This window comes from Hemicordylus capensis, chromosome 4 (genome assembly GCF_027244095.1).
Source record: "Hemicordylus capensis ecotype Gifberg chromosome 4, rHemCap1.1.pri, whole genome shotgun sequence".
In the NCBI taxonomy this organism is placed as follows: domain Eukaryota; kingdom Metazoa; phylum Chordata; class Lepidosauria; order Squamata; family Cordylidae; genus Hemicordylus; species Hemicordylus capensis.
The window spans coordinates 185,953,494-186,097,672 of NC_069660.1; the positions used below are offsets into that span (position 1 = coordinate 185,953,494).

General features: G+C 44.3%; 1 long non-coding RNA gene across 2 annotated transcripts; it reads left to right on the forward strand.

Annotated features, from left to right (window-relative positions):
- Positions 1–1,265: 1,265 nt before the first annotated feature.
- Positions 1,266–109,614, forward strand: LOC128324353 (uncharacterized). Of its 2 annotated transcripts, none has more exons than XR_008306804.1 (3): positions 1,266–1,388; positions 51,526–51,623; positions 109,295–109,614. It is a non-coding gene; the product is annotated as an uncharacterized LOC128324353 (long non-coding RNA). The 2 variants fall into 2 exon arrangements; XR_008306805.1 differs by lacking the exon at positions 109,295–109,614 and adding an exon at positions 54,092–54,198.
- The last annotated feature ends 34,565 nt before the right edge of the window (positions 109,615–144,179 follow it).

Genomic DNA, 144,179 nt, shown 5'->3' on the forward strand with positions numbered 1-144,179 from the left:
CCAAAATGGCCGCCACACCAGAGGGGGAAGGCCCGAATGGGCCGAAGAACAGGTCGGTTAAGGCTGCAAGGGAGGCTGGCAGGGGGAGGGGGAACTTCCACAGATGCACCCACCTCCAAGAACTCCTCCAAAGGGGATAAGGTAAACATTTTTTAAAATAAATAAATAAAAGGTCCATGACACACACCACCCCACCCCACCCCACCCCCCCGGGCCTGGACTGAACCAGGTGGGGAGATTTGAATGGATGCCTGACTGAACTGGTCCGGTCTGGTTCAAGTCCAGTTCAGAATCAAACCAGCCCCGGCTGGTTCCGTGCACACCCCTAGCGTCAGCATGCACGTGGCTGCCAAATATGCAAGCACAGCTTTTTGTAGAGCAAGCGATGCACCCAGAAGTTTTTAAGAAGTCTTGCCCCTCACCCCCTCTGTGACCCCATTGGCTCAAAATGAGGCAGTGGGAGGGCATGGAGAACACATCTCACAAACAGTATGAACAATCATTTTGCTTGGAAAATATGTCATTATGGATGTCAATATGAACGGCCACAGCTTTACCATGAACTATGCAATGAATGGCTTCTAGCCTTTATTTATGTTTTGAGTATGATCCTGCCAATCTGAAGCACTTCCAACCACTGTAGAGCTTGCAGTCTGGAAACCACCCATCAGAAACCGGGAGTTGTGGGCTTAGAAACTGTGAGGCTCCTTTCTAATAAAAGGGTTCTCCCCAGTTTGGAATTCACTGTATTGCTCCTATCTAAAGCTGCTTGGGCCTCACTCATTTACTGACATGGGACTCCCAGACCAACACACAAAAGACAGAGACATCGATCTAGTTTTTGCAGGTAGGTTCCAGACCTTGCCCAGAGTATCAATCCCCACCCCCCAACAACCCCACAAATATAAATTACTTTCCCAGAAAGTGCAGGGAAACAGTCCCATTGAAAAGCATAGACAATGAAATCTCATAGAGAAAGGAGATGTCAGAGTCAGAGTGAGCGAGAAGAAGTTGATATTAGGAGAAATGCTTGTAAACTGCAAGCTCTTTTTACTAATATATACATACATAGGATGCACTCTGAGATCTCTAACATGCCCATGTAATTTGTGTACTTCAGGCTAGCAGGCAGGACAACATGTCTTCATAGAAAATAAAGGAGCTGAAACTCTCAGTTCTGCCTTGGAAAGGAATTGCATCTCTACAGCCGATCACTGTGCATGACTCTATTATTTTATGTATTTATATCTATGGGAAGGTGCAGTGTTTGAAGCAGGAAATACAACATAGGAAGTCTGGTAACCATAGGAAGCCTGGGATAGGCCTGCTCCATCTGTGAAAGGAAGGTTCTAATCATATGATTGGAAGAATACACTCTACCCACACAGGTCTGTTCACTTGAATTCCTTTTCCAAGTGTGTATAAAAAACCCAGTTGATTTCTTGTGAAAAACAGTTGATTTTGTGTGAATTCTTTTTTATTTCCCCATTTACCTCTGTGAAGGGGAAATGTGATTTCAAGTCTGATTCAACATCCAACCCAAAATCCAATTTTGACATGGTTGGAACTAGATCAGACTGGATTTGATTCAATATTTTTCCATGGTGCACACCCCTTGAGTGTGTGCACATGCATGTGTGCGCACACACATGTGCACTCGTGCATGTGCATGCATGTTTCATGGTGGGCAAAGTGTGAAATGCAGGTGTAGTATCAGTTTTATTACTACCACAACTAATACAACAAATATTTATATACTACAAATATTTATATACCACTTTTCAACAAAAGTTCCCAAAGAGAAACTATATTATAGAGAGAAATACTAGGTTTAAAAAAAAACCAAAAAACAACAACAAACTATTGTTTTATTTACCATATAATCCCAAATTATGGTTAGTGATCTGGTATCAGAATGGGTATATGTAAAACCTGATTTATGCAGCTGGGTTGACAGCAACCTCCAACATCACTTCAGGTTTGCTCATGTCTGAGGTTGTGTGGGAGCTGTAGTATAGAAACTGTATTGTGTGAACCAGATGTACACCAGATTGCTAGGATTATGGAGAGTTGCATTTAAAATTCAAAATGTGAATCCATGTTTCCTAATAAAATGTTTCAGTTCAACTCCTTTGGAATATGAGGGGGCGATTTCTGACATATTTATACAGTCTGCACATTAAAGTGGGGGTTCTTTGTGTTATGCCAAATAAGCATGGTAAATCAGATCTCAATCAGTTTAGAGCATTCAAATGTTCTGATGCAAAAAGTTCAGGAAAACTCTGCATATGATTTAAAAAAAAAATGCCATTATTATTGCCACTGCTAGACCTATCCTCTGTCAATTGTTTGAAAGGATTAGATAGATTTATGGAGGACCGATCTAGCAATGACTGTTAACAATGGCAGCTCTTTTTTTAAGCCTCTATGTGCAGAGGCAGCAGTTATGTACGTATATGGATATTCAGAATTTTTTTAAATAAAAACATTTTTTATAAGAACATTTTCCAGTGCCTACAAGTTGTGGTGATGGATACAAGCTTAGATTATATTTCAAAGAATGGTCTAAGTTAGAAGTCCCCACCACATCACATGGCAGTGAATTCCATAAATTTATTAAATATTGTTTAAATAACTACATGGCGGGGGCGGCGGGTCCATCCTGACTAACTAATTTCATTGTTTGATTCTGAGTTCTAGCGTTCTGAGACAGAACAGCCAAAGATTTCTCTCTATCTACTCTCTACACCATCCAGTCACCATTCTAAGCTCATACATGCTGGCAAAGCCATGGTCAGGCTATTAAAAGCAATAGATGTTCTGCTTTTATAATTTTATTTTTGTATATATGTATTTATTAGGGCTGTGCAGTCAGATTGGTCCAATGGGAATATCAGACTGATACTCCCAGCATTATCAAAAGGATTGCAGATATGAAAGCAGTGGCCCCAATAGTTGGAATTATGACTAGAATTCCTGTTGTCATGTGTCAGAAATCCTACTACCTCTCATTCCTCTCAGACCAAAAAATCAGCTCAACAGTTGGCTTAGGGAGACTTTCTTTCCAAGCCAGTTCCAGACTCATTTTTAAGGATTGCATTCCTCAAAATTGAGGGGTGGGGAGCAAAGGTAACGCTTCTTGAAGAACCCTCTAGCACTGAGGGTCCTCAGTGGGAGCTTACCTTTCCACCCACCCCCTGATTTTGAAGGTGCAGTCCTTAAAAATCCACCAGGGAGCCAGCTTGGAGAGACTTCCAATCTCTTAATAGTCTTTACAATCCATCTCGATGGTCAGTGTGTGTTTTTTCCCAATAGACATTTCAGAAAATATTGGGTCAATTCTGACCTATTCTGATGGTGTTAGGGAGGCCTCTTGACTTTTAAAAAATCAGAATAGAATTGATCCGATATTTTTAGTTGTGCACAGGTCTAGTATTTATTTAAAATAGTTACACACTGCCTTTTGAGCTAAACAATCACCAATAATTTATGACTTATTCTTCAATGTTTGTAACCCCTGACTATTCTCGATCTAAAAGATTATAGAAAGTATTTTCAAGTAACAGAACCTCAGAGAGAGGAAAATAATAGCAGTAGAAGTGGGAAATTATTCTAACATAGCAGCAGAATAAATTTCTTTGTGTTTTAAATTTGATGTATTCATTGGTGGTAGTATGGAACATCTTGTGTATCCTTGTCAAATTTAACGGCATTGTTACTTCTGACATATCAGAATATGTACCATATCTTTTCATGATATATCTGTAAAATGTGTCTCTGACTTCTTGTTTATGAATTTTACAACACCCTGAACTGAGAAGAAACAGAAAAATAAAACAAACAAATGCTACATGCAGAGTCAAATCCTTCAAACAAGTGAATAAACAAATAATGAAATGCTATGCTAGATTTTACCTTAAAATGATAAGATGCCTATTATTACTTTTAGAAAGTGCAGAATTTTTTTTTTTAATTAAATATATAGGAATGATAATAGCTGCATCCAATTTACAAGTTAAAACCTAGACACAATGATCAAAGTTATAGTTTCTGAGTTTTGTTTTGTTTTTTAAACAGGTAAATTCACATAAGCAACATATGGACATTTTGAAAAGAAGCATCTTGTTGCGATGTTTTGGGGATGTCACATTTGAGGAAGAGATTAATTAACTATCTAGCTCATTGCTGACATAATTTTTCTTAATGAGAAATGATTATTTTTGGCCTCAATACACGTTTGTGGGGCTTTACATTTTTGGCGTCTTTAAAGGTGCGCTTGACTATGGCGGTGGCAGTTCAGACATAATGCCAAACCACAGTTAAATGTACCCAAGTAGGGGTTTTCTTAGAGTCCGAATGCAGGATTTCTTCCCAACCATGGTTCAGTTAGTGCAAGAAATCTTGATTTGAACCCTTGGTTTCTAGTTGATTAGGTTGCAGAAACTGGGGGTTCGCTGACCTCTTCATATCTTTCAAATTCCATGCCTGCTGTAACCTGGGGTTCATGATGAAGCTCCTCCCGTGACCATAGAAAGGGAGACTCAGATCAGCTCAGAAATGTGTTGGGTCTAGGTAGCCTGCATCTCTTGCTGACTGTCTCTCAGACTGAATGCTCCACTTTCTGCTGTCTATCAACTTGTCACCCCACCCCTCCTTCTACCACCTGGCAATAGGCATACCAACCATGTTCCTAGGTTTCCCTCATTTAAAGACGCAGAAACAGAAATGGGCACAAGGGCACAGGGAAGGGGGGGGGGATCCTTAAGAAACATGCCTCCTCTTGCTTCCTTGACACCTTATTAACATAAAAAGGGGAAAGCATCCCATACCCCAGTCAGAAAAATCGAGGCCCTCACGTGTTTACACCAAAGGGTTTGTTTAGAATAGGTGAACAGAACATCTAGGGTGGGGCAGCCATGGCACGTGGCCTGGGCACCAATTGAAGGGGGCGCCAAGCCAGTGCCATGACTGCTCCCACAGCCGCTAATGCCAGGGGCTGCTGACTGCAGCCACCGTGGGGTGGACAGCGGGTGCTGCTCGCTGCCTCCAGGCACTCCGCACCTCCAGGCACCCTGTGCTGCCACTCTCAGAGTCACTAGTGCTGCCTCTGAGGCCCGGGTGCCCCACACTGCTGCTCACCGCCACCTCCCACTGCCGCCTCTGGGGCCAGGCACCGCGCGCTACCACTCACCGCCATGCCTCTGAGTCTGGAGCCATGACTGGATGCAGCAGCGTGTGAAAGGAACGCTGCATGCGCTCCACTGCTGAGCTCCGCTGTCCGCTTCCATTGGCTGAGCAGTTGCATGCAGCACAATGTCTTCCACCACAACAAGCAACTTTGGAGATGTCAAGGGAATGTGCGCAAAACTAAAGCGGGTGCGTGTTGGGTTTCCCTCCCCCCACTCACAAAACATCTCCCACACACCTGGGTGAGGCAACGGCCACCACACGGAGCGCAAGACAGAAACAAACGTCTATGGGCGGGCGCGGGCCTCATGGAGAAGACCGCATGGAGGGAGGTGGGAGTTACAATCAGCAGCTCCCTCTTCGAACAGGTGCTTCCGTCTTGTCGACCCCAGTTTGCGCAGGGGCTGGGCAACTTCTGGGTAGCAGCACCTTTCACCTTTCTTTGCTAAGTGAACCCGCCCTCCTCACTCCCTCCATGGGCTTTCCTGCCCTTTTCGTTCATCGGCGGGACTTTTGTTCCCAGAATGTCCTCCACCACAACAGGCAACTTTGGAAATTTCGAGGGAATGTGCAAAGAGCTAAAGCAGGTGTGTGTTGGGTTTCCCTTGCCCTACTCCCAAACATCCCACACACACCTGGGTGAGGCAATGGTCACCACGCGGAGCATGAGACAGAAACAAAAGCACGTGGGCGGGCACGCCCCTCACGGAGAAGACCGCATGGAGGGTGGTAGGAGTTACAATCAGCAACTCGCTCTTCAAACAGGCACTCCCGTCTCATCGAGCCCAGTTTGCACGGGGGCTGGGCAACTTCTGGGTTGCAGCACCATTCACCTTTCTTTGCCAAGTGAACCCCCACTCCTTGCTCCCTCCTTGGGCTTTCCCGCCCTTTTCATTCATCAGCAGGACTTTTGTTCCCTCTCAGCTGCCCCTCTCCCCTTCTCCTCCGCTCCGTTGGATGTGTGTGTTGTATTGACTTGAACACATAGATATAAGAAAATACTGCACTACTTTGTCTCATGCTCTGGAGAAACTGGAGAAGGGAAACTCCTGTTTTTGTGGCTAGCGTTTTTTTTGGGGAGGGTAGGGGAGGGTTGGGTATACATCTTCAGCTGCCATCCAGTCACAATGATGCTAAAACCCTGGGCTTCTCCGTTGCTTTCTATTGTCAGCTCTCCCTCCTGCCCTGTGTGGTACTCCCTCAGCTCAATTTTGGTGATGAAAAGCTGCAGCCTACAGCATCACTACCCAGAGCAGTGACTAGAGACAGTGACTACCCCCTACAGGTCAGGAGTCAGGACTAATTGAACTGAGCCCCCCTTGCACCTCCCCTTGTAACCCAGGGCATGGGTTCTTTCTGATTTTCACACTCCCTTGGCTGAGCTCCGGTGGTTCTTTCATTTTTTCATGGTGCTTCTTCCCTAGTGTAAGTCCCAACTGGATCTTTGCTATGAATGATGATAATAGTACATTTTTGTTTGGGTTTATTTTGCCTGTTTAGGAACGCCAAACTTTCACTTGAGTGATTTACACTGTACTCTAAAATGTTGCCAAGAGATCAAGAGATGTTTCTGCTTAAACAATTCAACAGGGCTTTTCAGTTTCTTGGTGTTTTGGCCTCCCAAATGGTGTTTAGCTATCAATTTTAATATGCATACAGTATTTTCACCTGAATTAACAAGTGCAAACTGGAAATAGCCAGGAATTGTTGTTGGAAGTGCATAACACCTTAAATGCCTATCTGTGTTGTTCATAGACCAATTTGCATGAGTGAAAGCAAGGAAAGTGAAGCTATAATTTTCATATAGTGCCATAATTTGAGCAAGCGTGGTGCAGTGGATAGAGTGCCGGACTAGGACCGGGGAGACCCAAGTTCAAATCCCCATTCAGCCATGATACTAGCTGGGTGACTGGGCCAGTCGCTTCTCTCTCAGCCTAACCTACTTCACAGGGTTGTTGTGAGGAGAAACTCAAGTATGTAGTACACCGCTCTAGGCTCCTTGGTGGAAGAGTGGGATATAAATGTAATCATCATCATCCCCCAGTGAGGCACTACCTTGGCGTGGTTGTGGGGCGTAACTTTAATAAATCTATACTGGATCGGTCATCGCCGGGGTCAACAAGGACCGTGCCAGGTGCTGCAGTCCCTGGACGTCTGGTGGCCAGTGGGCAACAGGACTCAGGATCTTCAGTTGAGCAACCAGGGCTGGAGACAGCAAAGTTACTGGAAGAAACGTCGCTTAACTGGAAAAAATATATGAAAAATGCCAACAAGGAAATAATGATCTGCTATTACAAGTCTAGTCCAACTAGAAGAGGTTATTTAAAAAGAATGTACCAAATTTGGAAAGAGAAGCATCCAGATACAGAAATAACAGAACAAAGGCTAGCAGACCAGAGAAGATTCATAATAAGAAATAAAGTATTCACAGGAGTTGAGCTGGAAGAACTGCAAAGAGCAACACAGGCTCAAGATATGGAAGAAGAATTACCACCAACTGAAGAAGTTGCTCAGGCGCAGGTGGGGGAGGTGTTGGAAATAGAGGATGCCACTGTTGCTGAACTGTTTCAAAATCAAAACCAGGCAACCTCCCCTTTGCCTTCACCTCAAAAACCCAAATGCCATTTAACAGAAAAGCAACAAGAACTAAAGCAAAAAATAACTGAGCACATGAACCAAACAACTGCCAGGGTTCGACTTCCAGCTCTAAAAACAGTTGCCAAAAAACAACTTGCTTAGGCATTAAAAGATGTCAATGCTGCACTTGGAGAAATAACATCCAATAATTGGAAAGAAACAATCCAACTAATGTACAGTGCAGCAACAATAACAACACAAGAGCTCGGATATAAGATCAATGGACATGTGAAAAAAGAAAGTAGTACATCACCTAAATGGAAGAGTAGATTAGAAAATAAAATTGCCAGGCTTAGATCAGATGCTAGTAAAATTGAAAGATATGAAAGACAAGAAGCTGAAGAATGAAAACACCAAACAGTATCTGATCCAAAAATACCACCTAGATTCAAGGAAAATTAGAGAAGTCCTGGAAATAATAAAGCGGCAAATAAAAGCAGTTTCAAAGATGATTAGCACATCCGAAGCCAGAATCACACAACACAGGCAGAATCTCCAATTCCAGTCGAATCAGAGACGTTTCTACCAAAGCATAGAAGGAGAAACTGCAAAAAACGTAGAAACACCAAATAAAGAAGAAACAGTGCAATTGTGGGGGAAATTATTGGACAATCCAATAGATTATAATAAAAAAGCAGGCTGGGTGAAAGAGGTCAAAAAATGTAACCAACAAATGCAAGATCTAATAATAACACCAGAATTAATAAGGGAAAGAGCAAAGAAAATTAAAAATTGGACTGCTCCAGGCGATGATGAATTGCATGGCTTTTGGCTTAAACAGCTAATAAGCCTTCATAAACAACTATCAAAACAGTTCAATCACATTTTGCAAGGCGGTGATATTGAACAATGGCTAACAACTGGGAAAACTCATCTCATCATGAAAGACCCAGCAAAAGGTGCAGTTCCAAGTAATTATAGACCGATAACCTGCCTGCCAACCATGTTCAAATTATTAACTGGAATAATAGTAGATGAAGTAATGCAACACTTATTAACTAACAAACAGCTTCCAGTTGAACAGAAAGGAAATTGCCCAAACACCAGAGGCACAAAAGACCAGCTGCTGATTGACAAAATGATTTTAGAAAATTGCAAGAGAAGAAAAACAAATCTAAGTGTTGCATGGATTGACTACAAGAAAGCCTTCAATTCATTGCCTCACACATGGATACTAAAATGTTTAGAAACAAGTGGTGTCAGCAAAAACATTCAGATATTTATTAAAAAGGCAATGAGCATGTGGAGTACACAGTTATCAATCAATGGCGAGGCACTTGGACAGGTTAGCATTAGAAGAGGCATTTTCCAAGGGGACTCACTATCCCCTCTGTTGTTTGTAATCGCCATGACCCCACTTTCACAAATACTAAACAAAACAGGCCTCGGATACCAAACATCTAAAACACCAAGTAAAATCAACCATCTGCTGTACATGGACAATCTGAAGTTGTATGGAAAGTCCCAGTCAGAAATCGAATCACTGCTAAACACTGTCCGTATATTCAGCAGCGATATAGCAATGGATTTTGAACTAGACAAGTGTGCTGCATTAATAATGAACAGAGGAAAAATAAGAAAAACAGAAGGAATAGAACTGCCCAATGGAAGCAACATCAGGAACCTGGAAGTGAAAGAACATTACAAATACTTGGGCATTCTCCAGCTGGATAATATTTCACACACTCAAGTTAAAAGAAAAATGGGAAGTGAATACATCAGGAGAGTTAGAAAAATCCTCAAGTCCAAACTCAATGGCGGGAACACCATACAAGCCATAAACACCTGGGCTATACCTGTTATCAGATACACTGCAGGAATAATAGATTGGACCCAGGCAGAGCTAGAGACGCTAGATCATAAGACCAGGAAAATCATGACCATCAATCATGCTCTGCACCCCCGCAGTGATGTTGATAGGCTATACCTCCCTCGCAGCTCAGGTGAAAGAGGAATGCTGCAAGTCTATCAAACAGTAGAGGAGGATAAAAGAGGCCTTGAAGAATATATCAAGGACAGTGAAGAAGATGCACTTCAAATGGTCAAGAACGAGAAACTATTCAACACCAATGAAAGAAAGCAGGCCTACAAGAAAGAAAGAGTCAAGAACCGAGCAGAAAGGAGAAATAAGCCCCTGCATGGTCAAAAATTGCACCATAGAAGTAGAAAATCAGACATCCCCAAGAGCTGGCAATGGCTTAAGAATGGCAACTTGAAGAAAGAAACAGAGGGTTTAATACTGGCTGCACAAGAACAGGCACTAAGAACAAATGCAATAAGAACAAAAGTAGAAAAGTCAACAACAAACAGCAACTGCCGCCTTTGTAAAGAAGCAGATGAAACAGTGGACCACCTAATCAGCTGTTGTAAAAAGATCGCACAGACTGACTACAAACTAAGGCATGACAAGGTAGCAGGGATTATACACTGGAACATCTGCAAAAAATACAAGCTACCTGTAGCCAAAAATTGATTGGACCATAAAATTGAAAAAGTGGTCGAAAATGAAGATGCAAAAATATTATGGGACTTCCAACTACAAACAGACAAACATCTGCCACACAATACACCAGATATAACTGTAGTCGAGAAGAAAGAAAAACAAGTTAAAATAATCGACATAGCAATACCAGGGGATAGCAGAATAGAAGAAAAGGAAGTAGAAAAAAATCACAAAATACAAAGATCTACAAACTGAAATTGAAAGGCTGTGGCAGAAAAAGACCAAAATAATCCCAGTGGTAATTGGCGCCCTGGGTGCAGTTCCAAAAGACCTTGAAGAGCACCTCAGCACCATAGGGGCCACAGAAATCACCATCAGCCAATTACAAAAAGTAGCTTTACTGGGAACAGCCTATATTCTGCGACAATATCTATAACAACAGCAACAACATTGACAATAAAATTCAGCCATCCTAGGTCCTTGGGAAGGGCTCGATGTCTGGATAACAAACCAGTCAATAACACCTATCTGACTCTGTAAAATAATAATTAATAATAATAATAACTGGTTTGTTATATCCAGACATCGAGGTCCTTGGGAAGGACTCGATGTCTGGATAAAACAAACCAGTCAATAACACCTGTCTGTGTAAACAAGAAATAATTTGTTAATTAAAAAAATTAACGAGCTTGACTTGTATTTTTGAGTTGATATTATGGTAAAGTTATCTGAAAGATGGGTGTCAGATATTTGGACAGGGGCACAATTTCAGTGCTTGCCCTAGGTGCTATTTTCCCTAGATACATCTCTGTGAACAACCCCAGGCCAGGTTATTTTACTTCCACACACCAATCAGGCTGGGGATGTACCCAAGAAAGTACAGGCAAAGCTCTGGACTGAGGTGAAGATGTGTGTAGTTGTTGACCTATGGACCCCAGACTATATCCAGGCAGAACTGCAGCAGCAGTTCAGGAACGAGGCCACCTTCACCTGGATCTCAAGGCAGATGGTGGAGAGGAGCTTCCAGCACAATGGGACACAGTGTAAGGAAGGACTCCAGAACCTCAAGAAGAAATTCAAGGCGATGATGACCCACAACATGATGTCAGGAGTTGAGCCTAGGACCATGCCACACTATGATCAGCTGATATTATTTCCCTTGGATCGGAGGGACGTAACACCTGGGAAGACAGCTGGAAATTTAAGAAAGCACCTTCATCTTCATGAACCCCACTGCCTATCAAGATCCTCAGGAGAGGTCTGATTGCAATTACTACCAGCTTGTTTGATGGTGACCGAACACTGGGCTTTCTCTAGGGTTGCTCCAGGGCTCTGGAACATGATCTCAAATGAAATCAGAATCTCTGAATTTCTGGTTGTTTTGAAGCAACTCTTGATAATGCACCTATTTTACCAGGCTTTTAGTTTATAATGTTTTATTGATGGTTATTGTGATTTGTTTTCTATAATTTAAGTTTTTAACTATTGTCTTTTAATGTGTAAAATATCCAGAGATTTTATATAGGGCAGTATATAAATGTAATAAATAAATAGACACCACATTGCAGAGAAGGGCCAAGGGCAAACAAAATTGCACCAACAGCATACTAGATGGTGTGGCTAGCCACCATCCCAGGCAGCAATAGGCCATCTGCTCATGGGGCACTGTCAGCTACCATGTCCTTTGCATATCTGAGCACTTCACAGACAGCCATAGTGCAGCAGTTGGCCATATGCATGGGGCAGATGTTACCTCTGTCTCAGTCCACTGAGAGATTGCTGACAGAGATCTGCCTTGCCAACCCCCCTCCAAATGGCTCCACATTGGCACCCCCTGTGTGGAGACCTCTCCTTTGCATGCAGCAAACACATGGTCCTGTTTACATGCATGAACCTGGGGAAATTCCCTGAGAAAGCAGAAAGCAGGCTGCACCAGTCCTACTACAGCTTTTGGAAGACCGGGGCAGACACTTTAGTGTGGACTCTACTCCATTGGGTCCAAAGACAACAATGATGAAACCCAGGTTGAGGAGCTCATCCCCTTGATCCCAAGAAGAAAAGATCCAAGGTTCCATGCTAGAAGGCGATGGAGTTCTAGGGGAGGATTTGCCACTCACTTGCAGCAATTTTCTCAGCCAACAAACAGGGGAACTGCAAAACTCCGAGGAACTCTTTTTGCAACCTATGTTTTACATCTTTAAGACAAGCAGCAACACCACCTTCTCCGATTCCCTTCCCCCTCGCAGTTCATGGACACTAGCTGGAGGTCCATGGGAGAGCTGTGGCAGCTGGATTTATTCAGTGAGTGAAACTCTTCCATTAAAATTCACTTCTTTATGAATGAGCAGCTTAAAAGCACAGTTCTGGATAAAACAGGATATTTTGTACATGTATATTGAAAAATTGTAAAACCAGTTAGAATTTGTGGAGTATGCCACCCAACTCTGAGTTTGAAATGAACCAGGCCTGGTTTTAACTGAGCTGGCCCGGAGCCCTATTGGTAAAGGAGAATCTGGTGAGGATCCCCTTTACCAGTAAATGGGCGGGGCGGGCGGGGGGGGGGCAGGGTTGCTTCCATGAAGGTAGAGCAGGCTAGAGTGGGTAAGCAACTATCTACAAGTGTGGTGGCTGTGGCTGTAGGGGTGGGTGGGTGCAATGGGGGTGAGAGCGAAGTAGGCTGGTTCTATGGTGACCCAGTTCAGGCCTCTGTGCATGCATGGAGGCCATTTTACTGACCTCTGCACATGCAAATGGCCTCTGAACATGTGCAGAGGTCAGTAAAATGGCCTCCACATGAGCACAGAGGCCCGAACCAGACCACTGGTGGCCCTGCCTATTCCGGGGGTGGCCGGTGTTGGTGGGGAGCTGCCCCAGCCATACCCCTGTAGCCACTGCTGCAGCTACCACTGGTGACACTGGTAAGTAGTTGCTTACCCCCTCCCACCCACTCTACCTTTAGGGAAGCCACCCCCCCCGCATTTACTGATAAAGGGGAATCCTCACCAGATTCCCCTTTACCAGTAGGGCTTAGAGCCATTTTGAATTGGCTCAGTTCAAACTCTAAGCTGGTCTGGTTTGAACAGTCACAAAACTGGACCGGGCTGAGTTGAATCTGGTTCAGATTTGAGCACGTAAACCTCAAAAATTCCTAGGTAATGAGTCATTTGCCCTATTTTGGAATCTGGGTGCACCAGCCTTGGGGCACTGCCACCCAACCCACTGTTTTGCCCCTGAAGCCCCACATAAACAAGTTGAAAGAGTGAAGAGAATAATGAACAACAATGACACTTATTTTTTTTGGCACAGTTATTTGAAAATTTTGTAGCTGGTGGGAGCCTGTCCCTGTGGCACTAGCACAGCAGCACAACCCATTTGTGGATTCAAGCAATCTTTCAATAAAAACACTCCTTCCTCATGGAACAGTGACCACAGGTCATTTGAGATAGCAAGATAGACCAATGAGCCAGCGTGGTGTAGTGGTTAGAGTGCTGGACTAGGACCGAGGAGACCCGAGTTCAAATCCCCATTCAGTCATGATACTAGCTGGGTGACTCTGAGCCAGTCACTTCTCTCAGCCTAAGCTACTTCCCAGGGTTGTTGTGAGGATAAAACTAAGTATGTAGTACACCGCTCTGGGCTCCTTGGTGGAAGGGTGGGATATAAAATGTAAATAATTAAATAAAAATAAAATAAAACTGCCTTGGTACTGTGGAACAGCTTCAAATGTTCATTTAACTGAAGTGGAGTGAGCCGTAGCCCAAACAAATCAGCCTACTGTTCAGAATTGTTGAGATTTATCATCACTGCATTTAAGAAAGTGCAAAAACATGGATCATGGTTACGAGAAAGAGAGAAGCAACTAAGATTCCTGGGGATGTCAATAGATTGACAGGGGTATTCCCCACCCCCCTCCTTTTGTCTCCTGTAGTCCAATGTGGATGACCTGTCCCTGCAATGGCAAAAGTTGTGAACCACTGGCTTAGACATCATGTCCCACCAAATTACATTGTGGCCTAAATTACATTAGACTGCTCAACTTGGGCAACAAAACTTAGACACCACTATAACTCATAAAAATCAGAAGAAAAACAAAATAGCTCTTCAAAAGACCCCTGAACAAGTCAAGAGATTCTTTTTAAACCTTTGGAAAGAAAATCCTGTGTAATTTCAGAACTTTCCTAACCAGCTTCACGAAAAGCTTCTCCACACAATTTATGCCATGGCTTTTAGCAAGAGCTTTGGAATTGCATTGAGCTCCCAAAGATATTTGGGTATTTCTGTCTCAAAATGCTGTCTTCCAAATCCCTTTGCAAGGTCAGTTTGCATTTCAGTCACACTGAATACAACACATACTTAACTAAACCATTCAAGCTCAAAAGCTTTTTGCATATCTTATCTTCTGCTAATCACTCAGTGCCTCAGCTGGAGTGGAGAGAGTCAGAGAAGTCAATTTCAATTGCAATGCTTTTCCAAAGAACAAAGCATTCTGTCCGAAACACAGTCATTTCGATTTAGAAACAAAAATATCTGTTTTTTAATTCTTGATTTTGTTTTGGTTACAAAACCTCCAAAATTGCCATTTTCGGGCACAAAACGTTTTGTACCCGAATCGAAATGCACAAGCCTACATTTTATTTATTTATTTATTTATTTTTGCATTTTTATACCGCCTTTCGTTAAAATATAGCCCCAAGGCGGTTTACAAAAGTTAAAACATACAATAAAAACACAATAAAAACAACATGCTAAGAGTATAATACATATGAAGCTTTGTTCTGTTTTTAACCACTATATTGCAAGGTGGTTGGGCAGTCTATGGCAACAAATCCTCAGTTACTAGACTGTGTGGCACAATTCTCAGCTTCAGCATTTAACCTCAGGTACACCTACCCATGGTTTGGTGTTATATCTGAATTTGGCCAATTAATAAATTTCCACACTATTTAGACTTCCCCATGTATGTGGGATCATAACTTAGGTGGGTGGAGAGTCAAATGGGCCTGTGACATTTGATTGTCCTTGTATTATCTTGCAATAAGGAGGTTATTTGTTCTTTCATGCTTTGACCCCATCCTGCATGTGAGTGAGTGAGTGTTAAGAGTTTTACTTAAAAGGCTTTGGGAGCACTTAGATCCCAAATAAAGCAAATGAGAGGAAATGAAACACTGGGCATACAAGATTTTATCAGTCTAAATGCCAAATTTGACAGACCTGCTGCTGACCCTTGCATTTCATGGTCTTTGGCCCCAACATTTTGTGTGTGTGTGTGTGTGTGTGTGTGTGTGTGTATGAGAGAGAGAGAGAGAGAGAGAGAGAGAGAGAGAGATTGTCCAACTGCCAAATGCATACAAAATTTCTATCAACTGAGGATGCCTTCATTCATCTGATAAAGTAGACACTAGTCCAAGAAAGATTGTTCCAAAATAAATATTGAAGGCTTTAAGATGTAGCAGGACTCTTTGTTTAAATGTCAAAGGACAGATTGTCAAATATTAATTCGGGTGGTGGTGGTAATAAAGTGAACCTTAATTCTCACAAACAGCAAATGAGATGGTCAACCTAGTAAAAGTTTAGGATGGTAAACCTTTATGCCACTACACTGCAGTCATCCACAGGACCAGGTTGTAGATTACTGGTCACCCATGTGACTGAATGTTTTCCCATACAAAAACCAACACACACACACACACACACACACACACACACACACACCTCACACCCTGCACATAGAAAACCAGATGGCAGGGATAAAGGTTCTAACCTAGACCTGGCATGCTATTTTTCTTCCCATTGAAATCATTGTGGAGCATACATCACATGAGGCCATGAAATACAGCTGAGTCAGTGGTTTACCAGCACCTCACCAGCTATTTGTGAGAACTAGGGCTAACACGGCTATCCCTCTAGAATCAGTATTAGAGGGAATCTAGAATCAGCTTATGAGAGTTCATACTTGGTCTGCCAAAATCAGAGTAATCAAGATAAATCAGAGTAATCAAGATAAATCAACTAGTTTAAAGCATTTACATTTTCAGTCTTGAGGAAAATAATTCAAAAGAATTCCGAGTTGATTAGGGAAAGAATTTGATAAAGCATACTTAATACGGTTTCATGCAATCACAGCTTTAATTTTGGCTGTACTCGCTTTTGCAGTCTATCAAAGGGAATAAGAATTTTAGTTTGGGTTCCCTCCAGCAAGGGAGATAAAGGGAAATAAATGAGCCCAGCCAGCCAACCTGGCTGAAAATGAACTCTAGAGGGCTCCTGTGGCCCATCTGTGGCTCACAGCCAGTTTCTTTGAACCCGTCTGCTCACTGGTGGCTCTGCCCTGATCAGGTATTCTCAGTGGCCTGGTAACTGAAGCCTACTATTGATATCTAAGATACTTACTTTGGCTGGATCATACCCAATGACCAGCAGCCTATCCCTTCTAAACTCATATTGCTCAATGGATGTGCAAGAAAATGTAAGGAGCTGTCACCAGAGTAGGATAAACACATTTTATCCTGAGTTGCAGAGCAGGATAAACACATTTTTAAATGAAGCAGACTTAAGGCTGTTTCTCTACCTTTCAATCTGCTTCATCCATGTTTTCCTGTGACCAAACTGAGATCTCTTTGGGAAGTAGTGCTGTTATATACTGCTGGCTGCTTGCTGTTATAGGAATGGACCCTGGGGAAAATGAAGTCTAAGTCACATTTCCCCCCTTAAAAAAGTCTGCTATCTTGCCAGTTCAGTCTGCATTACAGTGAAGTCAGCAACTATTTAATGGTTTATGAAAATGACCAGATTTCTTGAGCTTTTGATAGGACATTGAAAGTGACCAGAATAATCTGTGCACTTTAGAGATTTCAGCTGTAATTGTATGCTAGCATAAATGGGAGTAAGCCTCATTGAATGCATCAGCTTACATACCACATAGTCCATCATCATTCTAAGCAACATGCACAGACAGTGCTACATTCTACTAAAAAGCATATGGGCATGTTGATCGTGGAAGTGGAGGTGGGGTGCCTTCATGTATATGAAGTACAGAGTCATCACTGTTCTGACAAATGATTGGAGCAGCGCCAGAACAATGATGACACTGTGCTTAGTAGGCAAGTTGGCACCCCATGTTTACAACCAGCACCCATGTTCTTTTGAGCATAACACAGCAGCCTGTGTACATCTCACTTAGAATGATCAACGATTGGACTGTAGGCCTAACCTGTCCTTTTAAATTTCAATGAAACTACTTTGACTAATTTTCCTTCTCATGTCAGCCAATGGAATTTACTTCTGATTGAGTAAACATAGGATTGTACTGTGAGGAAGGGATAGAAGACCTTCCTATTTTGTAAAGGTTTTTGCCTGTCTGACAAGCTCATTTGAATTACTTTAAGGATCTGCTGTGTTGTTCATTGAAGATATTCACATGTGCATGCAAAGCCGGGAAGTGCCAAACTGACTCAGTTGCCCACAGCCGAACTGGTTTGACAGGGCAGGAGTGGTTCCCTTAAAAAGCAGGTAAGCCGGTCCTTACCTGTTTCTGTGCTCCCCACCATTTTTCCAGGCATGGTGCTTACTCTACAATAGACTGTGTGTGGCTGTGATGCTGCTCCATTCAGCCTATGCATGACATCAGTACTCACATGGCCGCTGCACATGCATGGCATCCATGTGCATGTTGATGCTGCATGTGGCCCTGTGTAGAGAAAGCGCTGTGCCCGGAAAAGTGGTGGGGTGGTGCAGGAGCAGGTAAGGATCTGCTTATCTGCTTTTTAAGGGCACTGCTCCCAATCCTGCCCGTGGCTGCCCAAACCCATTTGGGCTCATCTCTAGTGGAGAGTACCTCTGGAGGGGCAAACAGAATGAGGAAGCAAGGACTTCTAGAAAGAAATTTGGTTTATTGAAAGAGCACAATAAAGCAACTGGGTATTGAGTATTGGTTGCAGTAGCTGAATTGAATTCTGCTTTGAGACGGAGTGAGAGAAAGGGGAAGTGAGAGATGACTTAGTCAAGCCGCTTGCAGAAAAATAAATAGAAGTAAAAAGGTCAGGTAGAGGAGGAGGAAAAGGAGAAGAGAGAGAGAAAAAAGAGCAGATTTCATATCTCTCCTGGGCTGCTGAGGATGGGAGGAAGGGGCAAATCTCAACTTGAGATCCAGGTTCCAAAACACAGTAAGACGTTTAACACTGGGGAGTAGGAGGTAGCCAAAACTGTGTTGGAGCTAGGACCCTGGCAGCATCAGCTCTCAGCTGCAATGTCTCATAGTGACCACAGGGGGAGGGGGTTAAGATCATGGACAAAAGTGCTGGAATCTTCCCCTCTTTGTTCTTCTAGAGTTCATCTCCGTTTTGTCTTTCCAGAGATGGCTGTTTGTTTTGGTCTCTCTCTTCAACCATGAGCTACAGCTGAAATTAAGCTGCAAGCTTTTTCACATTTTGTTTGTAAGCTTTTCTTTAAATACATACTTGTAGTTCTTCAATACTAAAGAACTGTCTCAAGATCTCTTGCTTTGCTGCTTTCTCACCAAACTGGTTTTGCTTTGTTATTTGAGGACTGAACTACCATTCTTCCCCTAGGCTCACACTTTAATCCAGGGGTTCAAAGCATCTGGGTACCTGGCTGGCATTGGGGTCCAAGTTGGGCTTGAGCACAAGCCCCACTCAGATTTAGAGGTGAGTGCAACGTTGGATTCAAGGGCTAGCGCAAAGGCAGATGCTTGCCTAGGAGACCACTGGGCAGTATTGGATAGGGAATCCACCAGTAGTCCTATGCTTGGAAGCACACTGGGGTCTGTGTGGTTGGAACAACTGTAGGAATTTTGGACCAAAAAAAAAAAAGCCAAAAGGCAAGGAAAGGGTCTCCTGAGTGGGGAGTTTCCAGGAACCCCAAAGACAAGATGCCAACCATGCTATTCTTTTTTTAAAGGGTTGAGGTAGTTAATTGGGTGAGTCACCATTTGGTAGAAGTACAAAGGTAGCAAGACTCTCTAGGTATGCCAGTTCAATCACTGCCCAGAAGTTGGTTTGATTGCAGTTGGTTCCTTGGAACTTTCTATGGACTCTTCTTTCCTCCCTTATATATAAGAAAAAGGAAGATAGTAGTGTGGTCCTCACCTTTCCCAAGGCCAAGTGAATAGGGAATTGATAAAGCAAGAGGTGCATGATTGCTAGATTCTTTGAAGAAACTAGATCTGAACTTGATATGAGTGAATGTCTATATGGAGAATCCCTGCAGTAATCAGGGGCGTATCTAGAGTAGGGCAGGCAGGGCACGTGCCCCTGGCGCCACTTGAAGGGGGGTGCCATTTTCTAAAATTATTTTTTTTAAAAAAAATGGCTGCTGAAAACAAAATGGCCACTGCACAAGCTCAAATGGCCTGCCCAGGCCATGCCAGGACACGCAGAGGCCATTTGAGCATGCACAGTGGCCATTTCATTTTCAGTGGCCATTTTTTTTTAAAAAAATTAAAAATTGGCCACCACACATGCTCAAATGGTCCCTCTGAGGCCCTAGAGGCCAGCGGGGGGTGGGAACTTTGCAGACACCCCCCCCATGGCCTTTAGGAAGCCCCCTGAAGGGGCTACAGGTAAAAAAATTTAATATAATATAATATAATATAATATAATAATAATAATAATAATAATAATAATTTAATATAATATAATAGTTATCACAGTGTCAGATGCAGAGGTATCCAGCAACTCCTCTTGTGTGGTTAGACTGGATCAATTTCAGTTTGTGACTCCTGAGGATGTGGACAAGCTGCTTGGAACGGTACGTTCTACCACCTGTCTGCTTGATCCTTGCCCGACGTAGCTTATACTATCTGGCAAGGGGGTTGTTGTGGAGAGCCTGGTGGCGATTATAAATGCCTCTCTGAGGGAGGGCAGGATGCCTCCTTGTTTAAAGGAGGCAATTATTAGACCTATTCTTAAGAAGCCTGCCTTGGACCCCTCAGAGTTTAATAGCTGCAGGCCTATCTCCAACCTCCCATGGTTGGGCAAGGTGATTGAGAGGGTGGTGGCCTCCCAGCTCCAGGCGGTCTTGGAGGAAACTGATTATCTAGACCCATTTCAAACTGGTTTTCGGGCGGGCTATCGGGTGGAGACTGCCTTGGTCGGCCTGATGGATGATCTCCAATTGGGAATGGACAGAGGAAGTGTGACTCTGTTGGTCCTTTTGGATCTCTCGGCGGCTTTCGATACTATCGACCATAGTATCCTTCTGGAACGTCTGAGAGTGTTGGGGGTGGGAATCACTGCTTTGCAGTGGTTCCGCTCCTACCTTTCTGGCAGATTCCAGATGGTGTCGCTTGGAGACTGTTGCTCTTCAAAATCTGAGCTTTTATATGGAGTCCCTCAGGGCTCCATATTGTCTCCAATGATCTTTAATATCTACATGAAACCGTTGGGAGAGATCATCCGGAGATTTGGTGCTGGGTGTTATCAGTATGCTGATGACACCCAAACCTATTTCTCCATGTCAACATCATCAGGAGAAGGCATATCCTCCCTGAATGCCTGCTTGGAAGCAGTAATGGGATGGATGAGGGATAACAAACTGAGACTGAATCCAGACAAGACGGAGGTACTTATTGTGCGTGGTCGTCACTCGGGAAGCGATATTGATCTACCTGTTCTAGATGGGGTCACACTTCCTCAGAAGGAACAGGTACGCAGTCTGGGAGTGCTTCTGGATCCACACCTCTCCCTGGTTTCCCAGGTTGAGGCAGTGGCCAGAAGCGCTTTCTATCAGCTTCGGTTGATACGCCAGCTGCGTCCGTTTCTTGAAGTTCATGATCTCAAAACAGTAGTACACTTGCTGGTAACCTCCAGACTTGATTACTGCAATGCGCTCTATGTGGGGCTGCCTTTGTACCTAGTCCGGAAACTACAATTAGTACAAAATGCGGCAGCCAGGTTGGTCTCCGGGTCATCTCGAAGAGACCATATTACTCCTATATTACAGGAGTTGCACTGGCTGCCGATAGGTTTCCGGGCAAAATACAAAATGCTGGTTATAACCTATAAAGCCCTAAACAGCTTAGGCCCACGGTATTTAAGAAAGCGTCTTCTTCTGCATGATCCCCATCGTCCACTATGTTCATCAGGGGAGGCTCGTCTGTGGCTATCTTCATGTCGTTTGGTGGCCACCCAGGGACGGGCCTTCTCTGTTGTTGCCCCGAGACTTTGGAACGCACTTCCCGTGAGAATAAGAGTCTCCCCATCTCTAGTGGCTTTTAAAAGGGATTTAAAGACTCATCTTTTTACTCAAGCTTTTTAACTTTTTAGCTTTTTAACTTTTTAACTTTTAAAATTTTAAAACTTTTGATTGTTTATTATTTGTTTTAAATTGTTTTTAGTATTTGTTGTTGTGAACCGCCCTGAGACCTTGGGTTAGGGCGGTATAGAAATGTGTTAAATAAATAAATAAATAAATAAATAAATAAATAAATAAATAAAAAGTCACTGTACACATATTTCGTTTGGCACTATGTAGGGCTTGTGAATACTTAGCTGAAACATATGAGCTAGGATTGTATCTAGCAGCTAGGATTTGCTCTTACTTTGCTTCTTGTGATAAGTGAGTTAAATGTGATGTCTTAATTATATGGCAATTAATGGTGAGTTTGTCTTTGAATCAGTGTGAAATCCTTAGTATTAAGGCCCACTGGGAGTTTCTTGCTCTCTTTCTCTCATTTTAACTGTCTTTCTGAAAAACTAGAATATATTCCAAGCAGTGACACAGTTTACTCTGCATATCCTTTAATTATTTTCAGAGTATCTGGGAAAAGTCAAATTCTCCATTTATTTTTAAAACTTATGTAATAGTGATGCTACAATGCATAGTAGAGAATTAGACAGACACTTCTGTTCAGTTTTCCAAGTACACCTCCACATAGTATTTGGGTATTTCATGAGCCCCAGCATACTGAAATTTGTAGTTTTCCAGCATTTTTTTGTCTGTCTACGTTCACTGTGAAATAGTTTTTGAAATATTAAAAGATTAACGAGCTTGACTTGTATTTTTCAGCTGTTATTAAGGTAAAGTTATCTGAAAGATGGGTGTCAGATGTTTGGACAGGGGGCGCACTTTCAGTGCTTGCCCTAGGCGCTATTTTCCCTAGATAAGCCTCTGGCAGTAATCTTTGTGAAAAGGGTACTATTCTTAAAGGAATTCAAGGAGAAAAAAACCTAAACAAACAAACATTGAAGCTATTGTGAAATCAGCAATGGTAGGCACAGAAAAGATGTACAAGAAACACATCTTTAGAGAAATAGCTCTGAAATGGAGAAGCCATCTTGAGAAATAAGAAACTGAGGGGATGTATAAAATGGAATTATTTTGCCAATATAGGAAAAAATGTCTACAGTAGCACAGCATCCTTGGAAGGCACACCAATTCAGCCAGCAGTTCCACCTGCTCGTTCCACTCCGTGGTTCAAGCAGGGGGTGGTGCCTTGCTAGGGGTGCTTGGCCGACTAGGCCCTGTAGTAGTGCTGTCCAGACTGTGTTGAAGTACCTGAAAGAGGTGTTGGAGGAAGACCCAGATATGGACCACATTCAGTTCTGGACAGTACGTCATCAAGTTTGGCCAGACTTGGTGGTGGTTGCTAGATGCCTCCTCTCATGTCTGCTGACCAGTGTCCAGAGCAAGAGGGTGTTCTCCATGGCTGGGGACATGGTCACAGTCCATCACTCATGCCAGGACTCCAGCTTGGTGGAGCAACTGGTTTCTCTCCAGGTTAACCTTCCCCTGCTGGGCTACTCCAAGCTGGAAGTGGAGGGTGAGTGAGTGTGACTTGTCCCTCCTCACCGACCTGCAGCACTGCTTCAGAGCTGCTTACCCCATCCTCACCCTAGCAAAAACACACATGTCACAGTCTGCCACTAGTGCTGTTGACATGCATGAATGCACCCCACTGGCATTGCCTGTGATGCTGACCAACTGATCCCTCTGCCCAGAAGCATTTGGGGGCCATGGCGGAGCACACACACACTAGGAACCTGATATTGTAAATAGTAAATAATGTTTTAAAAATGTTGTATATATTTATACAACAGTGTGTGTGTGTGTGTGTGTGTGTGTGTATACACACACACACACATACACACACACACACACATACACATACACATACACATACACACTAGTATTTTTAAGCCCGTTAAAATAACGGCCGCTAGTACCTTTTTTTTGTTTTTTTGTTTCCTTTATTCCTTCTCCCTCTCTCTCTCCCTCCTTTCCTTCCTTTCCCCCCCTTTTTTCTCTCTCTTTCATTCCTTCCTTTTCTCTCCCTCTTCCACTCTTTCCTTTCCTTACTTTCTTCTCTCTCTCTCTCCCTCTCCCTCTCTCTCCTTTCCTTCCTTTCTTCCACCTCTTCTCACTCCCATCTTTCTGTTTTCTTTCTCTTTTCCTCTTTTGTTTCTTTAACGGCCTCGCTCTTTGGGGCTGGCTGCTCCTCCGTCCCTTCTGGGGTTTTTTTGTCCTTCTCCCTCACTCCTTTCTCCTTTTTCTTTCTTCTTCCTTCCTTCATTACTTCTCTCTTTCTTTCTTTTCCTCCCTCCCTCCTTGTTTCTTTTGTCCTTTTCCCTCCCTTCTCTCTCTTTTCTCTCCTTCCTTCTTTCCTTCTTTCCGTCTTTCTATTGTCCTGTCTCCCTCCCTCCCTCCCTTCTCTCTCTCTCTCCCTCTCTCTCTCTCTGTCTTTTCCTTCCTCCCTCAGTCCTCCCGATCCCCCTGCTGCCATCTCTGCCTTCTCCATAGTCCGTTCTGCGCCCGCCGTTTTTCTCCTCTCTGTGGTTGGCGCTAAAAGGAGGAGGAGCCCGCCCGGGAGTAGCTCTCTCTCTGAGCCGCCCACCTCATCGTCAGTCTGCCTGCTGTGCTTCCTCCTTTCGGGTGCGCTTTTAGCTCCTCCGGCCGTTGCCTGCTCCCGGGACCTCCATGGCCGGCCGTGGTGGGTTCCCTCTCACCCCGCCACCCACTTCCTCCTCCCATGCCGTCACCCATCGTCACCCCACCAGTCCTCTTTCCCCCACCCGGCTTCACCTCCCATTCCCTCCGTCTCTGGCGGGGCCGAGTGTGGCCACCGCCACCAGTGGGCCCAGTCCGCCGCCAGCGGGCCCAGTCCGCCGCCAGCGGGCCAGGCCCAGTCCTCTCCCCACCGCCGCCGCCATTGGCCCCAGTCGCCCTGCAGTGTCCACCACCGCCAGCGGCCACCAGGGGGCTCAGTTCCCCTGCCGCCAGCGGGCCCAGTCTCGCGGCCGCTCGGCCGTACCCACCGCAGCCGCCTCTGCCCTCCCCGATCCCAGCTTCTCCCTCCCCGTAGTTCCTTCTTGGCCCACTTCTCCCTCAACATGGCCGCTGTGTCCCTGTGGCCGTATCTTTCTCAGACATTCTGGGCATGCGCTCTGCGCATGCCCAGAACAGCCGAGAAAGACACGGGCAGGGACACGGGATTACACTCAAGGGCTTTATTATAGAGGATATATATATATATATATATATATATATATATATATATATATATATATATATCCACAAAATACTGGGACTTCTGTTGGTGTAGCGATCGCCCTGCTGCTCAACAGAGTCCCTAACTAAGCTGACGGACTTGGTCTTGGACTTGGTGTTGGAGTCCCCCAGGCTTGTGGTGCTGGGGGACTTCAATGTTCACTTTGGGACCAATTTGTCCAGGGTGCCTCTGGAGCTCATAGCAGCCATGATGACAATGGGCCTATCCCAAGTGGTCTCAGGGCCGACGCACATTGCTGGTCACATGATTGATTTGGTCTTTCACTCTGATCAGGGTGGTGTTCCGTGGGTGGGGAATCCTGTGATTTCCCCATTGTCATGGACAGACCACCATCTGGTTAAGGTCGGACTCACAATCGCTTCCCACCTTCACGGGGCAAGAGAACTATTAGGATGATCTGCTCGAGAAGGTTGTTGGATCCAATAGGATTTCAAGAAGCCTTGGAGGGATTTAGTGTTGGCTCTGCTGGTGATCCTGTTGATGCCCTGGTGGAGAATTGGAACAGCAAACTCACTGGGGCAGCTTCAAAACTGGCCCCTTGGTATACAGAAGAACTACAGGGGCTGAAGCAGCAAGGTAGACAACTGGAGCGCAAGTGGAGAAAGACTCGGCTTGAATCTGACAGATTGCAACATAGAGCTAATTTGAAGACCTTTGCTCAGGCAATACGTGTGGCAAAGAAGAGATTCTTTTCTGCCCATATTGTACCCACAAGTTCACGTCTGGCGGATTTGTTCAGGGTTGTGAGTGGGCTAGTGAGTGCCCCTCCTCCCTTGAATCAGAATCTGGATCCATCGATTACCTGCTGTGATGTGTTTAATGAATTCTTTGTGGAAAAAATCTCTCGTATTCAGGCCGACTTAGACTCCGTCTCCACAATTACCTCAGTGTCTCATGTGGAGGTGTCCAGCGACTCCTCTTGTGTGATTAGGTTGGATCAGTTCCAGTTTGTGACTCCTGAGGATGTGGACAAGCTGATTGGAATGGTGCGGCCTACCACCTGTTCTCTTAACCCTTGTCCAACATGGCTTATATTATCTGGCAAGGGGGTTGTTGCAGAAGGCCTGGTAGAGATTATAAATGCATCTCTGAGGGAAGGTAGGATGCCTCCTTGTCTTAAGGAGGCAATTATTAGACCGCTTCTGAAAAAGCCTACCTTGGATTCCTCGGATTTGAACAACAGGCCTGTCTCCAACCTTCCATGGCTGGACAAGGTAATTGAGAAGCTGGTGGCCTCCCAGCTCCAGACTGTCTTGGATGAAACGGATTATCTTGACCCATTTCAAACTGGTTTTCGGGCTGGCTATGGGGTGGAGACTGCCTTGGTCAGCCTGATGGATGATCTCCAATTGGCAATTGACAGAAGAAGTGTGACTCTGTTGGTCCTTCTGGACCTCTCGGTGGCTTTCGATACTATCGACCATAGTATCCTTCTGGAGCGTCTGAGGGGGTTGGGAGTTGGAGGCACTGCTTTGCAGTGGTTCCGCTCCTACCTCTCGGGCAGGTTCCAGATGGTGTCCATTGGAGACAGCTGTTCTTCAGAATCTGAACTTTTGTATGGTGTTCTCCAGGACTCCATATTGTCTCCAATGTTGTTTAACATCTACATGAAACCGCTGGGAGAGATCATCAGGAGATTTGGTGCAGCGTGCTACCAGTATGCTGATGACACCCAAATATTTTTCTCCATGCCAGCATCATCGAGAGAGGGCATAACCTCCCTAATGCCTGCCTGGAGTCGGTGAAGGGCTGGATGGGGGATAACAAACTGAGACTGAATCCAGCTAAGACGGAGGTACTCATTGTCCGGGGTTGGAACTTGAGAGACGATTTTGATCTGCTTGTTCTGGATGGGGTCACACTTCCCCAGAAGGAACACGTACGCCATCTAGGGGTGCTTCTGGATCCGAGCCTCTCCCTGGTGTCCCAGGTTGAGGCGGTAGCCAGAAGTGCCTTCCATCAGCTTCGGCTGATACGCCAGCTGCATCCGTTTCTTGAGGTGAATTACCTCAAAACGGTGGTACATCTGCTGGTAACCTCCAGACTGGATTCCTGTAATGCACTCTATGTGGGGCTGCCCTTGTACGTAGTCCGGAAACTACAGCTGGTCCAGAATGCGGCAGCCAGGCTGGTCTCTGGGTCATCTCGGAGGGACCATATAACTCCTGTATTGAAGGAGCTACACTGGCTGCCGATATGTTTCCAGGCAAAATACAAGATGCTGGTTATAACCTATAAAGCCCTAAACAGTTTGGGCCCTGGGTATTTAAGGGAACGCCTTCTTCTGCATGAACCCCATCACCCACTGTGATCTGCTGGACAGGATTGTCTGCAGCTGCCACCGGCTCGTCTGGTGGCCACTCAGGGACGAGCCTTCTCCGTTGCTGCCCCAAGGCTTTGGTATGTACTCTCTAGTGAAATAAGAGCCTCCCCATCTCTGACAGCTTTTAAAAAGTCTTTAAAAACACATTTAATCACCCAGGCTTTTAATTAATGTTATTTTAATGGTTTTAATGCTGTATTATTTTGAAAATTTAAAATTGTTGTGAAGTGTGTCTCCCCCCCCCATTTTTGTCTTAACGAATGTTTTACTTTCTTTTTATTCTGTTGTAAACTGCCCAGAGACGTGAGTTTTGGGCGGTATAAAAATGTTTTAATAAAATAAAATATATATATATATATATATATTTGCTTTGTTTCCTTCCTGAGCTCTAGCATGCACACACACACCATGCACACATGCACCACCAGTGATCTGGTGCTACCATGTGTCTGAGAGCCTTGCTCTCTGATCATGGTCCTGCCAGTCTGAGGCAGAATTTTCCTTTATTTTAGCATGCATCAAGAGAAGAAAAGAAGACTTTTCAAGGTTCATTATTTTAAATGCTTTTAAGTGTTTTAAATGTTTGTTCTTAAAATGCTCATTCTTACATGCTGTCTGTTTTTCAAATGCTTGCTTTTAAAAGCTTGTGGTTTTGTTTTTAAATGCTCATTTTTAAATGCTTTCTTTGTAGTTTGTGTTGCTGGTGGTTTGTAGTTAGGTTTGTGGTTTGCTTGGTTTCTGATATCTCTGCAGTTAGGTTTTTGGTGATTGGCTTGGTGGGTCCAGCAGGCTAAGGCTTGTAGTAGTTTGCTGTATGTTGTAGTAGTATCTTGTTAGTTTAATTTGTGGTTGTCTTAGTCAGGTTTGTGGTTTGTAGTTAGGTCCGTGGTTTGTTTGGTTTGTGGTGTCTGACTGTAGTTAGGTTTGTGGCTTCCTGAGTCTAGATTTTTAGTTTATTGTATGTTTTTTTAGTGTAGTTTGCATTTGGTGTTTTGGGTGGCAGTGTGCCTATGTATTCCAAAATGGGTTGTGTGGTCAGGCCCTTTGAGACCCAACTTCCACCTAACCCTAAGGCAATTAGGCACTCAGGTGATTTTTAAGGATTTTTTTTTAGTTTGGAGTGGTTTTGTATTTTTCTGCCATAGGGAATAATGGGGATGGGGATGGTACAGTGCCATGAGTGTCAAGTTACCACCCAACTCACAAGGCAGTGTGGCACTCTGGTGATTTGGAATTGTTAAGTATTTTAGATTCTTTCATGTGTTATAACTTTTTCTCATAATGAATCCCTATGAAGAACTTATGTAACATCAAAGAATCTAAACAAAGCATAGCTTCTTGGTTGCTATACAAGTTCTTCATAGGGATTCATTATGAGAAAATGTTATAACGCATGAAAGGATCTAAAATACATTTAAAAAATTCCCCAAAAATCCCCAGAGTGCCCAAATGCCTTGCAGATTGAGCAGTAACTTTGCACCCATGGTGCCCTACCCCCAACTCACTTTGTGGTGCCTAGGCACTACTCATGGGGAATAATGGGGCCCCTGCGTATCCCCATTATTCCCTATGGCAGAAAAACCAAAACTACTTCAATCTAAAATATTCCTTTAAAATCACCTGAGTGCCAAATTGCTTTAGAGGTTGGTTGGTATTTGGCACCCATGGCGCCCTACCACCCAACCCATTTCAGTGCCCCTAGCTACTACACACAGGGAATAATGGGGTAGTTGAACTCCACATTATTCCCTCTGGCAAGCCATTTAGAACAGGCACAAGCACGGTTTGAGTTTGAGCCGAACCATGGGTCAGCTCAGGCAAATGGGTACTCATGCCAGGGCACCCAGCTCAAACCAAGTTCAGATCAAACCACTCCAGCTGGTTTTGTTTACATCCCTACTCTGCTTGCAGTTATGCTATAACTGCAATACAAACACATTAAGCAACATTTACTTCTACATAGTCATTGGTTGGGTGGGGTGGATAGAAAAGTAAGCTAGAACACTCTCGTATGCATTTAAAAAAAAAATCTGTTCCTAAAGAGTAACAAAACTGATCTAGTGATATATTAGGAAGAGGTAGCAGAGAATAGGGACTGTACTTGGTAAAAAGGGACAATTGGAGCCAGTTGTTTCCTATGGAAACTATTATAATCCTCCTCAAATTGGCTCTCTGAGGCATAACTGTATGTCTTTGTGAGTGCTTGGCTGCAGCTGGCCCTCAGTCTAACCATCTGCTGACACCAAAAAGACTTTCAAACCTGTGCAACTGTGTAGGGTTGCTGGCACTGAACCCTCTGTCATTTGAAAGCAACACAGAACTTAGTTGTGTGGTAAAAAGGGCACGAGGTGGGACTAAAATAGCTGACAGAGACACCAATAAATTACAGGAAAAACAAAGACAGGTTTACTTATGGTACAAGGTTTTAAAAAATGGAAAAGCAGTACAGGAACAGTAGATAAAAGATTAGTTTGGCAAGAGTCCAAAAAAATTCAAAATACAAACAAGCAAACATGCTAGCTTCTGTGCCAAGGCCTTGCAGGTTAGAGTATGAACAGCTCCCTCACTCGTACCTTCCCTAGCAGTTTCTCTCTAAGTGTCTCTCTAACTGCTAGTGTATTAGCCTTCTGGCTCTTACACCACTCAGCAATGGACAGATCTCTTCTTTCCCACAGCTCCAGTCCTCTCCATCCTCCCAGCAGTCTCCACCTTGGCTGTTACACTTTCCCTTATATTCAGTACCAAAGGGATACATTGTCCAATCAGGGAGCTTCTTCCCTCAGAAAGAACATTCTGTTTCAGCCTAGAGACAACCATTGGCAACCAATAGCAACACTATATAACTTTCCCTCCAAAACTCTACAGCTGAGAGTATTTTTACTTCAGTCAAGGCTGTAAGAGATTGTTACACTGAACCCTTGCAGAGCCTGGACAAAGAACAAGGCAAGAACAAAACAAATTATAAACCATACAACAAAGTGGGAAGGGGCAATTCCTTCACAGTCCTCAAAGACTTTGGGCCAGTATGGAAAATACTATCCGCGCTCACACAACTAGGAAGAGGTCAAGCCGAGAGCATGTCCATCATGGCATTGGCGACAACATTCTGATGCATTCCCAGTGCATCCTTTTATCATGTAGGAGCACTGTTCATCTGAATGGCCCCCCTACATATGATCCAAATACCTATTTCAATAGGTATTTGAAGTGTGTGTAGAGAAGTCATTCAGATGAATAGCTCTCTTGTGCAATAAAGATATGTGCTGAGAGCACATGGGGCTGCTGATGTCATGATGGGTGCACTCTTGGCACAACCATTTCCTAAATCATGCATGCTGGGACAGTATCAGCCATACTGGGCCTTTGATGGACAGTGGTGCCTGTTACGTGCGGAGAAGTGAAACTTCCATTAGGTTGGGAGAGTAAGGAAGAAAGTAAAGGAACCCCTTTTTGGTCCAGGGTGCAAAGGATACCTTTCTTACAGAAGAGGATGGCAATGTGTGCCTATGGGAGGTAGTCCCTCTCTCCTTCCGGGGAGCAGTATCAGGCTGAAGGCATAGAGGCCAGTCAGTCTTCTAGAAGACAATATCAGTATGAGGTCACAATAGCCAGTCTCTTTCTTCAGGCAAGTAGCTTCAGAAGTCATATTGGTTGGTACTTCTCACTCTCACTCCCCCCCTCCCCCACACACACCATTTGAAGCAGCAGGTGGCAGAAACAGCATATGGGAACAATATTTCTCTGAGAAATATTGACACTGAGAAAGACAGAAGTAGCTTGTGCACACAATCTCTCATTGAGGTGGGCATATGTAAGAGCATGTGGGCATCCCCCCCTTTCTGTTACTGAAAAGGACAGCAGTGTGTGGGCAGAGAAACAGCAGGTAAGGAAAGAAGGAACTGGAAGGAAAGCACTGCAGCTATTATGAGGACTTCTATCTTCAGTCTGTCCTAGAGTAGCTTGGCACCAAAAGTCGGTCACTCACCACAAATCACAAGGCAGCTTGGGGAATCCCAGCAAGGGAAAAGATGAAGAAATGCAGGACAGAAGAAGATAGGAAGATTAAAATGAGAATTAAAAGTAATAAAAATGTCTAGATAAAATAAAGGGGAAAGGAATGAAACAGAGGCAGCACTTGAAATAAATGGGTTTAACCTCAAAAACTAACAACTATGCATCCTAAAGCTCCCCTTGCCCCTTGGGGACATACAAATAATTTTTTGAAGGTGAAAAATGTGCCTTTTATATAGAAGCCATGCTAGAAGGGAAGGAAGCTAGTGGAGTTTTCCCTACAGAGACAAGACAATGCCACACAGCCTGTCTCCTGCCCCCACCCAGATCCTACATAGAGAGAAAGAGAAGGCAGTGTGGGGGAAGGTGTTGGTGGGGGTCCAACACAGACATCACAATCTGACAAAGCATATGTGTGTGTGTATGGTGGGGGGCATGGCCTTTCCTGACAGTCTCACTTTTCGCTCGGATCACATTGGATCAGAACTCAACATTTTGGGCCATGCACAGCCCTAGTGTGTTTCACAATGCTGTTTGATGCCAGCAGGGATGCAAATCATAATGGGTTTTGCTCTTCCACTGCCCTTCCCCTTCTCTCCCTCCCTTTTGGTGTAAATTGCTTCAGAGTTTTGTATCTCAGCCTCATATGAGAGGCAGGTATGGGGTTAGTAGTAAAACTGAAACTAAATTTTCTTTTTGTAGCAGATTTAACCCAGCCTTGTCTCAAAGCAAGCCCACAGGAGGAGAAGAAAAATGCTGAATCATCCTCACTCTTGCTTTCACCCACAAAGGCTGTTCCTTTAAACTCAAACTGTTCTTTAGTAGCTCAATTGCGCCCACTTTTTAACAGAGTTTAACACACACACACACCCGTGTGGGCAAAATTCCAGGGAACTCTCCTTCTCTTTACCAATTGAAAAGTTTTTTTAAAAAACCCAAAAAACCTTCCACGTGCAGCCTACACATGATGAGCATACTTGGTAGAGTTACTGAGCAAACAAACTTGCGACGTGTGTTGAACCAGAGTAAAACCTCTTTTCAGCCCTCCTCTCTTGAGTTAAAAATCCTCTCAAAAAGGCTGGTTAAAATTGCAAAAGACAAAAAGGAAAAATAAACTTTATTTAAAATGCTACAGACTGCTTCTGTCTGAGGCTTTCTTAGCTTTTAGTTACAGATAAAAGGAACACTCCGTAACTACAAGAATACCTCAGAAAGCACCCTCAGATGGTATTGGGGCAGCACATTTTAAAAATCATGGTTACCCAGCAAAGAACATAAATGTAAGAAAATACAAAAAGCCCCTTTTAAGAATTTACAAAGACTTTTGCAATGCCCTGCTGGAATGGCACTGGCTCTGTCTCTCTTAGCTGGTTACGTTACAGATAAAACATAGTAAAATCATTGCAAGGTCATGCAAGACACACCAAAGTAAAATAAGAAAGTCTAACACAAGCTAACAAAAACAAAGAACCCCTTCTCTTCCTCCCGCAAGGCCCTCTAGGTGCCACCCACCATGTGCTGAGTGGCTGATCCTACAACTGCTGCCTTGAATGACATTTTTCATATGTTTTTAATTTCCACAGAAAATAGCAAGATAAGAGAGATTTCCATTTCGCCTTCCCTCTTCCTATCTTATCAACAAACACTCATCCTTCCTGCCCTCCCCAGATTTTCCAGCAATATTTTCCAGTGAGCACCTCTTGATTTGAAAATTTTCAGAAGGTTAATTTCTGACATTATCAGCAGAGATTTCTCTCTTAAAAACATGAAAAGCTGCTAATCACACTTGGACTTTCTGTTTGCATGATAAGCATGAGAAGAAAAACCAAAAACTATCCACAAATAGCATTTTCTGAGGAAGCAGAACTTAATATGAAGCTACTGACAATGCCTAAGGGTGATATTTGTCACAATTTCTATCTATGTCTCTAAGATTTTACAGATCTGTGAGAAACAGCAGCAAGAGCCTTCAGCAAAGAGATAGTATAAATAAACTCATTCAAAAAAGGATTTTCCTAAACCTTAGAATATCAATATCTGCCACAAAATCAATCTGGATGGCAAACCAAACATATCTGATAGAAGTTTCAGTTGACGTTCTGGTCTTTTCCAGCATCAGAAGAGCTAAAAATCCTTTAAATGCCCTGACTGTGTAAAAACCTTTTGCCAGCATTCATAACATCTGTTCAATATCAGTGGCGGCACAAAGGTGAGGAACCTTACAGATGTTCTGTGTGGGAATAATGTGCTTACATTCATCAGAGAATTCACACTGGTGGGAAAAAGGCCTTCTAGCTTTAGTGACTGTGAGAAAAGTTTCCAGACTCCAGTCACAGCATCACAGATTCCAAGCAGACAACAGTCATCCAGAATACCATGCCACTTATAAAGCCTCTTGATTGACTCAAACACTGCCCCAGGGCATGACTTTGGGTATATCTACCCTGATCAAGCCACATGGAATCGGACTCTATTGGAAGTTGCTATCCACAGACTCTCACGAGGTCAGCTGTGGCTGTTGCCTCTTGCTCCTTCCTACCTTCTTCACTCTGCCTCACAACCTACTTCTCAAGGAGGTCCCCAAATGACCTTTGTGCACCGAACATGCCAGGAAGAATAGATAACATTTCCACCCCAACATCTCTTTCTCTTTCTCTTTCCCTCTCCTTGTGCTCAAGCACTTCTATTTAAAATTTCTAAGTAAGTTCCCTATTATTTTCTATGCAATGATACACCATTTATTAAACTTCCTAACCAACCCCCTTTTGCATTCTGTAACTTCCCCAAACCTACCCTTAATAAAGCTTGGAAACTCTTAACCAAGTTTTCTCCTCCATTGCAATTTTCCAATACACCTTGCTTGCTTAAATTGATATTGCCAGGACTGCACTCTAATTTTAGTTAGTTTGCCCACGCAAGTCTTAAAAGCATAGCCAAAGCATCTAGCCAGCACTTCTGTGCAGTTCTGCTAACAAAAGTTTTCTTTTAAAAATCTGTTAAGTAAGATATAATCAGAATAATTGAATTGAATTAAAGTGCATTTTATGTAATGCATTTACAAATGCTGAAAATTTGAAAATGAATAAATGGAAATGAAATGTGTAACCAACCTAAATTCATCCAAAATCATCTTGTTGAATCAGAATTGAACAAAGGCCCATCTAGGAATATAGGAAACTGCCTTATACTCAGTCAGGCCAATGGTCCATCTAGCCAAGTATTATCCATCCTGACTGGTAGTGGCTCTCCAGAGTTTCAGACAGGAGTCTCTCTCAGCCATACTTGGAGATGCCAGGGGTTGAACCTGGGACCTTCTGTATGCAAAGCGGATGCTCTACCACTGCATTAGCACTGCATCTAGTTAGCATTGAGTTTCCTTCAGTGACTAAGCAGATACCCTTTGGAAGCTAACCAACAGGGCCTCTTAATCGTGATGGTCACTGCCAATCCCTCTTGTTACAATGGTTTTATGATGTTTGATGTTTATTGTCAATCCCTTTTGTAAATTTATGACACTGAATTTGCCTCTTTCATTGTTCTGTACATTTGATCTGCTCTGGTATCCACTTCTCCTGAATGCCAATTTAACTAGCAGAATTTCTAAAATTCATTTCAAAATTGAAGTATGTATAGTTTGCCGCAGCTTCTACATATTTCATCAAACGTGATAACATGCAGACATCAACAGCTTGATGTACATAAAAGCTGGATTCTTTTGTGTGAATTTTTTCTTGTGACTGGAAAAGTGGTCATGGTTCATGGGTAAAGGCAATGTCAGAGTGAGAATACTTGAGGGGAGTAATGGAGTCAAGACAAATTTCTTTGAAAAATAAGGGTTAAGTTTATTAAAGAACAGAAGCACACAACATTAAAACAGTAGTTGGCAACTTCTTGGTGAGCCAGGCTCACCAAGATTCTGAACTTGAAGCAGAGCATCTAGTTTCTAACTAATGCAATCTAGAGAGGGTCCTGGCATAGAGGGATGGGGGCAATAGATGAAGGGTGATAGAATGAAGAAAATAGAGTCACAATCAATATATGTATCCTAAGTTTCTGCCCAGCTGGTGAGCATGGTGAGCATGAAGCCAGCGTGGTGTAGTGGTTAGAGTGCTGGACTAGGACCAGGGAGACCTGAGTTCAAATCCTCATTCAGCCATAATACTAGCTGGGTGACTCTGGGCCAGTCACTTCTCTCTCAGCCTAACCTACTTCACAGGGTTGTTGTGAGAATAAACTCAAGTATGTAGTACACCGCTCTGGGCTCCTTGGAGGAAGATGTAAAAATAAATAAAAATAAATAAAATAAATTACAAGGTAGTTGGCAACCTGTCTTATCATGGACCATGGGCCGACCAGTCCATTTGGATAATATTTTCAAACCCACAAGAGAACATAACCTCTCTGGCTCAGGGCGGCTCAGGAGCTCATAGTGGCCATGATGACTATGGGCCTATCCCAAGTGGTTTCGGGACTGATGCACACTGCTGGTCACATGCTTGATTTGGTCTTTTACTCTGATCAGGGTGGTGTTCTGTGGGTGAGGACTCCTGAGATTTCCCCATTGTCATGGACGGACCACCATCTGGTTAAGGTTGGACACACAATCACTTCCCACCTTCGCAGGGCTGAAGGGCCTATTAGGATGGTCCACCTGAGAAGTTTATTGTATCCAATAGGACTCTAAGAAGCCTTGGAGGGATTTAGTGCTGACTCCGCCGGCAATCCTGTTGATGTTCTGGTGGAGAATTGGAACAGCAAACTCACTGGAGCAGTAGACATGATTGTTTCTAAGCATCTTCTCTGACCCACTGCAAAATTGGACTCTTGGTATATGGAAGAACTACGGGGGCTGAAGCGGCGAGGTAGATGACTGGAGCGCAAGTGGAGAAAGACCTGACTCGAATCTAACAGATTGCAACATAGAGTACATTTGAAGATCTATGCTTAGGCAATATGTGTGGCAAAGAAGAGATTATTTTCTGCCCATACTGCATTCACAAGCACGTCCAGCAGAGTTGCTCAGGGCTGTGAGAGGGCTAGTACGTGCCCCACCTCCTTGGAATCAGAATCTGGAACCATCAATTGCCCACTGTGATGTGTTTAATGAATTCTTTGTGGAGAAAATCTCTCATATTCAGGCCAACCTAGACTCAGTTTCCACAATTACTTCAGTGTCTGATGTGGAGGTGTCCAGTGACTCCTCTTGTGTGGTTAGGTTGGATCAGTTCCAGTTTGTGACTCCTGAGGATGTGGACAAGCTGCTTGGAGCGGTGTGGCCTACCACTTGTTCTCTTGACCCTTGCCCGACATGGCTTATACTATCTGGCAGGGGAATTGTTGTAGGAGGCCTAGTAAAGATCATAAATGCTTCTCTGAGGGAGGGCAGGATGCCTCCTTGTCTTAAGGAGGCAATTATTAGACCACTTCTGAAGAAGCCTACCTTGGATCCCTCAGAGTTGAGTAACTACAGGCCTGTCTCCAACCTTCTGTGGCTGGCCAAGGTAATTGAGAAGGTGGTGGCCTCCCAGCTCCAGACTGTCTTGGAAGAAACTGACTATCTAGACCCATTTCAAACTGGCTTTTGGTCGAGCTATGAGGTGGAGACTGCATTGGTCAGCCTGATATATGATCTCCAATTGGGAATTGACAGAGGAAGTGTGACTCTGTTGGTCCTTCTGGACCTCTCGGCGGCTTTTGATACTATCGACCATAGTATCCTTCTGGAGAGTCTGAGGGGGCTGGGAGTTGGAGGCACTGCTTTGCAGTTTTTCCTATCCTACCTATTGGGCAGGTTCCAGGTGGTGTCCCTTGGAGACTGTTGTACTTCTAAATGTGAACTTTTGTATGGTGTCCTTCAGGGCTCCGTATTGTTTCCGATGCAGTTTAACATCTACATTAAACTGCTGGGAGAGATTATCAGGAGATTTGGTGCAGGGTGCTATCAGTATGCTGATGACCCCCAAATCTATTTCACCCGATCACCCACATTGGGAGAAGGCATAACCTCCCTAAATGCCTGCCTGGAGGCAGTGATGGGTTGGATGAGGGTTAACAAACTGAGACTGAATCCAGATATCAGAGATTGAATCAGATATCAGAGACTGAATCCAGATATAACAAACTGAGACTGAATCCACACTTATTGTGTGGGGTCGAAACTCAGGAAATGAGTTTGATCTGCCTGTTCTGGATGGGTTCACACTTCTCCCAAACGAACAGGTGCAAAGTCTGCAGGTGCTTCTGGATCCAAGCCTCTCCCTCATGTCCCAGTTTGAGGCAGTGGCCAGAAGTGCCTTCTATTAGCTTTGGCTGATACGCCAGCTGTGTCCGTTTCTTGAGATAAACGACCACAGAACAGTGGTACATATGCTGGTAACCTCCAGAATGGATTACTGTAATGTGCTCTATGTGGGGCTGCCTTTGTATGTAGTCCGGAAAATACAGCTAGTTCCGAATGTGGCAGCCAGGTTGGTCTCAGGGTTATCTCAGAGAAACCATGTTACTCCTGTATTGAAAGAGCTACACTGGCTTCCAATAAGTTTCCGGGCGAAATACAAGGTGCTTGTTATAAACTATAAAGCCCTAAACAGCTTGGGCCCTGGGTATTTAAGAGAACGTTTTCTCTGTCATGAACCCCACTGCCTATTGAGATCAACAGAAGAGGTCTGTCTGCAGTTGCCACCTGCTTGTCTGGTGGCTACTCGGAGACAGGCCTTCTCCATTGCTACCCCAACGCTTTGGAATGCACTCCCTGCTGAAATAAGAGCCTCCCTATCTCTGACAATTAAAAAAAAAATCTTTAAAGACACATTTGTTCACCCAGGCTTTTAATTAAATACTGGTTTAATAGTTTTAGCATTGTTTTAAAATATTGTTTTAAGGTTTTAAATTGTTGTAATGTTTTAACTTTTTGTTGTCATACATTGTAACCAATGTTTTAATTTCGCTGTTGTCATTTATCCGTTTTAATTAATCTTTTAACTTTTCTGGGTTTTTTTGTTGTAAACTGCCCAGAGACGTACATTTTGGGTGATATTAAAATATGTTAAATAAATAAATAAATAAATAAATAAATAAATAAATAAATAATAAAAAAAATAGAGGGGCAAAAAGCGAGAACACCTGTATGAAAGAAGGGGGAAGTAGAGCCTCCTGATTTTGTCAAGCTGCGGGCTCTGGAGCACCCACCTTTTTTGGAAACTGCATTTTTTGGAAACTCCAAAGCATTGACAGCCCAGCAGTTTGCCCCTGGTATGATATATGGGTAGTTGGACTATGAGCTGGCTAGTAATAAAAGTAACTAGCTTAACCTGTGCAGAGCATCTGTGTACTAGTACTTAGGAACATAGGAATCTGCCATATACTGAGTCAGACCATTGGTCTATCTAGCTAAGTATTGTCTTCACAGACTGGCAGCGGCTTCTCCAAGGTTGCAGGCAGGAATCTCTGTCAGCCCTATCTTGGTTGCTCTCCTCATCCCCTGCCACCTCCCCACCTCCACCCTCCACCCCCACCCCCACCTCTCCACCTTCACCTGAGCTGTACTCCTGCTGCTCCTATTCCATCCCATTGCATCCATCCCCCTCACCCCTCTTGGTCACTTCTCCATACTCTTCACCCCTCTTTGTCGCTCCTGCAGCATTATGGCTCCTATTGGCCAAGCTGCAGCCCCCTATCCCCAGAGACCTCCCCACCATCACCGAAGCTCTGCTCCTCCCTACAAGAGCAGCAGCAGCAGCAGCAGCAGCAGTTGTCTGGGCCCTTCCTCACTACCACCAGTGCCATGGCTGTTCATTCTCCTCAGGCTACTGACAGGCCTTGGCCTGTCCCTTGCCTGCCTGCCTCCCTCCCTCTGCCAAAGACTTTGGTAGCGCCAAACAGCAGCAGTGGTTGACTGGGCCCTTCCTTGCTGCTGCCTCTGCCATGGCAACTCATTCCCCTCAGGCCACTTACAGGCTTGGGCCCATCCCTCACCCTTCCTTCTTTCTCTCTTCCCCTACCTTCTTTTTCTCTCTTTCTCTCTCCTCCACTCACTCTTCCCTTGTCTTTCTTCCCCTCTCTTCTTTCTCTCTCTCTCTCTCTCTCTCCCTTCTTGAGTTAACAGATCTTGTTCATCTTGTTTCCTCATCTAATTCACACAGCAAAGGGGTTCTTTCCTCCCTTACGACCCCTCTCTTCGCAGATCCCTGCCCGCTATCCATATATATATTCCTCTCCTCTACAATCAAGAACATCTTCCAACCAGTAATAGTTGCATTCTAACTGACTTTAACCATCTCAGGCTCCTCCTCCCTATCTGTGTATGGAATCCCCACTGCCCAGTCATCATGGTGCTTCTGCTCATGAACTCTCATGAGAGCTGCCACACACGGGATTACCCACACCTTAGAGAATTATATATGGCTAGATAATTGCTTTTTATTATACACTTTTTTCTATTTCTTCTAAATAAATGCATAATTTGGTGTGGAATTTGGTGTGGGGTTTTTTTGCGTTTCTCTCCATCATGGCAACCACAAATATGGAACCCAAGTCAGGCTGTGCCAGACTCCTAGAGCCTATGCAGAGCACTGCATAGACCTGAGCACAACACACTGGGTGGAAGGATGTGTGTAGGCTATTCCTTAGGGTTATGGAAGAGACTGAGGGATCTGAGCAGTTCAGTGATTAGTGTAAACTCATGTGAAGTGAGTCATGCTGACTCACTTCAGAATAGCATCAGTGATGGAATTTTCAGGGAAGGGGATGAGTAGGCAAGGCTTCTGGTGCAGTGAAGGCAGTTTGAGCTTAGGCTGCTAGTCCAACAGAAAGCTGATTGAATTCTGGGTGCAGAGAGGTGTCCAAGGGGAGCAGCAAAATGTATGTTGTGCAGGTTGGCAAGCACACAGGAACTGCACACACTTGGCGGTGGAAAGGACCCTTCTTATAGAGGCATCCTGCCCTTGGGGAATGGTTAGGTACATATCTATGCTGGGAATGACTCTTAAAGGCTCAAAAACAAAGACTTGCTTGATTCGAAACTGCCAAGGCTCCTTCATGTGCTCCAGAGGACAGAAGACAGGCATCAATCTCCCTTCCTTGGGTTCTTTTGTTGCTAATAGACAGTGATTTTCACATTTTACTCACGGCAGTGGTGTGTTTGAATCTTGTACAAAGGAGGTGCCTGAGCTTGAATCTCCTCCCAACAACTCTTATTGTGCCTATTTCGGAAAACTGCTTTTCTCTGGGAAGCTGAAATGGAACTGATAGGTTTATCAATCTGTATCAGTTTTCAGCCTTCTTATACAGCTAGCTGTAGCTTCATGCTACTGTTAGGCTGAGATGTTCTTCCCTGTCCCATTCTGATCCTTTTGCTATAGATAAGGCACGGGGAATGCCAAATCAATTGCATTTCTGCATCTGGAAGCCTGAGCATGAACACAACAAGAGTGTTGCAAGTAGAGAGAAATATGGGGTTCAGGCTGGTCTGCCTGTAACACACAATCATGTGTGTGTGTGTGTGTGCGCGCACACACACACACATACACACACATACACACACCAACACACAGTGTTTAATTAGTTCACAGAGTTTTTCTAATGCACAGGTACAGAGCACTGAAGAAAAATGCATGGTTCAATCATATGTAGGATCACATCTTACAGTGTTTTGTCAGTGCACACATGCACATTAGTAATGTAGAGGGCATAGGGAAAGACACAAATTAACTGAAAGCAGTGGCAAATGGATGCACAATACCATGTACAAAATCCAGAAATTAAAAAAGGATGGATGATTCCAAATGCACCAGTTCTACTTCAGAAACATGACGAAGTGATTCGTAATTCTAAGATCCAGGGAGAAATCTGAATGAGAAGAGTTCTAGGAGAATCCCTTGCCTGAGCTTCAATGCATCTAACTGCCTTTGCTCACATTCATACCTTGCTACTCCTTGTAACTCCCCCTGTTTGCCTCTTTGCTTCTTTTACATTGTCAGCTCCTTGGAGGTAAATACCTGTTGTCTTCTGGGTTTGTTTATAAAACTTTGTAGTGTATGTACACTGTCAGCTCTGTACAAACAAACGAACAAACAAATAATGTAAGATGGAACATGGTTTTGACTTGGGGCACTATCAAATAAGTGATGCCCCCTACGTAAAATCTGTAGTGGTACACTCACTTGGGAAGTCTGTATCATCTCTGTGTCATAACACTTGAATTGGTCCTAAAGTAGCCTAGTATTGGTGCTCATATAACACAGGCTTTTAAACACACACACACACATCTGCTGCAGAAATGTATGTAATTTGGCCACAAGCCCTAAAAGCAATTTTAATAAATGGAACTTCACAAAGAAGCAATTTATTTCTTTGAGGCTGCATAGCTTTCAAAGCATCTCTTAAAAGGTAATTTTGGTGCTTGGATGTGCATTCTAAGCAAGGAATTTTATTTTTCAGACAAAAAGAAAAACAACATATTTGCATTTGGCTTGCAAACATCTGTTGAATGTACAGAGCTTTTCAAAAATAATCTCAGGAATTTTCCAAAACATAAAACTCTTGAAGCACATATTTTTGCTTACCTTTCTTTATCTGTACATAGAGTTTACATGGAACAATGTTATCTCTCTGGAGCTCCAATTGGGAGCTGCTCCTGACCTGCAAGGAGGAGGAGGGAGGAGGGAGCAGGAGCAGAGGAATATGGAGCTCAGGTGAGGGTCGGGAGGTCCCTGGGGTGAGGGGGCTGTGGCAGCTGGTGAGGAGAACAATATAGCACTGCTGCATAGATGATCTGTACTGGTCAAGCTAGTTTTTATGAAAATAGAAGAAGAGGGATATATCCCCTTGATATTCTAAAAGGAAGCCATCTGAGAGGATGTTGTGGCTCTCACTTAAAAAAAAAAAAATCTGGCAGAAAACTTTACCAAGGAAACAACCCTGCCAGCATGAATGGAAGCTGCTCTTAGTTTTGAAAGATTTCTTGGGCAGGGAAAAGTTTGTTTTTCTTCTGCTCCAGCAATATTGTGGTCCAGCTCATTACCAGCTCATTGGTGCCTTGTGAAGAGTGGAGCTGACTGTACACTGTGACTACCTCATGCTGCCTGCAATAGATGCCTCTGGAAATGCAATCACAATTGTCTACCTTTGTCTACATGCACTGCAGTGATGCGTTTCCACTGCATTTCTGTGCTTGCCCAGTGTCTGGAGGCTGTCAGGGGTTGGAAGGGCCAAAACAAGCTCAGACTTAATCCCTCCAAGACTGAGTTGATTTTGCTAACTGCTCGATCGGGCCAATTGCCGAGTCTGAGTCTCTCTCTGGATGGGGGTTGCACTGCCCCTGAAGTAGATGGTCCTCTTTGGGGGACTTGGGGGTCCTCTTGGACTTGCAGCTCCTGCTTGAACAGCAGGTTGAGGCTGTGGCCATAGGTGCCTTTGCCCAGTTTCGGATGGTCCGCCAGTTGCGGCCCTATATCAACCAGCAGGCCCTGGCAATGGTAAACCATGCCCTCGTCATCTCTCATTTGGATTATTGTAATGCGCTGTAACTGAGGTTGCCTTTAAGATGACCCGGAAGCTTCAGTTGGCCCAGAATGCGGTGGCCCACCTGCTTATGGGTGCTATGAGATATGATAGCGTGACATCTCTCTTGCGGTCACTGCACTGGTTACCCACTTGCTTCTAGGTCCAATTCAAAATGCTTGTTCTCACCTTTAAAACCCTTCAGGGCTTAGAGCCTGTTTACCTTCAGGACCACCTCTCCTGGCCAGTCCTATCTTGTCCTGTGAGATCTTCTCAGTTTGCCCTCCTTTCAGTCTCTGGTCCCAGAGAGGTCCATAGTACTAGGGCCCATGGAAGGGCTTTCTCTATTGCTGCCCCTTCACTTTGGAATTCTCTTTCCCCCACCCCCAGATTCAATCTGCCTCCTCCCTTTCAGGCGTTAAAACCTTATTGAAGACATTTCTTTTGCGTCAGCCATTTGCCCTTTATTTTATTTTATTTTATTTTATTTTATTTTATTTTATTTTATTTTTTAAAATCTTGGATGCTGTTCTTGTTTTGTACACTGTCGTGATTTTGTTGATTGGGTGGTATATTAAATCTTCCAATAAATAAATAAATAAATAAACCCATGTGACAAGAGGAGGGCAAGTGATTGGACCCTGGATAGGTTGTACTTAGACCTCGAGTCTTAAAAGATTTGGAGTGGTTCTGAGTTTGAGGAGCAGAATTGCAGAATTAGATCACCAGAACACCTGCTGTTTTGAGTAGAACTGTGACAAATATTTGAAGTGAGGCTTCAGATTTCAAATTCCAATTTTGAATATGTGTCAGGGTCCCACTGCAGACCCCTATGTCCCACCCGACTCCCAGGGCAGCCCGGAGCTACGTTCTGCATCCCCATCCCAAACCCCGGGCGATTCTGCCGATATCTTGGCTGACCCAGAAGAGATAGGCTGGCCCCTGTGGATGGACAGCTTCTTGCCATCCGGGAATGATGAGATATCATGAGATGTGGTTTCCACCTCATGGGATCTCACATCGAACTCTTGTGAGTCTACGGGGTCTCTGGAGAGTTCCACCAAGATCAGTAGATCTCGCAAGACTACCTGCAAGACTTCATGGGTAATATGGACTGGCCAGCCTGTGATGCGGGGCCAGAACTGCGAGGGCTGCCTAGGGGTAAGGAGCCCAGGGAGCAGAAGGATAGACTGGCCAAGTAACCTCTAACCAATCAGTAGCAATAACAGGCAGTTGAACCAGGTTCTTCCAGAAGTTGTGACTCTGAGGCCAGACCTGATCTATTGGACCCAGGGTGATTCACTCTGCCACGGTGTGGGACATCACAATGTGGTTTTGTATCTCAAAATTCAGGTGCCTTAAACATCATAGCCCAATTCAGACATTATGCTGTACAAGTGTACAAATGTCTGTACACTTGTACAAATGTTTGTGTGAATAACTGTACCTGTATTCATTTTAAAAAGGAACCGGATACAGGCCCTTCAAAAGCATGGTATGGATAGGAAGTGTACTTCTGTACCTGCATTCAGCATATCATGTGAATGACTGTACCTGTGTACAGTTCTGTACCAATGTACACTGTACACTCATACGAGTGTTGAACATAATGTGTGAATGAGCCTCATGCCATCTTTCAGTTGATTAGATATTGACAAGCATTTAATCTGCACTTTTATAATTTAAACTGACTACTGTCATATGCTACTTAACTTTGCATTTCTTACCTTTAACAGTTCTTGAAGTCATAGTTAGTCATGATGGTCCATTAGGAAAAACAAAAGCTACAGTTTGGCTATTTCTCTTTTAGGACCAAGCAAAATGTCTCAGAGTACTCTAAAAATCTCAAGCTATATGTTAAGCAAAGCAAAAGGGGAGGAGAACTAGTCTTGTGGTAGTCAGCATGAATTGTCTCCTTTGCTAAGCAGGATCTGCTCTGGTTTACATTTGAATCGGAGGCTACATGTGTGAGAACTGTAATATATTCCCCTCAAGGGATGGGGCTCCTTGGGGAAGATACATTCTTGCATGCAGAAGATTCCAAGGTTCCTCCCTGGCATCACCAAAATAGGGTCGAGAGAGTCTCCTGCGTACAACCTTTGAAAAGCTGCTGCCCAGTCTGTGTAGACAATACAGAGCTAAATGGTCTGACTCAGTATAAGGCAGCTTCCTATGTTCCTAACCTAGGCATGTAGTAAGAGCCCTAAAGCTTGCTGCTTAACAAGCAAGAGGAGTGATAAAGACTTAATTGCTGACATCCAGACCAATGCATTTGCTGGTACTATGGGGAGGGGCAATTTTCATTTATCTTCCCTTTTATCTGAAGCCCACAGTGTCTGCTGAAAATAGGTCCTTGAGAGTCATGCAACTCTCAGGGTCATATTTTTGGCAGGGACAGTGGGCTTCAGAGGGAAATGGAAGAACAATGAAAACTGCCTCTCTCCAGTAGCTGCAGTGCTTCATTAATCTGGATGTCAGCAAAAATGGTTAGCCTCATAAGGTATTAGATCAGGGTTGTACAACTTCAGCCCTCCAGCTGTTGTTGGAGTACAACTCCTATCATCCCCAGCCACAGTGGCCAATGGTCAGGGATGATGGGAGTTGTAGTCCAACATCTGCAAGACGGCCACAGTTGTGAAGCCCAGTGTTAGATGTTGATTTCAGGAAACACCTTAGGTTTCTGAGACAAGGAACCAAAAATGGCTGTTCCCTCAGTTTTTGAAAAATATAACTTTTATTTAAAAATATGAACTCTAGACAGAACTGAGTAACTGGAAGCATTCAGACACTGAAGATGGCTGTTGTTTTGACCTACAGCGTCATTTATGATGCTGCTGCTATTTGGTTTTAAATTGGTTCACATATTGTATTTTCAGTGCATTTATTAAGGTTTTAAATTGTTAGATTTGTATTTGTTTTTTATTCTTACAATTTTGTAAGTTACCTTGAGACTCAAGGGCCATGGGATGTAAACTGGAAAAATAATAAATGAAATAAATGACAGTGAACATGTTATTGACACTTTCTACAATATTACAGTTTGTTTGCTAGATCATGAAAACTACTTTCCAACATTAATTTCAATAGTGATTTAGCACTGCTGAACAATGCATGGATGCACAATGAACAGCAGAACAGGCAGGCAGCTATTTCAACCTCATTTTTAAAAAAGATATTCTTAGAATTCAAAGGATAAATATTGTGTTCCAATGATGAAAATCTTTGGTTGCAGATGGGTCCAGTGATATATTTGTATCCCTCCTTTAGCCATTTTAATTCAATGAAAGAATGTTCTTTAGTACAAATTTACCATATCATTGCATTATATGTGTGGCTGGGTGGGCTCCAAACCTCGGAGTGGGGGACTTGCCGTAACAGTCAGGAATGTATATATGGTTGCAGAATGCAAAGCATATTTACTTGTAATGTATAAAGCAATACAGCATATGTATGTTTTACTAAACATTTCTCTTACATAAATATGCATCATTATGATAGTTAGCATACTGTTCAGTGTTGTGTATACCTTGTAATGGAACATACACACAGCTGTGCAAGAGTGCTCTTGTATAAATGCAGTTGTACAATCAACAGCCATTGGAAATAATGGCCATCCATCGTGCAACTGTGTTTTTCTTCTCCTGTTCCAGTAATATCTACTAGCTCATAATCTGGGTGACAGAGGAGGGCAGTTGGATGGACCCTGGAGAGTTTATACTTATTCCTGGAGTCTTAAAAAATTCGGAGCTAGTCTGAGGTTGCCGTACTCCAGAATGGTTGAATTAGATCAGTGAAACACATTCTGTGTAGAATTTTGAGGTTCTGTTTTGAGATTTTTTTCATGAAAGGCGGTATAAAAATTTAACGATAGATGAAAAGCATTAAGACAATATTTGAAAGTGACTATAGATTTGAAATTCAAATTTTGAACGTGGAATTGTATCCCAAAATTCAAGTGCTTTAGAAATCTTGCCATCTCTTGATTGATTTGAAATTTGACAAGCCTTTAATCTGGTTTTTCATGATTTAAACTGACTACTGCCATATGCTTCTTTCCTTTGCATATTAAGAATCAAATGTTCTTACATATTTAATACTGAAATCAAATAATCAAAGCCAAATATCTTCAAATCTTCAGCTAAAGATATCTGACATTCAGCAAATACTTGAATATTCAAAGAATATCAGATGAATCATCAACTTTAATAGTTATAGTTATTGAAATAATAGGTAGCCATGGCTGCATCCATGAAAAAAACAATGATTCCTATGATCCACCATGCTGGCCAGGGTCCCTTGAAGAAAAACAGCTGTGTGATAGATAGATCCTTCATTATGGTCATCAGTCAGATAGACAATCATAATACTCTTTGTGACAGACAATAAGAACCTACATCAAAGTAAGCATCTCTTTGCATATTTTGTCAGGTATAAAGCAAAATTTGGCCGCATTTAGAGAAATGAAATCATCATGATCAGACAGGAGGTGCTGCAGATAAAACATATCAATATGGCTGGGATAATTTACTTTTTAAAAAGGCAAGATAAAACTATTCTGGACATCTTTAAAACCTGTGTTTTTAAAAAAGAAGCTGCAGCAAGGGTCAAGTGGCCAGGCAGCTGGCTCCAGTCTCCAGAAGACAACATCATACTGTGGTCCTCAGATCTAATGAAAAGAAGGAATGAGCAGGGGGAAGCAGGGAAATGTTGGGGGATGGAGAGAGGGTAGCACAGGCAGGGCCGATGAGAGTGGGGGGAGGTGGTACAAATTAATGGGGCCCAGTCGGGGTGTGAGCATAGGCAACAATAACACTCCTTCAGGGACCATCACTGCTGCCTCTAGGTTTTCAAGTGAGAAACGCGGAGTGCAGACTTCCAGGGAGAAGGAGGGAGAAAGAGTGGCAGGGATCGAGGGATTCTAGCTGGGCTTAGGACTAGAGCAGCTGGAGGCAGTTCAGCTCCTCCCCGTGGGATCCTTAGAAAGACGAAGGGAGAGGAGAGAATCCACCCCCAAACACATATACACAGCTCGTTGATGAGCCCGACTCGCTCCCTTGCCTGCCTGTGCCATAAGGCAAGGCACGGAGGAGCAGCAGAGCTGCAGAGAAGGTGAGAAGAAGGGGCGGAGGCAGAGAGGCACACTCGAATCTTCACTTTTTGTTCAGCTGTGAGGGAGTAAGAGATAAAGAGTTGTGTGAGTGCAAGCATGTGTGAACAGGCCACCTGTACACTCCCAGGGAGAAACCCAGGACACACTGCCACGGGCCCACTCCCCTGCTTACTCGTTACTCCTCCTCCCCTTCCCCACAGCGTGCTTAACAGTCATGAGCCATCTCCTCCTCACGCATCTCTCTGCAGAACGTGAGCAGGGTAGGCTTGCAGTTGCTAGAGAGTGGTGGCCCACATACACACTGGTAGAGACTGAGCGAGGAGGAAAGGCCTCCTTACCCACTTCCATGGGGTCTTCCTCCTCTTCCCTCCTGTCACACCTTGGGGGCTTTGCACCCCACTGCAAAAATGGCTGAGATGAGCCCCCCTGTATTCACTTATTTTTCCCGCAGAAGCTGCTCCCATCACTGCAGTATTTCTGCTTTGATTCTGCCCCCCGCCCCGCAAATCTGCTTTCCCCCTCTACACTCCTCCCCCATCTCACCATCTCAGGGAATAAGTGTGCATCCATACAAATATTTCCAGTTTCTCCTTCTGGTGCCTGCTCCACCCTGGACAAAGACAGAATAGCTTCCATTTGTCAACAGAAGAAATTTAACATCACAGCCTCAATTCAGCCTGTACTTTCCATGACCTAAGCTTGCAAATGGTTTAATTTAAGATAATGAGATCATTCTTTCTCTTTAATATTCTATTAATGTGTGTGACAAAATCTTTGTCTTTGTCACAGATTCATTCTCCTAAACTCATTTTTAGGGTGCATACTGAGATGTCACTTACTACTGAACAACATGCGTGTAATGTGTAGAACGGGATGGTTAAAGAATGGCAAAAAAGGTGGAGTGAGGATTATAGTCTATTTTGGTACCTTTGAGTACAGCATCAAAGAGTTCCAGTTTAAATGATCCAGAATAAATACATATGCAGTTTTATGGCTGAAATGTAAGCATTACTGCCTTGCCTTCTACAACCATTCTTTCAATCTGTGTTACTTCTTTCCCCATTCTTCTGCTCAGTGCATTATGGGGTCCTAGTACTATCCTCCACTTTTTATCCCACAATTGTTTCTTAGGGTATTCCCCCTCTCCCGTTCCATTCTGTTCCTTGTTGCATGACCCAAAACCAATGGACAGATTTAGGTTTACTGTCAGTTGAGGCTGAATTAGTAAGAAAATGTGATTTTTCTGAAGTAATTGATTTATTTGCAAATTGTAAAGCTCATAAAGCTCTCCTGATATAAATATGATACAGTAAAATTTGCAAAATGCAAATTTCCTGAATTGATTGTTGTAGCTTTGTATGAATAAAGTTGCAATTTGGGGATTTAGGGTAAAATTTTATTTTATTATTACAAAGTATATATTTTAATTTTTTTAGTTATTCTTTAATTACAAAAGGTTAAATGGCCTACATATATATTTTACCAACCCCCCCCCCAAAAAAAACAGGTTTTTAAAAACCTATTTCTAACTGTATTTTCTCTTAGTTTTCAAATAAACAAGACCTCATGTCAAAATTATAAAAATGTTCTTTAAAAATAAATGTTTTCTTTTCCTATTCCATGTTTCATTTGTATACCAGGCAGGGCATATTTGGTGGGTTGTTATTGTTGTTGTTTTGCACATCAATACAAACCCTATGTAAAGATTTATAGCCGCTCTGCCCTTGTTGGGGAGGCCCAAATTTTTTTTCACTGGGGCCAAAACCAGCTCTCCCTGAGTGCAGGGTATGTGGGTGGGTGTTCCAACAAGCGAGTTGGAACTCTGACAAAAATTCCAGAATGACAGGAAGGCCTTAGTCAGAGTTCCAACTTTTGGAGCTCCCTCCTGTTGTTGTGGTATTCATTCCAATAGTGTCTGACATAGGGCACAGAGGAGAACTTTGTTATTTGTGGAACCGCTGCTAGCGGCTCTGCATACCCACAGGGTGTCTAATAGACACCTGTTTCCAATATCTGTGGACATGATAGGATTAAAACCCACGTATCCACAGTTCCTAGAGGGCCAGAAGTAACCACAGAGGTCACTTTTGCCCTCCCTTTTGTCTCAAGGAGCCATTTAGTGGCTTGTTTCCTGCAAAAAGTGGACTTTCCCCCCTGGTTTTTTTTTTTTTTTTTTTTGTGGCTTTCTAAGGCATTTCTTCCTTTGGAGGGACATTCCTGGGTACATGGGAGACCCATGGAGCATGCCACAGTAAGTTCTGGCCCTTTGGGGGGCTTTTGGGGCCATTTTGGGGTGTTTTTTTTAAAAAAATCCCTTCACCTTGGAACCTAACCCCCCTTTCCCCATAGCCGTAATGTCTTGTTACTCGTGGTTCTGTTACTCTCAGTAGTAGGTGAGGAACAGAACCCCCATGAGTAATGAGGTTGTCCTGTATTGGGCCAAGCTGCACAGCTCCAGCAGACATTACGTGGGCTTCAAAGCAACCAGATGTGAATATGACATGTGAAGCTTATAGAGCATCAGATTCATGCCTTCTAACATTTCATGCCCTCTTTTTTAACCATATCTTAAAAATGTAAATAGATAATGTCAGAATAAGCTGTAATACTGTATGTACTTAGTCTTGAATTAACAATATTCCACATATGCCTACTGTCTTCTAGATTGCATAGAACATATGTCCTAGCTGCAAGATACTTTGTTGTTTTCACAGCTCCAGACTAACATACCTCTTCGGAAATACACTGTGAAAGCAAAATACCTACACTTTGGCATCCTTATAATTTAATGCTTATATATTGCAAACTGAGTGCTATATAATTTCTATTTAAATATGTAATAGGTGTACAATTATTAAAATTAATTATGCTAGCAGTGTCCTCGCAAATGTTTCCATTACTTTAAATAACAAGCTGGGGGTTGCCGGGGGGGAGGGGAGATGTCTGAACATCTGTCTCAACACATTTTCCAGTGTTCCATTTTCTTTGCTAACAACTGGTATAACTAGACTGAAATGTCCAAGGAGCAAGGTTACTTTGAATTCAAAGTAACCTGATGCACCTATCTCTCTTTAGGGTATTGCAAGGCAAGTAGTTTGGTCCTTGCGTGGCAAGAGTTGAGATTATTATTTTTATGATAATTTCTGTACAATGTGGTGTCATGAACTCAGAAACAACAGAACAAGCAAAAGTTTAAATGTATTTTTGGAAGAAACTTATTCCAGTTCTAACGAGAAGTAAGAGATACAGAGACAGGTCACCTTCTGACAGGATTTCCTGCTTTAAACTGGCATATTTATCAAGTTTAACTTTAAATCAAGCCATTTACTGCTAATTGTGACCCCTGCATTATCATGGATCTCTCATCACATTGTTTTAACTATATCAGTTTTTAAACATGGAAGGAAAAGTTCCTTTCCATCAACATTGCATTAAACAAAGATTGCCAGATTGCAACCTGGAGAATGTGCCTTGACCTTTAAATGTATCAATAAAGTGAGAAATGGGATAACGGGCCCTCCATGGCCCTTTCATCTACCCTCCCACCCTTCCTGCCATACTGAACAGGACTCCACACCCTGCTGCAAGCAGGGAAGTGGGGTGAGTTAGAGTAATAGCTGGGGGTAGCCATAGCTATCTTGTTTTCCATTTTAATGATCAATGTAAAGGTCAGCATGTATTAACCCAGCTGCAGCTTAGCAACCATACAGTGAAATGATAGAAGGTCAGTGGCAATGAAGGTTGTACTTTATTGACAGATAACACATCAGTTCAATCATTATTACTTGCAGTGCCTTGGTATATCCCTGAGCTGAGGGCATTGAAGCAAGTGTGGAGATGGCTGGAACACAAGTAGAAGAAAACTTGGGACAAGTCCAAGAGAACACAGGTTAGAGCTCATTATCAAGCCTATTCTGTGACAGTGATGCAGAAGATGAAACACTTCCCCCACTACTACCATTGCATACCAGTGGAACTTTGGCAAGTGGTGTGGGGCTTCTTGAAACCTGGCCCAAGACAAGATGTGGTAGAACCCTCAGTAACATACTGTGATGCATTCACACAGCACATTGAGGATAAAGTTGCTCTCATTCATCATGATCTGGATGCTACAACTAATGCAGATGTCATTGGGGGAGGTGCCCAGAGTATGATTTTGTCCGGTTTTGTTGGATGAGTTTCAATGGTTGGTGCCCAAGGATGTGGACAAGGTGTTCAGTTGAGTTTGGCCGACCATGTGCATGCTTGTCCCTTGCCCTTCATGGCTCATTCTATCTAGCACAGAGGGAAAGTTTGGCTGGGTCCAGCAGATTGTAAGTGCCTCACTGAGAGAGGAAGCAGTGACCACTCCTCAAGGAACCTGGAGGCTGTTCTCATGAGCAGCCAAGACTGGGCTAGGGCAACTAAGCCAGGGCTTGGCTGCCTGTGGCAACTGCCAGGAGCTGACCAGTCCTTGCAGCGCCTCGGCAGCAAACCCAGCTAAGAAGCTAGGCTCTTAAGTGAGGTTAAGGGAGCGAGCTCTCCCTTAACCCCATTTACCTGACCGTGTGTTAGCACGGGCTGCTTTCAGTACTGATGGGAACCTGCCTGTCACTGGGGATATCCCCACAATGCACCGCACACTTGTGCAGTCAATTGTGGGATTTCTGGGGGCTAGGATGATGTGTCCTGACCCCCACACCTCTGCACTGCCCTTGGCAGCCATGGACCATCTGGGCATGTGATCCGCATGCCCAGGCCCCCCACCCAGATTGTCTGCAGGGAAGGTGAACTTCGGCTGGCTTCCCCACTGCCTGCCCTCAAGCCCTCTCATGCAATCATGAGAAAGAGCTCCTAGTCTGGACCCAGAAGATATTAATAACTATAGACCTGTAGCTAATATTTCCTTCCTGAGCAAGGTGCTTGAGCGTGTCATGGCTGACCAGCTCCAGATGCTCTTGGAAGAAAGAGATTATATCAACCTATTTCAGTTAGGCTTTAGGCCTGTTTTTGGAATAGAAACTGCTTTGGTTGCCCTGTAGGATGACCTATGCTGAGAGAGAGAGAGAGATGCTGAGAGAGAGAGAGAGAGAGAGAGAGAGAGAGAGAGAGAGAGAGAGAGAGAGAGAAACAAGTGGAATGTGACCTTGTTAATTCTCTTGGACGTCTCAGCAGCTTATTATACCATTGACCATGGTATCCTTTTGGTTAGGCTATCTGAGCTAGGTATGAGAGGCACTGCTTGGTGGTGGTAGGGATGTGTGAAATGGCTTGAGGTTGACCTGGTTTGCTATCGAACTGGGCTGGCTCAAGGGCTTGCCATTGAGGTGGGCTGAACCCAGCTCGGCTCAACGTTGAGTCGAACCCTCCAAGCCGGCTCAGAGCTGGTTTGGGGATTCTAAGTTAATTTTAAAAAAAGAAAAAAAGAAAAAGACTCACTGCCAGGTCCAGGGCAGCAGCTGCCATTGGAGTGTCCCCTCCCCACTGTCCATCTCCTCCTCCAAAAAGGGCCATTTTGGTCGATTTTCAGGCCGTTCCGGCCCTTCTTCCAGTGGCAGTGGCCATTTTGGAGGCTGCTGTGCATGCCCAATGGGCCTCTGAGTGGACCCGGTCATGCAGAGGCCCATTGGGCATGTGTGGCAGCCTCCAAAATGTCCACTGCCACTGGAGGAAGGGCCACTGCTGACCTGGACTCCATGGTGATTCTGTTAAAAAATTTTTTTTACTTAGAACCCTTCAAACAGCTCAAATTCAAGCTGAGCCAAGGGTACGTTTTGGGGGCACAAAACTGAACATGCTCAGTTCAGTTTGGAGTCAAACCGAATAGGGCAAACCAGGTTTGTGCATACCTCTAGTTGGTGGTTCCACTCCTACCTGGATGGCCATTTCCAAAAGGTGGTGTGGGCTGATTACTACTCTATCTCTTGATAGTTGTGCTTTGGGGTTCCACAGAATTCCATTCTTAACCTTATGCTGTTTAACATCTACATGAAACCACTGGAGGAGATCATCTAGAGATTTGGCTTCAGGTGTCATCAGTATGCAGATGATACCCAGCTGTTGCAGAGAAATTACTTATCCTTTATAAGTAATTAAATAGGAAGTCAACTTTAACTGAGAAACAAGAGTTTGGTATTTATTACTTACTAAACATAGGCTAAGAAAGCAATAAATAGACTTACAGTCTCTTATGCAGAGAGAGGGAGAATCTTTCAGTCTGAATTTAGGTCAGCAAGTGAGACGAAGACAAACAAACTGTGATTCCACCCGCCAGCCAGTATATAGACACATTCAAACATAGACAGGCATGCCCCACACAAAGAACTGAGACAATGTCCATGGCAAAATCCCAACATTTGTATCTCTCCTTTTCATCAGATGCAGGTGAGGCCATGACTGTCCTGAACCAGTTCTTGGTTGCAGTAATGGATGAGAGTGAACAGTTTGAGCCTCAATCTTGACAAGACATAAATACTATTGGTCAGTGGTTCATCTGTCTGGATGATGTTCAGTCTGTTCTAGATGGGATTGCACTCCCCCTGAAGGACCAGGTTCTCTGTCTGGGGGTGCTAATTGATCCAGCACTGTCACTAGAGGCCCCAGTAGCCTTTGTGGCTCAGAGCACCTTTTATCAGCTTTGACTGATATGCCAGCCGCGACTTTACCTGGATGGAGATAGCTTGGCTACAGTTACCCCTGCTCTGGTAACATCCCGCTTAGATTACTACAATGTGTTGTATGTGGGCCTGCCTTTGGAAATAGTCAAGAAACTGCAGTTTGTCCAAAATAGGTTCGCAAGATGTTTAACTGAGGCTTAAAAATCGTGCCAGTGCTTTGTCAGCTGCACTGACTCCCAGACCGTTTCCCTACTCTGAGTGCCCCTGCCCAATGAGGTGAAGCAGGTGGCTGCTATCTCTGCCTGTCTGCTTTATGATTATGGTCATTTACCCAACATCACAGAAACAATAAAAATACAATGAAAATAATTGATTAATTGATTGATTAAGTGCTGTCAAGTTGGTGTCGACTCTTAGCAACCACATAGATTCTCTCCAGGATGATCTGTCTTCAACTTGACCTTTAAGGTCTCTCAGTAGTGCACTTGTTGTTGTCATAATCGAGTCCAATCACCTTGCTGCTGGTCACCCTCTTCTTCTCTTTCCTTCAACTTTTTCCAGCATTATGGACTTCTCAAGGGAGCTGGGTTTTTGCATAATGTGTCCGAAGTACAGTATGTTAGTTTGAGCCTGGTCATTTGTGCCTCAAGTGAAAATTCTGGATTGATATGTTCTATGATCCATTTGTTTGTTTTCCTGGCTGTCCATGGTATCCTCAAAAGTCTTCTCCTGCACCAAAGTTCAAAAGCATCAATGTGTTTTCTATCTTGCTTCTTTGAAGTCCAGCTTTCGCATCATGTGTCATGGGGAAAACCATTGTCTGATCTATTCTAATCTTTGAAGATGCAGGCACGTCACGGCATCTAAATATCTTTTCCAAGGCCTTAATTACAACCCTACCAAATGCTAGTCTGCGGTGTATTTCTTGACTGCTGGATCTTGATTGTTGATGGTCTGTCCTAAAAGGCACAAGCTATCCACCACTTCAGTGTCTTCATTATCAATTCTGAGGCTGGTCCTGTACCTGTTGTCATTAGTTTAGTCTTCTTTACATTTAGTCGTAGTCCCATTTTTTCCACTGTGCTCCTATGAATATATAATGAAAATAATACAGTCATACAAAACACCGATAACTCAAATCAGCTCAGACCTGATCATACATGCAGTCACACAAAATTTGGCAACACACAGTGTTGTAGATACACAGTGAACAGCTAATTAAAAAGTTGTATATCCACCATTCATTCTAACAAGGATGTTTGATAAGAGGGGGAGAAAAGAGAAATATGAATGCCTCTATAAGATGAGCAGTATAGAAAAACATGAGTCACAGTTTCGAGACCCTGCCCACAAGGACAGATTCTACTGCAGCAGGTGGCTGCTAGGGAAAGCGCCTTCTCTGAGGTGGCACCCCGTTTATGGAACTGCCTCACCAGTGAGGCTTGCCTGATATTGTCACTTTTCACAGGTGAAGACTTTTCTGTTCACTCAAACTTTTAAAAATTGGATTTTAAAAAAAATTAAAAAAATATTTTGTATTGTATTTTGAATGTTCTATTTTATATTGTAATTTTTATTTTATTTTATTTTATATTCTATGGTTTTATTGTGAGCCATCCAGAAAAGGGCTGCTACCAAATAAGATTTTTTATGATTACTCTAATTCATGCAAAAATTACAGTTGTCCCTTGGAATGTTTGTTTCTTTTAAGAAACAGTGTGTGTGTGTGTGTGTGTGTGTGTGTGTGTGTGTGTAGGAAAACTCCACTATCCCTTTTCACCTAGTTGTGTCACCTACATAAGCCCTAATGGTCACAAGTTTCTTCACCCTGCTGTTACAGGGCCCCCTTTCCTTGAAACAATACTCTGCTCCGCCTGATTAGAGATAAACACCTGTTGACCATATCTTGCCCTGCCTGACTAGAAATAAGCACAGCTAAAGCTGATTGGTGCATTATTGCTGGTTTCTGCTTTGTAATTGGTTCACCTTGTCTACCAATGGCTAAGCTTTATTCTGCTTGTACTGGTATGATTGTTGTATACCATGAAATGTTGGCCTCTGATAGGCTCTATACTCAATCCTATAGTCTGTATATAAACAGTGTAAAAGACACTTGCCAAAAGCCTAAGTGTGTGCTCTTGGAAGAGAGATGCCTGTCATGTTGTGATCAATAAAAACTTGAACCTGGTGGATGGTGATGGCCTCTGATCATTAAATGAACTCAGGATTCCCGGAATTTCAGCCACATAAGCAGGAACAATCCATAAATGTTGGCTGATATCCTGACTAGTGTTGTGGATACACTGTGTGCAAACTTCACCATGTTTAGTAATCCAGAGCCCCACTGCACAGCCACTTGTATGAAGGGGGGGGGAACTTTCACTGAGCTCTTCTTCTCCCTGAAGTGTTCTTTTAAATATGTCCCTGAGGATCACATAGCCCTCCATGACATATTTGGGGGTGTTAAAGAGTGGTTTAATGGGAAGTAGAGATCATCAACTAATATATTACATGTATGTGTGAACTAGCCTTAGGCCAGTAGTTCCCAAACAGGGTTCCTTCAGATGTTGCTGAACTACAAACCCCATCAACCCCAGCCACAATAAATTGTAGCTGGGAATGTTGAGAGTTGTAGTTCAGCAACATCTGGAGGAACCCTGGCTGGAACCACTGCCTTAGGCTTTGCCACACCCAGAAGTAAAGTGGCTCCATAAAGGAAATTGTTTTAGGATGCTTGCATTAAGGCCTCTCGGGACATTAAGGAAGACTCATTATTTTCTCCAAATGACCCATCTACAGTGTTTGATCCTTCAGTTCCTGGAATGCCAATACAATTAGGCATTTTTTGCTTGGCTTGATAGTTCAAAGTATAATCAGAGTGGAGCCCTACAGAGGAATACTAGCATGCGTGTAAGAAGCAAACAATCAGCAAAAAGGCAACCCAATGTTCACTTTGATTGATAACCTTGGTATCAAGTCATTTTGTTTCCCAACAATGAAGAAATACTTCAGTTCTGCCTGCATGATCACAAGGCAAAAATCACTCTTTTTGCAAAAGTACAAAGTCTATTATGGGGGGCGCGGGGGCGGGATCCTATCAGTGTTATTTTATGACAAGTATCATTGGAAATAGAGGGATTATTTTAATATCTTCAGTACAGCATCTCAATAACATTCAGTGGCATACAATCTAGCCATGTATGAATCCCCTCCAAACCTTTAGCAACCACAGCAGTTAAGGTTGCTAAGCAACAACAAAGTAGTTACTTCTCATAAACCTGCAAAACTCAAGCAGTGAAAGTCAGGGAAATAAAAACAAGATATAATCTTGCATTGGCCTTTTAAATAAATCAGCATGTTTATGTTACATATTCATATAAAAAACATGTAACAAATCACACCACTTGTAACTCTGACACCTCACCCCCCCTTACACATACTGTTGTTTTTAAGAATTTATTTCAGTTCAGGGTTAAAATATTACTTTTGCATGGTGAAGTTTAAAATACCCAAGAATGTTTTTGCAATTGCCAGCATTTCAAGTAACTTAGAACATGAAAGAAACTGAATTACTTTGTTCTTTGCAGTTTAGCGGGACAATGCATGGAATTACTGCTTTCCCATGAAATAAAACAAGTGTGATCCATTTATTTTCAGAGTTGCTGTTTTCTGTGGAGTTGTATGAGGTTTATTCCAGCCTCCGTCCACAATATCTTTGGGCACAGAGGGAGACTGCCTCCCTCTACCTCTGAAGCACACACAGGGCAAAACAGATTGGGCTCAGGGGAACCTTTCCCTGAGCCCACTCCAATGATTGGTTAATACTGAGCGGAGATAAAGAATTATTGTAAAATGAGTAATTTTGTCCCCCTTTCTACATCTCCCCCACCTGCCCACAATTCCTTGTGTGTTATCAGTTCCCACTTGTAAATAAACCTATGCCTAGTAGACCATTCAAGAATGTAGGCTATGTCACAGAATGTAAAATCAAATGAAATGAATCCATGGCAGAAAAATGCAAAAATGCATCTGCAGAGCAGATCACTCACAAAAACTGAGCCAATGCTCTCATACATACGTGGAATTTTTCCTCCCTCATTCATACATACACACACCAGAGCTCACTACACCTCACCTCACCTCCCTTTCCCAGGCAGGGTTTTAACACTCCCCTCTGCTTTTGCCGTCCTGGACAGGCAACAAAACCCAGCAACTGGTCAAGCCCAAGTGGACCTCCATGCCTGGCTGACAGGATGCAGTTCTTGGTGGGTCACAAATTGTGCCGTCCTCAGCTAGAGCTAATCATCATATCAATTTATAGTTCTGACTTGGTGAAATAATCATAGCTGGCAAATGTAATGGAGAAAGTATTCTGCCATCAATGTCTTTTTTGAAGGCCTCCAAGTGCCTCATGAACTTTAATTAGGATTCTTACCACTGCTGAGAGACAGCTAAGTATTTAACTTTTATGCTGATGGTGAGTCTGAGATATCGTTTGGAAGATCACACAAGAGTATGCTTCTGTACTCAGTACAATAAAAAGCATAATTATGCAGCATGCAGGACACTCATCTGCTCTGATAGATACAAACCTATTTAGTGTTTAAGTTAAGTAAGCATTAGTAAATTTCAGTTACAGGCTCCATGCTAGTCAGTCATTTTAGATATTGTGATACATTTGGTTCCCCTTTCTATGTGGATGTATTGACATATTTGGCCAACTGCCTCTTGATTTTCAGATCCTTCTAAGTGGATGCTGCTTATTAAGCACGTAAGGAAACTCTCACTTCACCAGCTATAATAGAAAGATGGGCTATAAAGATATTTCTTGCACAGACAATTCTATCTGAAACAGTTAACATTTCAGCATTCAGAGAACACATAGCTTATCAATCTGTATTAGGGTATGTTCACAGATTTGTAAGAAATGTTCAGCACACAGGTTAGAAGTACTGGGTATTTACCAAGGGACAGCAGGTGTCTAGATGGGAAAAACAGTAAGATTGAATTTGCACTGCAGTTAAACTGGATTATCAGTTTTAGCAGCTGAAACTAAGACAATAGCAAGTGCTACATAACTGCCCTGGTGACTTGCTACTGTTGTCATTCTGTTTGGGAGACAACTGAGAGGGGGGAAAGAGTAATGTTTGCCCTACAGCCTCTTTGTACAGCAAATTTTAACAGTGCAGATATTTGGCTCATTTCTGTCATCCACAAAAGTCAGATGTGGGGATCTGTTACTCTCAATGAGGAAATTAAATACTAGTATTTTCCCATGTATGCTACCAGAGTGAATGAGGCTATTCACACACGTGTGCAAAACTGGGCTAAGGGAGCCTAGCCTGGTTTTTCATGCATATGTGAACCGTCAGGTTTGGGCCCGATCCTGGCAGCACCCACGGCAGCAAATCTGCCTATGAAGCCACCCTTCAAAATGAGGTTAAGGGAGCGAGCTCACCCTTAACCTAGGTTGTGTGTGTGTGTGAGCACCGCAAGTAGCAGTGCATTATTGGAGCTCTGGGGAGGTGGCGTGACACATCGTGTCATGTCCTGGCACCCTGACCTTCAGAGCTGGTGCTCGTGTGGGTGGGCGATCTGCCTACCTAGGGAGGGCGGAATGCTCATCTGTGGGGAGACAAGCTCTTTAGGGCTTCCTCCCTGCAAACCCGGCAGCCCTTTCTCACTGCTCGTGAGAAAGGGATCAAAATGTTAGTAAATGTTAGGAAGCATTCTCCTATGCTTCCTAATCCTGTGCCTTCCCTAGTAGCTGCTGTTCCTGAAGATTAACCTTCCATTGCTGGGGGTTCACCAAGATGCCTCGGAACATGGGGTGACTGGCACACTGCCACGTCCAGGGTGAGCATTTCTGTTCCTGCCCACATGTCCTTGCTAACTTTGCAAAGAGGCACCTTTTAACATGGTGTTTCTCTTTATTTCGCAGGGGGAGAGTAACTGGCCCTATTCACCCCAAGCACAGTACCTCCAGTGACTGTTGCTGGTGTCTATCTTAGGTTTCTTTTTAGATTGTGAGCCCTTTGGGGACAGGGATCCATCTTATTTATGTATTATTTCTCTGTGTAAGCTGTCCTGAGCCCTTTTTGGAAGGGCAGCATAAAAATCGAATAAATAAATAACTAGCCAACCCTGCACAGAGCATTTGTGCGGCGCTTTGGGGCCGGCTGTTTTACCCTCCCTCTTCCTCCTGCCCCGGTCTCTCCTCTCTTCCCCTTCCCTCCGGCCCCGCACTCTCCATCCCTCCTCCCCTCCCGTTCCTCCCCACACACAGAGCCGCTGGCGGGTGGGCAAGAAGGGCCCCACCGCCGCCATTTTTACTCCCTCCACCAGTTGCCCGCCGCCGCCTTTCTCTTCATCCGCCCACTGCCCGCTGCTGCCTTTCTCTCCCCTCAACTGCTGCCCGCCACTGGCTTTCTCTCCCCCGCCCACTGCCACCTTTCTCTCCCCCCGCCTGTGGACCGCCGCCTTTCTCTCCCCTGCCCGCCACTGCCTTTCTCTCCCCCCGCCCGTGTCCGTCTTTCTCTCCCCGCCCGCTGCTGCCTTTCTCTCCTCCCGCCCGCTGCCACCTTTCTCTCCCTCCGCCCGCTGCCGCCTTTCTCTCCACCTTTCTCTCCCCCCACCCGCCGCTGCCTTTCTCTCCCCACCTGCCGCCGCCTTTCTCTCCCCTGCCCACTGCCGCCTTTCTCTCCCCACCTGCCCCTCCAAATAAAAACCAGGAAAGTGCCTGCTTAGCTCCCTGCCCCTCCAATTAAAAACCAGAGCAGAATCTGCTTAGCTTCCACCCCTCCAAATAAAAACTAGGGCAGAACCTGCTTACCTTATTGCCCCTCCAAATAAAAACCTGGGTATAACCAAAATAGTGGCCGCTTGCTCGTACGGAGGCCCGAAAGGGCCAAAAAGGCTTTACATAGCTGCAGCAGTGATGAGTAAGGCTGGCGCGGGAGAGGGAACACCCCCTCCCCCCCGCGTCTTCAGCAAGCCCCCTGAAGGAGCTAAAGGTACTTCTCATTTACTTTATTTTATTTTATTTTTTAAATTGCGGACCGGTCCCGGACGGGACCAGACCGGGGGGAGGTTTGATGGGGGGCCGGACCGAACTGGCTCGGTTCCGTTTGAGGCCGCTCCAGACGGTTCCATGCACACCCCTAGTTTGAAGGTGACATCATGTTGTCCAGATGCTGCCTCTGTGACCTCCAGTTTATGCAAGCTGCATAAACCACAGTTGAGGGTAGGAAACTCCTCAGTCTCTTCTCCAGCACTCTTGTCTCAGACTCTTTCTGCTGGAACCATTCTAGGGGTTTGCATGGAACCAGTTTTTGTAGTACATTTCCAATTGAAATCAAATTTGAAATGGACCACTGGTTCAGACCAGTGGTCTGTTCCATTCAGTGAAACCAGGTCCACCTGGTTTGACCCAGTTTGAGGGGCCCCACTTGTAAAGTGGAATCTGGTGAGGATTCCCCTTTACAAGTAAAGGGGAATCCTGCTTATAAAAGGTTTCTGAGGGCAGCAAGGGTGGTGGCGAGAGGGTACCTTACTAGCTTCAGCAATGCAGCAGCTCATCTAAATTCTCACCAATCATCCCCCCAATTCTCTCCCCCCCACCCTGAAGCCCGGTTCTGGCCTGGTTCTGGCCTCTGCACATTTGCAGAGGCCATTTGCATGACTTCTGCACATGTACAGAGGCCATTTGCATGGTTATGCAAATGGCCTTTGCACAAGCACAGAGGCTGGAACTGGACCACTGCTGGCCCACACTGCTTGGGGGGAGAGCTGGTGGGGTTTAGAGGAGGTGCCACACTGCTGCCATGCCACCACCACCATGCTGCTGCTGCCGAATCCAATAAGGTGCCTTCTCACTGCCCCCCACAGCAGCAGCCCTTAGAACCCTTTAAGTTGCAGGATTCCCCTTTACAAGCAGAGCCCCTCAAACCAGGTTGAACCAGTCTGTAGTGGGTCAGGTTCTTTGAAGATGGTTTGGTCAAGTTTGAAGCAGTCAAAATGGCCCAGTTCGTATCGAACTGGTTCCACACACCCCTAGACCATTTCCTCATGGCCCTAGCAGTCTTCTTTCCTAAAAAGCCCTGGTAACTCCAGCCTCCAAGTCCCAGGCTGTCTCCTCCTCTACCTTGGCCTTGCCTGTCTTGGGCTCGCTCCCTTTTAACCAAAATTCATCTGGCCTGCTGGTGGGCCTTTCCGCCACATATCAGTCTAGGGATTGCTCCACAGCTTGTCATTGCATTCTGGTGATGTCACTTCTGGGGAACGGTGACCACAGCTGAGCCACTTGCCTCTTTCCACATGAAAGTGGAGGAATGTCAACTGCACACTATACCCAACAAGAAAAAATGGAAAACTACTAAACTAAATAGAAGCACTACATTTTAAAATAAACTACAGCTAAAACAAAAATCAAAACTAAAACTAATTGGAACTAAAATGTTACCTCTTGCACACTCCTAGTTACTAAAGTTAGTAAAGTTAAATTAGGAGAATATACATTCAAATTTCTACAAGAAAATTTGACTCAGGAGAATCCTCCCTGCACTTAATTTGTTTCAATGGAAAGCCATGATTGCCTGGGGAAATGAGACATGGAAAAGAAACACAAGGGACACAGTGTAACATTAATGTTTAACAAAGTGGAAAGGTAATATACTCCACACAATTCTGTGCTTTGGGGGTGGGTGGGTAAATGACACATTTCCCAGATTCTATGCTAATGATGCAAAAACAAATTTGGAATTACTCTTCTTGAGTAAGGCAGAACACCTCATCTGAACAAAATAGTCCTGTTTATTTTCGTGTAAATATTCTATGGGTCTAATGAGGTGTTAACTTAAATATGTGGCTGCTGTCAACCCATATTTTCTCTCCAAGTCCCTTGGTAGTGTTTAGTTACAGCAGATTCATGATGGTATAATATTGTGGAAGTAGAAGTGGAGAGGCACTGGGAAATGGGGGTATGAGCATGTCACATCATATGTCTGATTCAATTACGCATTACTGGGAGATATGGGGAGGAGATGTGGGCAAGCTGCAGCCACATGTTTAAGATGATGTGTAATTTGGCTCTTCAACAAAATGGTTCACAAAACAAAATAGGCAGGATTATGAAGACAATGCAAATAATTTGTGGATTACTGATATTTTCCATTTCTATGCAGTTGCTTTGACTTAATAGTTTGGGAAAACTCCCGGGCCACCTTTGGACATAATGCCAAACCAGAGGTAAACGTGTCAGAGGTTCATCTTTGTGATCACTTGAATGCGTGAAACTGGTTTCATCACTCAACCTCAGGTTGGCTTTTAAACCCAAACCGTAATTCGAACCTTCTGCTTGTAGGGGTTTCACCACTGAAACCTGAGGTTTGAAGGTGGCATCATGACACCTGAATTCTGTGGCCACTGTAACCTGGCTTCTGTGCCCAAGCTGCTCTGCTGCCATTGAGAGGCTGGTTCAGAGCCGCCCCCAAAAGCATCAGTTCTAGGGCAGCCGCATTTCTTGCTGGCTGCTTCTTGGAGCTGATACCACATCCCCTCCTCCCATCTCCTTTCTCTTCCCACCGCTGCTTGGCAACAGGGACAATGCATCCCTAGAGTTCCCGCACTTAAACGGACAGAAACACATTGGAGACAGCCAGCCCTTCATCTTTTGGACCTTCGCTGTTACTTGGATAGGAGGACAAGACGGAGACCGCAGGATCGGTCTCAGAGAACTCATCACTGTCGTATTTGTTGCACAAACACATTGCTCTCCCTAGCAGTAACATTTTAACACATTTATGACAACACACATCTTGATTGCCCTGAGTTGGGGTGTGCACAAAACCGGTTTGCTTGGCTAAGTTCAAGTCTGAACAAGACTCAAACTGAACTGGGCACATTTGGTTTTGTGGCCCCAAACAAACCCCTTGGTTCAGCTTGAATTCAAGCCGGTTCGGAAGTTCTAAAGTTTTTTAAAATACTCACCACCGGGTTAAATATTCACAATATTTTTCAAATACTCACCACCGGGTCCAGCAACCGGGGTGCTGCCGTGGCTGGGGGTGGGGGTCTCCGCCATTTCCCTCTCCCCCTGCCAGCCTCCCCCTGGTCTTCTAAGGGCTGTTTTGGCCCTTTCTCTGGTGGCGGAAGCCATTTTGGAGGGTGCCGCATATGTGCCATGGCCATTTGCATGGCCTGGGTCATGACCTGGCTACGCAAATGGCCAGGGTGCATGTGCGGAGGCCTCCAAAATGGCCAGTGCCACCAGAGAAGGGACAAGAATGCCCCCAAAATGGGCCAGTATGGCCCAAAACGGGAGGGGGGAGAGGCCAGTGGGGGTGAGAGGGAAATGTCAGAGATGCCCCGCAGCCTCAGCAGTACCCCCAGAGGCCACTGGTCCCAGCGGTGAGTGAGAACTTTAGAACTGCCAAACTGGCCCCGAGCCAGCCCAGAGGGTTTGGCTCAACCTTGAGCCTAACTAGGCCCAGTATGGCTCAAGGGTGAGCCCTTGAGCCACACTGGTTCCATAGTGAACTGGCTTGACCTTGAGTTGGTTCACACATCTCTACCCTGACTTCACCCATCCTTCCATTGTAAGGGACCTTTACCTGCAATTCCTGTAGGAAACATTGTGACAGCTCCCAATTGAACAAGGAGAATCGGCATACATGCAGGGAACCTTATCAGTTGCTTAACACCCAAACTAGTGTGTCTGCTTAATGGGGGCATTCTGTTTAAGGTATTCCATGTGTTGTCTTGCCAGGTAGCACTACCAGGGGTGTGTTCCATGGCTGGACATTATCTGTATATTTACTGTGGATATGGACAGCAGTGTTCCCTCTAATTGTATAGAAGGCTGCATATAAATTCTTGTATATAGGGATTTCTATGGTGTATAGCATGGCCCCCTGTTTAGGAGGCATCACTGACAGGTTTGGTAGAATGCGTTCCCACAAAGCAACAGCAACCATGAAAGGGTTGACTCTTATTTGGAATGGAGTACCTAGTATTCAATTCATTCTCCTTTTCTTTCCCTTTCCCCTTTGTAAAGCTAAAGCAGAATGGGTTATTGTGTGGGAAAAGTCCCCAACAGGCATGGGCAAGATTGCCAGGTTCCATCAGTCTATCTTTAAACAATTAAGGTTGGAAGAGAGGGGCCCAACCTCTCTTCCCAGGGTGAGGAAGAGGCATCCAAGTCCCTTCCTCCCTAACTCGGGAAGACAGTTTGTGTTTCCCCAGGGAGTTTAAAAGAAGACCCCCACAAGGGCACCATAAGGATGCTCATATAAGTTAGCAAATACCCATTTTTCTGGTTGTTTATTGATAACTATGGCCAAGCTGTCATGGGAGAGTCCCCTTGCTTCTCTCAGGCTGCCATCCAATTGCTGGGAATGATTCAGCACTGGGATCGCTAATGGTGTGTGTCTGTGTGTCTCTGTGTCTGTGTGTCTCTGTGTCTGTGAATCCCAACCACAGCCTTTTTAGATGCAGCAACCACAAACTGTGAGGAAACCCCACCCCCTTCTTCAAAGTTTGGATGCATAGAATGCAGGTCACTCCTCCTGACCAAAAGTGGGGGCCACATGGCTTCATGAGGTGTTGCCTTTCTCCCAGAAAACCCATCAGCAATTAGTTTGCGTGAGCTCTGCCCCAGGCTCCAGGAGCAGCTGCATGGTTGTGTCACAGGATGAATTTCTCTGTTGTACTGTACCTTCTACCACCCACCCAGCCAAGAACCCACCTACCCCTAGCCCAACATTCTCCGTTTTCATTCTGCATGTATCCCCCAAGACCTTGTTGCCATCTCAAAGTGAGCTGTTGCCATCTCAAAGATACCCCTTGCCATTCTGGGGTATCGATAATTGTGCTTCTGCATGACTGTGTAGCTTGAAAGTTCCTGCAAAGGCAGTGGTGCAAGTGATGTGAGGAAGGGGTTTTTGCACTGCTGAAGGATGGGCAATCAAGGCCAAAAAGCCATGAACATGCTGAGCACGCCCCATTGATCGTGCCCAATGGTAGTCACTTTACTGATGTCTTGACACCCTGCCCACAGTATGGCAACATGAGCGCTACGGAGCTTGCTGGGATTCAGCATCAGAGGATCAGGAAGAGGGAGATGCTCCTCTGCCCATAAGCCAGAGGTTGCCCATAAGTCAGAGGTTGGTCGATTGTCTGTGGGACGATTCCCGGCTTCATAAATTAATCTTAGATTCATCCACCTGAGGTTTCATGCTATGTCTGAAGGTGGCCCCTAAGTTACTATATCAGCATTTTTGGCTTTGATTCCCTCTTTCAAAGACCTGAGCCACTGCTTCCCACAGCACAGTGCATAGTCACCCAGTTGATTGTTTTCAACATTGCCTTTTATTTGCCATCTGTCTAAAGTTAGCTCAGTAAATACCACCAGTCTCTGACTCTACTTGGTATCTTCCCAAGAAGAAAGTGTACACACAGTTCATTGTTGCTTAAGCCTCTCATGTTCTGATACAGGATGCTTGTGGCACAATCCATATTTGCCTTTGCATGCTGACATTACAGTCGCAGGGGTAATAAGCAGTGCTTTCTGGGCCTAAAGGCTAAGAATAGCAAAAGTAATAAAGAAGATTCTTGTTTTTAATGTACTTTAGTATTAAGAGGTGTTTGCCTTAAAAGGGCAGCCAACTGTTGAGAGAGAGGCATGGGCTAACTATCCCAAACATTAAACTAGGCCTTTGTGTGCCTCAACTATATTTATATTTATGTAGTATAATATTTTCCCTGAACAAATGAACACACAGGGTGACAAAAATAAGATGGGTTCAACTGTTTTTAAAAAAATCTCATACTACAGGATCAGCTATCCTGCCAAAATGCAGATGATTGCCCAGGTATGCCCACAGCATGGTTTCATTGCCCCTGCCCTGCTTCTTAATGAAGCATGATGCATTGGGGGCTATTTCACTGGCTAACCAAACCTGCCTGCTCAGATCCTCATTCAGTTCCTGAGAGGCAAATCTTCCTGCCCAACCATATGCATTTCAGCTGGTTGCCCTTTTGAGGGTCAGGTATGATTTTTCAGGCCTCTTTGAATGGACTGGTGATGAGGGTCTTTTTTCGCCTACCCCACATCATGTTCTTAGGTTCCTTCTCTGGTCACAACTGTAGGTACAGTGTGGGACAGGGAATTTAAGACAGTGGATTGATGAGCACCCTAAGGTAGGTTTATGCACGAATGGCTCATGCAGATGTGGATGGGGCAGGAAGCAATTCCCTTAAGAAGCAGGGAAGCAGGTCCATACATGATCTGCTGCTTTTCTGGGTTTGGCGCTTGTGCTAGCAAAGGCTGTATGCTGCTGCAGCACTGTTCCCTGTGGCCAGTTCCCACATGGCACAGCAGATGATACTGAGCATATACCTGTGCCTGAGTCCTTCACAGAGGCTGAGGCTAAAGTACTGAGGCAGATAGAGATGATGAGAGATTACGTTCGAAACTGTCTGGAAAAAAATACACACACACACACAATATATATATATAAATTTATCCCTACAATCAGACTCTGACAGGAGGACCGGAAAATAGCCAATGTAACACCGATTTTCAAAAAGGGATCCAGGGGGGATCCGGGAAATTATAGGCAAGTTGGCTTAATGTCTATTCCAGGCAAATTGATGGAAAACATTCTCAAGGATGAAATTGTTCAGCATATAGAAGAACAGGCCCTGCTGAGGAGAAACAGCATGGCTTCTACAAAGGTAAATCTTGCAAAACCAACCTTTTGGAATTCTTTGAGAATGTCAAGAGGTGTGTAGATAAAGGTGGTCCAGTTGACATAGGATATCCAGTCGGCATAGTATACTTGGACTTTCAAAAAGCTTTTGACAAAGTTCCTCATCAAAGACTCTTGATAAAACTTAGCAGTCATGGACTAAGGGGACTGGTTCATGTGTGGATTGGTAACTGGTTGAAAGACAGGAAACAGAGGGTAGGAATAAGTGGACAGTTCTCTAAATGGAGGGAAGTAAGGAGTGGGTTCCCCCAGGGATCTGTATTGGGACTGGTGCTTTTTAATTTATTCATAAATGATCCAGAAGATGGGGTAAGCAGCAAAGTGGCCAAATTTGCAGATGACACTAAACTATTTTGAATCGGTGTGGATGACATCATCACAAACTATGCCACTGAGGTGTCCCTGTGTGTCACTCACTGCAACTGTACCTAATTTCATTCAAATAGGTTAGGGAGTCCACATATTAGCCCACTTGTGCCTCAGATGTTCATGTGGCTCCCATTTTGAATTGGAGTGGATGACATCATCATACACTGCACCATTTGGGCATCCCTATGTGTCCCTACAACTGTAGCAAATTAGGTTCAAATCAGTTAAGCGGTTCACGTTAGCCCACCTGCACCTCAAAAGTTTACATGTCTGCCATCTTGAATTGGTGTGGATGACATCAGCACGAACTACGCCATCTAGGTGTGCCTCTGTGTCACTCACTGCAACTGTACCTAATTTGGTTTAAATTGATTAGACAGTCCACAAATTACTCCGCTTGCACCTCATATGTTCACATGACTGTCATTTTGAAATGGAGTGGATGACATCATCACACACCACACCATTTGGGCATCCCTATGTGTCCCTACAGCTGTAGCCAATTTGGTTCAAATCGGTTAGGCAGTTCACAAGTTAGCCCACTTGCACCTCAGAAATTTACATCTTGGATCGCAGGTGGATGACATCATTATAAACTACGGCATTGAGGTGTCCCTACCAATGTATCAGATTTGGGTCATATTGGTCCAGATGTTGCAAAGTTGGTAAGGGGAGACACGGACACACCCGGACACACACACACACACGGACACACACTCAGAGAGAATGCTGAGTGCTCTCATAAGCCTACTGGAAAGTAGGCTAAAAATTGACCAAATTTGGTGCAAATCTAATTAAAAATGCCCTAGATACCACAGTTTAAAGGTTCAGCTCTATGAAACAGCCGCTTGAGTGTTGACAACTGTTTTTGTTGCTAATATAGTACCTTTAATTGATTTTTCTGTCCCTTTAAATATTTTCAGAACTTAGACTGCAAGCTAATGCTGTACCTTTTAAAATGTAAACCATGAATAGTATATTCATTTCATGAACGTTTATTCCTACTATATATGATACATACAGTTTAGAAGACACAATCTAGAGTTGTAGGTGTGCATTACCCACACATCCTCCCAAGTCTTTTGAGAAATTTCCTTTCATTCAGTTTCCCCACACCACCAAGAAAGGGTTTACCCCTCCCCCACTCCTGCCACACATACACACACACACCCTTTCAAAAAAAAAACAACAGTTGGGAACATGGGGTACAATTAAGCTATAATTAAGCGTTTCCGAAATTCTTTTACTTGAGAGGACTAGTGTTAGGTATCTGCTTAACTTTCTGAAATCAATGGGAGTATAAAGGGTTTAAATGTGGCTAGACTGCATCCTTGCTTTGAAGCTTCTTAAACTTGGAAGAGCTCTGGTACACACCCCTTTTTTATCCTTAAAAAGCTTTGTTGCATGTGCAAGCAGAGACCAATGCAGTCACAGCTATCACCACATTCCATCCCTGACAAGGAGGGCAAAGCTGTTTTTAAGTACTGTAAAAGAGAAGAAAAACATCTTCCATCATAGTCAAGGTTACAGCCTTGCAAGAAATTTGATGTGATTGGCTATTAGGACTGAGGGTTCCCAGAAGGAGGCTTTTCTTATTTAAATATTCCTATTATTATACACACATTCATTATATAGAATTCAATGAGGAATGTTAAACTGAATTAATACACTAGTGATAACTAGCTTATCTTATCTGTAAAAGAATGGACAACCATTAATATGTAGCTTAAAAAATCTGTGCATCAAAATATGTATTCCAATATAAAATAAACATGTTAACATTGCAGTATACTGAGACAGACCTGTAGTCCATTTTAGCCCAGTACTGTCTGCTCCAACTGGCAGTGGCCAAGGCATCCGGCAGAGGTCTCTTCTGCTCCCAGTGGTGCTGTTGCTAGGGATCAAATCTAGGACCTTCTGCATGGAAAGCATTGGCTCGACCACTGAGCTACTGCCTCTCAAGAATGATTGTCCACACCTCTTCCCTTGATTTAATAAAGTTGTTAATTTAACCAGCGAGTAATTTGCACTTGGCTTCAGACTTCGGGGTAAATGTTGAGCAAAGCCAATTCAAAGTACACTCTTGGCAATGAGGGAAGTAGCCCCTCCCCTCTGCTCTTGGGGTTTTCAAAAAAACAAATCCACATGGCAGGCATCAGTGTTTTCCTTCTAGCCAATCGGAGGGGGGAGAGAGAGAAAGCTCCCTGCAGAGATAGATCTGCATTTCTGAAGAGGTCATACCTCTTATCATGCTAATGATTCTACCTCAGTGCCTCTCCCATTTGCTCTGGCATTTTCAGAAAAAGTAGCTTAAAACCAGCATTTTAAAAACCCAGACATATTATTATTGTTATTATTATTAATTCAATTTCTATACCACCCTTCCAAAAATGGCTCAGGGCAGTTTACACAGAGAAATAATAAACAAATAAGATGGAACCCTGTCCCCAAAGGGCTCACAATTTAAAAAGAAACGTAAGATAGACACCAGCAACAGTCACTGGAGGTACTGTGCTGAGGTACTGTGCAGGTACTGTGCTGGGTGTGGATAGGGCCAATTACTCTCCCCCTGATAAATAAAGAGAATCACCATGTTAAAAGGTGCCTCTTTGCCAAGTTAGCAGGGGTTAATGTGGAGATAAGCTAGAATTCACACCACAAAGCCCAGTGTGTGTGTGGAGTGGGTCCAAAAATCTCGAAGGGACTTTGAGGTAAGTTTGGCTGATGTTTGAATGCACACACTCTCTTCTGAAGGTGATTCGGGGCAGAAGCCCTGTGTGTAAAGCCTCAAGGCACATAACATTAAAAATTGTTTCTAATATTTCAATAGATAAAAGTGTTGCACATTTCCATGTTTTTGTAATAATCAGTTTAGCTACAGACATCAAATACAAGACTAATGCCTTGTGAAGGTATTGGATTCCAGGTATAATTCCTGATACCAAGAATCAAGTTAGGATTATACAAGATGCAAAAGAATGGGGAGGATTGGCTGTCCCTTACTTGAAATTATACCACTATGCCAATTGGTTGACATGGATTTCGGATTGGATCAGAGAACCATATGCTCTGATTATGGATATGGAGGGATCAGATCTTTCAGATGGGTTACATAAGTATTTATGGACTAACATAAAAAGAAATGACCAGGACATAAAATCCCACACAATTAGAAATTGTCTGTTAAGTGTTTGGGACAAGTATAAGAAAAGGATCACCCTTTGGCAACTATTTTAATTTTTTTTCCATAAAGAAGAAAAATCTGATAAGTTTGACCCCTGGAGAGAAAAGACATATAATATATGCCTTTAACTACAGGAAAAACAAAACTTAAATCTATTCAAACTCTTACTTTGGAATGGTCTGAGGAACCTTCATAGTTTCAATATTTACAAATTAGTTCTATAGTGCAGAAACAAATACAAAGACAAGGCAGTAAACTTAGAGACTTAATGGAATTTGAAGTACTAATAACTAAAAATGCTGATCATTTATTGGAATTGATGTATAAGTTGCTGTTGAAATATGACTCAGAACCAGAACAGATAAAAGACAGCATGATTAAGTGGATGCAAAAGTTAGACAGGACAATTGATATCCAACAATAGGAACATCAATGGAAAGTGAATATTAAATTTACAGCAAATAATACCTTAAGAGAAAGTTGTTACAGAATGCACTTCCGTTGGTACATTACTCCCACGATGATTAGAAAGATGGACAGTCATTTTTCTGGAGACTGTTGGAAATGTAAGAATCATGCGAGAACGTTTTATCATATATGGTGGACTTGTGGCAAAGCACAAACATTTTGGAAGAAAATGCACTCTAAGATGCAACAAATTTTAAATATAAACTTTCCCTATTCACCTGAGCTTTTTTTGGTTAAATATGAATAAACCTTATATACCAGCTAAACAAATGGAGTTGTCTTTATACATGATGACTGCTGCCAGGATTCTCTATGCTGCCAATTGGAGATCACAGGCAATCCTGATCCTGGATGAATGGCTACTAAAGCTATGGGAATATGCCTCAATGGCTAAGATCACTGCTTATTTACGTAATACTTCAGATGAAACATTTGCATTAACCATAAAGCCTTTTTAAAATTAGAATTTATCACAGGTTCAAGATTTTGGGGTCTTTTTAGTAGTGAGCGTTGACTAATACATTACTTATAATTTTCTGAAATATCTGATGTGAGGGGGAGGGTTGGCAAAGGATGGTAGCGGAATCCCAGATTGTTATGTGCAACACTGGGAAGTTCAAGAGATGATAATGTAATCACGGTCTTTTCTTTTCTTATTAAATAAATATATCTATATATTTTAAAAAGTTAAACTGGGGATCACCCTGCTTAGCAGCAAGAGTGCCCATCCAAATATAAACCAGGGCCCACCCTGCTTAGCAACCAGGGCACCCATCCAAATATAAACTGGGGCCCATACTGCTTAATACCAGGGTGCCCATGCAAAAATAAACCAGGGCCCACCCTGCTTAACACCAGGGTGCCCATCCAAAAATAAACTGGGGCTACCCTGCTTAGCAGCCAAGGTGTCCATCCAAAAATAAACCAGGGCTCATCCTGCTTAGCATCGGAGTGCCCATCCAAAATAATTAACCAGGGCCCACCTTGCTTAGCAGCTACTGCACACATTTACTGGAAAACCAACTACACATCTAGTTTCACCAACTACTGGAAATACAAAACTCAAATCTTTTCAAATTCTTACTCAAGAATGGTCTGAGGAAACTTCATGGTAACTATACTTACAAATTAGTTCAAGAGGGCAGAAATAAATACAAAGACAAAGTGGTAACCTAGGGATTTACAATTTAGCACAGGGTCAACATCCACACCCAAGATTTAGCACAGGATCAATATCCACACACCCCAATAAACTTGGGCCCACCCTGCTTAGCATTGGGGTGCCCATCCAAAAATAAACTGGGGCTGCCCCTGCTTAGCAGCTAGGATGCCCATCCAAAAATAAACCAGTGCCCACCTTGCTTAGCATCAGGGTGCCCATACAAAAATAAACCAGGGCCCACCCTGCTTAGCATCTGGGTGCCCATACAAAAATAAAGCAGGGCCCACCCTGCTTAGCATCTGGGTGCCCATACAAAAATAAAGCAGGGCCCACCCTGCTTAGCATCCAGGGTGCCTATCCAAAAATAAACTGGGGCACACCCTGCTTAGCAGCTAGGGCACCCATCTACTGGAAAACCAACTACACATTTAGTTCCACCAACTAACTTGGAAAAACAAAACTCAAATATTTTCAAATTCTTACCCAAGAATGGTCTGAGGAACCTTCATGTTTCCTAAACTTACAAATTAGTTTGATAGTGCAGATTTCAGAAAGAAATACAAAGACAAGGTGGTAAACTTAGGGATTTAATGGAATTTGAAGTGCTAATAACTAAAAATGCAGATCATCTACTGGGATTGATTTACAAGTTACTGCTGAGCTGAAATATGACTCAGAGATAGAACAAATAAAAGACTGCATGATAAAGTGGATGCAAAATTTAAGCAGGACAATTGACATGCAACAATGGGAATATCAATGGGAAGTTAATATTAAATTTACAGAAAATAGTACCTTAAGGGGATACTGCTACAAAATGTATCTCCGTTGGTACATTACTCCCACGAAGATTGTAAAGATGGACAGTAATTACTCTCGAGTTTGTTGGAAAAGTAACACTTTCTGTTAAATATGACTAAACCTTCTATACCTACTAAACATACAGAGTTGCCTTTATACATAATTACTGCAGCCATGATTCTTTATACAGCTAATTGGAGATTACAAGCAGTCCTGACCTTGGATGAATGGCTATTAAAGTTATGGGAATATGCCTCTACCACCTTAAGTGGCGCAGTGGGGAAATGCTTGACTAACAAGCAGAAGGTTCCCAGTTCTAATTCCTGCTGCTACTATATCGGGCAGCAGTGATATAGGAAGATGCTGAAAGGCATCATCTCATACTACACGGGAGGAGGCAATGGTAAAGCCCTACCAAAGACAACCACAGGGCTTTGTGGGTGCCAGGAGTTGAGCTTATCTAAGGAACAAATCAGAATAATTATTTGCTCTAACTTGAGAACCTTTTATAAATTTTAATACAGCATCTGGTCAATGTCCACACCCAAGATTTGGGGTTTTTTGAGCATGAGATTCATTAACTCATTATTCTTCTTTCTCTGCAATATCTGGTATGAGGAAGCTAGTTGGGGCAGAGTTGGCAAGGGAGGGTAGTTGAATCTTGTACTGTTACTTATAATTTTGGGGTTGTTACTTTTAATTGGATTGTTACTTATAATTTCCAGAAAAGTTCAAGAGATGTATTGATTGATTGATTGATTGATTGATTAAGTGCCGTCAAGTCAGTGTCGACTCTTAGCAACCACATAGATAGATTCTCTCCAGGACAATGTCTTCAACTTGGCCTTTAAGGTCTCTCAGTGGTGCATTCATTGCTGTTGTAATCGAGTCCAACCACCTTGCTGCTGGTCGTCTTCTTTGCTTTCCTTCAACTTTCCCCAGCATTATGGACTTCTCAAGGGAGTTGGATCTTTGCATAATGTGTTGAAGTATTATAGTTTGAGCCTGGTCATTTGTGCCTTGAGTGAAAGTTTTGGTTTGATTTGTTCTATGATTCATTTGTTTGTTTTCCTGGCTGTCCATGGTATCCTCAAAAGGCTTCTTCAGCACCAAAGTTCAAAAGCATCAATACTCTTTCTATCTTGCTTCTTCAAAGTCCAGCTTCCGCATCCATAGAGTTTCACGGGGAAAACCATTGTCTGAATGATTCTAATCTTTGTACGTGTAGACATGTCACAGCTTCTAAATATCTTTTCCAAGGCCTTCATTGCAACCCTACCAAGTGCTAGTCTGTGGCGCATTTCTTGACTGATGGATCCTTTACTGTTGACAGTCGATCCTAAAAGGCAGAAGCTATCCATCACTTCAGTGTCTTCATTGTCAATTCTGAGGCTGGTTGCTGAGGCATTGTCATTAGTTTAGTCTTCTTGACATTTAATTGTAGTCCCATTTTTTCACTGTGCTCCTTGACTTTCATTAGTAGAGCTTGAAGATCATCTGCACTCTCAGCTATCATGGTGGTGTCATCAGCATAGCGCAGGTTATTGATGTTTCCTTCACCAAATTTAAAACGATGCTCATCTTCTTCCAATCCAGCTTCTCTCAGTATATGTTCAGCATATAAATTGGCCCTGGGCCAAATTAGGAGGGGCAGTATAAACATGCAATAAATAAATAACAAAATAAATAAATTGAATAAAGAAAGAAAAAAAATGCAGCCTCTTCTTACTCCTTTGCCGATCTGGAACCACTCTGTTTCACTGTTTTCTGTCTGGACTGTGATTTCCTGTCCTGTGTATAGGTTTCTCATGATACAATGAGGTGTTCTGGGATGCCCATTTTCCTAAGGATATTCCACAACTTGACATGGTTGATGCAATCAAAGGCTTTTTTGTTGTCAATAAAGCACATATTGAGGCACTTCCCACGAACCGTGGGAGCTGCCTGGGGAGGGTTTGCAGGGAGAGCGGGCTTAGCCCGCTCTCCCGCAGATGAGCAGCCAGTCTGCTCTGGGTGGCCACAGCAGCCGCCCACATGACTATCAGCTCCGTCACGGAGCCAGCGGGGGCTGGGGAGTTCAGGGGCCATGTGGCCCCCGGAAGTGCCAGCATGCCCTGCATGAGTGCACAGGGCATGATGGAGAGACCCCCAAGCCTGGAGGCTGCTTTTGAGCCTCTCGGTCAGGGGTCTACTCATGAGTTGTTGTTGCGTGGAGCCGCGCTGTAGCAACTCACGATTGCAAAAAAACTGCAAACCCAGTTTAAGCACCAGGCTACTTAAGTGGGTGACCCACTTAAGAACCACCAGGCTTGCAGCCAAGCCCAGTCGTTCTCACAATCGTAGAAAATCAGGCTAGCGGAGGCTAGCCCGATTTTCTACCATCGTGTGAACAGCCTCATTGACTTCTTTCTGGTATTCTTTGGCTTTCTCAATTATCCAGTGTGCATTCACAATCATGTCTCTTGTTCCTCGGCCTTTTCTGAAACCAGTTTGAACATACGGCAGTTCCTTTTCCATTTAGAGCTCTTATCTATGTTGGATGATCCTAAGCATTATTTTGCTAGCATGTGAAATTAAGGATATTGTGCGATGGTTTGCGCAATCTGTTAGGTCTCCTTTCTTTGGTATGGGTATGTAGACTGCCCTCTTCCAATCTGTTGGCCACTGTTGTTGTTCTCCAAATTTGCTGACATAGTTTGGTTAGAGCCTTGACTGATTCTTCTTCTTTTGCCTGACATATTTCTATAGCTCTTCCAGCAATTCCTGTAGCATTCTGACTTGGTAATGACTGGAGTGCTGATCTAACTTCATCTTCCAGTACTAGAAGTTCTTGCAAATAGGGAATATCTTCTAGAGGATTTTTGATGTTGACGTCCCTGCTGTACAGATTTTCAATATATTTCATTCATTCATTCATTCATTCATTCATTCATTCGATTTTTAAACTGCCCTTCCAAAACTGGGTCAGGGAGATTTACACAAAGAAATAACAAATAAATAAGATGGATGGATAAATAAGTATAGTCCTTCCATCGCCCAAAATGTCAATCTGTAGTCAATTTATTTCATCTTTCACTGTGTCAAGCTTTCCCATATTAATGCTTCTTACATTCACATTCACACTGTAATTCTGTCTTTGTAGCTTTGGATCCCCCCCGCCCCCCCCCCCGCATCGCAACTTCAGCTGTTAGACATCCAAAAGGCTTTAGTCTAACCGCATCATAAACTTTAGGCTTTAGTCTAACCGCATCATAAACACCATCGGTACTCTGAGAGATCCTCAGCTCTTCCTCACTAGCATGTTGAGTACCATCTAACCTGAGGGGCCCATAATCTGGCACTACATCGACAGTGATTCCATTTTGTCTATCCATGTGGTTTTCTTGGTAAAATACAGGAGTGCTTTACCATTGCCTTATCCCGTGCAGCATTAAATGATGCCTTTGTTTTTGTCACTGAAGTGATCATCCGCCTCCAGCACCTTCCTATATCGCTGCTGCCAAATATAGGTGCTTGCTTGCTTTATCTGGGCAGCTGGGATGACCTTCACGCTTTGGGTGACCCTACTGGGAGTATACCTCCCGGCGTACTTCGCTCATCCCTCCCAGGAACACCCCCCCTCCCATCACAATGAGGCAGCATAGCAGGTCTTGTGGGGGGGGGGATGTATACATGCTATTTTTATTTTTTAATACACAAAAATGGAAAAAATTCCTGCTTCCTGGATCCCAGAAGTCACCCCTCCCAAAAAGCAAGTTTTCATCATCATGGCTTCCCTTTTACCTATCTCTTGTCTGCCTCTAGCCTGACTGATTTAACCGTCATGGTTCTTTTCATTTTGGCCTTCACAAGCTAATTTTGTTACTAGAAACTAGTTGGTAAGTACCTAACTCTCCCTCTCCTGATAAGTTCAATGATCTGTGAAATGCAGGAATGCAATCTAATACCTTGGCAGAATGAATGCATTACTGGCTTCTCATAAATACTTAAAAACATCTCCATATTATAGTAACAAATTACGTGTTTCAACTGATAGATTCACAGAATAATAAGTGCAATTTAGGGCCTAACGCTTGAGAATCTACAATGTATAAGAGGAAGTGTTGATACCTGCAAGGCTGAAATGTATAAGAAGGAGCGTTCTGTTGAGTTTTAGGAAACATCCAGCAGAAGGCAACTTGTCCACCCTGGCATGATGGATACAGACAAACAAGGTAATATTTTTTTCCAAGGTTCAGAGATAATTAAGCCCTTAGAGACTGCATCTGTATCTTGCCTTGGTTAAAAACAGGGAATAGGGTTACCACAGTCACTTACAAGAATTACATTGAGGTTGTGCACATGACCTGGCCTGGGCCTCGCAGAGGCAAACTGCGCACGTGTGTGGCCTCCAAAATGGCCACCGCGCCGAGGGGAGAAGGCCGAAAACTGGCTGAAGAGCCGGCCAAACCAGCTGTAGGGGGCCATAAAGAGAGCTGGTGGGGGGAGGGGGAACCTCCACGCCCCCCGACGCCTCCAGGAACTCCTCCAAGGGGGGTAAGGTTAAAAAAAATTGTATTAAAACCCCCCAAAAGTTCACAAATGTTTGCAACCCGAACAGGGGATGGTTCGGTTCGATCCCAAACCTTCGAATCAAACAGGTTCGACGTCAAACCTCTCGAATGTCGAACAGGTTCACACATTCCTACTGCCTTCCCCACAGATGAACAGCCACTGTCCTCCACTCCACCACACACCACTACACCAGTGGTGGTGCAGTGGAGAGAGATGCTGGGAGTAGGAGAACTTCCCACCCTCCTGCATCCCAGGGTGTCCCAGGGCACCAGCATGGCAGCTGCTTTCATTAGAGCAACTAACTCAGTGGCGGTCACCCAGACAATCGTCCAGACAAATGCTTGGTTAAGAACTCGGGTTTGCCATGGGGACAGTGCTGGGATAGGGCTCGATCCTGGCACTTCACACATGCAACCTAGCCTAGGCTGGGTTGCACTAACCTGGGTTAGGCTGCGCATGTGAATACCCTAATTAATTTTCAAATAGTTTTCACCCAATTTCTCGGATTATGAGAAGTAACAAATTTAGAGTGGCAATTGCAGTGTTAAAACTACAGTCAACCAGAATTCAACACAATTTGATGTGCATAGGTGATCAAGAAACTTTACCAACAGGCCCACTTTTTCCTGGATACATATTAAAAACAGGGACTAGAAGATCTGTTTTTCCCATTGTCCCCCTTCCTCAAGGCTGTTATGGGTCCTTTCTGCAAGCCAAAATGATATATTGCATAGTTAACTATTTTCTATATTTGTGTTGTTAGCTGAGTATTTTATTGATAATGTAAAGGCAGGATATCTATATCTATATATTTCTCCTAAGCGTACCCATCGCTATTCCCATGTGTGGCAGCTCTTGCGAGAGTTTGAGAGCAGCTACTGATTAGCGATGGGGACTGGCGGCTGGCCGGAGGGAGCAGGCAGTGATGGGGTGCCCGGCTGGCGGGAGCAGGTGGCAGCAGGCTGGCCCAGCTTCTGGGAGCAGCAGGAGGCAGCTGGCTGGCCACTGAGCAGCAGGAAACGGTGGGCCAGCTGCTGGGAGCAGGCGGCGGTAGCAGGCTGGCCTGGCCGCTGGGAATTGGCAGGTGGGCAGGCGGGAGGAGGTGGCAGGCTGGCTTTGTGGGCAGCCTGCCAGCCAGAAACCATGGGCAGGCAGGGGGGAGAAGCGGGCTGCTCCCACCAGTGGGCGGCTGGCCACTAGAAGCAGCAGGCAGTGGTGGCCCGGCTGCTGGGAGGTGCAGGTAGTGGCAGCAGTCTGACCCGGCTGTTCGGAGTTGGCGGGCCGGCAGGCCGGTGGGAAGAGGTGGTGGGCTGGCTTTCCAGCTGGCCCACCAGCCAGAAATCATGGGCAGGCGGGGAAAGAAGGGGGCTGATCCCGCCGGCGCACGGCTGGCCAGCCCAGCTGCTGGGAGCAGCAAACGGCGGTGGGTCTCCCGCTTGTAGCAGATGATGGAATGGCCCAGTTGCTGGGAATTTGCAGGTGGGCAGCTGGGAGAAGCTGTTGGGGCAGCTTTCCGGCTGGCCCACCAGCCAGAAACCATGGGCGGGCAGGGGGGAAGAAGCAGGCGGACAGAGGAAAAAGAAGTGTGCCAGGCAGGGGAGGAGAAGCGGGCCGGGTGGGGTGGGGGCCAGAAGCGGGTGTGGTGGGGAAGAAGCAGGCTGGCCTGGCCAGAGGAGGAGCTAGTTTATAATAACAAACATAGAAGCTCTCTCTCTCTCTCTCTCTCTCTCTCTCTCTCTGAATCTCATGATGTTCAATGAGGCAGAGATTTACAGACCTGAGGCATGTGGAAGGAGGGCTTTCATGGTGGTAGATGGGGGTCAGAATCTTTTTCTGTGGTTGTGTGAAAACGTGTTACAATGCATGCAGTCCCTTTTTCTGTGTGTAAAGAACAGAGTAAAGCCCTATGCAGATGTTCAAACTGTGTGTAACTCAATGAGGCTATTCTCACAATGTGGGAAAACCGGCCTAAAGGAGCCTAGCCTGGCTTTCCCCATCGTGAGAACCACCGGGCTCTCGGGTAAGCCCAGTGGTTCAATGCCGGCTAGCTCGCCAAAGCAGCCCTCCCCTAAAATGAGGTTAGTGGAGCGAGCCTCCGCTAACCCCGTTTTCAAGATTGTGAGATGCCATAAACATGCCATGGTGACTCACATGCCATGGCGACTCACAAGTAGCCGTGGCGAGACCCACGAGTCCCCCCGGAATGCCCCGTGTACTTGCAAAGGGCATTCTGGGACTTCCAGGGGCTGGATTGCCCGATTCTTGCTGCCCCTACCGGCTCCATGACAGAGTCAGTAGTCATGTGGGCGGCTGATCCGGCTGCCCAGAGCAAGCACCCCACTCATCTGCTCAGTTAGGCTCTACACACAGATCGTGTGTAGAGCCTCAATGTGTGTTTACTGGATATGTTTAATGCAAATTAGAGGAGAGATACATACATTATGTTGAATGTCTTTATGAAACCTAGACAAGTACAGCATGCCTGTGGGGGCTCTCCTCATGTGTTTCGGAACCCTGCACTTGGGTTTCTGGTTATGTGGAGAGTGCTATAAGCATGTGCAGTTCTATGCATGAAAGCTCTATGCAGACTGAAGAACTGACTGCTTAAGAATCATTTGATTGTTTATATGTTGTTTAGTCTGAAGGTTAGTGAGGTAAGCATGGCAACCATTGCTAGGTACTGGGATTGACAGGGAGAATTCCATGGATCTCAGAACCTAGGAAGGAGTGTCAGTTGGAAGTTAACTGTCAAGGAGGAGGCTGTCAGAAAGAGACTTAGACTGTAAAATGGTATTCTGTACCCGATTCTGTTTTGAATTGCATTTTTTTTAAAGGATCAACTACTGCTTCATTTGTTTTCCTGATTCTTCCCCATGCACATAAACTGTGCACAATTAATGCTTGCTTATGGCTTTGGTATATACATAGTGACAAGTAAATGGTTCCTCCTCCCCATGCATATGGGATTCCATGTGAACTTATCTATGTGCACCATTTCAGGAACGGAATAATATTGAATTCAGTATTAACATTTGGTGAACCAAAAGGAAACTTTAGATTTAAAATTGACAGTCAAATAATATCACTACTTCAAGTGGGGCGCGGGGGAGCCTTAAACTTCAGTTATAATTTTAGCTAAAGAAGTAAAACAGCTTATCATTCCTCAGAGACATCCAGAGCTTCCAGGCTAACCAAGTAATACTTTTCTGTGACAACCCAAGTGTATTGTACCGACAATCAAAAACATACTTCTGCTGCAATCAATTTTCACCAGCAATTTTGGGAAATCTTAGTTTTTCCACCACAGGCTGAGGATTTGTTACCATCCATTTTAGGGGGAAATGGACATTTGCTTCAATAACTCACCATTTATATGCTGCCATATTATCTAGTTTGGCCCTAGGGGAGTTGTAAATTGTCAAGTTTCAGACAATCAACGTAGTTTAATTTAAGAAGACTTCAGTAAATAAGAAAATGCCAGAGAGTCATAGGGAGTGGCAATGGAATGATGACCCAAAGGATGATAAATGAATGTGTTCAATTTAGCTCAACAAGACTATTAGGAGATTGAATCTCTCAGTCATGGGGAGGGGGAGAAGAGTACAAAGGGCCTGAAATGTTCCTGACATTCCCCCACCCTTAACACAGATGGGCGGGGGGGGGGAGAGGTTTTTCCACACCCTGATCCTTCTCCTCCTCTGGCTCCCAGACATTGAGCAAGAAGAGGGAAATGCCTCATTGGCTTCCTCCACAATCCCTCTGAAGATGAAAATTTCAGACAATTTCCCCTCCATTCCTTACAGCCTTTCTGACATCATTACCTCCTATCTAGGTAGACCAGGGCAAAACACTGATTTATGGGAGAAGGGGAAGGCTAGAGGTAGAGATGTGATAAACATGAGAGTGAGATTCTCCCAGGTTGATCACTATACTACAGGAGGTTGGCAACACAAAGTAGGAAGGAGATTCTGGATAGCTTAGGCAAACTTCTACCTGAAATTTTGGGTATAGCTGTAGCAACCAATTCATGAATCTCTACAATACTCACCTGGGGCTTTGATAGATGATGTAGTATATGAGCTGACTTTCATGCCAGTGTGATCAGAAAGCACTGGGTAAGTGGTCCCTAGGACTCCATATTCACTGGTATAGGATAGAGAAGAAAGAGAGAGGAGAAGGGAATTCCTACTCTAAAGTGGAGTTCGGTTACAACTAAGGGGGAGAGTATACCTTTTCTGTGTGTGTAGCCTTTCTGGGCTGAGACTGAGAAGTTTGAGATTGTTGGAAGTGAAAGACTATGTGCTGTCTCTTGTCTCAATGACATAGGAGGACAGACTAGTGAGTCAGAGGGCTAGAGGGTCAAGACATTGGTCATCCCTTCTCTACTACTCTGACACTATCCCTTTGATATGTAGATTGCTAATCTCAGGGACTTCCTTCCTTCCTGCCACTTCCTCTTCCTTTCCTTTCCCTTTCTTCTCCCTTGCAGCATGCAAGCTCCTCTCTCCCTGCACCATGTGTGCAGAGATGCATCCATGTGCATCCAGCTAGCTAGCTAGATTAGAGATCCTATCTCTCCACTTTACTATCTAGAATGGAGTTCACTAATAAATACTCCTTATATTGATTTGAAACTATGAACTGGCTCCAAGTTATTTTACTCTCAACATACACGCATGCCTGGGCAGACTCCACTGTGTTGTGCCTCTATGCACTCTGCTATAATGAAAAAGGGTTTCTCATACCAGAGAGAATTCTCAACAGAGATTTGGTGAGGGGAAACTCTAGGCAGCTAAGTTTGCAGCTTATGAGAGCTCAGGAGACCCAAAATAATAAAATCAGCTCTTTTGAACAAAATATTCTTGAGATCAGGAATCCCTGGGACTCATCCACAGAATGTGTTTTCTATCTGGGCTTTGCAATGGGATCAGTGGTCAGAGTAACGGAGATCAGCCCAGTCTTGATCCCCCAAAATATCTGTGGATGGTTCATGAACAGCTCTGCAAACTGTACTGTGAAATCTACAGAGTACTAGTTTTGAGTGTGTGTGGGATGTTTCTTATCCCATCAAACTGAATGGATATAACAAAAAAAAAATTGAATAGATTCCACCTCACTCCTATTTAGAAGGGCAGGGCAAAAAAGAGTGACTTTAAAGGAAAGAATTTCTACTCTATTGAGGTGGAAGGGTGGCACGGAGGCTATCCTCTGACCGTTGCAATTGATTCTATTGTCTTGGACAGTCCGGCTGGCTTAATCACGCAAGGGTCGGAGCAATGTGATTCAGTTATGTGCTGCTAGTCCTCGAGGCTTTATTTAATCATGAGTTTCTAGTCCTGATGGCTACTTCAATCAGTAATAGGAAATCTCATCCATGCCTGGAAGAAAATTGCTCTGGCTGAGGGATATCTTCTGTGGTTAGATTTAATTGAGGGAAGGTGTTTGAACCTATGTATACCAGATTTAGTTGCTGTTGCAGGTTATTTCCTTCAGGGTCATCCCAGGCCATTGATCTCTATGTGAGTGTGTGGGGCATTCTGGGGAGCCCCCCAATGCCAGGAGGCTTGTTGTATCCTCCCGGCAGGGGGGCTACTTGTGAGTTGCCACAGCGTGGAGGTGACTCACAAGAAGCCAGAGAAATGGGGTTAGAGGAGTGTGCGCTCCGTTAACCTTGTTTAAGGGGAGCGTTTAAGTGGGCTTGCTCCTGGGAGCCAGACAGCTCCCATTGTCACACACGACCAGCCGAAACCAGGCTGAGCTCCCTTAGCCTGGTTTCGGCTGGTCATGAGAATAGCCTCTTTGATTTATTTAGTTCAGAGGCATCCAGGTTGTGCAAAATTGATTGGTCAACTAGTTAAAATTCTATGGAACTATTGGACAAATGGATTGTTGAGTGGACAGTGCCCATGGAAGATTGGTCCACAGCTCACCTGGAGTTCCAAGCCAGGAATATAAAAGGATAAATATATATAAAAGGAAACATGAACAGCAGCAAGTCAGATCATATGGGTATATTGTGAGACACGGAAGAAGATAAAGAATAAGAAGAACGAAGCTATCTTCAGAGATGAATGTGAAAAAGACCAGGTGGCCTAAGCCTGCATCAAGAGAAGACACTACTTACCTACAAAGCTTATTCAGCAACTTGAATTTGCAGCCTGGGAAAACTGGTGAAGTGAAATGAACCAGAGGAAAGACTGTTCCCTTCTGGAAGACTTTAGAGGTGTGCATGAAATGGATTTTGCATTTTGTTTCAAGCTGAAAACAAAATGCAAAATCCTCAAATCAATTCATTGAAACAGCAGCCAAGCCTCCTGTTTCAACAATACACTCAAAATGTTTCAAGTGTTTTGAAGTTTTGAGTTGGCATTTTTCTGGAGAGAGAAATGTCAATTGAAAAATCAATTGGGGTCAGCGGGTAGACCAGTCCTCCAAGGTGGGCTGATGCGCCAAGTCCAGGGCAGAGGTCTGGTCTACCTGCCTCTCATGGTGAGTAGACAAGTCCTCTGAGGTGGGCTGATATGCTAAGTTTCGAATAGAGGCCTGGTCCATCAGCTGCCTCGGAGGCTTGGTCTACCGGCTGACCCCAACTTGTAGACCAGCTCTCCTTGGGAAAATCACGCTCAAAACACTTGAAATGATTTTTGCTCAAAACAGGGTAGTTTTGTTTTGAGCTCAAAAAAGGCCCTTTATTTTAAGGGTGATTCGTTTTGAGCTTGAAACATTCGAAATGGCTGTTTCAAGCTCGAATAGTTTTGAGCTCGAATTGATTTGCACATCTCTAAAGGAAAACTGTGACAAGAAGCTTTCAGTGACATCAGATTCCAAAGATAGCCTGTAACTGCCATTGTCAGAACATTCTAACAGCACATGCCCAGGCAACTGTGTACATTGTGGCTGTAGCGGCTTGATTCCTTAAAGGCACGTATCAGCATTTTCATCTACTTGTCAGTTGTTGTTCCTTGGGTGGTATTAGAAAGGGGAATTGACTTGTAGGTTGGTTAGGATTATAAACTAAACATAATGCCATAACTTCCACCAACACCTGCCTGAATAACTTAATGTGAAATACCATCAAAGTAAATATTTAATCTACAGAGTCTTTTACAAAGAAATACAAGCATTTAGTTTTCTTATAAACCTTACTTGATCTTTCTTTGGTTCTTCCATGTTTGTTTGTTTGTTTGTTTAGTTTTATTTATTTATTTATTATTAATTTTAGCATATTTGTATACCGCCCAAAATGCAAAGCCTTACACCATGTACTGGCTAAGGCTGATAAGATACCACTAGGGATTTGTGTTTGGATATGGCAGTTAGTGGCAGTAGGGACACATGTCATAGAAATTTAATAAGCCCTAATTTGTATATGGATATACTGGCCATCTCTCCATTAGAGATCAGCCACAGTAATTCAGAGGGCAGGGTGGAAATACCTAATGTGGAAATACCACACATAAACGACTGGAGTAACAAGCAGAGATCATTTTTAGCAGTGATGGTTGATAGCTTAGGAAAGTCATTCCCTTCTCTCCGATTGAGGCCCTGCTTCTTTTACTGGTCATAATGGTTCAGGCATGAAGAAGAGTTTTCTCTGTATTCTTTGCATTCTCTCGAACTCCCTCTCAAGGGAGATTCATCAGGCCACCTCCCTGTTTTCCTTCCATCAGCATGTGAACACCTATCTATTCTCAACTGCTTTCCCAATTTCCTGATATATTTGTCCTATAATCTTCAAATGCTGCTGTTCTTTTTTCAGTTATTTTAATTATTGCTCGTTATGAGATTTGCTGTTATTGGGCATAATTCAGTCAAGTGCATGTGCAGTCAGTTCCTATGTATATTTACTTGGAAGTTTCACTGATTTAAATAGGGCTTACTCCCAAGTAAGCATACATATCAATCTGCCTGCCTATCTGCCTGTCCATTTACTATATTTAGATCTTGCTCTTCCTCCAAGGAGCCCAGAGTGATTACATGATTATCTTTATCTGTACAACAACCCTGTGAGGTAGGGTAGACTAAGAGATAAGTGAGTGGCCCAGAGTCACCCAGTGAGTTTCATGGCTGAACAGGGATTTGAACTTGAGTCTCCCCAGACCCAATCCAGCACTCTAACTACTGTATCACACTGGACCATAGGCTTGCAGCTCCACTGCTGTCAGTGAGGGTGATCAAGGCTTCAGTCCACTCAATACACTATTTCACTCCAATGGTCAATTTCAGTGCAATGGTGCAGTCCACTGAATGCACCATTGAATACAGTAAGACGCTGTTAGGCATTTACTCATTCATTCAATCAATCAATCTTTATTACAGTCCCAGACCAGCACAAGAATAAAAAGCATACAAGGGCATGGAAAAAACATCAAATACCAAAAAACACACCACAACAGCCAGTCAATGCCCAACAATAAAATTGTGCCATATATTTAAACTATAAAATATGCTAAAAGGTAAAAGCGGGATAGCTAAAAAAAATAAGGGAAAGCAGTTAATAAGACTAATAAAACTAATAAAACAACTAACTAATATAAACAATTTGATACAATCTATAAAAAAATTGGTCTATAGGGGAATACAACTCTAACGGAATGTCTAATAAAATGAAGGTAAAACATAGTTAAATCCATATCTACATATATAACTATAAGTTAAAAGCAACTAAGATAGTAAAAATATTTAAAAACACATGTTAGAATAAATTGATCAGTAGTTAAAATCACGGGTTATGGACTGGCAGTCAGGGTCCAACGGATCTTGCATGCTGCCACGCAGAACCTAGCAACATTGTGCATGAAGGTTTGCTTTTCATCCGAGAGCAGCATCTTACTGTAGACTTGACTGGAGCGGCCAGGGTAGTTGCGAAGTAATGAGCTTCTCCCAGCTATCTTTATAAAAACCGCCCAGAGACGTAAGTTTTGGGAGGTACAGAAATGCATTAAATAAATAAATAAATAAATAAATAAATGGACAATTCAAGAGTATGTGTTCAGTGTTTTCCACCTCCCCAGAAGCACCGGGGCAAAGTCTTTCCATAAATGGGATCTTCCTGTATATACCTTCCAAAACAGCAGATGGAAGGGCATGACAGCGGGTGAAGGTGAACACCTTCTGTGGCTTGGTATTTCCAGCTGGGTCAGATATGTGTGGGGGTGGGGGGATACTGTGAACCTAGAGCTGTCCGAGGCCTGATAGCCAGGAACCATACTTATATCCGCCTGGTGTTCCATATCCAGGACTCTCTGTTAGATGGCCGTTTTCGCTTTGTCACTGCCCAGAGCAAGGAGGTGAGACGGGGAGAGGCCCAATAGTGCTACTTTATTATTGACTGCCTGCTTCCGTGAGAATTGGAAATTGTCCTGCAGTGTTAATGGGGCCAGGCCCTGTGGGCAAAGAACTAGTTTGAGCCAGTGATTGAGAGCAGTCATCCAAACTTTAGCCTCAACTTTTATCATGCCAGTTTCCAGACACAGAGTGGCATTGGAGATACAGCTAGGCACCTGTAAGACCGCTCTTAGGAATTTAGATTGGACATGCTCCAATACACTAAAGTTAGAGGGGGGACCTGGATGGGCACCACAGAGTAATTGTGCCAGCGGCTTGGCTTCATATAGTCTGAGTGCTGCAGGTACATAATGACCACCTCTGATTCGAAGGCACTTCAAGATGGCAGTGGTGCTCCTCTGTGCCGCTAGGGCAATGTGTTTACAGTGGGCCTTTTGTGCTCCAGAGGCCTGGAGGACTACCCCCAGATATGTAAAATAGGTGAACAGTTCAGTTCTGTGGCCATCGATACTCCAAAAGCGGGTCTTTGGTCTTCTGGCGAAGGCCATTATCTTAGTTTTTTGGTAATTTATTTCAAGTTGTTCATCTTTAGAGTATTGTGACAAAGCTGCCAGCACCCTTCTGAGGCCTATAGGGGTCCTCGAGAGGATTGCAGCAGCATCCACATAGAGTAGGATGAAGATGGATCTTTCAGCCAACTTGGGAGGGTGGAAATCAGAGTTGTTCAGGCAGCTCACCATAGCAGTGATGTAAAAATTAAACAGAAGTGGGGCTAGGATACATCCTTGTTTGACTCCCTTCTGGGTTGGTACAGGGTTCGTGAGGTGTCCTTGAGGGCTACATCTCACTCTGAGTGTGGTATCAGTGTGGAGGGCGCAGATCAGAAAAAGCAGACGTCAATCTACTGTGGTGGATTCAAGCTTTTCCCATAGCTTAAGTCGAGAGATAGAATCAAATGCGGCCTTGTGGTCTATGAAGGCAGCATACAGGCAGGAGGAGTTATTAGAGGAATATTTTTCAATGTTGGAGCACCAGGCATTGGTCAGATATAGATCTGCCTCCCCTAAAAAAAATTGGAAATTGTGCAATCTAAATTCATCAGGGCAGTTCTTAGAGCCCCCAGATGCTCTCCTAACGTGGTGCTGAGACTCGAATTGGGGATTCAGAGAATTGAAGCCAGGGCATAGATTCTAATCTTAGTTTATTGGCTTAAGATCAATTTTTTTCCTCAAGGTTGGATCTCTTTTGTCCTGGCTGATGGATTTCAGTAATCTGGGATGCAAGCTGTCCAGAATAAAATCTCAGCCTTGGGCCTCTCTCAAGATTACCTCTTTCTGTTAAGTTATAACCAGGCTATACAGGTGTTGAAACAAAGAATTCTGGACATAGAATACCAAAATGACCTTAGTCTTATTTCTGACTTGAGAAGGAGACTTGATTTCCCTTTTGGAGGTTCATCTTCCTATTTACAAACTTTAAATTACCCCCATCATCAAAGGGCCTTTTCCAGGGCGAGACATGATGTACTGCCCTCTGCAGTGCTTTCTGGGAGATTTTTGAAGGTCCCAAGGAGTGACAGACTTTGTCCTTGCGATTTAGGGGATGTTGAAAATGTACATGTTCTGTTGTGTTGCTTATTCTATAAGGACATATGACAGACTTTATTAACTCCACTTGTATTATCTTTATCTGGTCGTTCAGAAGAATTTTATGTTGCCTTTTTGCTTGCAGACAAAATTCCTTCTATTACGTATAAAGTGGCTAAGTTTTGCTCTGTTGCTATTAGGACTTGACAGCAACTAACTTCCTGTCCTGTCTTTTATTTTCTTGGTTCAGTTAGGATGCTGGATAACAGCTATTTTTAGATGTAAATGGGATTTGTTTTCTTTCTGATTATTACCATTGTTGTTTTATGTATTCTTTTTATCTGCACTTTTCTGTAAAGTTTTAACTTGTATTTGCTGATCCTTGATCGTTGATAGTAATAAACTAAACTAAACTATTTTTCAATGAGATGTTGGAGCACCAGGCATTGGTCAGATGTAGATCTGCCTTCCCTAAAACCTGCTTGTTCGTCTGCCAGCACTTCTTCTTGTTCTAGCCATCCTTGAGTTTCCCATGTATGTGTCTGGCATACAGCTTGCTGATTGTATTGAGCAGGCTGATTGGCCTATAATTGGCAGGGTCATCCCTGTGTCCCTTTTTGAATATGGGGACGATGATCGCCAACACCCAGTCCCTGGGAATGTGATCCTGGGAGTCAAAATGTGTAAATAACAATGCCAGAACTGGGGCCCACCACTCCAGGTTACTTTTTATATCATGTAGACATACCATTATTCTGTCAGTTTTTCCTCCTTTCCTTTCACTCAGTTATACAGGTGGCCCTCCGTATCTGCAGTTTTGCATATCTGCGATTTGGTCTTAGGGACCCAGTTTCATTATCTGTGGTTAGAAAGAAAGGTGAAATTAGCCTATCCATGGTTTTGAGTGGCCAGAAATGACCTGGAAATGACTTTTGATGTCATTTTTTTTTGCTATCATTTCCCAGCAGAGAGCAATTTTGTGGCTCTTTTTATTTTTTGACAAATATTTGAACGTTTTGGGGGTTTGGGGGGCATTGCTGGAGAGGTGAAGATTAAGGTACTGTCATTTTCTTCTTTTATATCTGCCACCCTTGCTTTTTTGGTTCCTCTTTTTATAGTTAGGAACCTAACCCCCAATTCCCATTGACTCAAGGTTTCATTATTTGCGGTTTCTATATTTATGCTTACACGTGGCTTCCATATTCACAAATAACAAGGGCCACCTGTATTTTAGTTCTCTCTTGTGGGCATTTGGTTTGTTAATGGCATGAAAACCAAACTGGGTGTTTATAAAAAATATTTTTAATTTTACCTATGATTCATTTTGACTTGCAGTTTCTGGCAGTTTCCTATCATATTTAAATCTTTTAATATGATAGATTCCTAATCTATTTAAATTCCTATCATATTTAAATCCACTTTAATCCTAGTGAATCAATTAACTTGAATCTCCATGTTGTATCTTAGGCACCGCTTCTAAATCTGATGAAAGATGGAACTGTTTATTCTTAGGAAAATACTTGATGCAGCAGCTCAAGGGACAATTATTTCCTCTATTTTTATGTTCCTTTTGGGGGGAAGACACTACATAATGCCTTGGATACCAAACTAGAAAACAAATTTAAAAAGCAAATGTTCAAACGGTAATCATCTGAAGAGTGATTATAAAAATAATAGTAATTATTGTCTGCCTAGAATTCCTAATTAAAACCTCTCCATCTTTTAAGCTCAGTATGTCTATAGCATTGCCTTTCGCCTTTTAATCAGTGATTTTTTCAAGCGGGGGCCATGGAGGGGGGAACCTTAAATGTGACAGCTATTTCCCACTGTGCTGAGCTCTGCACAGTTCTGTGCTCCAGTGCTGCAAATGTCCTTAAGAGAGATGGAGCTCTCTCTTAAGAGCTATAGCACTGGGAAGAGCTACACTTCCTGGCATTCTGAGCACACTTTCCAAGATGGTGCAGGAGCTCAAGAGGTCTCAATTGACCCCAAAGGAGCCCCTCCCCACCAGCACTGGGAAAGCATAGCACTGCGCAGTAAGAATGGTAATCTCTGCATGATACAAGGGGGACTGTGCAGAGTTTTCACCTTCTGCCAAAGCTTCACCCAGGCCCAATCAACAAATAGTCAGAAGGCCTTAGAGATCAACATTTAGATCAACACTTAGGATTGATGGGGCTGCCACTGGTCCCTGCTTGGGCCTTACGATGAAGAACACTGTTTTAATCAGGCAATAGATTTGTTTGTTGGCTTGTTTTCATCCTATGTTTTCAAAGGCTTGGTTAGTATGTTACTTTTCATAGAAGCAAAGATTTCCTCTATGTTTGGAACTCTCATTTTAGAAAGATCTTTGGTGCTGATTTAGAGACTTCTCAAATTCCACTTGGTCACTCCATTACTAGCACTGAACAGCTTAAGCCCTGACCTGCTAATCATAGAACAGGTAGTTAATCTCCTCCCTTGCCCTAAATAAGGCTTCCGAGGAAGATATGTTACCTGAGGAAGATATATTGAAGATATGATGCTGAGGTATTTAAATATTTTGCAGACGGCTGGGTGCAGCTTCTTACTAATATGTTTACATACATTAATGTAACAGGGGTATTGCCAGCGAGCTGGACGCTTTGTATATCTTCTCCTATATATTAAAAATGTGGCAAATAGAACTCAAGAAACTATCTACCAATAAGCTCAGTAGTAATTATGCCAAAATGAAAATTATGGTATTTGGGAAATGGCCAAAAAGGTTTAGAACATAAGAACATAAAAACAGCCCCGCTGGATTAGGCCCAAGGCCCATCTAGTCCAGCATCCCGCTTCTCACAGTAGCCCACTAGATGCCGCTGGAAGCCACAGGCAGGAGTTGAGGGCATGCCCTCTCTCCTGCTGTTACTCCCCCGCAACTGGTACCCAGAGGCACCCCACCCCCAAGGCTGGAGGTGGCCTATTGAAGAATCTGCCTTACAACAGTGAAAACAGTACAATACCTGGGTATCTTCTTTACTGAAACAGCAGCCTCATGTAGATACATAAGTAGTAACAGCAAGACAGTTATGAAGTTTCTCTCTCTTCACAATCTCCATTGTGTTCATGATTTGGCATTCCTACTGCCCCAGAAAAAGAGCAAGAATTGCATCAGCCATAACAAATGCTATGATCTGCCTTGAACTAATAAGCATATTGATGCTAAGGCAGCATTCCTGCCTTAAGAAGTGTCCAGATCTGGCAACAATGAGAGTTGCTGATGTCTTCTGGTAGCCATTAAATTCAGGCTACCTCCTTCCTCTACAAAAAAGAAAGCATGCCCCTGGTGTGACTGCTTGAGTATACCTAATCATTAGCTAACAACAAACAACAACAACCCACCTTTTGTCAGTTCAGCTAACTAAATATAGTCAAGGGGTATCACCAACCCAAATTCATTAAAGCCTTTTGTTCCCAGCCATTGAGCGTCATTTCCAACATGGGCACCCACCCAACCCTCCCCGTAGGGCAAAATAGCCTTATAAAGCATCCCCCCTTTCCCCTCAAAGTGTGCAGTTCTCATGTGTGTGGCATCCTATGTGAAGTGCTTGCTTTTCCCTGATTCCGTGGACACCTCCATGCACTCCAAGTTCAGCTTAGACTCTGGTCAGACATTTCCTTGGTTGTTCCTTTGAATTGGATTCTGCTGGGGCTTTGGTGACCCTAAGCTGCCTGCCATTGCACCAGAGTTCTGGTGGATTTGGCCCCGTTTTCCTCTCTCCACAACTTCCATCAAGGTTGAGGTCTCCCTGAAGTGAATGAGTATGAGTCCCCTGAACATGTGTGCTGGGATCCTCCAAGTCCTCCTCACCACCTACAGCAGTTTTCCCTAATATGGGCCAGTGTTGGGTTATAAACATGACTCCCGGTCTGCTGAGGGCCACCATTTTAAAAGGTGGCTGCTTGCCCAATTAACAGCACAAAATGCAAATTTCTATCCTGTGATACCTGTGGCACACAAATAACTATGGGGATTACAAGCCTCTTACAAGCCTGCACTGGTGTAAGAGCATATAAGAGGGATGTAAGAGAGGTGTGGGGCTGAGTGGGAAAGGCATCAGAAGAGGGAGCCATCAATCTGTTACATTCTCTGGCCACCTTTATATAAATGAAAGGGCCCAGGGGCTACAAAAATTGGCTGACTAAACTTACAAGGGAAAGGTCTATTAGAATATAGTCATCTTTTAGCGTAAATCCTGAACAATACTATTGGATAATTTAGTCACGGATTACACTCTGAGTAGCTTCCCTGTCAATAGACCATTTGCGTTGACCTTGCTCACCTTCATCTCTGTGCATGGTTAAAAACCCTTGATAGACTGGCCTGGAGGACTGGGCTGTCAGTTTTCAGCGGGTGTGTCAGCAGCGTTCTTCCAAGCATAACAGGAATGCTCCCCTCTCTCATATTTTTTTGTGGTTTTTAGGCAGTTAAATTATAGGAGGAGGACCATCAAAAAACAACAACCTCATTTGGGCCCAGCTTTTATTTTCTTCAGTATTTACTGCATGCTTTATTGCTATTGTCTTTGGGCAATGCTTGGAAACCAAATGTATTTCATCCCTTGCATGAGTTACAGGGGAACTGGGTGACATCACACCTGTGGAAATGTACACGATTTACCTTTCTATAGACTGACTTGCAAGAGATCCAATTATCTCTGGGTTATATATTATACCAATCACATATTAAATCTACATGAGAGAGAAAATAATTTTTTTACTGACCAATTTCTGTATGGTTGATTTATTGTGCTCTAAGCATGGATAATCTGCGTCTCTTCTAAAAGTGTCAGCTCCTTATCTTAGCTTTTCAGTGTGTTTACTGACTGTTGAGCATGATTGTTACACCCAGCGACAGATATGCTGCGTGTTATAATTTGCCCAGTACATCTTATAAAAGCAGTACTGAGTCCTCCAGCCTCTTGTCATGAGACACATGGCTTGAAAATATAATGCCAGACAGGAAGCACACACACACACTGTACATTACCTTTTCTCTCTTGTTGCCAGAAAGAAGAAGAAGAAGAAACAAACAAACAACAAATAACAGGACATTTGCCATTCACAGATAATTACTCCTTTCTATCAGCTTCAAAAGGAGAACAAAATTGCTTTCTTTAAAATAAGGATAAAAGCAACCATCATACTGGAAAATGCACAACTGAGTTTGTTTCGTAGAGGTGGCACTTTTACCTCAGCTGAGTGCACAGTGAGCACTATACTCTACATGCACTCAGTCGTGCATTTTCCAGTATGATGAAAAAACAAATTGAGTGGCATTCAGCAACACAGGATAATTAGTAAGCCCCCCGCCCTCCTCCATTGTCTCCCTGTCCTCCTCTAAATTTCAACTGCAAGCTCTACAGGGCAGAGACCTGCCTTTTACTTATGTTATTATGTAAAATTTCTTGCTGTTAGGCAAGATGCAAAAACATACAGGGCTCTGAAGCCTGGAAATGTGGAAATGACCTTTTGTCAGGCATGGCTTTTCTATCCACTCTGAATTGTTGTTGTTGTTTACACAGCCAGACAGGTGTTATTGACTGGTTTGTTTTATCCAGACACCGAGGCCTTCCCAAGGACCTGGGATGCCAGAATTTTATTGTCAATGTTGTTGCTGTTGTTATAGATATCGTGGCAGAATATAGGCTGTTCCCAGTAAAGTTGCTTTTTGTAATTGGCTGATGGTGATTTCTGTGGCCCCTATGGTGTTGAGGTGCTCTTCAAGGTCTTTTGGAACTGCACCCAGGGCGCCAATTACCACTGGGATTATTTTGGTCTTCTTCTGCCACAGCCTTTCAGTTTCAGTTTGTAGATCTTTGTATTTGGTGATTTTTTTCTATTTCTTTTTCTTCTATTCTGCTATCACCTGGTATTGCTATGTCGATTATTTTAACTTGTTTTTCTTTATTCTCGACTGCATTTATATCTGGTGTATTGTGTTCAGATATTTGTATGTAGTCGGAAGTTGTTATTGCTGTTGTTGCGGTTGTTATTATTATTAATTCGATTTCTATACCGCCCTTCCAAAATGGCTCAGGGCATTTACACAGAGAAATAATAAATAAATAAGATGGCTCTCTCTTCCCAAAGGGCTCACAATCTAAAAAGAAACATAAGATAGACACCAGCAACAGTCACTGGAAGTACTGTGCTGGGCGTAGATAGAGCCAGTTACTCTCCCCTGTTAAATAAAGAGAATCACCATGTTAAGGGGTGCCTCTTTGCCAAGTTAGCAGGGGTTTACCCAGATCCCCTCTTCTACACAGTTACTAACAATGCAAAAGCCCTTTCCTTTTGCATCTGGTTGCACTATTTGTTCTCATCAAGTGTGGTTCTTTGCTGCTCAGAAAGCATTCCAGCCCATTTGCACTGCAGAGAGCCTTTCTGTTTCTTGAAGTACATAACACAATGACTTTGTAAAGCTGGGTACGAACAAGTTCAAGTTTATATGGAACAATACACACTAAGTGGCTAACATGATGCACACAGCATTACAGAGATGTAATACTGCATTCAAGGCTACTGTGGAATTGGAAGGCAGCCCCGGTGCTGTAGAAAATGGGTGGGTGTTATGAATGGGGAAAACTGCAGAAGCACTGCTAGCACAACCTCACATTCTTATCAGCATTGGGGCTGCCTTCTGATTCTGCAGCAGTCCCGGGGCGCAGTGTTACATCTTTGTAACACTGCACATCATGTGAACCACTGCCATTCATTCTGAACAGTGCATGCACATTTCAATGGCTGACTTTCCCCATAGAAAATATTGCAGTAGCCCTCAAAAAAAGCTTGGGACTCCATTTCTGTGTTGATAGAAAGGGAAAGCTATTTGAATGACACAACTGATGGTGTTACACATGTATTGTGCCATTATACCAAGGTGCATATGGCAGTGTTCCCATGGTCAGGGTTAACTACAACCGTGGAGCACTCCTGAAGAGCATAACATAAGAAACCACACTTTGTCCCCAGACCCCAAGGAGATGCAGAGACATTGCTAGGTGGGAACGATCAAATATTTATTGAGGTTTTGGTTACAGCTGTATCGACTGGGATTGGCTAGACCTCATGCAGTGCGGTGCCTAGCGGGCTGGCCACACTGTGGCCGCCACCACCTAAACGACCGTGGTGATAGCACCTTGGCTCCAGGCCAGTCCTCCCCCAGTAGCGGAGGTGCCCTTCTTCGCCAACCTAAGGTCAGGCTTTAACTAACAGCACGACGTCCCACCGATGCTGCACAGCCATACAGGGAGGATGCCGCCTTTAGAGAGGCATGGGCCAAGCCACATCCCTGATCTGTCAAGCCTCAAGGGATCAGCTCACCCTCCTAGATTTACTTTACCTAATGTGCCACACCTATTCTAATTAGCATTTCCCCACCGCACTGTACCCGCCGACCCTGAGGAGTTGACCCAGTTATCAGCTGGCTAGCTACCTACGAAACCCTGATATAGCCTGAGGCAGGTGAAAAAAGGTGCACACCAGGAGCCAAACAGGTGTGTACCCCAAAAATTCCTGCCCAGCCCCAATTGGCGACCAGCAAGTGCCCAGTCTATATCTGAGGGATGGGAGGGAGGGTCTGCCTAGAAGAGGAGGACTGAGCCGGGGCAGGTGCGCCGATGGTCTCGGGACATCCGGCCCCGCCCATGGAAGTGATCGGGGCCAAACACCAGCAGCTCCCAGCCCCGTGTGCTCCTTGTAGAGGGGGCTGGGACAAGCGAGCCGCGCTACGGAAGAGTGGCGAGCGGCTTTATTGTCCCCAGACCCAAAGGACATGCGGAGACATTGCTATGGTTGGAACGGTCAAATGTTTATTGAGGTTTTGGTTACAGCTGTATCGGCTGGGATTAGCTAGACTCCATGCAGTGCGGTGCCTAGCGGGCCGGCCACACTGTGGCCGCCACCACCTAAACAACCGTGGCGATAGCACCTTGGCTCCAGGCCAGTCCTCCCCCAGTAGTGGAGGTGCCCTTCTTCGCCAGCCTAAGGTCAAGCTTTAACTAACAGCACGATGTCCCACCGACGCTGCACAGCCATACGGGGAGGATGCCGCCTGTAGAGAGGCATGGGCCAAGCCACATCCCTGATCTGTCAAGCCTCAAGGGATTGGCTCGCCCACCTAGATTTACTTTACCTAAGGTGCCACACCCATTCTAATTAGCATTTTCCCACCGCACTGTACCTGCCATAGAGGGCGTTAGCCTCGTTTAACGCCCCGCACCCCACAGACCCAGTATCACTGTCACCAATCCCAGCCTCAAATCGTCTATAAAAAAACCCTCATGCCTGTGGCTGACAGGTGGACCCCATCACCTCGATAGAGCCCGGGCTGTGAGTACATGATGTCATCATGCGGGAAACACCCGCCACCATTGGAGGCCAGAAAGCGTGCAATAGCTGCGTTAACCCCCTGTCTAGCCCTGTCCACCTTGTTCTGTTTGAGTGCCCCCCGCCAGACCCTGCGCTGAGTGATGTCGGACCAAAGAATGACCGCCCCGGGGCACCATGACAGCACCGCGCCGAGATCCTGCTCGATCGGCCGTGCAAGAGAAATACCTGACTGGCTAGTCAGGTCATTCCCCCCGAAATGCAAGAGCAGGATATCCGGCGCCGGATTCTCCTCCAGGTCTCCCGCAGCATCGGCAGCAGCTGTGCTCTTCGCATTCCCCTCCACCTGAGCCACTCAGTGGTGGCCCAATGCACCAGGCCCAGTTTTGTTCCCGGCTCCATGCCTTGCGCCCACTTGAGGGCCCAGAAAATAAAGGAGTGGCCCAGGACAAGGACGCTGGCCCGCTTCACCGGAGGCTTCACCCCTGTGCAGGAGAGAGAACACACGTGAGATGGGAGGCCAGCGGGGAGGGGGGGAGCTGGCGCGGAAAGGGCGGGGGGGGGGTTGGGAGTGCTTTGTTGCTCTCAGCTCACATATCTGCGGTAAACCGCAGACCAGCAACGGCCCAGGCTCTGGATTGCGGCGCCCGAATAGCTGAGGCCCGCAGCCGCCAAGGCCGCCCCTATTCTGAAGGAGTGCGCTGACAGGTGTTGTGTTGAAACCCCAGCCACGTTAAAGGCTCTCCTCATAACTGACCAAAATTGGTACTGGGACAAATGGCTGCCATTAGCATGCACAAATAGGCACTCCTCTGCCTCGCCTCTGGCTGCCATGTAGGCCATCAGGGCCCACACCGGGCACATGTGGGGATCATCTGCTCTGTGCAGTGTAACCAGATGCCCCCTGCCCCGCTGGTCAGTTTTAGAGAAGCACAGCCTCAGCGTCACCGAGGCTGAGTCCACAGCTAGGTCGCGCTTCTGCACGACCCTTCCTGCCGGGTCTCGTGTCCCCCTGGGGAACAGCTCCCCAACCCTGAAGGCCCCATAGAAGGCCACCAGCGATGCAGCCTGGAACAACATCACCTCGTGGGGGGATGCGCACACTTCCCCCAGGCCCTGCACGGCATGCTGCAGCGCGTCTGGTGTAATGGGCCGGCGTTGGTCTGGCTGGGCTGGTGACTCCCTGGCCCAGCCCACCAGCATGTGCCGTACTCTGAAATCGCTCGAGTGGTCAGGCAGACCCCTGGCCTTCGCATAGAAGGCCAGCGCTGCCAAGTGCCCGGCCATGGTGCTCTCTGCAAGCCCGCCTGCACGGAGGTGTACCAAGTACTGCATCAGGTGCTTGGGTGGGGCTGACCAGGCCTGACCGATCCCTGCCTGTGACCTGAAATGTTGGAAGGCTTCAACCCTCCTGCCATAAGCTACTTGTGTCCTAGGTGCTATTGAGGCCTTGATTGCCCTGAGTGCCTCTACACTCCAAGGCTCCATAGCCCAACAGGCATCTTCTCGGGCCTTGGGAAAGCATCGGGAGCCAGCTGCCAAAAGCGCTGCATCTGAAAACGAGAAAGAGCATCTGCGATATTGTTCTGCGCTCCTGGCACGTGCTGCGCTGTGAACAGTATGTTATTCTGCAGGCATGCTAGCACCAAAGCCCGGACTAACCTCATGACTCTCTGGGACTTGGAGGTTTGTTGGTTGACGACCTGCACCGCTGCCATGTTGTCGCACCAGAAGTGCACGGCTGAGTTGCGAAACTGGTCTGCCCAGATGTGAACGGCAACCACTATGGGGAATAGCTCGAGGAAGGTGAGGTCTCTCGTGATTTCCTGCTTGGCCCAGCCACCTGGCCATTGCTCAGTGCACCACCTGCCCCTTAGATATAGGCTGAAACCGAGGCCACCGGCTGCATCGGACTGCACTTGAAAGTCCGCCTCCAGGAGTTGTGACACCCGCCAGAAGGAAACCCCATTGAAGGAGTCCAGGAAGCCCAACCATAGCCTCATGTCCTCCTTCATGGCCGCGGTCACCCTAATTCGGAAGTGCGGCAGCCTGCAGCCCGCCACGGCATCACAGACACGCCGCAAGAATGAGTGGCCGGGAGCCACCACCCGGCAGGCGAAATTAAGATGCCCGATCAGAGATTGCAGCTGGCGCAGTGTAATCTTTTTGACCTGCAAGCAGGCCCTCAAGAGAGCCTTAAGAGCCTCCAGCTTATCCAAGGGTAGCTGCGACAGCTGCCCCTGTGTGTCCAATTCTATGCCCAGAAATGTAATCCTGGTCTCCGGCCCTTCTGTCTTGTCCTTAGCCAGGGGTACCCCAAGCTCCTGGCACAGAGCAACAAACATGCCTAATAGCGTGGAACATTGATCTGAGCCTGCCCGGCCTCCGAAAAGTTAATTGTCAAGTAATGAGCCAAGGAGTTAAGCCGTGCCCTCCGGAGCAGCGCCCACTCCAGCATTGTGCTGAAGGCCTCAAAGGCCACGCACAACACCGAGCAGCCCATGGGGAGTGCCCTGTCAATGTAATACTTCTCCCCGAAGGTGAACCCCAACAGATCAGTTGCTGGGATGGACTGGTAGCAGCCAGAAGGCCGATTCGAGGTCGCACTTGGCTAGCAATGCCCCAGGCCCGCTGGCCTGGACCATTGCTGTCATTTCATCAAATGAAGTATAGCAGACCGAGCACAGCTCGGCCGGTATGCCGTCATTGACCGAGCAGCCCTTGGGGTAGGGCAGGTGGTGAATCAGCCTATACTCGCTGGGAGCTTTCTTAGGCACTATGCCTAAGGGGGATATACTCAGAGTTTGAAGGGGGGGCTCGTCAAACGGGCCTAAAACCCGGCCTAAAGCCACCTCCTTGTTAATCTTCTTGAACACTACCTGATCCATCCCATTTACTGATCTTAGGTTGTTGGCCAAACTAAATTTGTGTGGGAGCTGGCATGGAATCCTAAAACCTTCCGAGAATCCAGCTTCCAAGTACCGCGCGCGCTCCCTATCTGGGTAGTCGCGCAGCAGCCCCTGCAGCACCGAGATCTTAATTGGGGTGGGGCCCCTTTCCAGAGCCACCACCGTGGGCCATTGAGGGGCCTTTGCCCCCGCTAGCGCGGTGGCCCCCGCCACCCTCTCTGAAGCCCTTTGTGCGAGGGCAGCTAAGCCCGGGGTGCCTGCCCCCGCAAAAGCCACAGTCATGCCTAAATTTGCAGGGGAACTGCGCACATTTCCCACTCCTGTTGTATTCCCAGCACACCAGGGGACTTTGAACCCCCTGGGTGCTGGTGGAGGAAGCCGCTGACGCCTCCGGGGTCTTGGAAATTAGGTGGCTGCTTTCCGCGCGTTCCCCAGTAAGGGGCCTGGAAGGGGTCTGTGATTCTAAGCCACAGCTCAGAATGTTGTTTCTCCCCTGAGATCCCCTGGTAGTTAGATGCACGCCCCTAAACGCTTGGTCATAGGCCTCCCAGAAGTTGCCTCCAAAATCCATGAACACCCTATGAATGGTATCAAAGTACTTACTGAGGGCAGGGCCTCTTTCCGGTTACCTCTCTGTGACCACCCCCATGTATATGGTGAACCCAGACACCTAGTTGTTCCAATTACGCTCTATGGTCCTTTCCTTCTCCCTCTCTTGCTCCCTGTCCTTCCCCACAGGCTCAGGGTCCTTGAACAGCAGCTGGAAGACATCTATATATTCACCCTTCCAGATGCGTTCCTTTAAATGCGGCAGCAGGTGGTCGCCCAGGGGGACCGGACCACTGTCAAGGCTGCTGCCGTTGCTGGCTGGTTGTGCCGGCGCTGGGGTGGCATGAGCCCCCGAATGTCCTGCCCCCCCTTGCCAGACCTGATTGCATGTTGCGTGTAGGGAAGCCCAATTCATCGGGCCTGGGAACCACCCGAAGGGGCCGCCAGGAGGGTTCCACGGCAAACCCCAAGGCCAGACCCCTTGTGGGGACTCACCACCTTGTCCAGCCTGGTCCTTGGAGGCGGCTCCTGATGTAGATCCAGACACTGTCCCACCATCTCCGCCGAGTCCCTCCGCATCCCTGATGCCGCTTGCGGCAAGAACGGATGCCGTGGCTGCCTCGAGCACTGCTAGACGGTCAGTAAAACCTTGCATCAGTTTAGTCCGCTTCATAGCCCTAGTCATCCTATGCGAGTTCACGGGGGTAGGGGGTTCCCCCTCCCTGGAAGTTGCAGCCCCCGATGGGCCCCCTCCATCACCCTGCAATGCCTCCCGACCCCCAGCAATAGCCTCCAGTCGCGCGATGAGGGCCCTAATGGCGCTCAACTCAATATCGCGCTCATCCTGCCTGGGGGGGGTTAACCTGAGGCCCAAGTGCGGAATAAGGGGTCAGTGCGTGCCCAAGCGCTATGGGGGTGGGGGTGGGATATGAACCGGCAAGTTGGAGTGTCCCTCCCCCCGCTGACTGCTTCGGCTAAGCGGTGTCTTATGCAAGGGCCCAAATCCCCCGACCTGCCCTCCCAGGCCTTATCCCAGCCTGCCCCAACCACCCGCGCTGCACCCCCCAAACCTGGGCCAGGTAGGACCCGGCCTGCAGCTCCTGCTGTCCTCTGAAGGGTCTCCACTGCCCGCGGACAAACACTGTTGCTGTGGCGGGCTGAGGCAGAAGTGGCAGTCAAGCAGGCGGGTGCCGACTCTCCGCTAGGCCCCGCTGCTTATGGGGGGAGGGCCGAAGCTAAAGCCTCCAGTCAGGGGTAAGGCGCCCCAAGGAGGGTGGGCGTCGAAGCCCGACACTCTGTGCAGGCCAGGCCCCAGAGACACGAGCCAGGCCACGTGGGAGCCGCCCAAGTGGTGCCGCTCGGGCCGCAGGGGCGACGAAAATGGTGCCCTGTGCCTGCCCATGCTCCCCCGCTGCCCGCCGCCCAAGGGGGGGAGGGCTTAAGGCCACAGCCCACAGGCAGGGGTAGAGAAGGCCCGATGAGGCCCCGGGCGATAGCCACCCTGCGACTGAGGCCAGGCCGCGCTGGCGACCCGTTGGTGGTGCCGATCGGGCTACGCGGGCCCCGCAAAATGGTGCCCGGCGTCAGCCGTGCCGGCCGTACCCGGCCCGCGCGCTCGTAGGCGCTGGGCTAGCAACGAGCGGGCGGGCCTCCGGCCCGACTCTCCACTCTTGCCCCGTTTGCCGGCTCGCTCCCTAAGGCCAGGCCACATGCTCGCAGCCTGGCTGGAGCTCGAGCATGGCACATCCTTCCCCTCTGCCTACGAGAGGAGGACTGAGCCGGCGCAGGCGCGCCGACGATCTCGGGACATCCGGCCCTGCCCATGGAAGTGGTCGGGGCCAATCATCAGCAACTCCCAGCTCCGCGTGCTCCTTGTAGAGGGGGCTGGGACAAGCGAGCCATGCCGCGGAAGAGCGGCGAGCGGATGTATTAGCACCAACTGCTGCAGTTATTTAGGATTAAACTGAGATCAGTAAATATGATCTGATCTAAGATTACAATTGGTGCTAAAGCTCAGATTTTCACTGCAGTCTGTGGGAATACAGTCAGCATACTCAGCTTGCTGATTGTAGTTAGTCTTTTAACTACAATTGTGTGGGTTAAGAGAACATGTCCCATAATCAATGTTTCTAACAGTAGTCAAACAGATGCCTTTGGAAGCTCCCAGAGTATAAAGGTAACAGACTTTCTTTGGTTATACCTGCAGTAACTGGTATGTGGAGGTATGTGAACCTCTGAACATTATTATTAATTATTATTATTATTATTTTACACAGTCAGACAGGTGTTATTGACTGGTTTGTTTTATCCAGACATCGAGTCCTTCCCAAGGACCTGGGATGCCAGAATTTTATTGTCAATGTTGTTGCTGTTATAGATATCGTCGCAGAATATAGGCTTTTCCCAGTAAAGCTGCTTTTTGTAATTGGCCGATGGTGACTTCTGTGGCCCCTATGGTGTTGAAGTGCTCTTCAAGGTCTTTTGGAACTGCACCCAGGGCGCCAATTACCACTGGGATTATTTTGGTTGTTGTCATTATTATTATTATTATTATTATTACATTTATATCCCGCTCTTCTTCCAAGGAGCCCAGAGAGTACTACATAATTGAGTTTCTCTTTCACAACAACCCTGTGAAGTAGGTTAGGCTGCGAGCGAAGTGACTGGCCCAGAGTCACCCAGCTAGTTTCATGGCTGAATGGGGATTTGAACTCGGGTCTCCCGGTCCTAGTCCAGCACTCTAACCACTACACCACGCTGGCTCTCATGAAGAGATAGAACATGAAGGTTCTGTCTTACTATCATGGTTAGTACCTGTTAATAGAATTTCGTAACTTAATTTGCCTTAATCTTTTTATAAAGCCTTTTATACTTGTGACTATCACCACATCATAAAATCATAAATTTCATAAACCTGTACAATTGTAACTGTCATTCTGGCAAATATTTTATTATTTTTATTTTAATATAACATCAGCTATGTGCATGGTTGTTTACACAGAATGAGAACATAAGGGAAACAAGAGGGGAAGGGAAGGGGAGTGGAGGCAGGGAAGAATATGCAGTTATTTCATGTACATTTATGTGGGCTTAGCTGTGACTGAGTAAGAGGACTAGGGAGTCAGGTCAAAGATTTCTCAGGCAAAGTGGGTACTGAGGACAGATTTTGAAGGTAACAAGAGGAATGGCTTCACAGGCATTCTGGGAGGCAGTTCTGGGCATAAGGAGCAGCAAGGGAGGAATTGTTTGAAGAAGCAGGGTCCATTTGGATGGCTGAGGGTGATGGAACTGAAGATTTAGAACATAAGATTTTAAACATAAGAAAAGCCCTGTTGGATCAGGCCCATGGCCCATCTAGTCCAGCATCCTATTTCACATAGTGACCTAGCAGATGCCTCTGGGAAGCCCACAGGCAAGAGCTGAAGGCATACCCTCTCTCCTACTATTACTTCCCTGCAACTAGTATTTAGAGGCATCTTGCCTCTGAGACTGGAGGTGGCCTATAGCCCTCTGACTAGTAGCCATTGATAGACCTGTCCTCCATGAATTTATCTAAACCCCTCTTAAAGCCATCCAAGCTGTTGGCTGTCCCCACATCTCATGGTAGAGAATTCCATAGGCTGATTATGCATTGTGTGAAAACTTTCTTGGCAATCAGTTTTATGGAATGACCTCTGGTGATTTTGGTGTTATGAGAGAGGGAGAAAAATTTCTCTCTATCCAATTTCTCCACATCATGCATGATTTTCTAGACTTCTATCATATCTCCCCTCAGTCATCTTTTTTCTATACTAAAAAGCCCCAGGTTCTGTAGCCTTGCCTCATAAGGAAGGTGCTCTAAGCCCCTGGTTGCCCTCTTCTGCACCTTTTCCATTCTACAATGTCCTTCTTACGATATGGTGATGAGAAGTCTACACAGTACTCCAAATATGGCTGCATCATAGTTTTGTATAAGGGCATTATAATATTAGCAGTTTTATTTTTAAACCGCTTCCTAATGATTCCAATCATGGAATTTGCCTTTTTCACAGCTGCTGCACATTGAGTCAACACTTTCGAGCTGTCCACCATGACCCCAAGATCCCTCTCTTGGTCAGTCACTGACAGTGTATATGTTGTGATACGATTTGCTATGATATGAGAGCAGAAAGATGGCATGGGTGGGGGCAAGGCTATGGTGTGTTGATAAACAAGATCTGTACAGGTACTAAATCTGTTAATCATCATTTCATACAACTGAACTTACTCTGAGAAAGGAAAAACCTATTCTGTTTTCATGAATACAGATGTGGTTACCCATGTGCCTTCTTTTATCTTGGAATTCTGTTGTTCCTTGTAGTCATCATTATTTTGGAGTTTGCCCTTATGATTGTTTTTCTTAGCTTGTTTTCTAATGAAAAATCAATAAGCAGGAGCGATAAGAAATAGGTTAAGAAAACTCTTCAGCATCAGCATTACTTAAAAGTGACAATTAAAAAGAAACACAGCTACCGAGAGAAGAATTTTTTCCCACAGATTATGCCAGTATAGCAAGCAATCTATCAGAAGAAAAGAAAGAGAAGGCAAAAATACCACACTGAATACTAACAGCATCTGGAGCACAAGAGTAAGAATTCACAATTATGTCAGTTAAGTTGCTGTGTGAACTAGAAGAAAGCTGAAAGCAGGTTACCTTTTTTGCAGCCTTGTAACACTAATCCTGATATACAGACTGCATGCCCAAGATGCTGCAATTGTTGCTTTCTCTGGCAGGATGAAGTCACAGGCAAGAACAAGTGACTTCAGAATAGGTGTGGCATGAAGTCACAAGGCATATGGGGGCTGCAGGGGCTGGATGTACATCACTTCACCACCCCGTTGCTATAGATAGGATTGCATTTTTCTCCATTTCTGCTGGCATTTAGGGATGTGCACGAACCTGTTTGGAGACCCTTTTATGGGCCTCCAAACAGGTTTGAATGACCGGCAGTTCAGCCGGTTCAAAGGGGGGGGGATACCTTTAAGGGCGGGGGAGTGTGCCCTTACCCATCCTGCTGCATTTCCCTTGCCAGCACTGCACTTTCAAATGGTCTGGCAGGGCAGCAGCGTACCTCCCTGCCACCCCGTTCCTTTGTTGGACCAGAAGTGATAGGAAGTACCTGGTGCACGTGTGCACATTGGGTGCATGTGTGACATGTGAGCATGCGCTCGTTCGCACTGACATGAGCATGAGTGCCAGGTACTTCCTGTCACTTCTGGTCCAACAAGGGAACGGGGCATCAGGGAGGTACACTGCCACCTCACTGGACCTTTTGAAAGTGCAACGCTGGTGGGGGAAATGCAGCGGGAGGGGTAAGAGCACCTTCACCTGCCCTTAAAGGTATTTCCTGCCTTCAAACTGGCCCCCGCAGGTTCTGTGCATATCTCTACTGGCATGTTTGACAAGGTGCTTTTTAGAATGCAAAGTGAAATTTTGTACACCTGAACGTGAAATACAGCAAGATTTGAAGATTCACTTTTGACTTGTGCTTCTTAGGATCCAACACATTGAATCTTGCCTGTTTATAGTTAATTGTGAACAGGCCAGATTTAATGGGTCAAAGAATCACAAGCCAAAGGAAACCCACTTAAAAGACCTCCTCCTTGCACAAGCGGCTCCTTCTACCTCCTCAAAAGCTGCCCCCAAGGATGATGAATGGCTTGGCTTGGGCTTTAGGGAGTGGAGCTGCAGGGGGAGGAATGAATAACCAAACACTGAGTAGAAGCACCTTGAAGCTTGCACTTCATAGGATCTAATCCATTATTTCCCCTGCTCCTCCCACTGCCACAGCTAAAATCTCTAAACAGCAAAGTGTCTGCCTTCATAAACTAAAGTCTGCTTTGTCAAATGGAGGAAGCAGATTGTGGAGACAATGGCTATTATACTGTATATGTACCAGGGAAAGTGGGGTGGGAGACATTTTGCAAGTTGAGATTAAAAGATGAACACACTCAGAAAGCACAGATAACATGTTGGACTTAACTGAAAGATTAATGTAGATCTATCAGCATTCATAACTGCTAATGTTAACAAAATTGAATAATGAAAGTAGAAAATTGAATTTTTACAAACACACACACACACACACACACACACTTCAACAGAAAAATTTCCCTGTTTCGATCAAATCACAAACATAGGCAGTTCAAATGCATGTTAAAACAATCCTACCTCACTTCATATCATTACAGTTTCATAACAGTCATTAGGGGACCTGTTCACTTACTTGGTTTAAATGTGTGGGTGCGTGGTGGGTGGGGGATGCTAATCCTCCCCTATACAGCTGGGGAGGAAACAGGAACCATGGGGAATCTTGCACAACTCTTTCTGAATCAGACTGATAAACATATAGCAAATTAGGTGTTTCATCGTCTTTGAGCTGTACCACATCATACTGGGGCAAGGGATCACAAGACTGAATGATCCTGCATACCAAAAGCTTTCCTGTACACAGATTACTAGTACACCAGGGAAAAGGGTTCTAGCCTAACCTTCTCCCTAATATGGTGAGTCTAGTGGTAAGGTATCCAGAAACTCCTTTTACATGGTTAGACTGGATCAGTTTCTATCTATCTATCTATCTATCTATCTATCTATCTATCTATCTATTTAGCATTTCTAGCCCGCCCTATACCCAAAGGTCTCAGAGCAGGTTACAATAAAACTAATATAAAAATAATTAAAATACAACATCATAAAATCAAAAATACAGTTAAAAATACAGTGCCTAAGGGGAAGAACCACTTTAGTGTCTTCTTCACTAAAGAATTCGTGACTCTTGAGGATCTGGAGAAGTTGCTTGGAGCAGTGCAGCTTACTATCTGTTCTCTTCTCTCAACCCTTACCTGTCGTGACTCATATCATCTGGTGGGGAGGCCGTTAGAGATGGCTTTGTTTACATCATTAATGCATCTCTGTACATTAGATCCCTCAGAGCTAAGCAATTATAGGCCAGTCTCTAACCTTTCATGATTGGGCAAGGTAATTGAGAGGGTGGTGGCCTCCCAGCTCCAGGCAATCTTGGTGGAAACAGATGATCTAGACTCATTCAGACTGGCTTCCGGGTGGGCTAAGAGGTTGAGACTGTCTTGGTCAGCCTGATGGATGATCTCCAATTGGGAATTGACAGAGGAAGTGTGATTCTGATGGTCCTTTTGGATCTCTCAGCAGCTTTTGATACCATTGACCATGTTATCCTTCTGGATCATCTACAGGGGTTGGGAGTGGGAGGTACTGTTCTGCAATGGTTCTCCTCCTATCTCTCAAGGAGATTCCAGATAGTGTCACTTGAAGACTATTTTTCCTCTAAATGGGAGGTTTTGTATGGCATCCCATAAGGCTCCATACTGTCTCCTATGCTTTTTAACATCTATATGAAACTACTGGGGGAGATCATCAGGAGATTTGGTGCTGGGTGTTACCAGTATGCTGGTGACACCGTAATCTATTTCTGCATGTCAGAGGGAGAACAAAATGAAGCTGAATAACTCAGGAGATGGATTAGAGCTGCCTGTTCTGGAAGGAGTCACACTTCCTCACTAGTAACAGGTATGTAATCTGGGAGTACTTCTTGATCCAGGCCTCTCTCTGGTCTCTCAGGTTGAGGCAGTGGCCAAGGGTGCTTTTTATCAGCTTAGGCTGATACACCAGCGACAACCATTTTTGGAGAATGACCTAAAAACAGTGGTACACTTGATGGTAACCTCCAGAACTGGCTACTGCAGTGTATGTGGAGCTGCCTTTGTACATCGTCTGTAAACTGCAATTGGTACAGAATGTGGCAGCCAGCTGGGTCTCCGGGGCAACCTGAAGAGATCATATTACTCCTATTTTAAATGCATTACAGTGGCTGACCATATGTTTCTGGGGAAAATATAAAGTGCTGGTGATTGCCTATAAATCTCTGAATGGTTTGGGCCCAGGGTCTTTACAAGAATGCCTTCTCCTTCAGGACCCCCGCAGCTTATTAAGATCTTCGGGAGAGGTCTGCCTGCAGCTGCCCGCAACTTGTCTGTTGGTGACTCAGGGCTGGGCCTTCTCTATAACTGTCCTGAGACTTTGGAACAAACTCCCTGTTATTGCAAGAGCTTCCTCATCATTAGCAGGTTCTAAAAGAGCAGTCAAGATGCATTTATTTCAACAAACCTTTGATTAGCTGTAAGTTGGTTTCTATTCTGCTGTTTAAGTTGTTTTAAATTTCTTATAACTGTTTTAATTTGGTTTAAATTCTGGTTTTATTGTTTGCTTTGTAAAGCAGCACGAGACGGTATGTGGTGATATAGAAATGTAATAAGTAAATAAAATATTAGTTTTCCATGTATAAAGAATTATTTTGTATGGTACAGCCTTCAATCATGCATGTACATACCAGCAGGTGGTATGTTCCAGACTCAGGTTTAACCACCTCATTTGCTGTAGGTGAGGACTAGACCTGAAATTTTGTGCTGGGATGAGCAACTTACTAGAGTCAAAGTATTAGTTCAGTATATATGAGGAAAGATGATGACCATATATAGTGTCTTCCAGGATTTTCTGGAGCAAGCTACACAAGCAATGAACTTGCTGAATTTGTCAGATCATGAAACCAGCCCATGTGAGCTAATTTGGAACTGAGTTTCTGATGTGTGAAATTATCCTCAGACTACAACTACTACAACTACTAAAATATTTATATACCGCTTGTCAACCAAAGTTCTCAAAGCAGTTTACATAGTAAAATAAATAATCAAAAAGATGATCCCCTGTCGCCAAAGGGCTTGCAATATAAAAAAAGAAACATAAGGCAGATACCAACAACAGCAAACAGCAACTGCCACTGGAGGGATGGTGTGCTGGAGCTGGATAGGGCCAGTTGCTCTCCCCCTGCTAAATATATGAGAATCACCACTTTGAAAGATGCCTCTTTGTTTAGTTAGCAGGGGTGCTTATATCATGAAACTAAGGAGCAACCCATTGACATCAATGGGTTGCCTCTTGCAAATAGTTTAAGGTGTTGCTGTTTAACAGCATTGTCTATCAGAGGAATTGTTCTCTCACATGTGAAGGCAAAATTGACATGGACTCCAAAACACTTTCAAAATGCAATTGATGGATCGATTAGTAAGCATGCAGACTTTTTCTGAGGAATATTTACAGTGTTGTAGCAAGCATGCTGTAGTCATCGCAGTTTTTCTCTAGCAGAATTGAACAAAATTTTATTTTCCTTCACATTGAGGTCTTAAATATTAATCCTTTCTACTTCCATCTTCAGGACAAGAACACTGCCATTACACAAGTGTGCATTTGATGGTGTGGTAATTACTAGATAGTCCAGTGTATTACATGCAGGGGATTGTTGTTGTTGTTTCTTCTGGCCCCTGTGCCTACTCTCACACCTACAGCCCGCTTCCTTTTATCATTATTTGGCATTGAAAGCAACAGCTTATCCTGGGCTGGCTTCCCTAGGCCAGTGAGAACTAGCACTAGCAGACAGTTTTCTTGGACAATGAGAACTAGTTTCTTAGGAATTACTCAGTGTGATAGGATTCAGTCTGGTAAAAAGAAACGCTTCAGTGAGTGCTGGATTCTCAGCCTGGCTGGAAACACATCTCCCTGCCTTTATAAGCAGGGAAAGGCACTCCCTGCTGCCTCTGCAAAGCTGGCTCTAATTTGCTCACAAACAGGACATGCGGCCCTGTTTGCAAATCCAACCACGCCTCCGTCACTTCTAAAGTCAGATGCAGGGGTGTGGCGGAGGTGCCAGGTGCAGCCCCGGACATGTTGACCTGGGTTCTTTGAACACCCCCCCCCCCCCCGCACAATGGTGGCTCCATCCCTGTTGCAACAAAATTCTACCTAAAGCAAAATCTGAGTCAATATTGGAAGTTCCTGCTTCAGCAAAACATCTGATGACCTTTGTAAGAAGCTTAAAGAGTAATAATAAGTAATACAATGTATTAGAGTGTGGGTAGTATATATGTGGGGTGGGGGTAGTGAGGTGAATCACACATCCCTACCACTGTGTAATCACAGCCAGCTACCACATACTGTGTGGTGTAATAGAGTATTGGACTAAGACTGGGGAGACCCAGTTCAAATCCCCACCCCGTCCAGCCATGGAACTCACTGGGTGACTCTGGGCTAGTCACTATCTCTCAGCCTAACCTACCTCACTTTGGGCTCCTCTTGTTGGAGTTCCAGTGCATCAACCTTTTGCACCAAATATCCTAATGATCACTAGGGTCATTGGGAGTAGAGATAGTGAGTAAGCGTCTCCCTAGTGGTTCTACCTGTTTCTACTCTATGACTCTTGATATGACTCTACAGGTATTTCCTGTGAGAGTCAGAATCCCTTCCCTTCTTCTTAGAGAGCAGATGGAAACATCTCTCTCTCTCCCTACCTGTTCATTATGTAGTTCTTTAGATTAAGGATTAGGTCTTTCCTATCCAAAGGTGTATTTCACCAATAAATCTACTTTATTCTACAAGAATCTCCATGTGCCTTCTATAAATAGCTGCAAATAACTAAACCCTGCAAACTACTCTGTAACTGGAGTAGGTAGCTTCTTTAGTGCTCTGCTAATTAACTGGGGGATAAAAATTACAACTCCCAACACCTCAGAGGAAGAGTGGAATAGAAATGTGAAAATAAACAAATAAAATAAATCTGGGAATGGAGGAAAAGCTCTCAGGTCAGAGGGGTAGAATAGAGCAGACTGTACCACTCAATTGAACTAAAACTAGGAATTAGTGCCAAGGAAACATATATCGGCATTCAAACAGTGATGCATTCCTAATGTGTCATGACTATTCTGAATATCAAAATACTGAGGAATATAGAGGATTGCAAATAAACTGTAAACAGTTGATGTTAGAAGAGGAGGAAACTGCCCCCCTCCACAAATCCAGCGTGAATCATTATTGTCATTACCTTACTACTTTTCTGAAACTAGCTGGACAACAATTAAACTGTATTATATGTCATTATACTAGTGATGGAAATTCCCCTTGAGCACCATTTATTTTCATGATACAACTCAGAAATACATAGTGTGGCACTGATATGTACACCCAGAGGAGCAATAAGCATAGACATGATATCCAAGAGGAATTTCTTTTCAATGAGTTGAATAAATAAAAACATGTTTATGCACAATATTTACATTTTGTAAAGTCATTCAGAATACCTAAGGAGTTAAAATAGAACAAAAACCAAAACCGAACCTCCAAATATAATGGGAAATGAAAAGCAATCTGTCAAAATCTATATCAAACACAGTCAATGTGTGGCACACTGATAAATTTACCAGATGGGGAATATATAGGTGTATATCTCCAACTGAATCCAAGACATTATGGAGAAATATATGTTTATTGGTTGCTATACAAACACAAGTTATTTTTAGAAATGTCTTTCAGAAAATCTGATGGTAACAAAGCAACACTTGGGGTAGAATTATCCTACTAACAAACATGTCCATGGGCAGCCGGTAGTGGAATGACTTCCTGCCTGTGGTGGCTCACTGTAAAGTAAGTAGAGAGGAGAAAACGGAAAAAGAAGCAATTGCAGACAGTTCCACAGTGGTAGTACCAGAAGGGTGGGGCAGAGTTGGTTGGTGGTACCACAATAATCATGATGTAACCTTCTAACCTAGTGGCATAGCAAAGTTGGAGTAGGTCTAGGGACAAAAAGTGAAGATGGGCACCCTTGCTCGCCACCTTCTTAGAAAGGGGGTCTGAAACTTATCAAAGTTACACCAAGGACTCTGGATACAACATGAGAAGAAGTAAGAAAGGCCTTGACTTTTGAGAGCTGGCAAATATGTACACAGAGTACACAGAGGTGCAGCTAGGTAATTTTGGACCCTGGACCTAATGGTTTATGGATTCCCCTTGCAAGATAAACATTCCTCCCTTTACACACACACACACGGCGGGGAGAGAGAGAGAGGCTATTCACACACATGTGCAAAACTGGGCTAAGGGAACCCAGCCCAGTTTTGCACATGTGTGTAAACCACTAAGATTGTGCCTGATCCTGGAGGCTCCACAGCAGAAAACCTGCCTAAGAAGCCTCCCTTCAAAGGAGCAAGCGCTCTCCAAACATTGCTTTTTTGATCATATCTCAGCCGTAGAGGCTTGAAGACGCAGCTGTCAGACTGTGAGGAGCCCAGGAGGGGAGGGGGATCTCCATGATGTACCATGTACTCACACAGTGCATTATGGTATTTCTGTGGGCTGTGATGACATATGCCAAACCCTGATCCTCCCCACTGCTTGGGCATGTGGGGGAATCATCTGGGCGCATGGGGAGCACACTCAGCACAGGAGGAGTGTTCATCTGAGGGGAAGGTAAGTCTAACACACCTTCCCTTCAGCCCGCTTTGGAGACCTTCTCACTGGTCATGAGAAAGGGCTCACAGACTCCTCCCCTGAATCCAGAATGCTCAGGAAAAGGTTGGAATTTTAAAATTATTTTTAGAAAAAATTCTGAATGTACTTCTCACTGACATGCAAATGCCAAATGTTGCATGGATAATCCTGCCATTTAAATTAGCTGAATGCACTACTTTTCATACCAGCATACAGTCAGGGAAAGGTTGAATATATTTATTTGTTCTGAAATTCTGAACAACATGCCTATACATTTCAGAGTTTGCATGGAAAATCCTGCCACTCTCCCATCTTCCTCTCTCCCTTGCAGAGGTGTTGCTAGGTACTTAATAGATCCAGGGCCTGGGTCCACAGGGCTATCTGAGACCCACAACCTCCCCATATTTTTGACAAATAAATAATTTCATGCTCTCTAAAAGGTATCCAACACTCTCTTCCCCACTAGTTTGCTTCACTGCTAAAAATGAGGATTTTAATCTCCCTTTTCACCTGCATAAGATTTCTACTGCAATCAATACCCACACATCTGAGAACCAGTGTTGTGTAGTGATTAAGACTAGCATTTGGGGACTTGCCTTCAAATCCTTTCCCATTAAGTCATGAAGCTCACTGTGGGACCTTAGGTAAGATATACTCCCTCTCCTCCAAACCTGCCTCACGGGATTGTTGTGAGGATAAAAGTGGGAAGGAAGAACATGTACACTACCCTGAACTCTTTGGAGGAAGCACAGGATATATTTCTATAACATTTACATATTGATGTTGAATTTTTCCACACACACTCCAATCCTAAGCATACAAACTCAGAAGCAAATTCAACTAGTTTATTTTATACCTATCACAGCAGCAAACAGCCCAGTTTGACCCCTTCTATGAACTACATTTACACAGAAAACATATGTGACTACAATATATGTCAAGCAGATGGAAAATCCACAAATTTGCTATCAAGTTCAGTTTATATATTCCCCAATCTGATTCAAACAGGACAGCAGAATGGTATACATGGAGTTACCCCATTTTTTTTAGGATTTACAGATAAGCAAGCATTTCAAGGCCAAGAGAGCTTTTAAAATGAGTTTCCTGTGATCTGATTTACAAAGCCTTGTTTTGAAGAAAGTATATTAAAAAGATGTACTTTTGGTGATGGAAGAAACACGTTCTAGTAAGAACTAATCAGCCTATTTTCCTTTCACTGTCTCCACAACACAACTAAATTTGGTTCAAATCGAGGTCCACAAGTTAGTTCTCTTGTGCCTCAAATGTTCATGTATCTGCCATCTTGGATTTGGGGTGGATGACATCATCACAAACTTCACCATTGAGGTGTCCATATGTGTCCCTACAGCTGCAGCAAATTTGGTTCAAATCGGTTAAGTGGTTCACGAGTTAGCCCACTTGTGATTCAAATATTTACGCATCTACTATCTTGAATTGGCATGGATGACATCATCACAAACTATGCCACTGAGGTGTCTCTGTGTGTCACTCACTGCAACTGTACCTGATTTGTTTCAAACTGGTTAGACAGTCCACAAATTAGCCTGCTTGCACCTCAGATGTTCACATGACCGCCATCTTTAATTAGAGTCGATGACATCATCACACACCATGTCAATTGGGCATACCTATGTCTCCCTACAGCTGTAGCAAATTTGGTTCAAATCAGTCAAGCGGTTCATGTTAGCCTACTTGCACCTCAAAAGTTTACAAGTACGCCATCTTGGATCAAGGTGGATTACATCATCACAAACCATTCCATTGAGCTGTCTCTATGTGTCACTCACTGCAACTGTACCTAATTTGGTTTAAATTGGTTAGACAGTCCACAAATTAGCCTGCTTGCACCTCAGATGTTCACATGACTGCTATCTTGAACTGGAGTGGATGACATCATCACACAACATGCCATTTGGGCATCCCTATGTGTTCTTACAGATGTAGCAAATTTGGTTCAAATTAATTAAGCAGTTCACAAGTTATCCCACTTTTGCCTCAAATGTTTACATGTCCACCATCTTGGATCGGGTTGGATGACATCATCAAAATTACACCATTGTGGTGTCCCTATATGTGCCTACAACTGTACCCAATTTGATTTATATTGGTTCAGGAGTTGCAAAGTTGATGTGGGGTGTGGGACACACACACACACACACACACACACACACACACACACACACACACACAGAGAAAGCCAGGTGATTTCACATGCCTACTGGAAAGTAATGTTTAAAATTCATTTTAGCAATTTATGAAGGTACTTTCAAGAAGTTGGGGTACGTTAGTCCACTACAAGCTTCAACAAACACAGTATGCAAGTTTTTAATATACTGTTACAAGCACAAAACAAAATAAAAGAGTCAGTAATTATTATAAGAAGAAACACGTTGGGATAGAGAACCATTTACTCATGTATTTTGCTATGTAAGCCATTTTAAGAACTTTGTTGCTAAAAAAGCAGTATATAAATATTTTAATAATATAAGGCAAAGACATAGGAACACACAGACAGACAGACAGAAAGACACACACACACACGGGATGTGCACAGAAACGGCTGGTCCAGTTCGGTTCAAGTCTGAACTGGACCCGAACCAGACCAGGTCAGTTGGTTCCGGCACCCCCTTGTACCCCATTCTTTGGCTGGTTTTTGGCCTCCCCCCTCGATGTGGTGGCCATCTTGGAGGCCGCCACACCTGAGCAATGGGCCTCTGTGTGGCATGACCCAGGCCACAAAGAGGCGCAGGTGTGGTGGCCTCCAAAATGGCCACTATGCTGAGGGGAAAAGGCCAAAAACTAGCTGAAGAATGGCTGAAATAAGAATTTCTGAAATAAGGGAGGCCAGCAGGGGGAGGGGGAACCTCTGTGGAGCCCCCCTCCCCTGGAGGGGAAAAGTTTTTTTAAAAAAATAAATTAAAAAGAACACCTCACAAACCCCCCAGGGGGGTGTTCGGTTTGGGGTCAGACCAAACAGGGGGTGGTTGGGTTCAACCCTGAACAGTTGAACCTGTTTGCACATCTCTAACACACACCCCAGATTAAGACTACAAGCAGTTTAGTATCTTCAAACCCAACAGCCAGCTCATAATAAACCACACAGGGCAGGAAAAAAAGGAAACAGATAAATTTTGCTAGATCATTTTTATTCTCTCATTATTTAAAGCTTTTAATACTTTTTGTAGTGATTAATTTCCTCACAAGATGGTACACTATTGGGGTGAAGAGGGTTTCTCACAGGTTTGTATTATAATAGTTTTGGATTACACGTGGCACCTTTTTGTGGTGCTTTGAATTTTTTTTAAAAAGCTTAAATCTCTCTCTCTCTCTCTCTCTCTCTCTCTCTCTCTCTCTCTCTCTCTCTCTCACACACACACACACACACACACACACACACTCCAAAATGGGGTGGCAGGTACGTGGAAAAGAAACAAACATACTGGCTTTCACATGCACACACAGTTCATAAGGGGGAGGGCAGGGAGAGAAATACAGTGTTGTAAGCAAGGGGAACAAATTACAGACATACACAAAAAACAGATAAGTTTTTATATGTTTACCTGCCCAGCTTCGCCTCATGGCTGCTTCTCTGCATTTGCATACAAATGCTGAGCAGGGGAGGAGCACAAGAGATAGAACTCGAGGAGAGCCAATTAGGTGGCTGCTGCTGGTGCCCTGAGAATGCAGGAAGGGAAGGGAAGGTAATTAAACCCCTCCCCCATTTCTCCTAATGGCTGTGGTAATGAGGGGCAGCAGGCAAGGGAGAAACTCCACTTTGGGAGAGGGTGGCCAGTCTTTTTTTGATACAGGGGAGTGGGGAAAGCCTCTGGGGCTCCTCAAAATGCCCAGGACTCTGCAGGCCCAGGGAAATTTGTCCTTCCTTGCTCCATTATAGCTACACCTCTGCTCTAACCCCACAATGGTACTAGATCATAGTATGTACAGTGTCTGTTCTCATGAACAGAGATTCCTATGTAGGAGAAGAAAAACCCAGGGATATGAGGTTGACTGGGACACCAAAAGTCCTCCCAACCCAGCAGCTCCAAACCTGGGCAGCCCAAATTGGTTAACCGGATTAAAAGTGAGGTAGGACAGAAAAGGAGCCTTTGCTGAGTTTTGTTTTGGTCGTCTGTGCTGCTGTGTCGATGTAAACTGTTCCTCAACAGCTGGAGGCCATGCTTATCATAGAGTCCTATGGCTTGTGGGGCCAGGTAGTACAGAGCTGCTGCAGTACTGAGTGCTGCTTCTCTGCTTCTCATGCAATGCATTGTGGGATAGCTGCAGTCCCCAGCTCCCAATATCAGTGATGGAGATAACCGCTGCAGAATTGGTGTGAGTGCATGAACTGCAGAGCCAAAAGGAGGCTCTGGTTGTCTGGGAGGCACGAGATATAAGTGTGCCACTGTGTTCCCTTCAGCCCACTCCCATATGGTTGTGAGAACAGGCTCACAGTCTACTATAAAACATCACCTTGCCACAACTGTTTTGTGGATTAATTTCAGGAAAGGTTAAGGTTAAAGAATCCCAGCTAAAAAATGGAGTGGGGCCACGTCAAGTGGTAGGTGGAGAATCCACACACTTTCCAGAGAGCTTCTGCTATATAATGTGTATTTTTCTTCCATTGAAATCAATTGTACTTTAAAACCATCTCTTGAAATCAATGGGACTTGATCACAGTCTTTGAAGAACTGGTGAAGCAATGACTAAACACATTTTGGGGCCTGGGACAGCATGTCTAACTGCCAAAGTCAGATTTTTAAAATGATGTCTGGATTATGGTTTTTATTGTGGAAGAAGGAGGGAATTTAGCTTTGCTATTCCAGGCACCAAAATGTGTTTGGTCACTGCTGGACCAATTCCCCCAAAGGTCATTATGGTTCATGGAATGTTTCAGACATTGCTAATTATAATGGGATTCAGTATACCAGCACGGTATGCTGTTCTTAAAAGCAGCCCACATTGCAATAATCCAGTTGTAGATTATCAAGAGCCAGTGCAGAGTAGCAGAAGTCCCATTCAGACATTATAATGAACGAGCATACAGATATTTGTACACCCATACATGTTTTTGTGTGAATGACGGTACCTGTGTTCATGTTAAAAGTGAACCTGGATATAGGCTCTTCAAATGCATGACACAGATAGGAAATTGACTTCTTTACTTGTGTTCAACATAATGTGAATAATTGTACTTGTGCACAGATGCGTACCTGGATACACTGTACACTTGTTGCACAAGTGTTGAACATAATGTGTGAACAGGGCTAGAGAATGTTGGATTTGGACAGGGGAACCATGGGTTTGAATCTCTGCTCAGTCATGAAGGATGAAAGGCCAATCACTCTGCCTAAGTCAAAGTTACCTCAAATAGTTGGTGAAAAGATAAAGCAGAACAACCCCCGTATATACCGCTCTCAGCTTTGGAGCAAGGGTGGGAAGAAAATGTGTAAATTGATACACCTAGTTGGATTTTCAGTCAGTATTTCTGAGATGCAACAAAAATAAGCAACTGTAACAATAATACTAATAACTAACCTGGAAACTAGATTACTATGCTAATGTTACTATGGAAAGAAAAAATGGCTACTGACACTGTAATGCTGCACCCCAGGCCTGGTATGGACATAAAAGCAGCCCTGACACTGTATAGAACGAGTGGTTGCACCAGCAGTGCTACTACAATTTTCCACTATGATAAAGTTCTGGTGTCAGGTGTCTGACACTAGTGTCTAAACTGCCAGTTCTGAACAGTGTCAGGACTGCTTATGCATAGCAGCCCTTATGAAGACAATAGACTGCGCCTCCTAGCAACCACCAATGTGTTTATTCCTGGAAGTTATTCTAGATGTGGAGAGGTTTCTGTTGGCTGACATTTAAAAAATCCGAAATCCATGCTCCCTTGGGACTATGGCTATTTATAGATCCCCTTGTTCCCATTGTTGTTCCCCATCCAATTCCTTTGTTGCAAAGGAAAGTGAAATGCATTAGCCCAGGGGACATCAAAATGACCATCCTTAAAGTCAAAAGGCCAATGTGTAAGCAACATACAGTATTGGTTTCAGGCAATACCTCATTTTTAAAAAAGCAGAAAAAAGTATAAGCACAGTCATTATAAATACTAGCATTATGATTAGCCTCCAACAGTGACTATGTCTGTGTCTTGCGCACACATACATCACCCTGACAAAGCTATGTCAGCCCAAACCATTCTTTACAAAGAAAAATTACCTGGTCTTTAAAAATTATGGAGCTCATGCTGAAAGGGACACGTGTATGTGCTGAGTTCTCCCCTCCCCGCCCACCACTTTCCGGGAATGCTGGTATTGTATGTCTAAGCTATTTACATGAAATCAGGATTGATCATCAGTCTTCAGCTCTCCCTTCTGCCAAATGCCTTCTGGTGAAAGAACATAGGAGCGTGAAGGATGACATGCTTTAAACATCACAGCTTGGCCAATGAATTAGCTAATTAACTCAAGGGGTGGGCTGAAACCTCCCAGCAAATATTACTTGAGCGATCTTGGCCCCACATCTCAGAAGCCATTTCAATTGATTTGAGATTTGGCTTTGGATGTCATGAATCCTGCCATCTGGATTGTTCTGAACATGACCAGAATGAAAACTTCCCATGTTTAGCAGAATCTAAGGGCTAGTTCATTAATATTTCTGTTGCTAAAACACTCTGTATTTGAAGACTGTCAGCTCATGTGAACTAAAAAGCCGCCATCATCATCATCATCATCATCATCATCATCATCATCATCATCATCACTTGTTGTTTATGGTGATATGGAAGTTCTCTCTCTGGCATTGCAGCTGTTCAGACACTGCAAATGGAGATATTCCTCTTCTCAGTCCTGGAAATAGAGCATTGACCAATGGCTCAACCCAATAATTGGTGTAAATCTTCTGCCAGATTTGGTGCATCAGCTTCTGCCAGGATGTATCCCAGGAAATAAATGACAGGAGCGGGCCCTTCTTTACCAATTAACTTTGCTACAATGTCTTAACATGCATATGCATGGAATATTCCAGCCTAGTCTCGTATCCCTATAATACTTGTATTTCCTTCTAGATGTATGCCCTGCCTTTCAATCAGAGGATTCCCAAGGTGGTTTGCAATACAATAAGATGCAAAAAAGAAAAAGAAGAAAAGTTGCACTGTCCTCTTGTTCCTCTAGCAGCTGGTGGCAGAGGCCAGAGTGTGCTTCCATCACGTCTACAGTCCCAGCGCAACTGGCAGCAGCATTGCTCGCTACGAAAAAATCCAGGCCCTTGGGTCATAGATCCCCTTTGGTCCTCATAGATCCCATAGATCCCCTTTTAAACTCAATCATACCCTCTCCTCCCAAGAATAATTATCAATGTTTTTAAAGCCTCTAATAATATTATACAACACCTATGAAGGTGGAAAAGCCACATAGTGGCATAGCGGGGAAGCAACCTGCTTAGAGAACAGGAGGCTTTTGGTTCGAATCCCCACTGGTATGTTTCCCAGAATATGGGAAAATCCTATATTGGGCAGCAGCGATATAGGAAGTTGCTGAAAGGCATCATCTCATACTGCATGGGAGAAGGCAATGGTAAACCACTCCTGTAATCTACCAGGAAAACCACCTAGCTCTGTGGTTGCCAGGAGTTGACACTGACTCGACGGCACAACCTTTCCTTTCCTATGAAGGTGGAAGCAGCAGAGAGTTTGGTGAGGCTAGAAGCCCTCTTCCCATGGCCTATGCAAGTGTCTCCACTGTTGCACTTTCTTTCTGGAAAGGTCATGGAGGAGGGAGGTGGCTGATGAGATTTGGAGATCTGAGCAATTCCTTGGGGAGCCCATGCCCCATGGGCAGGGCCAGCCCCAGGGTTTAGGGTCCCCCCCTCCCACTCTGTTAAAATGATATTCTGTACCCTATAGAACAGTGTTTCTCAACGTTTTTGGAGTGATAGACTGGTACATTCTTCATGTGCATTTTCTTGGAGCAGCAGTTAGTAAAGGGGTCACCCCCCGCCCAACCCCAGGCCCTGCAAAACAATTTTGGGCCGGTAGGAACCACCACTGGGAACTCTCCAGAGCTCATTTCCAGGCAGCCCTCATTGCTGGATAATGTTCATTCGAGAAAGCTAAATGAACGTTATCCAGGAGCGAGGGTTGCCTGCCTAGTAATGAGCTCCTTAGAGTTTGCCCGGGCTCCGTGGATCCCGGGCCCTGCCCGCTCTACACATGATGGAGCAGTACCCTCATGGACCGGTACCCAACAGCTCATGGACCAGAACCGGTCCACGGACCGGTGGTTGAGAAACACTGGTATAGAATATAATTTTAACTGAATGGGGGGCACCAAAGTCACACTTGGTGGCTGGTGCTGGATTATGCAGGAGTCAGTGGGGAAGCAGATTATACCTTTCAAAAATTTGTAGCATGTCCCACCATCACTGTCTAGCTCCATGCAGAACCCACCCGTGCTGCACATCCTGCCCCTTCCACTTCATGGTTGCCATTTGAGGGGCCAGTATAGCAAAGATTTTTAAATGGGTTGACCCCTCAAATGGTCACCATGCATGCACATCGGCCAGCTGAGTGGCTGAGGTGGGGTGTACTGTACAGCGGGTGGCGCAGTGGGATGGGGAAGCAGTGGCAGGACCTTTTATGAATGTTAAAAGGGAGCCGTAGCAGCTATTCACTGAAGAAGGTGGCAGTGCCCTCCCCACAAGGGACATATAGGTCTGCCTACTCCATGGGTCAGACTTGCACATGCACTAAGGAAGCCCCTGGAAACTGGCAATGAAGTAGATTCCTTCTGGTAGGGGTGGAGGGAGAGAACTTCTCTGAAGCATCTCTATTCAGTGATGGGCCTTATGGCAGGTTTGTGAAACCGTGCAATTGCTTTGTTGGTCTTGTTTGTCTGGCCAGTGACAGAAACTGGAGAGTCCTTCCTTTTGCTGCGGCAGTTCCAGGGCAATGTTGTGATGCAAGGAGTCAGTACCTGGATATGTTTCACGACTTCCGATACTTTAGGGAGACAGAATCTAAATTGCTTGAACACTCCCGAAATCATCTGCCCACAGCTGGACTTTCGAACTGTATTCAAGTGTATTGGAGTAAATGGTAGAACTGTTCACTTGCCAAGAATGCTTTATAAAATGAAATAAAATGAAATATAAAAGTGGCTGAAGAGCATCCTCTGACAAACAGCAGCAAACTACTTTCCGACATACAAGGCCATTCCTGTTACCCTAGCATTACTGTAGTAATTTCAGTTTCTAGAAATTGTACACCTTAGAAGCTTTATGCAATCTTCGTATTGTGTGTGATACGTTCCTTGCCAAAGCATATCTATGTCATATAGCAAGCTACAGTGGTATCAAATGATATTTGCTGGACATATTAGATAAAAGCTACCAAGGAGGCAATTTGTCATTTAATGGGATTTCTACAACAGAGAAGAGAAGAGTTCTGCATTGTCAGTAGTGATCATTCAAGAAACTTTCAGCAATTTGATGTCAGCTTTGTAAAATCAATATTTTACACACGTAACAGAGAAACACTGTGAAGGCTATCCAATGTTCTTTTAAAGTTATTAGAGCAAAGGGTGCAGAATGCCTGTTTGCTCCATTTAGGATCTTACAATTAATCAATTGCTCTGTTTGTCCTTTGGCTGGCAATGGCTTCTCCTCTATCGACACGCTGCTCATCCCATTGATTCCCTTAATACTTCAGCAATTTAGCATCTGTTTGGTCTGTGTTAATAACATTGTTCTCATTAAGTTTACCAATAACTGGATGATGACTACCAGGGCCAGGGCAATGCCCTCTTTACTCTTCTTGATCTTCACTCTGCCATCATGAACCCATATCTTATGGAACTGTCACAGTTTCTTTTTGCTAAATTTATTTCCTCTCCTCATCCCTCTAGGACCAGAAGATAACTTTAGTACTATCAAGGGAAATCTTTCTTCCTTTTCTAGCATTTGATGATGTGCAGAATTCTCTCTCTTTCTCATGCTCATCTTTACATTTCCAGATGCCTCACTTTGTTATAATTTCAATTGTCTAGTTGCTGACCTCTTACACATTCATCTCAACCAGAGGTCTTGATTTCTTCCCCTAGTTTTATATTGAGCATGCCCTCCTACTTGCCAGTCTATATTTTCAACACTGCAGCACTATCACACTGCAAGACTCTTGTCCCCTTTCCCCCACTTTGTAGTCACTACTGATGATTTCAAGATTACTACGGTGAACTTTGAGTTTAGCAGTTCTTCTTGAACATTTCTATGCCCACTTCCAAGCTGTCAGTAAACCACAGTACTGTGTTAGGTCATCACATTTTCAAAGCAGATTGTTGAATATGAAGTCCTCCCATTGCCTTAATACCAACTTTTTTGAAAAAAATTAAATAAAAAGCACTGATAGTGATGCAATTACACAATATGATTTTTTATTATCCATCAAAACATTGGGTACCCCGGGCCCAAGTATCAAACAGTATTACAGAGCTGACTATTCCATCATGTCTCATATTGACTATTTCAGTTTTCAAATACCATAACAAGGGCACATTTTAGCATTTTATATATTTTGCATAAAGATTTAGATCTAGTTAAAATTTTGCATTGTTTTATATCATTTACCTCTCTTTCTGACCATCTACATGAACTATCAAACTAGGCCTGAGCATGAATGCAAAAGTCGAGATCAGGTCCGACCCGAACTAATCCAACCCTGAAAATATTGGTTTTCTCAAAGTTGGGATTGGGGTAGGGATAGGGGTTAGACAAACCTTAGAATATATTTTTTAAAGTAACTGCAGATACTCACTGTGAATCCAGAAGAAAAGTTATCTCACACCAGAGAGTCACAGGGAAAGTGATGTAACATGAGATAATCGAAGGGGAATTGATGTAATACCACAGAATTTCAGGAGAAACCCAGAAATTGACTGACTGTGGGTAAGAAAACCTCTTTCAAAACTTTTTTAAAAAGTAAATATACACGGTCAGTCAGGCAGTTAGGTAGAGGGCAGAAGATGGTCCCCCACAGCTGTGATTGTTAAAAGAAAAAAGAAAATAAAAGAGCAGATACTCTTCACCATTTGGAGCTCTGGAAAGCTTTATTTTTTTATTTTTTTATTTTTGTGAAAGGGGTTGGAAAAGTCCAGCCCAGTTCAGGTTTGGACTCTCTCTGAACCCCTCCATTTTTGAAAAAATCAAACATGATCCAATTTTAGCATTTCAGTTTTGCACAGGCCTACTATCAACACATTGGCTTCAAAATCCAGCTTGATCACTTCTGCTGTGACTTCATGAACTGTTATTTTATCACATTTGCCCTGTACAGGCATTCAAAGAGAACACCATTGAGCATGCTTACAGGGCTAGAGGTGGGTCAGAAATCCCGCCCCCAGCCCATCACTCACTTTCCTGCCTTGCTGAGTGAAATGTGAGGCTGGGACTTGCAACCTACTTCCATTCTTCTAAGCACGTTTTATGGTGTTCTCTTTGAATGCCTGAACAGGGCTACTGTCACCTCCAAAACTGGAGTCAGGGATTGATCAAATTGGTAACTGGTTGAGGATCCAGGGTCATCAAAGGGCCCCAAACTCCAAGGCTCTGTGAAAAAAGATGGCAGCTTTCAGGTCAGCCACCAAGAAGCACTCCAAGCTGCTGCAGTTATTACCAAGACAAACCTCCCCCAAAGCCTTATGAGCTTACATTAGTGCAGGCAGCTTGGAGTGCTCTTTGGCAGCTGTGTATCAGCCATCATCCTTTTCCTATTTTTTGCTGCCTATTTGGGACTGCAAAAGCAGGAGGGTTTTAAATCTCCTTGCAGCCACCACACACAGTTGGGGAGTTGTATTTAGTCCAGAGGCTCTTAAGCTGTGCAGGCAGGGGCAGAGCCACCATTGTGCGGATGGGTACAAAGAACTCAGCCACCGCTCCCTGTGAAGCTTCCCCATCCAGCCTAGCCATACCCTCTGTGTGTGACGTCCAATGCATGGGTGCGGCCATATGCGGAAACAGGGCCGTACAGCCCTGTTTCTACATATGGCTATGCCCCCTGCATTGGCCATCACACACAGAGGGCATGGCTAGGGTGCCTAGGGTCACCGCTAGCAGGTTGCACCATTGCCACTGCCGACTCCCTATGCGCCTCTGTGCAGACCTTCTTTAGACCAACAAAAATCTCAGTTAACTGACAGAGCCAGGGAGGATGTTTTTACAGGACTCCAGATTCACTTGAGAATTCTGGTGGTGATGGTTCTTGTTTGTTGTGTGTTTGCATTCCTTGCAGCTACTCAAAGGAATCAATGCACTTAGGTTAAACAGCTGAATTTTTTGTTGCAACTTCCACTTTTTCACCAGTCAGGCTCCAAGATGGTGGGAAAGAGAGGAGCATTCCTAATGCTCAAATGTGAAGTTATACTGAAGTCAATGGCTACTAATCTGGCGGCTGTGGACCACCTCCAGCCTCAGAGGCACGATGCCTCTCGATACCAGTTGAAGTGGAGCAACAGCAAGAAGGGGGCGTGCCCTCACCTCTTGCCTGAGGGCTCCCCAGAAGCATCTGGTGGGCCACTGTGTGAAACAGGATGCTGGACTAGATAGGCCCTGGGCCTGATCCAGCAGGGCTGTTCTTATGTACTTGGTGGCTGGTGCTGGCTGGGGCAGGGCACAGAGAGGAAATCAGATTATACCTTTAAACATCCTAAAGACTGCTGCTGCACCACCCTGCACTGCTGCCCAGCTCCACACTGAATCCAAAGTGCTGTGCACTCCACCCCTGCTGCCCATGTGCATGTGTGGCAGCAGGAGCAGGCAGCATTGCAGTGGGTGGAGTGGCAGTGGTACGGGGGACAGTGTGGCAGTGCTATGGCATCATATGGACGTTTAAAGGCATAATATTCCTTCCTCGCCACCCCACCCCACCTCAGCCCCCACTGCCCCAGTTGCAATACAGAAGGCAATGATTCACTGCTGGGTGGGGGGCAGCGGCATGGCATCTCATGGATTTTAAAGACATAATATGCCTTCCTCACTACCCCCTGCCCCAGCTGCCGCTGCCCCAGCCACAACACAGAGAGTGGCTATTCATAACCCTGAAGAACTGGTGCTCTAGGTCAGGGATTCTCAATGTTGGGTCCCCAGATGTTATTGGACTTCAACTCTCATAATCCCCAACCAAAGGCCACTGGGGCTGGGGATTATGGGAGTTGAAGTCCATTAACATCTGGGGATGCAATGTTGAGAATCCCTGCTCTAGGTGACCACCTAGGTCTGTCTAGTGGACAGGTTGGCCCCAAGATTCTCAACCTACTCTAAATATGCATAGTGGGATATTTGCTGACAAGTAAGTGGAAGCACAATCAACCTTTAGTTAGGCTGGCTTGAGATGTGTAGTTACTATGCTAACATCCACATTTTGGTGTGCCCAGTGCTCCCCACTGTGTATACAAACACATCCTGACAGAGAAAGAGTCTTCCCAGCAATACACTTTGGATGGAGATAGATGACAGCTATTTCAGATTCATCCTTGGCCACAGTGTGCATGCTCATCCCACTGTTTCCAGGTTTGGCAGATTTTTGTATTGTGCTTCATCAATTCTGCTTGATCAGGGATAAGAAAGGAATGAAAGAATCAAGTTTGTACACCAAGGGAAATTAGGTATATCCTCCTACCTTCATATCTGTTGCTGTAAAATAAAACTATATTTCTCCAGTCAAAAAGTTAACATGCTATTTAAAATAAGTCACAAGGTTTAAAATACTTTAGAATCTAGAATGAGGTGTAAATGAAGAGTTGAGAAAGCTGCTTTGCTGCCTTTTAGGTCACATTCCTTTGCAGAGCAGAAGAACATCAAAGTGTTGCTAACATTTGCTACATGAAAACTTGTGTTAAGAAAGATGATAATATTATTAGAGCTGTTACAAAACTAGAATGGTGTCACACTCCACACAAATGCTTCTTCTCCTGAAATGTCCTTAATGGTCACCATTTCTGTCAGCCAATGTAATCTACCTGTTCATTTCCCCTAACAAACAACACAGTAGAGCCTCCACAGATCTACAAAATAACCAAAGTGTGAAAAGGAAGCCAGCCAAACTCCTTTAAATCATTCACCAAACAAAGAAAACAACAGATAGAAAATTGAAGCCCATCTGTTAGAAAGCCTGAGGTGTGTTCTCTTTGGTCATGTCTTTTGGCTCATGTCTTTGGTCTCATGTCTTTGGCTCATGTCTTTGGTCGTGTCTTTTGGCTCATGTCTTTCTCTTTGGCTCATGTCTTTTTTGCATTATTTTGTTCTTCCTTGGGTATCTTTTTTCTAAATATACTATTTTAAACTGATTTTAACACACCCTCATGCATAATATGCACTTGGTGCTATGGTACTCTGATGGCATCTGGGTTGCATGCTGCATTGGCAGCTGAGGGTAGACCCTCTTGGCTCCCACTTGCCCTTCCTCTCCAGTTATCCCCTTAGCCTGCTGGGTGACTTGGCCCACCATCCAGGCTAGACTTTGTCACCCCTGCCCGCATAGAATCAGTAGGGCTGGGCTCCTTCCAAGCCTCAGATGCAAGCCTGGCTGGGGGCCAGGTTTACTTATTCACCTTGTATATATAGACCTGGAATCTTTCCCAGACTGGCAACTGCCTGGCTGGGGCAAGAGGTCTGCCCATCCATCAACTGGTATGGTGGACCCTCTTGTCTCCCACCTGCCATTCCTCCCTTGCCATCTCTGTAGTCTGCCAGACAGCTCAGCTCTTGGAATGCTATAGGATCCAACAGCCTTCTTGGGCAGACCATCCTAATAAGTCCTGCACCCCTGAAGAGGTGAGCTGTAGCCATGAAACCAGCCTTAACCAGATGGTGGTCTGTCAAGGACAATGAAGACATTCTAGGAGTCTTCAACCATGAAACACCATTCTAATCTGAGTGAAAGACCAAATCGAGAGTGTCACCAGTAGTGTCTGTTGGCCCTGTGATCAATTGGGATAGGCCCATAGTTGTCATGGCCACTATGAATTCCCGAGCTGCACCAAACAAGCTAGCCCTGAAGTGAACATTGAAGTCACCCAACACCACAAGCTGGGCGACTCCAACACCAGCTCTGCAACCAGCTCCATCAGCTCAGTTAATGACTCCTTTGGGCAACAGGGTGCAAGGTACACCCAATCTATCCCCAATCTATCCTGAGTCCCCAGATCAAAATATATACACACAATATGGTCCAATTGTCTCACAGGGATCCTGGTAAGGGAGATGTTATTCCGGTGGATCACAACCACTCCACCTCGTCCCCTTCCCCTAACCTGCTCTACCACGGAGTAATCAGTAGGGAGGAGCTGAGCCCATACTGAGCCCATACTGGGCCTCCCACAACCAGGTCTCAGTTATAAAAGTTATACAATAAAGTACATGTTTTATTATGTGTTTTTTAAATTTTAATGTAAACCACCCTGAGCCACTTTAGGAAGGATGGTATATAAATTGAATAAACAAATAATAAATGAAGAAACTGAACATTTTTTGAAGAAACTTTTTCTCCAATGTTGGGAAATAGTTATTTAAATCCTTTACAGATTTATTTATTTATTTATTTTTGCTTTCTTATTTGCTTAATTTTCTTGGTAGTAAATAAAGACTGTCCTTGAAACATTAACTAAGCTGAGAGTCAGGAGAGGAAAATATAATTAATGCAATTAAAATAAGATCATAAATGTTCAGCTAAGAAAGATTGTTTCAGTTCTAGAATATAATTAAAAGCTCAAACACTGATAATTTTGTCTAATGACATCCAATTATATATTCATCTAATAATGTGAGGTTTTTATCCCATGGTTTGTATTCAGTATTTTGTAGATCTCCTTCAAAGTCTCTGTGGAACAAACTCCATAATCAGAACATAAAGTGTTTAAGTAAGTAGATTCATAATTTTACAATAAAATTATATCTTGTTCAGTAACAGTGATCTTTTTTTAGAAGACTGCAAGTGTTGGTGTAGCATGTTTTTGATAAGATTTTATTTTAACCACATTAATCTTTAAATGAGAATTTGAAAGTCTGTACTTTATTTACATTTTTTTTAAAAAAATAAAAATAAAAATCCAAGTTAAATTTAAAAATCCATTTTAAAAATAATCAATTTTTATCAATCCTAGTTGGAAGTGCCAGAAAATGAAAGATGGTTTTCTCCCCTCATCTGTGATGGACATATATCCTGATAAAAGATACTGGAGGGAAAGTAAAATTACTATGAAAAAAGAGCAGTAGGACCTATTATTGTTGTTTACATGCATAGATGATAAAATACCTATTAAGATATAAAAGCAGATATCTAGACTAATGAAGTGTTTATGCAGCAAGCTCACAGCATGCGTTTCAGAAGAGAGACAATGCTTGTCGATCTCCCCTTCCCTCTGAAGCCCACAATACACCCTACAATATATACCTGAGGGTCATGCAGCCCTCAGGGACATATTTTCAGGAGTCATAGTGGGCTTCAGATGAAAGGAAAGAGAAACTGCACCAGCAGTCTTAGTCTGGATGTCAGCCAGAATTAATAACTTATTACTGCACTACAAATTATATATGTAAAACTATGGCACTAAATGAAAATACTCTCTTTGAAAGAATGGCTAGATAAAATGTGGAAATATGCAAAAAGGGAGAGACCAGGAATAATCACTTCTCTTTCCTTGTGCAAATAGAGCTTCTTCCGTAAGCAGAAGTACAATCCATTGTGGATTATTATGTAATAAATTTGTCTGCTCAATAAAAAAAGAAATAGAGTTGGAAGTTAAATTTCCCCAAAGTGAAATTTGAAAGAGAATTTCAGCATTCCTCCAAAGGAGAAACATCAGATAATTTTCTTAGATGGTTTTTCCATGTATAAAAGAAAGGAGAAAAGCTATGAAGAATTTCAAGGGAAGCGAAATGTGTTTTGACAAGGCTAATGAATTTGTCAGGTGTGTTCTGTACATCACTAGGTTGTCATCCAGTTTTACCTTAAGTGAAATTTGAAGTTGGTTTGCAAGTTACTTTCTGGGAAAACCTGTTGGGAATTTCAGGTAACTATACATGGTGCATATATTTTTTTCTATGTATATGGCCTGTCTCTATGGTCCGTGTATCCTCTATTTTTTTACCGGGAATTTCAGGTGGACAGTGGGGGGAGGATTTCAATAAGACTAGTGGAAATTTTGTGGATGGGGGAGGTAGTGGTCCTTGCACATGCCTAGAATGCACTAATATTACTGTTTCTCTGCTTTTAACCTAACTTCCCAGTCCATTCAGATCTCTTTTATGTAAATCTTTTACTATCCAGCCAAACAAATGAGAAATCCCTAAATGTCACCAAGTTTTGTTTGACTGCTAGTAAAATATGGCAGCAGACATTGGTTCCCACATAATGAGAGGGAGTCGAATTTGCTCTCTATCAGTGGACATCATTTGGATAATGTTCGAAGTGAAGGACTATGCGCTGTCTCTTGTCTCAGTGACACAGGAGGACAGAATAGTGAGTCAGAGGGCTAAAGGATCAAGAAATTGGTCATCCCTTCTCTACTGCTCTGACACTATCCCTTTGAAATGTAGATTACTACTCTTAGGGACTAACTTCCTTCCTTCCTGCTTTGCACTTCCTCTTCCCTTCTCTTTCTCTTCCTTCTACCTTGCAACATGCAAGCTCCTCTCCCTGCACCATGTGTGCAGAGATGCAGAATTCATCTGCATCCAGCCAGATAGATAGATTAGAGATCCTAACTCCTCACTTTCCTATCTAGAATGGAGTTCTCTAATAAATATCACTTATATTGATTTGAAGCTATGAACTGGCTCCAAGTTACTTTACTCTCAGCATACATACATGCCTAACTAAATTCTGCTGTGTTGTGCCTCTGTGCACTCTGCTATAATGAAAAAGGGTTTCTCCTACCAGAGAGAATTCCCAACAGGTTATGGGAGCCCAATATTTTGAGCTGCGTGTAGTGCAACTAAAGAGTTAAGTCTGTTCCAGAAGATCCAGTGAGATCTAGCTGTGGACACTTTGAATTGCTAATCTACAGCAGCTGCCCTTTTATGGAGCTCAGTGAGGATGGCTGCTTACCTAGAGGGAAAGCTCAGGCTGACTATCCTGAACCCAGACAATTACTTGGAATGGAAAACTCGACTGAGGATTGTATTGCAAGCTGAAGGACTACAGAAAGTCACTGAAGAAGATCTCCCCGCAGATGGAACCACAGCTGCTGAGAAAACTTCTAAAGCGGTGTGGCAACTCAAGGATGCAAAAGCTCAAGCTTCGATAGCTGCTTCTGTGAGTAAAAATTATCTTTCTACAATATGTGATCTTGAGACCTCAAGGGAAATGCTAAGCAAGCTAGATTCCTTGCATATGAAAAAGGGGTGGGCATACACCTTTAACTTGAGAAAGAAATGCAGAATCTCCAGTATAGAGATGGGGACTGTTTTGCCACACATGTAGGATTGCTGGAAGTTTTTTTTTTTTAAGCTGCAAGAGAGGAATTTACAGTCAGAAATTGGAAGTTCTGTTCGTAAGCATGCCGCCTAGCTATAGCAATATAATCGGCCAATTGGAAGTCCACACCACTCTAACCTTTGAGAGAGCTGTGGAAACTATCTCTTCTGAAGCAAGCAGAAGACAAGTTTTGAATTCTCAATATGAAGGTGAATTGGCAAATAACTTTTCTCTTAAGGCAACAATTGGCCATTCCAGAGGAAACCTAAGGTGGGGAGGGAATGCTGCAAGAGGAAACCACATGGGCCCCCCACATTTGCATACAAAGAGGTCTGGCTCCATTGCCAAAGGAACTCAGTCCAGAGAGAGAGGTCACATGACCACCAGCAGGGAGACTGCTCCTGGAATGAGGCCAACTGGGACTAATGCCTTTAGATGTTTTCTGTGTAATCAATTTGGCAACAAGGTGGCAAACTGTCCCAAGAATTAGACAAGGAAAGCTGACTTTACAGAAAGAGATTCAAATAAGAATTTCAGTGTTTCCCTGGTACAAGAAAATGGAAAATTCATACTAGACAGTGGTTCCACAGTTCATATCTCGAATCATTTAAATTTCTATACTGAACTGTTTGATATTCCTGAAGAGATTGTTCATTTGGGCAATACTACTACAATTAAAGCAAAAAGAAAGGTGAAGGAATTTTGTATTGCAAGTTATTAGATGGATCAATTAATGAATTTTTTTTTGAAGGATGTTTTGTATCAAGCTCAAGTTCCTTGCTTTCAATATCCAAGCTAGAGAAACAAGGCTGTGAACTGTATATTAGAAATGGACAATGTTTTTTTACCCAGAATGGAGAAGTTTGCCTTGTAGGCTCTGAATGCAAAGGCCTGTACAGCGTGCAGGAGCAACCTGTGTCAAAGACAGACAAAGAAAGATCAGCCTGGTCCAAACCTGAAGCATACCAGCCCAATGAAGTGAACCTTGCTCACTTCATGAAAACTGCTTGCAACTGTGGCATAGACACCTAGGACACAGGAGCTATGAGTCAATCCAGAACATGAAGGGAAAGGGATTAGCTGATGGCATTGATTTTGTACCATGTGACATTGTGACTAACTGTGTTTGTTGTCTTGAGTCCAAAGCAGTTAACCAGCCATTTCCTAAGCAGAGTGAAAGGAAGACCAGAAGACCCCTGGAGCTGATCCACAGTGATATATCTGGACCACTGCCAGCGACCATAGGTAATCACAAATATTTCTTAATAATCACTGATGATTATACATGATTTTCAGTTGTATTTCTACTAAAAAAGAAATCACAGATGCTCAAGAAACTCCAGGACTACGTGGCCATGGCAAGCAATAAATATGGGCAGAAGCCAAAGATCCTGCGCACAGACAATGTCCAGTGCCACACAGCAGTTCCTGAGAGAACATGGAATCGTGCATCAAACCACGGTAGCTTACAATCCATCACAAAATGGAGTCTCAGAAAGGAAAAATAGAAGCCTCCTGGATATGGTAAGATGCATGCTTGCTGATGCACACCTCCCACAGAAACTCTGGGGAGAAGGCATCATGACTGCTACATACATACAAAACAGAATGTACACAAAGCCTGTAGGAACAACACCATATGAACTTTGGCATGGTCATAAGCTGTCCATGACACATTTGCGTGTCTTTGGAAGCACGGCTCACTCATACATCCCAAAGGAAAAAAGGACTAAGTTAGGGGCTAGGGCCACAAAAGGGATTTTTGTAGGCTACTCAGTGCAATCCAAAGGCTACAGAATTCTGGATCCTAACTCCTCACTTTCCTATCTAGAATGGAGTTCTCTAATAAATACCACTTATATTGACTTAAAACTATGAACTGTCTCCAAGTTACTTTACACTCAGCATACATGCATGCCTAACTAAATTCCACTGTGTTGTGCCTCTGTGCACTCTGCTATAATGAAAAAGGGTTTCTCTTACCAGAGAGAATTCCCAACAGATACAGTATTTATTTATTTATTTAACAAATTCATAAACCACCCAAAACTTATGTCTCTGGGTGGTTTACAATAAAAATAGTACAAATTAAAACACAATTAAAACGTTAAAACAATTTACAATTTAACTCAATGTTCAAACTGTTAAAACTATTAAAAACTGTACATCTAATTAAAAGCCCATGTGAACAAATATTTAAAAATTTGTCAGAGTTTTAAAAACATTTAAAACAAAGTTGCCTTGTAAAAAGTTGTTAGAGGTAGGGAGGCTCATTTCAACAGGGAGTACATTCCAAAGCCTCAGGGAAGCAACAGAAGACAGTCCCTGAGTAGCCATCAGATGAGCCGGTGGCAACTGTAGTCTAACGTCTCCAGATTATCTCAAAGGGCAGCGGAGGGTCATGGTAAAAAAAGATGTTCTCTTAAATAGGACTTAAGCCTTGGGTATTTATAGGGCTTAGTAGGGCTTAGGCCTTGGGTATTTACGGTGCTGCTATATTATGTTACATGACTTTTCTCCTTGACCTGTATTGAGTTATTTGCTGGTCTTTGACCATATCAATAAAGATTGATTGATTGACTAATACCACAGTTCCACAGAATAAAATGTAGGACTACTGAATAAAATTAGCCCAGTTCAACTGTATCTCCACTAATGTTTCTTTTGGTAATATAAGGAAACACCAGTTGAGAACAGGGCAGGCAGCCTTGAGCAGTGCAGATGAGCAATCAACAGATGAGCAAAGATGCAGAAAGTGTGGGAATTGCCTGATGTTACACATCCGTGTGTGCCTCTCCACTTGCACCTTTTCTTGGACTGGCACACAGTCCTATTAAAGGCAGCAGAATGGGCAACATATCACCCACACAGCAGCACAACTGAGAAGTTATCCTTCAAACCTCATTGAAATGAATGGGAACTGTGCAGAATATGTTCAGAATATGATCTGTGCTGTTCCTATTCATTGCAGCAAAGCTTGCAGAAGAGGTGTTTCTGACGGACTGTGCTCTGTGTTAATTAGTAGGAGGGAAGGAGCCAACTGGATTTTTCACTTCAGGCACAAAAATGTTTGAGGCTGGACCAGAATGCTCTTGAGCTTTTGCAATATGATCCAGGCATAGCCAACCTCACTCAATAGATGCAGGCAAGCTGCCACTACATGAATATGCTGGCACAGGTGACAACATGTGCTCTCATGTTCACCATTGTCCTGTCCTCTTTGGAACAATTTTATCCATTCCCGGTTGAGTACTAGACAGTAGACTGTGCTAGATGTGTTAGACTGAGATTTCCAGCAGGGCAATTTTCCTTTTCCTGCCAAACTGTTACTGGAACTAACCCCCTATTCAGTGTAATAGGATAGTTGTATAAATGTGAATTCAGCAGGAAAGGAAACTTGAGCACAGGAAGCATAGTCATAATATTGAGCATATTCTTGTAAAATGTCCTCCTCCCTCAATGCTTTTGTATCACTTGAAACTTATTGGTTCTTATTAATAGCACTTGAGGGCTGCTGGCTTCTCCAGGTGGTTTGTCCTTGAGGGTAGGCCTCTGAGATAGGCTGGGGGTTCTGCTGATGTACCAACCACCCCGCTGCACTTCAGTCTCCCTACCTGAGCTGGTGGGGGTGGTCTTGGAGGTGGCCTTGGGTTTCCCCAAACTTATTGTTTTGCGAGATTTCAGTGTCCACACAGATGCTCCCCTAGTAGGTGCAGCTCAGGATTTCATAGCCTCCATGCAATCATGGGCCTGTCTCAGTTGCTATCGGGCCCTACCCACATGGCAGGACATACTCTGGATCTGGTTTTTGCCGACCGGGGAATAAATGATCTGGAGGTGGGGGAGTTTGAGATAACTCCCTTATCATGGACAGATCATCATCTGGTGGGGTTAGTTTGACTGCTCCGTCTGCCCTCTGCAGGGGTGGTGGACCAATTAGAATGGTTCGCCCCCAGAGGCTTATGGATCCGTTTGGATTCCAGATGGCCCTTGGGGAGTTTCCAGTGTCCAGAGCTGGTGACCCTGTCGGGGCCCTTGTTGATCTCTGGAATGGGGAGACGGCCTGGGCTTTTGACACGGTTGCTCCTAAACTCCCTCTCCGGCTTGGTGGAGCCCGTTCGGCTCCTTGGTTTTCCTTGGAGCTTAGGGTGATGAAACAACTTGGACAATGGCTGGAACGATGCTGGAGGAAGAGTCATGATGAATCCAACCAAACATAGGCTAGGACCCATTTTAGAGACTACTATGTGGCGGTGGGGGCGGTGAAGAAATGTTTTTTCTCCACCTCCATTGCATCTGCTCAGTGCAGACCAGCAGAGCTGTTTTGTGTAGCAAAGACATTGCTCCACACATCCCCCCAGGTGATGGGGGAGGAATCATCTACAGCCCATTGTGATCAGTTTGCAGATAAAGTCGCTGACCAGGACTCCAGAGTTTGGGCAGTTCTGGCAGATGTGCCTTTGGTGCCATCTGGTCCTGTTGGATTCTTTTCAGCTGGTGCAGCCTGAGGATGTGGACAGGATCCTGGGCAGTGTGAGGGCGTCATCGCGTGCTCTTGACCTTTGCCCTTCATGGTTAATAAAAGATGTCAGGGAGGGTACAGGCAGATGGTTGGAGGTGATCATTAATGTTTCATTAAGGGAGGGCAGGATGCCATCATGCCTTAAGGAGGCGGTGGTAAGACAAAAAGTCCGCCCTTGATCCCTCCAACCTGGACAATTATAGACCTGTATCTAACCTTCCCTGATAGAATGTGTGGTGGCGTCCCAGCTGCAGAGGGTCTTGGATGATACAGATTATCTGGACCCTTTTCAATCTGGCTTCCGCCCCAGATATGGGACTGAAACTGCCTTGGTCACTCTAGTAGATTATCTTCGCTGGGAACAAGACAGGGGGTGTGTGTCCCTGTTGGTTCTGCTGGACCTCTCGGCAGCACTCGTTACCATCGACCATGGTATCCTTCTGGACCGCCTCTTGAGTATGGAAACTGGAGGTACAGTTCCATTAGGTGGTGCTGGGGGACTATTGCTTGGCCCCGTGGCCATTGGCCTGTGGGGTCCCGGAGGGCTTGGTTTTGTCCCCCATGCTGTTTAACATCTACATGAAGCCGATGGGAGAGGTCATCCGGAGACTTGGACTGAGTTGTCAGCAATATGCAGATGACACCCAGCTCGCTCTCTCCTTGTCACCTGATTCTAGGGAGGCAGTGGATGTCCCGAATCGGGGACTGGAGGCTGTGATGGTTTGGATGTGGGCTAATAAACTGAGACTGAATCCAGACAAGATGGAGGTAATGCTGGTCAGTAGGAGAGCCAATCAGGATTTATTTATTTTATTTTTTATTTATTTTTGCATTTTTATACCGCCTTTCATTAAAAGATAGCCCCAAGGTGGTTTACAAAAGTTAAAAACATACAGGTGATTCTACCTGTTCTGGATGGGGTTGCACTCCCCTTGAAGAAGCAAGTATGCAGCTTTGGGGTGTTACTGGATCCGGCTCTGCTTTTGGAAGGTCAGGTGGAGGCAGTGGCCAGAGTTGCCTTTGCACGGCTTTGCTAGTGTGCCAGCTGCATCCCTTTCTTGCGAAGGCCAGATCTGGCCACACCCATGCCTTAGTCATGCCATGGCTGGATTAGTGTAATGGGGCTGCCCTTGAAGAATATCCGGAAACTGCAGCTAGTGCAAAATGCGGCAGCTAGGGTTCTCTCTGGAGCTGCCCAGTGTGATCATATCACACCTATTTTGAAAGAGCTGCACTGGTTACCAGTGTGTTTCTGGGTCCAATTCAAGGTGCTGGTTTTGACCTTTAAAACCCTTAACAGTTTGGGCCCGGGATACCTGAAGGACTGCCTGCTCCCATGGGTTGCTGCCCGCTTGACGAGATCATCTGAAGGGGCCTTGCTCCAGGTGCCGACAATGAGGGAGGCTTGGTTGTCATGCACATGGGACAGGGCCTTCTCTGTTGCTGCTCCCAGACTTTGGGATGCTCTCCCAGTGGTCATTTGCTCCTCGGACTCCATAACAGTTTCTAGAAAGCTTGTTAAATCTTGGCTTTATATCCAGGCCTTTACATGATTGTTTCTATTGTTGCTTCTGTGTGTTTTACCTATGTATAGTTTTTATGTTTGTATTTTATATATTTTAAATCAGATTTGATTCATATTTTTAGTTTAATACCTTTAATTGTTATTTTTATTGTATGTTTTTTAACTTTTGTAAACCGCCTTGGGATTGTTTTTAATGAAAGGCAGTATATACATTTAACAATAAATAAATAAAAATAAAGACAGAAACAACAGCATGCCCAGGCAGTGGGGAGGGTCAGGGGCCAGGATGTGTTGTCCCAGCACCCAGAAATTGTTGGGCTTTGTAATTATTTAGCAAAGCGCCAAAAAGAAGCTACCCACTCAAGTTACATAGTGGAGTGCAGAGTTTAGTTGCAGTTATTTTATGAACACACATGGAGATTGTTGTACAATCTAAACTAAATTGGTTTATTGGGTGAGTACATTTGAGGTTGTCTTAAGTGGTGCAGCAGGGAAATGCTTGAGTAACAAGCAGAAGGTTGCCGGTTCCAATCCCTGCTGGTACTCTATTGGGCAGCAGTGATATAGGAAGATGCTGAAAGGCATCATCTCATACTGCATGAGAGGAGACAATGGTAAACCCCTCCTGTCTACCAAAGAAAACCACAGGGCTCTGTGGGCACCAGGAGTGAAAATCGACTCGACAAAACACTTTATGTTTGAGATAGAAAAGACCTATCCTAACTATCAGCTACTTAATGAATAGTGAGGGAGAGAAAGATTTTTCCATCTACTGTCTAAGAGGAAAGGAAGAGGACTGACTCTCTACAGGAAGTACCTGAAAAGTTAAGGTAGGGGTCATAGTAGTAAAGCCAGAACAGGTAAGGAGACCCTCACTCAGTACCTCTACTCCCAATGCCCCTAGTGGTCATTAGGATTGTTAGTGGAAAAGGTTGATGCACTGGAACACCATCTCCAACAGAAATAGCTTGAAGCACTGCCCTCCCTGGGCTCCCCACAGTCTGGTAGCTGTGGCTGCAAGAAGCTGCAGCTGCCACACGATCCCAAAAACGAGGTTAAGGGAGTGCTCACTCCCTTAATCTCATTTTGAAGGGTGGCTACATAGGCGGGTTTGCTGCTGTGGAGCCACTGGGATTGGCCTGATCCCGGCGGTTCACACCCGAGTGCTAAACTGGGCTGGGCTCCCTTAGCCCAGTTTTGCATGCGTGTGGAAAAAGCCTCATAGTTTGGCCCTTAACTGCCACCTCATTCTCTCATTGCGGTCATTCTCTCAGCCCCAGATGTCCAACACCAGTTCAGGACTCCTTTCACAAATTCACACACTACCATGTGGGAGCCTCTTCTCTGTGGTGAAATTCTGTGAGGCTGTGTTGCAGCTATGAATACCTAACACATTGTCAAAGCTAGGTGATCTTTCCCATCCAATTGCCACCCCACTGGGAGGGAAATGATTTAGAAAGACCCAGAATATTGCCCTCAGCCTTATAGCTGTTGCATTACTCACACATGTACCATGGAAAAGTGGTTTCCCTTTGCACATAGCAGTCAGTGTGGATGGAGAGAGCCAAAATAACTGTATCTGATGAAAAAGAAAACTAGAGTTAGGTGCTGTCAGCATGCTAACAATACCACACTCCAAGCCTTCAGACAGTCTGACCTGAAACATCATACAAACATGAAACAACAGTAAGTGACATATAAGGATTAATAAAATATCTTGAAAGTTAGATTTTCAGATTGGGCCACTGCTGATTTTAAAAAGCTAGCAAAATTCCTAACTGGCTAGCCCTGACAGTTACTGTCAATTCTACAATTCCCAAAGCTGGCAGAAGCCTTCATTGGAGTTTGGAATTCTTCACACGTACTATGTGTATCATCTTGCATTATTATGTGTAGCCGAAATGATTCACATAGACAGATACCTTTCAGTGGTATAATCTCTTTGAAGGCTGTGTAAAGAGACTATGAATAATCCCCTGAGAATTTCCATTTCTAACAACCAACTCCTTTCTTTTTTTTCAGTAGAAGCATCACTTGTGACTTGTTAATATCTAGTAGATTGCCAACTCCCTAGTCACCTACTTTCTTGTCTCCTGGGAGACAGTGCTGAAAAATCAAACATTAACTAAAAATGTATTCAGCTGGTACAAACAAACTGACTTTTAAAATATAGCTTTCAAAATACTGCTTAAAAGAACAAAGAATAGCTGGTCAAGTGACTTTTAAAAACTGCATGTAACTGAAGTGTGGAAGACTGACTAGACTATAAATGTATATACCTTTATAAAACAGAAGAGAACATTTCCCTTATTGATACTGGCATTCATACATTACATTTGTGGGCATGGAAAAAGTGTGCACTTATGAATGCAATTATAACATCCTTCTGTGTGTGGGTGTAGGTGTGTTTGCAGATATGTGCAATGGGCCCTTATAATTTCATATGGTTCCTTTAAAAATAAATAATCTGAAATAATTAATCAACTCAGGGTCCTGAGTGGAAGAAAAATAAATAAATTCTTGTATTAGGGATCTGCAACTGGCATCCCCTGGACCAAAACTAGTCTTCTGAAGGATACGTCATCTGTCCCAGTTGATAACCAACAGGCAAGAAGGGTGTGAGGAGTGAATGCTGATCATATGACTGTAGGCCTCCATGCAGTCCTGCAGTGAGGGGAGGGGGTTCTGGTTCACCATCCTCAATCTTCTACTCAAAGTAGTTTTATTGTACAAATAGTTGCCAACCAGGCTTTAGTAATAACAACATTGATTAGTCAGAAGGGCAATGGTTGAGCAGGAAAGGTCCTCAATGGGGTCTGAAGGCTCCCAGTACAGCAATCTTGCTTGAAGCTAAATAGGTTTGGTCACTGGCTGGCATGATGAGGAAAATGATTTTCTTTCTTTGTTTGTTAGATTTATATCTCACTCTTTTCAATGGGCTCAGAGTGAGCATTTTAAGAACTAATAATCCTGTCCGGAAGAGGCTCAGAAACGTTTTTTTTTTTTTTAAAAACCAACAAATAAGAGAATGTTAACAATAAAAAAGTGCTCAGTGGCAGAGTCCAGAGGGCAGTTGGCTCTCCTCAGAATGATGATGGGGGCCTCTCTGCTTTGCCTCATCTTCTGCGGCAGCCTGATGGCAATGGTTGTAGAGGAGGACTTGGTTCTTCTCAGAGGGGAGGGGCCAGATGACAGTTGGGCCTCCTCAGGCTGAGGGAGGGGCCTTGCTGCTTTGCCTCACTTTCTGCTGCAGCATGATGACAATGGGGATTTCCGAATTCTGTACCAGTCCCAGAACTGCATTCAGTCACATATTCAGAAGGTGGTGAAACAAGAATTACTGTTGTATAGTTTTCAAGAAAATATACTTTAAAGTCATGACGTCTTCTTTGTCATGAACCCCACCACCCATTGAGATCATCAAGAGAGGTCTGTCTGCAGTTGCCACTGCTCGTCTGGTGACTATGGGTGTGCAATTCGGATTTTCTGTGTTTCCATTTGTAACCGAATCGAAACAGCTCTGATTCGATTTGGATCTGAATCTAACCCATCCAAATCACCCCAGATTCGATTTGGATCCGAATCGTGGCTGATCCGAATCGAATAGATTCGGGTTTCAGATCTGTCCTATTAATTCCCCCAGACTCCCAGATTTCATTTTTTTTTAAAGCTAAGCTCTAGCCCTTATAGAAGTGGAGTTATGGAGCAAAATGTGTGGTCACTATTTTTCAAGTGTTCGGATTCTTTGGTGTACAATAACTTTCACTCAGTGAATCCTTATGAGGATTCATTACACACCTTCATTTCTTCTATTCATTTTGACTGTCTTTTAGACAGTGCCAATTGTCAACTGTCATGTGCCAACTACACCCCACTCCCACCCACAAGGCAGTGGGGTACTACTCAGTTTAAGTTAAGTGCCTAATGAGTAGAGGCTACCACCCAAATTGCAGAGGAATTGGACAAAGGGCTGATTTTTTGTTATTTCAGCAGGAAGAGCATTCCAAAGCCTCAGGGCAGCAATGGAGAAGGCCCATACCTGAGCAGCCACCAGACAAGCCAGTGGCAACTACAGATGAACCTCTCCCGATGATCTCAATAGGTGGTGGGGTTCATGGAGAAGAAGACGTTCTCTTAAATACCTAGGGCCTAAGGGCTTTACAGGTTGTAACCAGCACCATGTATTTTGCCCAGAAACTTATTGAGAGTCAGTGTGGCTTTTTCAATACTGGAGTAATATAGTCTCTCTAAAATGACCCAGAGACCAACCTGGCTGCCTATGTACAAAGGCAGCCCCGCATAGAGTGCATTGCAGTAGTCAAGTCTGGGGCTTACCAGCAAATGTACCACCATTATAAGGTAGTTTTCTCAAGAGCTGGTATATCAGCCAAAGCTGATAGAAAGCACCTCCGGCCACCTCAACCAGAGAGACCAGGGAGAGGTTTGCATCCAGAAACACCTCCAGACTACATACCTGTTCCTTCTGGGGAAGTGTGACCCCATTCAGAACAGGATGATCAAACCCATCTCCCAAGTTCTGATCCCACACAATAAGTACTTTCATTTTATCTGGATCCAGTCTCAGTTTCCTTTATCTCTCATCCAACCCATAATCACTTCCAGGCAGGCATTTAGGGAGGATATTCCTTCTCCTGATGAAGTTGATGACATAGAGAAATAAATCTGGGTGTCATCAGCATACTGATAACACCCTGCACCAAATCTGCTAATGATCTCTCCCAGCAGTTTCATGTAGATGTTAACATTGGAGACGATATGGAGGCCTGAGGGACACCATACAAAAGTTCAGATTTTGAAGAACAGTCTCCAAGGGACACCATCTGAAATCTGCCTGATAGGTAGGAGTGGAACCACTGCAAAGCAGGAGTCGACATTGACTCGACGACACACTTTTACTCTACATGCAGAGAACCCCGTTCTACATTGGTTTGTTTGCCAAGAAACCCTGTGCTCTAGTTGAGTTACCTGTCCATTCATTCAGAGCATTGGCCAAGCCATTGTTGTCCTGCATGAAGGGTGGACCCTAGTAAATATCTAACACACACCTGTGGCTACATGTTATAGAGAAAAAGCAGGAGAAACAGGCCAGCTGTCATTAAAGGAATGCTGTCCACCATTCAGAAACCCTTGATAAATGTCCAAGACCTTCAAGGTTCCTCACAACCATTCTCCTAGGCCCAATCAAATAGCTGGGCATTCCCTATCTATACACCTTTCATAGGTAGTGAGGGGGCTCACACTAAGTTCTTGCCTACTATTTTGTCATTTCTGTTCCAGCTTCTCTCTCCTGGAGGTTTTACACACATGGCTTTTACCTCGCACCCCTTCCAGAATGAAGGCTGTGAGTCCACATATCAACAATATTTACCCCAAGTCCATGCAAGCTATCAGGGACTAGTACACACCCAACTCTGTTTCCCCACCAAAGTCATGTCTGCACATTCTGACTTAGCCTGAATTATGTCCAGCGTAAAAAATCTTCTAGTTTCAGCGGCTTTTGAGGGGGAAACCAGAGGCTACTGGCTGCTCTGCTCCAAAGGTTATCTGTGATGTATGGAAGGGCCATTGATGATAATTTGGTGCAACAGCAGCAAGAATTATTAGTTCCCTCCCTCTGCATTGCAAGTGGGGAGGGATATCGGCTGGGAGAATAAGTAAGTGAATGGCCAGGGCTTGGGTTCCACGTTCCCGGAAGGAGGGAGTTGCTTGGGGGTACTGCCGGCTGGATCGCCCTCGAAGCATTCATGTGTGTGTCTGTCTTTCCTCCTTCCCCAACCCCACTTGGGTCGGTCGGGGGCCCTAGCCAGTAAGCAAGCTGCAAGGTGTGCCTGTCTCTGCCTGGTCTCTTCTGTAGCCTCCTTTCAGCTTCTTGCATTTTCAAAACTGGTGGAGAGTGGATGGGAGGGGATCCTTTAATATGGCTA